Genomic DNA, 132,304 nt, shown 5'->3' with positions numbered 1-132,304 from the left:
CACCTTCCAAATCTTCTGATGACGTTACCAACCGCTCCCCATTAGATCCTCTTCCACAGACACCCACAGAATCTCAATGAAAAGCCCTCTTCCTTGTTCTAAAAGGATATAGGGTTAATATTAGAAGACCCTAAATTGATACTTTTATGATAAATTTATTTAAATTAATTTTTTAATTATTAAAAATTTTAAATTAATACATAAATGATAACTTTTTTCAAATTAATTTTTAAACAATAAAAAATACTAAATTAACATATTTGTGACAAAGTTACCATTAGTTAGTTTATGTTAAATTAAATTAATATCACAAAAAATCACAAACCTGTAACCCGTAACAAAAGAAGGCTAAAATTTCAGACCGGTACATTCGTCAATTGACATGTATTATCTAACTTAGCAATTAGATATTAAAATTTGATAAAAACTAACGGAGGGTAAATTTATTAAAGGTATACCAGTTTATAATTTTTTGTGGTATTAATATAAAAAAATATTTAAAAAGAGTATTTAAATCGAAAAATGTATGAAAATTATTTTCTTCAACTTACATTGATTTGTTACCCCCACCAGAAGTGTTCGCCTGATCTATCTATTTAGCTCTGACTTTCGGGAAGATTTTTGTGTGCTTTTTGGTACTTTAAAGGACTAGATATTCCTTGAGACGTGTTGGATCTTCTGAGATAACTTGAGATCCCTGCATAATCCTTCTATGAATATCATCTGGAAACCAGAGTGTATTGTTTTGTTTGGACCATAGAAGACAGTATTCTCGCAAGCTTGATCTCGTACATCTGTTTGAGCTCGTCCATGCAATGCTTAATCTCTTTTTCAAGAACCATCATTGAGTTGCATCTTCAGATATTCAAGCAAATAATAATTGACTCAAAGATTTGCATTGCTTTGGCAACATGTCCCTGTCTCACCAAATTGTGTGTGTGTTGTGTGTGTGTGTGTGTGTGAGAGAGAGAGAGAGAGAACCCATTGATAATTAATATCTCCACATATTTTCCCTATAAACCATGGTCTGACAAAATATTCTTATCTATCAGCCCCCCAACCCAAAAAACCAAAAAGAGGAGAGAGAGAGAGAGAGATGCTAATTGCTAAGACAGACGTAGAAGAAAAGGACTGAATACTAGAAAAATCTACAGGTACATAAGAAGATACTGCTTCTCCTGTTACTGCCGCTACAGTCCCTACATAACTGAAACTAGAACTAACACTGTTGCTGGGCAAAATATTACACCAAAAAAAAAGGGAGGATGACAATTTAGTGTCTCTAACTAGGGTTATCAGCAAACTCCTCTTTTTTGCTTAGCGACTCTTCGTGATCATGATGGTGATAGATAGAATCAGGGTTTGCTGGCCTTGGTCGGATTTGATGAGGAAGATGAGCAGAGGTTGAGGTCTGGAATGTTTGTAGCAGCGCCACCATTTGGGTCATTGTTTGATTTGGAGGATTTGGAGAGTTTCTGCTTCAGCTCAGAGAGGAGGACTTGATTCTCCTGGTTCAGAAGCTGGGCTTTCCTCCTCAGCCTCTCGTTCTCCTTCATTATGTAGCAGTTTTGCAAGTAGAGCTTTGAGTTCAGCCTCTCCATTCTTGGCTGTGCAATCAAAACAGAGCAGTCTTCAAGTTAGATGCAGTAACGTAAACCGCATATGATTTAGCTCTGCCAAAGAAAAATCCCTTCTTTATCTTACATGTAACATCATAAATGGCATAAGTTCAAAATTCACAATTCTACTTTGACTCTGAATACATCGTTGACTATCTAAACTGACTCTGCAAAGCAGGGGACTCGGGTTTATATCAGACCAAATGAAAAATATGTACTTCAACTTCACTATCACAGAAAATAAACAAACAGCAAGCATGCCCAGATGGAGAAAACTGATTTTCAAGATGCAATCTACATGTCATGTTTGTGAAATGGAACGGAAGAGCTGTTTCCTCAGAAAGTGTGTTCCTCTTTTCCTCAGCACAGAGGAAAGCAAGAATGACTAACGAGAGACACCCTTCACTGAAAAGCCCAAACGTTCCTGCTTTCAGCAGGGCATACCACCCAGGCATGGCGATATCAAACATTTATTTGCGCAAAAGGAAAAGAACAAGAAACAGAGCAAAAACTGAAGTTCGATCAGAGGGAGAGAGAGAGAGAGAGAGAGAGACGGGTGGGGTTCCGTCTCTTTATGTTTCCGAGAAAGATCGTTACCTTTTCTTGAGGGTGGTTGGAGAGAGAGACAGAGAGGAAGATTTGTTAGAATCAGCAGTTCAAGTGGGTAAAGCAAGGACTTGGAGTTTTGGTTGACGAGGGACAAAATGGAAGGAGGAGACTGCAAACGTATATATAGAGTTTGAAAAGCTGCAGGCCATTATGCAGAGTGAAAAGAAGCATGAACTCATGAACAACCATGAACATGGCCCTCTCTCTCTCTCTCTCTCTCTCTCTGTCTTCTTCTTCTCCCTCTCTCTCTCCCTCTATCTCTCTCTCTCTCTGTGGTGTTCTGTTTTCTGACAAAACAATCATGGATGTGTAAGCATGGAAGGCGGCCGGTTAGAGGAGAGGATTTAATGGCGGGCTTGGAACGATGATGAGGAATAAGATATGGTGTCGTGTGAGTTATGATGGTGGTGGAACTTTCAAACCCACCCCCAAAACACTACCGATCATGATTATAATAAAAATAAACAATCAAAATTTCTGACAAATACGTGTTCTTTTTTATAGAACTATTGAGCATATTTGTTACAACAGAATTACACATATGTATCTATACTTCGTATATACTTTTTCCTTGTTGTACGATCACTAGTCCATCGTGGAAAAAGTTAAATTGTGATCGGAAGGTGTAACATTAGACAAATCCAATACTTGGGAAATTCTCGCGCAATAAGTTCCATGGATGTTTATGCTTTGACATAGTGTTATTTCGTGCACAAAAAATCCTAAAACGATAACTCATGAGTGTTGATCGTTGCCCCTGAAGTAGATGTCTTCCGGATTAATTAACTCCTAACCCATCAAAAGAAAAGGATTTTGTAAGGGTGAAATGCACGCATCCGGTATTTATCGAAATTGGTCAATCGGTCCGATCACATTTTGATTAGATCAACTAAGGACCCATTAGTTTCATCGCATTGACTTGTACTTGCATCTGATCCATATAACTATAATACAAATGTAGAGCGTATGTACCCGATCCATGTAACGATAATTATACTTATGGGCAGGGTAATTTTGGGAGAAAATAAAGTGAGAATTATGGGATTTTTTGTTTGGTTTTGATAATGAGGAGAGAAGAAGGGGAAAAAACGAAGAAAAGAAAATGATGGTGGGCTAGGGCCGTCATAAGATTCGCAATGATGGTTTGGATTGGTTCGAACCATCATCACACCCCCCCTTACCTTCCCTCCTTCTTCACATCAATTACACTCTTTTGTTTTTATTTGCTATTTATGTGTATGACAAAGCAGATAATTTTTGCGAGATTTTCCCCCATCGATTTCTTCCTTATTTTTTTTTATTTTTTTATTTTTTTCAGCAAGATCTTTCACGTTATTATGTCTTCGTGTTGGGAACTGTTGACAATAATAATGGTCTTCCTCTTGCCATGATTCTTGTTGACAAAATAAACCCCGATGGATTTGAAGTTTGATGGACGGAGAGTCCTATTTTTCCGAGAAAATATTTTTGAACATGTACCATCCGTTGTTAGGAGGGATACACGAAAGATTTTTCGAGGACTAAATTTGATTTTAAACAAAAAAAAAAAAGAGAGAGAAAAAGGCTTAATTGAATTTTGAGACTTCCGTGAAGTTGCGTGCTATATTAGCTATGTTTGGTTGAAACGACACTAATGAATATCTTGTGGTAAATATAGCAAATATTGTCTTAAACATCATGATCGCCACGAAATTAGTTTGAATATAGGTAATTTGGTTTAATAGTTAGCTTAAGACAGTTAATCAAACGGTTAACGTCAAGATTTAGTTTAACAGAACAATATACACGTTGTAATATGTCTTCCCTTAGGTGTAGCCTCTATTCATTGGTCAAACTATCAATATAGTTTGAAGGAAGATGTTATCGAGGGCTTTTGCTTAAACTTTTGTATAAGCACAATTTTGAGAGGATTATCGCTCTTGACCGGCCCTTCTTATTCATTTACCAACTTATATTGCGTTTGATACGGCGAGATGGAATGTTATCGGAAAATTGAATGGGAAGGAAATTGAATTAAATGGTGATTCTAATATCTTTGTTTGATGAATTGCGGCGATTGAATGAAATGGAAGTGCTTGTGTTTTGTTGTAGGAAAAAATGTTTTGAAATAGAATTACGTGAGAATTTGCTAATAAAATTTAATTTAGTGTACTTGCTTAAATGATAATTTTATTATATTAAAATATTTAAAGGCAAATGATATTATTTATGTGTAGATAGTATATTAACTGATGTTTTAAAACATAATTTGGAATTGCTAATAATTGAACAATAATCATATTGTTCATTATTTATGATGTATCAACAATAATTTGAAATTATCCATCATCAATTATAAGTTATTTTCAGTTATAACATTATTATTTCATATTAATCATATAATTTATGATCTTTCAACTATAATTTAAAATAATTAAATCCAAATTAAATGAAATTATTTTGTATAGTATAATAATTAATATTTCCTAATTATAATTTACAATAATTATCCAATATTAACCATATTTCTAATTATAGGTTATTACTTATAATTTAGAATTGTTGAATTTATTAGTATATTCCGTCAAGAGGTGGAATGGGCATTCAATCCAATTCCAACCAAACAATAGGTTAGATTATATTAATAATTGGAAAATTTTAAAATGAGGGCCTATTTGAAGTGCCATCATTTTCTCAAATAAGGGCCTGAAGTGGACATCGTTTTAAATAAAGGCCTGAAGTGGCCAAATCGTCTCAAATAAGGGCATGAAGTGACCAAATCGTCTCAAATAAGGACTTTTGGCCGGTTGGCCAACAAGTGACTTTTTCCAGCAAGGGTATTTTAGTCAAAAAAATTCTAAACATTTTTTTAAAATTTTTTTACTTTCCTTTCCTTTTCTTTTTTCTTTGTTTCCCTTTTCCCTCCCCTAGTTAATGATGGAGGGCGGAGGTTACCGGCCTCAAGCGAGGGCAACCCTTGTCGGTGTTGGACGAGGGTAATCCTTGCCCTCACCTGAGCTAGCGAGATCGAGCGAGGGTTGCCCTCGTCAGATCTAGCGCGAGTGAGGGCGACCCTCGCCAGATCAGTTGCCTTCACTTGGGCTGGCGAGGGTGACCCTCACTTGCGCCAGATCCGGCGAGGGCAGCCGTCGCCTGGCCTCGCTAGCCCAGGTGAGGGCGGGCAAGAGCTGCCCACACTTGGGCTGGCAAGGGCGGCCCTCGCCTGAGGTGGACAGAGGTAGGAGGGAAAAAGGAAAAGAAAAAAAAAAGAAAAAAAAAGGAAAAAATTCAAAAAAGTAAAGGGCGAAAATGCCCTTCAGCCGACTAAGTTGGGCCCTTCTTTGAGATTGATATGGCCACTTCAGGCTCTTTTTTGAAATAAAATCTACTTCATGCCCTTATTTGAGAAAACGAAGACACTTAATGCCCTTATTTAAAACAATATCCATTTTAGGCCTTTATTTAGAATTTTTCCTTGATAATATATACACATACATACCGGCATCAATTTTAGAGTAAACTTCCAAGCCAACTGATTGGCACTAGGTGATTTTAGTGGCTGAGATGTGTTTTTGACTTCTTCTTTTTTTTTTGGAAAATTATATGAGTTTCTTAATAATAATGGGTGACGGTATTCAAATTCTTGAAAAGCCTCCAAAAATATACTCCTTTGATGCAATTGGAGCTTATCGACAGAAAATGTAAAGAAGATTTTACACTAGCGAACTCATCCACCCTTGATTTGAAAGCTGGTGAGAGAGCGGATGGTTAAATCCTCAATTAAATCAAAAGTCAATAATATAAAAAAAAATTGTCCAAAACGTCTTAAACTTATTATATTTTTGCCAATTCAGTCCTAAATCTTTTAATTGTATCAATTGAGTCATAAACATTTTAACGTTTTACCAATTGAGTTTATCCAGCCAATTTTGGCCGAAAATTGCTGACATGGATGCCAGCTATCCTACATAGCATGATCGACGCTAATGTGATAATTTTTAATAATATTTTTAATTTTTCGATTTTTTTATTAATTTTTATTTTTTCCTTTTTTTTCTATTATTCTCTTTTCCTTCTTTACTTTTTTTTTTTTTCCTTTCCTCTTCTTTTCTTTTTTCTTTTGTTCCCCTTTTCCCTCTGCCCGCCTCAAGCGAGGGTCACCCTCACCAACCTCGGGTAAGGGGCACCTGGGCTTGGGCTACCTCACTAGATCGGGTGAGGGCAACCCTCGTTTGGCCTGGCGAGGGTAGCCTAGGCATGGGCATCCCTCGGCCGAGGTCGGCAGAGATCGCTAGCCATCGACAAGGCTGAACGAAGGGAAAAGGGGTAAAAGAAAAAAGAAAAAAAGAGAAAAAGGAAAAAAAAAAGGTATAAAAGGAAAGAAAAGTAAATAAAAAAAATTTTAAAAAATTAAAATATTATTAAAAATTGTCCACATCAACGCCGGTCATGCCACATAAAAGCAGACGTTCACATTAGGGATTTATGTCCAAAATTGACCGGATGTATTCAATTGGCAAAACTAAAAGGGTTTATAACTCAATTGGCATAATTAAAAATTTTAGGATTGAATTGGTAAAAGTGCAATAGGTTTAGGACTTTGGACAATTTTCGCTAATAACACCTCTTGCGTAGAATACATTTTACAACATGGTATATGCAAGAATTACCCGCGCGCTTCCTCACACAACAAGCTCGCCAACCCTCATTGCCTTATGTCTTTGGAATAAGGCCGTAACAATAATAGTTATTGCTCTACGGTGTATTTGATTTAAGTAACGTCACATGTTGTTTAGTTTCATGAATAGCATATATAATACGAGAAGAAAGCACCAGAGTTTCCACGATACCCTTGAAATTATAATTATAGAAAATATAATAATTACCACTTTAAAAATCAATCATGATTTTAATACCTTGTACGTATTATCAAATATTATTTATTTTTAATAACTTTTTACAACTATCATCAAAAGTTAGTCACATAATATGCAACTTTTTTTTTAAAAAAAAATCTTTTTATAATAATCACTTTCACACCAGTTGTGCCATATAAGACGGTCGGCGTCAACGAAATAAGGCTGTAACAATAAGACTACGCTTGATAGTTGGGATAAAATTCCTAATAGGCTAAAATTTATCATATCATGTGTTTGGTGCTTGCCCAAGATAGTATAAAGTTGGATATAATAGGGATGTAACCAGGATTAAATTATCCCATGGGAGAGGTGGGATGAAGGTGGATGGGATTTTTAATATCCATAATATAATATTTCTTTCTTGAATAACAAACTTGTTTTATAAAATTAAAATAATATTGAATATAAATAATATTTTAATTGTAATATAAAATAACAAAAAATAACAGCAATTCCATTTTTTATTCTTATTTTTATTTATAAAGTCAAATTTCTTTATATCTTATGATCTAAATTCCATATATATTTAGTTGTATTTATATTTATTACATATTTTAGGTATATTAGTATGTTTTACTATTTAATAAAATTTTATTAGAGAATGATGGAAAGGGAAAAAATAATTAAAAAAGAGAGGGAAAAATAATAAAAATAAGCAAATAGAAATGACGTAGGCAAGAGTGTCGTGTGCGATTCTTACCATTTGCATTTATGCAATTTTTAGGTTCATTTACACTTATATGCCGTTCATAGCAAATAATGAATATGATAAGATGTGAAAATATTCAATATCATTACTGCGATTCACCAAACAGTGGATCGGATATAATAAAATCCCTAAAACATCTTATCCAGTCGTATCTTGGCTAGAAATCCAGACGACCAAACGTAGTTTAATAGTTATCGCGATATGGTGTATGTGGTTTAAGCAACGTCATACGTTGTTCAATTTCATGAATAGCATATGTAATACGAGAAGAATGCATCAGAGTTTCATAACACCCTTGAAATCATAGTTATAGAGAATATAATAATTATCACTTTAAGAATCAATCATGAGGTTAATACTTTGTACGTATTATTAAATATTTATTTATTTTTAATGACTTGTTACAACTATCATCAAAAGTTAATCGCATAATATGCAACTATTTTTTTTAAAAAAATTCTTTTTGTAATGATCACTTTCGTAACCAATCTCAAGTGTAATAATCCACACAAACACACATATCAAGATATTGCAATTTAGTACAATAAAATTGATTTATTAGCAAAATTTTAATTAATTATTAGGGTCAAATTTAACCATATGACACGTGATAAAATTATAACAATTATTATATTATTACATTATTATGCTAGGGTTTAAATAATAGTTATAAAACGCCATCCAAATTAATTAAATAATTAATATTATATTACAATTATTGATATTCATACTTAACAGTAAGCAACTAATACTATGCTAATTATTATTTTATGAATAGTTTTTAAGAATGAATAATTAGATATTATCATATTAGCGTAATCTATTTCATAATTATAAACTTAATATTTAATATTTCATGATTATAATTGATAATGACATTAATCACATATTACGTGACCATAATCATAATTGGTAATATCATTATATAAATAATGAAACAAATTTAGTCTTAAGTAATATAAACTTTAATTATATGGTACAATCTAATATTGGTAGAGTGCGTGGGAGAAAAGAGATAATGGTACTGCGTGAATATATATAGCTATATACTACGGCCGGAAAATAATAGCTATTACACGGGGGTCACTAATAGCCGTTACAGTTTTGACTGGGAAACTTGTCAAAAAAATCATAAAACTTATTGCACTTTTACTAATATAGTCATAAATTCTTTAATTATGCCAATTGAATCCTAAACATTTTTAATGTTTTGCCAATTGAGTCTATCCAACTTATTTTGGCCGGATATTACTGATGTGGAGCTATCCATCCCACGTGGTACAGCCGGCATTGATGTGGACAATATTTACTAATATTCTAATATTTTTTTTCGAATTATTTTTCATTTTTTCTTTTCTTTCTCCTTTTTTTCTTTTCTTCTCTTTTCCTCCTTTACTCTTTTTCTTTTTTTTTTCCTTTTATGTTCCTTTCTTTTTTCTTTTTCCCTTTGTCGGCCATCACTGGGCCTTATCGATGGCCGGCGGAGGTTGCCAGCCTCGAGCGAGGGACGCTCGGGCCTAGGCTGGCGAGGGCCACCCTTGTCGCCAAGCCAGCAAGGTTGACCCTCAATCGATCCGGCAAGGACGGCCCTCGCCTGAGGCTAGGGGAGGGAAAAAGGGAAAAAGAAAAAAGAAAAGAAAATAAATAAATAAAATTTGAAAATATTATAAATTATTAAAAATTATCCACGTGTCGACCGTGCCACATAAGACGGACAACATCCATGTGGCCAAAATTGGCCTGGTGGAATCAATTAGCAAAGCTTAAAAATGTTTAGAATTAAATTGGCAGAATTAAAAGATTTAGGACTAAATCCGCAAAAGTACAATAAGTTTAGGACTTTTCGAACAATTTTCCCGTTTTAACTGCAATAAGAATTTGCTATAATGACTATCATTGCAAGCATATACTATAATAGACCCGTAATGTATTTGTTATTATCGCGACTAGACATATCACGAGATGAAAAAACAAACGTTCTTGTCGAATGCTAATGGGACGAACGAGGTGGAATGTCCACCAAATTGGTTCTCTTTACTACCCAATGCATGAAAAAGACCACAAATACCCTCCTAGAGCCCTCCCTCCTCTTCACCAATTGATGCTCTTTTGAATTTGCGTTATTGCAATCATAGTTATTTGGTTGTGCATGAGAGACCCAAACAAGGCCATACGTTTTGGCACATGTACAAGGGGGGGTGGTGAGTGGAATAATGGGGTGAGGGGTTGGATGATGAGTTGGGGTTGGACCAGCCTCATGGGTCATGAGTAGCTTCTTAACGTGAAACATCATGCCTCACTCAAACGGCCGTTTGTTTTTGTCTTCTTTGTCTCTCTTTCTCTCTCTCTCTCTTTTTTTAATTATATGAAATTGTCAAAATAATTTCGTTTTAAAAAAGTGAACTCTTTTGGCTGCTCTGGTGGAGCTGGTTCGTCTGTACGGGAGTTACGCTTTGCATCAACCTAATTATTTACCCCTTCACCTTTTACTTGGGAAAATTAAGTCTTAAACTTATTACGTGGATGTCAGTTCATTCCTAAAATTTTTAATGTTATCAATTTAATTCTAAATCTTTATTCAAAATTTCAATGCATTTCTTTTCGCAAATTTTCGCCAGAAATCGCTGACGTTGCAGTGTGTCTTGTAGGACGGCCGGCGACGATTGAAGCCCCACGTCAGTGGTTTCCTGTGAAATTGACTGAAGTGACTATATTAGAATTTTGAGTAAAGGTTTAAGACTAAATTAGTAAAATTGAAAAGTTTATGACTGAAAACATTGGTACAATATGTTTATAACTGATTGGCTAATTTCTCCCCCTTTTTTTCTCTTCCAAACACATCATCTATACATGTATATCTATTATAGTGTCCCTTGTGCACGCGTTGATAATCCACTTTGCTTTGAAAATGCAAACATTTTTATTCAAAGAATGTTATTTTCCTAAAACGTGTTCTATTACGATTTTCAACATGCTTCAACATATGCTTCCGCTATTTTTAGTGGTCTTAGCTAGCATCCACTAGACACATGTTAACAAGGCCCATATTTATATGGGTTAATACCACTAAAATCCCAAATTGGTGCACCTATGATAAGTTTACACTTTGTTAGTTTCTGTTAAATTTTACGGTCAAGTTTCTTAGTTTGATGACACGTGGCAATTGACTGGTGTACCGATTTAGGGTTTTACCACTATGTTTGTCATAGATGTACCAATTTGTGGGTTTTCATGGTATTAATCCAATTTAACGGAGGATAAATTTGTTATAAGTGTACTAGTTGGGGTGGTGGTCAAAAAATTAGTTTGGAGTATATTTGTTACAAGTGTACAAATTTGGAGTTTTTGGTGGTCAAAAAATTAGTTTGGGGTAAAATTGTCACATGTATATTATTTTGGATTTTTTCGTAGTATTAACCTTATTTATAAACAAATATCTCTCAATTGCTGAACCATTTCATGTCTTTTTATTAATAGGAGTGAGGCAACAGATATGTGAGAATAAAATTGAAATGAATTATGTAACAAGAATAGTAATTTTGTCTAATAAATGGATGATATATTTTTATGGTTCAATTTTTTTTTGAGTTGTACTTCTATAGATATAATCAGGTTAGCAAATTAGTAAAAAATGTGCATAGCATATTTAGATCTCAAATTGCCTCAATACAAAAAGTGGTCATATCCAAACTTCATTTAATTGAGTATAATTTCCGTTCCATCTAATTCTATTCTTCCAAATGCGTCAAGTACGAGGTCTTAACTCAAAAAAGGATTAATACCACAAAAAAATTTCAGATTATTATAGTCATGCCACATTTGCTCAAATTAATTTCACGTCGCAAAAAAAATCAAATTAGGGCACTTATGCCACATTTACTTTGTGTTAATTTTCGTATCACAAAAAATTGCAAACTGATATTACTCTCTTTCAGCTTCCGTCCAATATTCTGTTAAATTGCTAATATTGAAACTCACATGGCATTACAACTCAAATGGTTGGCATGTGACATGGATCCAATGTGGAAATTCAAAATAAATGGGCTCCTAAATGACATCGTTTTGAGGAAGTAATTTGAAGAAATTGAATTGAGATTGGGAAATATGCTAAAAACTCTGCTAATTTTGCTCTAAGAATTCCCTCATGTTTCTAAGATATGCTAACAATCCCTAATTTTGCCTAAAGATTTTGGTAGATTTGTCATTGGTCTACCAATTTGGGATTTGTTGTGACTCGAATATTAGTTCGGGGTAAAGGTAGTACGAGTGTATCTGTTTGGAATTTTTTGTGATAAGAAAGTTAATTTGATGGTAAATGCAACAATATTGTATCATTTTGGGATTTTAGGTGGTATCAACTCTAAAATAAATTAGGATAATGGTTGTGTTTTTATGTGAAAGGAAGATAAAATTTGTCTTAACTAAAGGCGAACAACTAATGTGCTTGAGATGTAGCACATTTTTAAGGATAACATTTACGCATTCATGGATATACTACGACAAGAATTTGACAAAAAACCATGATCTATTATAGTAGCTAAGAGATTGTATCAAACATTACCTAAAAATATAACTATACCACTTCCATTCATTTGAGGTAAATTCATGCACATCAGTCATCAGCCATTACATGTAATTCGAAAGGCAAATCAAACAACAAACAACCTTCATTGTACCTCGAATAATCACATGTACAGTTCGCAAATATCTCCTGTACTCTTTTGTGTTTAACAAGCGAAATTATACAATTCTCTCTTCTGCTTATTATGTCTTTATATGGGACAATGGAGTACCTTTAGGAAAATTGCAAGCATCGATTGTAACTTTAGAAAAAAGAGGAATGTGAGGTCCGGGTTTGGTGATAGGGGTGGTGCAGTCCTTCCTCAGAGGGAAGGAAAGGGAATAATTGTCCCTGCCAAGTAATAATAATAATCCTTCAATAGCCCTAGAATATAGAAGTTGAATTTGCTTTGATTTCTGCCATATCTCCAGTAAGAGTACCCACAAGAAATCTCAATTGGGCATCATGATTTCTTTCTTCTTTCCCTCCTTAAATGCATATGGTCAATCTATCATCCAGCTCAATAAAAAGATAAAAAGATAAATATATAAATTTGGTGAACGCACATCATCATCATCATCACTAACCATTGATAGCCTAGAAATGCAATAATCCATGTAGGGTGAGAAGAGGGTGATGGGGTCATGCATGCCCTAATGACGCTTCATCTAATCATGCCAAAGAGGAAGAAGAAGGAGATCTAGGAGAGAGAGAGAGATGATTGCATCACCCCTAGGGCAAGAAGATATCTAGTTGACCCACGAGATCTGATTGGACAGCCTTTTCCATATGGGTCAAGATATGACTTTCATGACAAAAAATAAAATAAATAGAAGATGTGAATTTCATTTTATCTTCTTCTAAATTTTAGGTTTGGAGTTTTGTTTGTTTGTCCGCACTTCCTTGGTAGTTTTTCCTACTCTTTACTTTCCTTTCACAAATTTGAAAATAAAAGTGCTTTAACTGTTTAACAAATTATGAAAAGTTATGTATGTTTAGAGGTACTTAGATATTTCATCTTGAATGAAAGCCAAGCTATAAGAAAGGGTTAATATGACAAAAAATTCTAAATTGACCACAAAAAATTTCAAACAGTACATATATGATAAATTTACCTTTCGTTAGTTTCCGTTGAGTTGGATGACACGTGATAGTTGATGGATGTACTAGTTTGGGGCTTCACCCCTTTGTTTGTACATATTTACCAATTTGCGATTTTTCGTGGTATTAATCCAATTTAACGGAGGGCAAATTTATAAAAAAATGTATAAGTTTAGAATTTTTCGTGGTATTAACCCAAATTATTAATAAAATTTAAAGTCATAATCATAAAATGAATTTTTTATTCGGGACAAAACAAAATAAGTTTTGAGTCGAGACAAATATTTCTTCTGTTCGCAGTAGCCTTAGTATTTATACTAGTCTAATAACACGTATATATTTCGATGACCATCTATAGTTACTATGCACATGGGTCGCTTGGTGCATGTTGCTTGTGCAAAAGATATTTTCCATTAGATAAGTAATATTAAAAATCTTTAATTATATTGAACGGCGAAATGATTTTTCCTTATGAACATTAGAGATCACCGATGTAGTAACTATCTCGATTTTCATGTAGTAGGATCATAATATGACATTATGTCTTCTACTACAACATACAAAAGGGTTTTGCCTAGTTAACTTTTTCCGGGTCGAATTTGCCTAATTAGTTTGAATATAGGTAATGTGGCTAAAGTTTGTAAGCGTTTATTCATTTTTTCCCCTCTAATGATGTGTTTGCAATTATGGTTTTTTTCTTTAAAAACTTTTCCACCATGGATGAATCTGTAATCCAATTGGCAGCGTCATTAGCTGCAAGGCCCCACACTTTTTCAGACAATGGATTTTCACCTACATCCTTTCCTACTCCTTTATTAATTGTAATTAATTATCTATTTATTTTTACTTGTTGGCATTTACCATTAACCAGCCAAAGCCAAAAAAGCAAATGACCTCACCAGTATCAGCAACCGTTCAAACCCTTCTCTTTTCTTTCTATTCTTTAATTTTCTGAGGTCACTTAATCATTCGTCATAATGACCGTTCCCCTGCATGGATAATGATGAGTTTGGGTCTCCCATTATGACTGCGAAGTGAACTGCATGAGCCCCTTTTACACGTGAGCCTTGGAGGGTTGACAAATTGGTGATCTCACGGGACCACACGTGTGAAACAGCCCCCTCTGTGCATCGAAACGCCCCTCCCTTTCCTTCATACTTTACAACTCTTTTGAGAAACGCGTCACGGGTGACCCGTGTGAGGAAGCAGAATGGACATTAATATATATTTTATATATATTTATTAAATTTAATGTAAGGATAGTTTAGGAATGTTTAATAAGCTCGGGAGACTTCTTAATTTTACCGATGCAATCATAAACTATCGATTGAAATTTCAATGCAATTCTTACGGTCAATCGTTGGTGCGGCGCTTGATTGTCGTCAGCTGTTCTACATTACACACTGTCGTGGACAACCTGTGAATCGCAATTAGCCGAAAAGAATACAATAGAATTTCGCGCAAAGGTTATGGGCTACATCGATAAACCTGAAAATTTTAGAATTAAATAGACATCCATATGTTTGTGTAATCATCCCACAAGTGAAATCGACTCTAACTTGATAGTGCTTTCTCCTCTTTCTTTTTTTAAGGAGACTTTTTTTCTCTTCGAACCTAAGTACAATTACAAATGATTCTTAGATTGCATGCGAATGAATATAAATGCGTAACTACAAGATACTTGACAAAATGAAATATAATTAATCAACTTCATGCATCTTGCCCACCTTTCTTAAATCCACCAATTCTCATTTTTTTTTTTGAAAAGCTTCATGTCAACAGAAATACCAATTTTTTTGGGGAAAAAAAAATTCAGCACAGAAACAGTGAAGATAAATGTAGTGAATTAAGTTAAAACATTACATCTCAATCAAAGTAAAAGTAAAAAAAATCAATAATAACTCAAACGAAAAAACATAAACCATAGAGAAGGTCCAACGTGGGACTATGGAAATGGAAGCTTTGGGGATTCCCACTAGATAAGCTTTTCTAGTTCAGTGGATTTAGGAACAAGGAAGCTTTTCTGGGCATTCGTTTCCATTTAGACACGAACACTGGGTGGACAAGAAGGGGTCCTACAGAATCATCATGGGACGAACAAGTTGGGGAGGACGTGCACGCAGTTGTCCCTCCAAAGCTTTTTCCACGACAGAACATAGGAAAAGCTGAAATCTAAGGGGGGGAAAAGCGACCATCTTTTTGTCAAAATTAGAGAGGAGTTCGATTAGCTCACGCTTTTTGCAAGCCCTCTTTTGACGTTTTGAGAAACATCTTGGTGGGTCACATGGCTTTTATGAAGACTTTGCAGGTCCACGGTTTGCGCTTTTGGTTGGCACTACTGACAGTAGTTCGATGATACAAAGGTATGGACAAATAGTTTATGGCAATGACATGGAAAGAGTTCGATTCATTGCACTGGCGCCCTTTTTCGCTTTCCGATTGGATCGGACGCTTAGCAAGGAAGCGGGGCATCACCGAGTGAGGTTTTAATGAATAGCGAAACCTATAAGCTTTGTGTATGGAGAAGTTCCCTCCGGTTAAAAAGGACAAAAGAGAAAGGAATGCTTGAATAACTAGTCCTAAACCTATGGAACGTTGTCGATTCCTAAACATTTTAAACAAACCAATATAGTCCTAAATTTTTAAAAGAAAGTGCAATCAAATCCTCTCAACCAAGACAGCCTAATTTACTTACATGGCAATATAGTCATCATTGGCTATCCTATGTGAGTCGGAGATGTTGTGACGTGGCTTGAAATTAGATGAAACGATACCGTTTTACTGACAAGAAAAGGTCGGTGAGGTTGACCACGCCAGCCACTGACGATGGCGAGCCTTGCTAGTAGCTGAGGTCCAATGACCGGCTAGAGGAATAAGGGAAAAAAAGAAAGAGAAAGAAAAGAAAAAGAAAAGAAAATTTCCGAAAATTTATTAAAATATTATTTAAAAATGTCCACGTTAGCACTGGCTGCACCACATAAGACGGTTGGCATCTATGTCAACAATTTTTGTTCAAAATTAGCCAAATGGACTGCATTAGCACAAATACAAAATGTTTATGACTCAATTAGCAAAAAAAAAAGGGGCTTCGGATCGAATTAATACAATTGCAATAAATTTAGGACTTTTTTGATAATTTTTTCGTTCAGTGACACAAGGGACGGATTAGCTTCCCACAGCTCTCTTTAGGCATCGCAACTCTTTGATTAAGCCTTAAGTCATGTTAATCGTGCATTTTCCTCAATTCATTTGAGAAAAATGTTTAAAATTTTGAATTTAACTAGTGTGCAAATCAATCGAATGATTGCATAACCTTGAGTGGTGTGACCTAATTGTATGCGAATACGTATTTAAATATGCTGTGCATGATGTGTATTGTCAAATGAGACAATGTGTAAATAACTGAATATGACATAAAAGTTGAAATCGAACATGTAATCGAATACTACTTAAAAGTCTAATTTGACGCGACATGGTGATTGAATATGCAATGATTCAATGTGACAGATGTATCTACATTATATGATGTGAACTTTGAATATGAAATGTACGAATGACATGTGATATGATGCAATAATCGATCATGACGTATGAATTACATGTAAAACCATCTAACTATGACATGTAGTGTGATGTCAAGAATCGAATGTGACATGAGCGGATGACATGCATGGTGACACATAACTCGAACATGGCATGAGCAAATGACATGCGTAACGCCTTAGTTAATGCGTCAGAATCGTGATGTCCATCGCTCCTTGACCTCCAACCACATTACCATAGCCTATCTTGCACACGAGCCCAATCAATCCCATCGGTATCACGTCCTAAGGTTTGGCTTGAATGGAAGTTTACTGCAGCCCTTCATATATCAAACACCTTATATGTCACTTCAACATGTGAATATCCTAAAACCGTCTGGCCAAATGAAGAAAAAAGATTATCCTCATTCCTAATACTGTCTGTGAAAGTCATCTTTGTCCCTAGTAATGAAGCTTATCCTGAACTAGAAGGCCATGTAAACAATGAACATACGGGGCCCAAATTAAGGATACAGAAAGTTACCTTTGTTACCCATTTGAAACGGGTCTTATTGAAGAGCTAATGCGCTTAAATGAAATATTCGCCTATCTTGGGCCGGGACAAAAGGAGCCCAACTCAACCATTTCATTGCAGAACCCACAACCTATAGGTGCGCCCCCACACACACGCCCCCACCCCCCCCCCCAAAAAAAAAACAAAAGAAAAAAACCCAAGAAATTTCGAGAACAAACATTTATCTAGCAAAGCGCGAGAATTCTTACTTACGATGAAAATAACTATCTGAGTTAGAGGTGGTAATTCAACCCTTTCGATATCGCGTAGGGTAGTCTTGCATTCTTACTGTCGAAATATCAAGATTCATTTGCCGCTGATTGATGAAATTACCTCGGTCATCAGATCAAAATTTCTTTTTGTTGGCTGTTGGATCGGGTGAGGCAATTTTGTAGGCACCGACCCACGATGCTCTAGAACGATCTACATTTATGTTTCTTTAAAGGCAGATGATATGGTACATTTCGAAGAAGGACCGGACCCCATCCCTCCAAGTCCAACCACCATTCCTCCTTAAAATTCTCATCACCATATTGTCCTCTTGGATTGAAATGAGAAGGGTGAGTCGCACGTGGCAAGTGTGGATTTGTTGGATGAAGTGGCCGTAGTAGAATTGCAGTTTACGGAAAAAAAAGGAAAAAAAAATTAGAATAAAAAACGAAAAGGAATGGGATTTCCAATTTAGGAATCAGAAATCAAATGTTCGAATATCACTAACTATTTAAAAACTGTTAGGGTTATCTAGATAGGTCAAAGGCTTAAATTTAACAGGCTCATGAAACTTATAGGATATGCCATGGACAATTAAGGGCGTGAGAAGATGAACGAGGGGCTGTCTTTTTTTCTTAACATAGTTATGATTTTAATCGTATTTACAGATCTGTCATTTTTTTCCCCAACTCTGCTCCTCCTGACTCACCATTCAAAAATTACCTACCACCAAAACCCACCTATTCCAAAAAAAAAAAAAAAAACCCAATCCAAAGCCTATCACTTGGCCCTTCTCCTACCGGCACCGCCCCCAGTTGCCATGTCTCGAGCTCACGTCTGTCGCTACCCAAATTGCGTTGTTGAACTTGACGCCGAATCTAGTGGCCATGGCGCGCTCGCCGGATTGTGCGAATTTCGAGCTCGAAGGCCACGGGCATTAGTGCTGCGTTTCGAGCTCTAGTGGCCATGGAGAGAGAGAGAAGTTGACATTGGTGTAGCGGAAGATAGAGCCGATGGAGACAAAATATGGCGTTTGGGGGGCGGTGGAGGGGTTAGCTTATTGTGTGTTTTCGAAAGTGTGGAAGATATTTGATGTGAATATCAAATTTTGGGGATGGTTTTTCCAAAGGTTCTCTATTTTTTTTCCTTTTTTTTATAGAAAAAATGGCATGATACCTTACTTATATGCTATCTGATATAATAATTCTCTTTTGCACACGTTAAACTTGTTTCTTCATTTGAGATAATCAATAAGGCCGATGGTATATCATCCGTAGCTTTCTCATAATTCATAAAGATAATTCACAGAATTTTTTTTTACAAAACTCTTGCAAAGTGAAAAGTCATGTAAGACATCAAAAGGTTCTAAAAATAATTAAAATTCGATATGGGAGGTTATTCCCATCAACCCATTCGCCCGGTCGTGCGGTCTTGCCTGGCCTGCTCGGGCGCTCTTCTAGTGGCTAGTAGCCATTTTCATACATTTGCACCAATCCGGGCCTTGATCTGGATTGGTTCTTGCTCAAACTTGGCCTAGACACCAAGAACAACAAAATTGATCTCTCTCAGACTGAGCAAGACATGCCTCGGTGCAGTTACTTAGTTTTTCAGGCTAAAGCTAAGTGCCTAGCAAAATGTTAGAACATCATTCCACAAAGACAAGAACAACAAAAGTAGTCATGAAAATGCTAGTTTGACCGTGAATTTAACTATCTCATGAGACACTTCAGCACAGGTGAACCTTCATAACGGTAAGACGGAAATTGGTGTCTTAACCAAATTGCAGATGTGCCATGAACCTAGGACTCTTAAAGAACATTATGTTGTTAGTGCTATATCATCAAGCAAGAGAAGTTTTATGTTTGGAATGGTTTGTGAATGGACCGAGTGATATACGGAGACGGAAGTGTTTATTTGGAAAGGAAAGCAAATGCGTTACCGTAGAAACAACACTGAGGTGAGGAGACAGAGCTGCTAGTGTTATTTGTCATCGTTAGCAGCATGATCAGCTAACTCAAATAGAGATGAACAAGCAACTACGTTAAAAAACTTCAGTTTTGAAAGAGGAAAAGATCACTCGATGCATTGTTTTAAAGGAAATTAGGACAAGACCTAATTCAAATTACAAAGGTAAAAACTTACATTGACCTGGTAGATCCACACTGAGGCCAATGTTGATCAACGACAATAGCAAATGACAGCAAAAAAAAAACCCAATCCTGCCATTTCCCGGAAATGCAAAATGAGAGAGAACCTAAATTGTTCGGCAATCAGACAATTTTCGAAAACCGTCCTGCACAAAGTAGTAGCATGTGATGAACAAGCTCCGACACGTGGTGATAACCAGTTCCACATAGTGAAAACATCCCTGCCGCCATTGGGGGTTGATGAACAGAACAATCGGAATTACCAGTAAAACACATGGTGCATGACACTCCGAAGCTGATATGCAATGTCTCTGTCTATGAAACCATCTTCTTTAGCTTTTGTGCATGATTTTGTTGCCGAGCAATTGATGTTAATGGGTGTCGAGCAGTTCTTACTAAACGGCAATCCACACAGCAGATGGTTTCCGTAGTAACTGCTTTCATCGAATGCCTCAAACTGATTTTTGTTTGGTATGGCTCCTGACAAGTCGTTGTAAGACACATTGAAGACTTCCAGGGAAATCAACTGAGTAAGCTCTTTAGGGATAGAACCAAACAAGTTGTGGCAAGTGTGGATTTGTTGGATGAAGTGGCCGTAGTAGAATTGCAGTTTACGGAAAAAAAAGGAAAAAAAAATTAGAATAAAAAACGAAAAGGAATGGGATTTCCAATTTAGGAATTAGAAATCAAATGTTTGAATATCACTAACTATTTAAAAACTGTTAGGGTTATCTAGATAGGTCAAAGGCTTGAATTTAACAGGCTCATGAAACTTATAGGATATGCCATGGACAATTAAGGGCGTGTTGATAACTATTATGTTCTAGAAATCAATTTTTGGTTAGAAGTAGATTTTTTTTTTTTATTCCTTGGACAAATTTCTAAGCCAAACTACGCGTTTGATAATGACGCAAAATTTCTCCCTCCCAGGCGGGCGGCGGCGGCAAGAGGTGGACGGTAGGCGGCCGCGGGAGGCGGGCGATGGAGGATGGCAGACGGCGACCGGTGGCAGACACAGGCGGCGGAGGACGGCGGATGGCAGGAGGCGGCCGCTGGGCGACAACGGATGGCGGGCGGCCGCTGGGCAACGACGGATGGCGGGGGATGGCAGGTTGGTGGTCGGCTAGTAGAGAGGGCGAGCGATGAGAATATTTTTTATTTCTCATTTCTGTTTCAAAAATAGAAAAATAGAAAACTTTAACTTTTCATTTCTGTTCCAAACCTATTTTTGAAATTAAAATTTGTTCCAGAAATAGAAAAATGAAATTGCATTACTAAATGGATTTCTGTTCCTAACCCATTCTCGAGAACAAAAAAATAGAAAAATGAAAATATATAATGGTTATATGCATGCCCTAAGTAGTCGAACATTTGCTTTCATATTGCTGAATTATTAAAAATAGAAAAAAGTAGAATTTGAGACCGACGAATATACCATGAATTACCAAAAAAAAGTAGAATTGTTTCCCGCGTTCATGTCGCTGATTTTTTTTCTTGGCTTTTTGTTATTCTTTTAATTTTTTGTTTTTCTTATCTTGGCTTTTTTTTTGTGTGGTGCCAGCTCGGCGCCCATATGCTTTAAAAATATAAAAAGTGGCACGTTGGATATCTGGCCAGCAAGACATTGCCATGTTGGCTTTCCGGCTTGCTGCGTCAGAAAAAAAGTGGCGAGCTGCCGCCAGATAAAAAAAAAAATTCAAGTGCATTCAGAATATTTAGAATTTGATCATATACGCTTTTTTAAACTCAGAGCACTACAATTTTGAGCAAAGTGTCTAGGACTTTTCTTGTAATTTTTCCTTTTCCTTCACCTTAGTTCTCCTAAACACGGCACTCGAGTTTGAAGTACATTAGTGACAGTTGTCCTTACCCCAATGATCAATTAAATAATTAAATGCACCTAATATTGAATGGATGATGCCTATACTTATAAATAGGGAAAAAACCATCAAAACCCCAAATTTATATTCATTGTGATACATTTACCCTGAACTTTTATTTTGTGACATAAAAAACTCAAAAGTATGCCCACTATGACATATTTACCCTAAACTTTTTCTTGTGACATAAAAAATCCTAAATTTGTACATATATAACACAGTTACCCTCCAACAAGATTCTATAAGATGATTTTTCAACTAAAACAAATCGTTTTTAATTCATTTAAGTGGCGTGGGCGCCATGTCAATACTGTTTGCCTTCTAGTGTCCAAGTAGGCAGATTTTTAATGATGCTCACTGACAGAATCTTGACGGAGGATAAATTTGTTACACAAGTATAAGTTTGGGATTTTTTGTGTCACAACAAAATTTAAGGTAAATGTGTCACGGTGGGCATAGTTTGAAAGGTTTCAGGTGGCTTTTTCACTTATAAATATGTAGTTAATTGATGCTGATCATGTTCCCTCCATATGATTTGACCAATTTACTTTTGGAATAGATACATGATGCTTATATTGAGATTTTCTTAAGCCATTCATATGATATTTAGATGTTTCATGACTTGCAAAATGTCGAGTCAACTAGTTAGACCATGTTAGGTATAGAGATTAATCTTTATCCTGTAGAGACCAGGTGATATATTTTCCCACTTACTCTACGGGAAGTTTTGCTTCTCATTTTGTAGATTGCACAGCTGCCACGTCAGATAAGGTATCTCATAGTTATAAACTTTTTGTTCAAGTCAGGGTTATTAAAGGGTATGTCAACTCAAATTTGAAACATTATATTTTGAAAAGGGAAATTATGAAAAACATAACCCAAGTTTTCAACAGTTTAGCACTTTGCATCCTCAATTGTGCAGAACTATGCATCTAGTTTACGGCATTGTCATCTCTCCCTCTTCCCCTCCCGGACGACAACGATGGCCGTGGATTCTGTGCATGGACAACCTCGGATTGAAATTGTCCACATTGTGGCAACCTCAATCGAAAGGTGCAATGCCTGTGGCCATTTTGAGGTTGCGACAGCCACAGCGACTCAGAGAGAGAGAGAGAGGGAAGGGCCGGGGTGGCGTTATTAATAACAGGTGACTGGGCAAGCCTGATGCAGCAGAGGTTGTGGTAGACTTGAATTGAGGAGGCTAGGGTTTGTTGGGGGCTTTTTATTATTTACTTTTTTTCTACGGACGAAATTTTTTAGTCATGTCAATTTTGCAAAATAGAGTTAAAGGATGCAAACTCACAATTCCAAAATGTATGGTAAAAAATGGCAAAACGGTGAAACTCAGTTTCATATCAATACTAGTAGAATTCCTGTGTTGTTAGGATGCACGTGTGAGTTGTGTTAGAGAAATCCCACATCGGAGAATTGGTGTGATGTAGAGTAGTTAATATATCATAGCTAGCCTATAACTCAATGGCTTAACCTTTTGAGTAAATGTGGGTCTAACTGGATATATTAACAGATTCAGATTTAGGCTTCCTAAGCAAAAGGTATCGGATTTTTGCTGTGTGCTCCTAACAAATTGGTATCAGAGCTGATGGTTTCTTCTGATATTTGGTGGGTGAAGTTGGGCGTAATTTCCGGGCGGTGGACATTGTGGTGTAATGCAGGCCCGGTGGCAAGACTTCATATTTAGTTAAAGATGATAGTTGGTCCTTAACTCAATAGCTTAAGTTTTTGAGTGAAGGTGAGTCTAATTAGATATGTTAACAGGTTTAGACTTAGGCTTCTTGGGCGAAAGGTATCGGATTTCTGCTATGTACTCCTAACATATGCCCTGTATGGGATTTGGGTTCTCAACATTTTGTTTTTACTAAAGTGTTGCTAGACTATGAATTTAAAAAGTACTAATGTTGATCATCGTCATGTCACATAAAATTAACAATTTATGGAACAATTCTTTTTATCTATTTCTTTTTGTGTATTTTACCAATTTGTGATCTTTTGGAAATTGGTTTCTATTGAACTTGTCTTCTCAAATTGATTTCAGAACAATTCTTAGAAGATGTCTAGTGACATTGAGCTCTCCATATATCTGTTTTATACATTACTAAAAAGAGGCGCATATCATATTTTCTATTTGATGCGTGAATTTTTCTTACATGATAGGATGATAGTAGGCTTATTTATTTAATATGTTTTAGTTAGATATATTGTCGAGTTTTACTATCTTGTTGGAGGTACAATGCATTTGGCATACACTGATTATTTTAAGCCAATGATAAACATGATAACTGAACATTTGCTCAAAAGTACATCTTAATATGTGAAAGGGAAAAATATTGGAAGCACTTTTTTTTCCGGATGATATTTCAAGTTATATCTTACTATTTGACCTAGCCATATAAGTTAATGCCCATGTAAAAACGATCGTTTAATTAATGAAGTGTTTCTTGGCTTCATTTGATTTTTAATTGGTTAATATTTTTATGGCCAAAAAAATTAGTAAATGACAAAGTTTGTGTTGGCTATAGAAATTAGAAATAAGTTTTTTGAGCTCTAGTCCAAGAGAGCATTACTGCTATCTAATTAATTAACACCCTTTCATATTTCTTTTCATGAAATAAATGCAGAGGGAGGAAAATGGAGCCAATGATTGTGTGACACACAGACGTAACCACAACAACAGTATTCTATCCAACTTTCTATCTATGTATAAATACATTTTTATCCCCAAGAGGTTTCTCAAGTGATAAACATTGTCGTTTTCCTTGATCAAGGCCCGAGTTCGAACCACCACATTTGTGCAATTTCTTGGTGCTGCTCCTGGCAGCATAGACCTGTATGTCCCCAGTAATTACCTAGTATTAAAGAAGTTCGTACGGAGAGGGACTACCCCATCTAGTGAAAATTAGTTGGGACCTCACTAGATAACTATGGTATATATATATTTTTAAATTTTTTTTGAAAATGCACGCTAACTTTCCGAGAAAATTTCACAAATGGACTCGAGGTAGAGTGATTTTCTTAAATAAGGGCCCAAAATGGACTTTATTTCACACAAGAGCCTTTCTGATTAACGTGTTTAGGCCCTTTTTTTAGACTGATTTGTCCACTTCAAGTCTCTCATTTAAAACTAACTTGTGGTTCTTATTTGAAATAATGTTCACTTTGGACCCTTTCTCGAGAAAATGATCTCACTTCAGGTTTTTATTTGGAACTTTACCCCAACTTTCCATATGATTCTGGAGTGAATTGGTCATTATGAGCTTTCATCGTGCTGATTATGGAGAGAGAGAGAGAGAGAGAGAGAGAGAGAGAGAGCCTGCCCAACCGACGTAACAAGAATGGTAGCTGCTGCGTTCTTCTTCTTTCTTCGTCCTTTGAGTCTTTGACTGGCTGTTTATATACAGGTATGCAAATGGCGACAATAACCACTTCCATGGTTCTTCATACCCACACATGATAGAAGCCCACCAAACTCGTTCCTTTGCCAACAGAGACTGGAATAGCATCCTACAACGTCCGAAAGAATAGAAAATTGTCCCTTTTCAACTATTATTTTTATGTTTAACAGTCATGAACGTTTCATGGAGAAGCCATTTAACAGTGCGAACCTTGTACCTGCTGTTCCTGGGTCAGGTGGTCTCCTTTGCACTCGCACTATCAAGCTTCACTTCCTCTCTCATTGCTGATCTCGGTAACTCCGGTGTCTTGGTTTTCTTTCATATTCCCCCATCAGATGTCCATACTAAATTGCAGCATTTCTTTCCTCGGACAAGTGCATGGAAAAGTCCTCCATTTATGGGTCGTTAAGCAATTGAGTCCTATGTGTTCAACTCTGGTCAATCAAGTCTTGAACGGCCGATCAAGGCCTACGGTCGATTTTCAACTTGAAAAATGAGACGTGGCTAATATAATAAAGGTGAACCAGCATATGTGAATCTTCCATAGGTGGCAACTTTAGCCTGCGATTACACATTGTTTCATAAGGCGGAGGACTGAGATTAAATTTGAGCATTTAGTACTTCGACTATACTTATCCTTTCATTCTTTCATTTAGACCGGTGTTTGTTTCAGGGGTCGATGCGCCTCTTACTCAGATGCTGTTCGTTTACTTGGGCTTAGCTTTGGTATATGGGAGCATCATGCTGTGCAGACGTCGTAGACTACTGGTACTTCTTTTTAATTTTTGCCCCTTGCCTTCACTAGGATATAGAACTTTGACTTTCTGGTACTTCTAAGAAAGACGGAAGTTATAGTTTCCATACTTTCTCTGGCTTATTGAATAATGCTGCTTATATTTTGTGTGATTCAGGTTCCTTGGTACTGGTATCTCATCCTGGGTTGTGTTGATGTTCAAGGAAATTATCTAGGTGAGCATATCATCTCTCTCAAACCCACCTTAGGGAGAACATACTTAATGCAACGTAAGTATCAGGGAAAAAGGGTCGTGAAAGATGATTTCGCACATTGTTACTAGTGGTAATGTGTCATTTTGAACTTGTTGCCAGCCTATTGTTGATCTGTTTGCAGTTAACAAGGCGTACCAGTACTCATCGATCACCAGCGTAACGCTGTTAGATTGTTGGACGATAGCGTGGGTCATAGTATTGACTTGGATCTTCCTCGGCACTCGCTACTCGCTATGGCAGTTATTTGGGGCGGCTCTCTCTGTTCTAGGCCTCGGATTGGTGATGCTCTCCGATGCTGGGGCGGGCGGAGGAGGTGAACTTTCCGCTTTTCTAAATTACGTTCTCCACTCCGTATAATGTCGATAAAGTTACACTGCCCGAAAAGGAACAACCGACATTGTAGCGATTTTCGGTTTCATCTCGCATTGTCTTATGCCTAATAATAGGGTGATTAAAGTTCTTATATATAACCAAGTTCAAGATTTTCCATGTTCTATGCTCAGGTGGTTCAAAACCGCTACTGGGAGATGTTCTCGTCATTGCCGGGACGGTTTTCTTTGCCATCAGCAATGTTGCGGAGGTAGGTGACAAACACTGAATTTTCTCTTGTCTCCTTGACTCGATCTTAGGAAAAACAGAAGATGGCATTCTTGAATAAGTTCACGAATCAGCAGAACCTGTTCTTCCCCGGCTTTTCACATCGAGAACTGTTTGCCTGTGTCCCATCTTCTCGTTGCTTCTGCTGCAGGAATTTTGCGTAAAGAAAAAGGACCGTGTTGAGGTACTCGCCATGCTCGGTCTATTCGGGGCTCTAGTCAGCGTGATTGAAATGTATCCTTTGATGAAGGAATTTTGGGTAGTAGTCTCATGCTCCGAGTTATTGCTTAACAGTGAGCTAGATCTATCATAGAGAGGGAGAGTGCCGAATCCATCCAGTGGTCGACAGACATAGTAAGTAGCCCACTTCAAGGTCTCCCATAACATTGCTTTCCCAAGATCACTAATATGAGAAATTTGGCGTTGGGGTAAAAAAGTGGGTGAGCTAACGAGTAGTCCCTGAACTTTTTTTTTATTTGCTAATTAGGGTCGTCTCTGATTGAGTTTGAGAAGGAGAGAACGCTAACGTAGAAAATACATAGATGTCACAGTGTACAAATTCACAGCAAGTAAACGGTGAATTTGAAGACTTTAGAGACTAAATTGAAAGAAAAAAAAATCGGGATAGCATTGATACCAACGAAAAATTCAAAGACTGCTGGTGTCATTAATCCTTATTTTGTTGCAGTCAAATAAGTTTCTTTATGGAGTTTCATAACAAAAATCTGCTAGTGAATGTCGGTCAGCACTCGATCTGAATGCTCTGCTGCCGGATCCATACAAGGGAAGTATACTAATCTGTCAATCTTCATCTTGTTTTCAGATGTTGGCTCTGTGATTGTCCTAACCCATGCTTCATGTTGCAGTCCAGTAATTCCTCTAGCATTATTGGTGCATCCGTTTCTCGGGAACTGATATTGGCTTTCTGTTTTCTCCTTTTGCTCCCTAGATATTGGCTTTTGTTGGTTTCACGGCGTCATGCTTCATGTTCTATTCTCTGGTTCCTTTTGTTCTAAAGGTTAGTTTCTAGCAACCGTCCTGGACATCTTTCTGGTTGAAGCAAACAGAGACCAATCTCAAGTATCATTCTGTAGCTTAATGAAATTGATTGAAAGAAACATCTGACATACTGAGAGGATTTCGCATCATCGTGTGTACGAGGCACTTTGAAAGTTGATTTATTTCGTAATTCAACCGTATTTCCTCGAGCTAGGAAACATTTTGTGGTTTCTGTTCGATTTTTTGTAACTGAACAGCAACATGATAGAGCACTTGCTTCATTGTCTCTGCGCAGATGAGTGGAGCGACGATGTTCAACCTCTCAGCACTCACATCTGATATGTGGGCAGTAGTTGTTCGCATTTTCCTATACCGCCAGGAGGTATAAAAACATCCACAGTCCGTATCGTATTCATTCAGCTAGAGTCTGTTAACCATCACCCAACTTTGACGAGCTGTACGTTAACAAAGCCTTACTATGTATGCCTTCATTTTCGCAGGTTGACTGGCTGTACTATCTCGCCTTCTCTGTCGTCATAATTGGAGTGGTTATATATTCGGTAATGTATGTTCTACGCACCTGTCCCTCTTCTTGCCTCATGCTGTACAATGCTTTTTATGCAAACTGTCACCCACTCCCACACACACACAGTTTTGGAATGATTGCCAATTATCCACTTCATGTACCTTGCCAATTAGCAGCATCCTCGGCATTGATCATTTGCTGAAATTCAGTTTAGCGGTCTTAACGAGAGTCAAAAGGATTCTTGTTCTGTTTCAGTGAGAAAGACCCTGATGGTGCTCCGGCTGTGGATGACGGAAACCCCACTTGCTACCAAGTGCTAAATGACGAAAGCGCGGTGGACCTGGACGAGCCTTCACATTTGTGAACAATGTTGCGGCTTCCGGCCTTACCGTGAAGTTGCTTGGTAAACACTCAAGTGAATTCCAAATCTTGCAGTCCACACTTGAATGCATGAAATTTGATTAACCTACCACTATGCACACCATTGTTACATGTGTTTCCGGCCTTCGCAGGATCGACTCGTCAATGCCTGGAAACATAAGCACATTGGTCTCACATATTCTCCAGTCTCGAAGTTCTGAGACAATCCAAACCGTAAGTTACCTGTTGCGATAATGCCGCCGAAATCACGGGGGCTGGTGAAATCGAAACCGTAGGTCACATAGAGTGCTGCGAGCCGAATTACGAGGTCTGTTGTAGTTACACTGATATGTCCCTAAATTTCCTCGGTAATTCATGCGTCATGTGTCATGCGTCATGCCATGGATCTTGAAAAGGAGAAATAACTCCTCGACTAGTTCTTTCTTTCCATTGTCTAGGCAATGTAGACGTAATTTACTTCTGTGGGCTTTCCAGATTTCCCACTGCACGATAATCGGCTTTTAACTGCGGAGAGATTTTCCAGGAAAAGATATTAATATATCGCGGCCAAAGCGTTCGAAAGTAGGGACCGCATCGACAGCGGGCGGTTGCTAGTGAGGCTGCAGGAGGCGGAGTAGTGACGGTGGGCGGACTTGATCGGTGGGCTCGAAAGATGTAGTTCATTCGGATGGATTTAGGTCTAGTATCGGTTGAGTCGAGTACGAGTAAGTTTAAATTATATTACATTAAAAAATGGATAATTAGATGAGTTTATTCGGGCCACACCTATGTCCGACCAACCAAACCTATTCCGATCGACACGTTTGCAAGCTTATACGTTCGAACCAGATGCATTTTACAAAGGAAGTTGAGTAGTTCTAAATTTTTTTGTTAGTCGCTATTAGTTTTGTATCTAGGTTCTGTTCATTTCACGGAAAATATAACATTTCTGGAAAATGTTTTTAAAGAAATCATTTTCTAGAAAAATGACACAATTTTCCAGTATTTGGCTGAAATCTGAAAAAGACCTGGAAAATATTTTTCGCCGTTCTATATGGAAAATCAAATCATATTTTCCTTCGGACACTACTTTTAATAAATTTTTTTTATTTTCTTAAAATCGATTTTTTAATTATCTTCTGGCGAGGCCTCAAGCGTAGCTGATTCGGTGAGGCCCAAGCCTCGCCGCCCTCTGGCAATGCTCGAGCTCGCCTGTGGCCGGTCGCCGGCCTTCGTCGTGGCCAGCGAAGAAAATAAAAGAAAAGAAGAAAAAGAAAACGATTAAAATGAATGGTGAAGAAGGAGGAGGGAAAATGATTTCCACTTTTTGACAAGAGGAAAACATTTTCCTCACTTTCAAAGGTGGTTTTTCCATTGAGGGAAAATGTTTTCTATGACTAGTTTACTTTTCGTGAAACAAATATTGTGAAAATTGTTTTCTGTGAAACGAATGGAGCCTAAATGTAGGGCAAAAGTACACTAGAAGTGCCATAACTTGTGTACGGCGATCACTTTGGTGTCATAACTTTTTTCGGATCACTTTGGCGCCAACTTTTTTGAAAAACGATCATTTTAGTGCCAATGCTGACGTGGCTCGCCGGAAATCCGATGTGGCGCTGACACGGCTCGCCGGAGAGGTCCAGTCAGCATTAAAATAAAAAACGACGCCGTTTAGCCCGCTAACGTGTACTTTTTAAAAAAAAATTAAATTAAATTAAATAAATTAAAAAAAAAAGCCTACAGCAGCGGCGAGGGAGCCTTCGCAGCTGCTGCCGCCAACCCACCACCGCTGGGAAGGGCCGGTGGTGGTGGGCGCAGTGGTTGGCGAGGGTCGCCGCCCCGGGCCTGCCTGGCGACCTCGCCGAGCCTAGCGAGGGCCTGATCCTGGCGAGGCGAGACCTTGCCGTTGTGACCCGGGCGACGACGAGGTCCGGCCTCGCCTTTTGCTTTGGGCGAGGTGAGACCTCGCCGTCGCCGGGTCGCGACGGCGAGGTCTCGCCTCGCCCGGGCCAGGCGAGGTCGGCCTCGCCTTCGTTGGGCGAGGCGAGACCGTGCCGTCGCCCGGGTCGCGACGGCGAGGTCTCACCTCGCCGGATCCGCCTCGGCCGGGCTCGGAGAGGGTTGCTCTGCTCGGCCGGGGCTCCGGCGACCTCGCCGACCATCTGCGCCCACCACCGCCGGCCCTTCCCGGCAGTGGTGGGTTGGCGGCAGAAGCTGGCGAGGGCTCCCTCGCCGCTGCAACTTTTTTTTTTTCTAAAAATTAAAAAATTCGAAAAAAAGCCACATAATTTCCACGTGTACAAGTCAGACCATTTTTTTTTAATATAAATGCCAGGTCAGCTTTTTGACCGGAATTTTGGCCGGAGTCACTAAAGTGATATATTTTCCTCCGACTTGGCACCAAAGTGATCCGAAAAAAAGTTATGGCACCAAAGTGATCGCCGTACACAAGTTGTGGCACTTCTGGTGTACTTTTGCCCTAAATGTAGTGTATAGTTAGTGGCTTATTGCGGGCTGCGATCAGAAGGGATATCTCTCCGATAAATGTAGGCATAAATATAAATAATATGGACATAAATCATACAATTAATCAAATTCATAAGAACTCTAGAATTCAAATCTACTAACTAAATGCGTGTACGATCTGAAAATATAAATTTGTAAACTTTGCTCTTTAATTGAAAGTAGCTATAATGAATGAGTAAAAACACAAAGGCACGTTGTCACTTCCGCGGTACAATAAACTATTTAGATTTCATGTCATTCACATTAACGATCCACATCTTGTTCAATAAACTTTGTTCCTAGTATTGGTACTTTTAGATTTCATGTCATTCACATTTCAGTCCAAGAATCAGTAAAGGACCCTTCGCAACTTTGGTCGATTCGCATTTATCGATCCACATCTTGATAGGTATCTCGCCATTTCTGCTGAAACGACAATAAAATTAGACATGTCTGATAATCGTACATATTATTATAGGGGTAAGTGCATTAAAAATGCTAAAACTTATCGTGAAAGTGCAATTGAATCTTAAAATTTTCAAAAAGTGCAATCGAGTCCTGAAACTTATCAAATTGGTGCAATCGAGCCCCTCCGCTAACTCCATCCAATTAGGTTAATGGAAAATGCTTACGTGGTAATTTAATATTTTTTTTAGGATATGTGGCAACGATGTGGCGCTCACTTTTCATATGAACAAAAACTTCATTATCTCGTCTCAATAAAGAAAAAGTAAAGTGAAGATTACATAACATTAGAGAACCAAAGTTTCAGAAACCCAAGGAGCTAAAAATAATGAGAATGGAACTTGTGTAATATGGATTGAAGGGATATTGGACTTCCTTATTTCACGAGACTCGTATGACTTCTTGATCTTGGTCGATATCAAACCGTGGTCTTGTTTAGGCTCAAACCAAATTGAAATTCTTTCATGAATTTTTATTCAATGAGTCGGCGGAGAATTTCTTTGCACTTTAAGGCTCGGGCGGAAAATGTGATGTTTTCAGAAAATATTTTCCGAAAAGTCATTTTTCATGAAAATGATAATATTTTCCGGTAGGATTAATACCACGAAAAACTCATAACTGGTACATCTGTGACAAATTTATTCTCCGTTAGTTTCCGTTAAATTGGATTAATAGCAAAAAAAAATCACGAATTAGTACACCTGTGACAAACGAAAAGTAAAACATAAAATCAGTACATCAGTCAACTGCCGCGTGTCATTTAACAAAGCAATTTGATAATAAAATTTAATGAAAATAAATCGAGGGTAAATTTGTTACAGGTGTACCAGTTTGGGATTTTTGATGATAAAAAATTAATTTTTGGTAAAATTGTTACAGGTGTACCAGTTTGGGGTTTTTCGTGGTATTAACTCTTTTCGGTATTTAGCAGAGACTTGAAAATGAACTGGAAAATATTTTCTGTTGTTTGATATGGAAAGTCTGATTTGATTTTCCTCCTTGCACTCCTTTAATAATTTTTTTATTTTAATTTTTTTTAAAAAAATGATTTTTTAATTATTTTTATTTTAAAATTTAAAATTTTTATATTTCTTTTCATTTTCTTTTTTCTCTACCGGTCGCCCGGTGAGATCGAGCCTCGCCGGCCTTGAGTGAGCTCGTCCCTCGCTTGTGGCCGGTCGCTGATTGTCGCTGTGGCCAGTGACTTGCAGAGAAAAAAGGAAAAAAAAAATTAAAAAAAGAAATAAAATTTATAAAGTATCAAAAAATAAAAAATAAAAAAGAAAAGAAAAGTGAAGGAGTGTAGAGAGGAAAGAGAAGGGAAAAGGATTTTCTCTCTTCAGAAAGAGAAAATCATTTTCTTCACTTTTGAATATGTTTATTTCATTGAGAGAAAATGTTTTCCTTAAATAGTTTATTTTCTGTGAACCGAATGCCGGAAAACTCAAAAAACATTCTCCCGAAAGTTGTTTTCTGCTAAATGAACAGAAACTAAGAACTGGATGGAGGCGTCTCTGCTCAATTCACTCCCAATGAAGTTTCCCAACGTCTTTGCTCCATTCAATGTTTGAATTTCTCTCCTAGCCCCATGGTTGTCGAGGAGATCGTGACCGTGGCAGCAGGAGATTTGGATTGTTGCCGAAGGACCGCGTAGGCCAGAAGAACGGGAAAACAGGGGGCTTTCCGGTCTCGGTCGACAGCTTTTGCTCTTCGGATTCGATGTTGATATTATTAGAACTATCGATTTTGGTTCAGGAGACGTCGATCACGAGCTTCTCCTCCAAACCCTCCGCCAACTTCTTGAAAAACTCTTGAATATGCAGTCAAGTAAGACGGATTGAACGAGGGAGGGAATGAATACGACCAGAATTCGAAGAGAAGGCCGCGATCGAAGGAGAGATGTATGCGGCCTGAAATCTAACTTCTTCTTCTGTCTTTTCTTGCTCTTTTTTTTTAATTTATCTTTTAATTTTTTTTCTTTCTGAATTTTTAAGTTTTTTTCCTATGATTTGGGCGCCATATCGGCGTCACGTATCTTAAGAAAGTAATAAAAAAGGCACGTCATTATTTTCAGTTAGTCAAATTAGACAGAGTTAACCTAAGAACTTAATTGCACAAATTTGACAAGTTTTAAGACTTGATTGCACTTTTTGAATGTTTTAGAATTTAATTACACTTTCGAGATGAGTTTAAGACTTCTGGTACACTTATCCCTTTAATTTTTTATTGTTTGAACTATGCTATTAATAGACATTGGTATTTGAATTCATATGTAAATGTTTTCCAATTTTAGCATGCTTAAAACTTCGATTTGGACATTCTATAGCTAAAAATAAAAAAAAAACAATGAACTTAAGAAGAATAAAATTAACATTGTAATTTTCATTACGACATAGAAAGTTTCTTCTGAGAGTCCTCAACATATTATACAACGCCCAATTTAGTCTTATACTTTTTCAGTTTTGCTAATTTAGTTCTATACCTTTTTTTACAGTAACTAATTATCCTAAATCTTTTGAGGATTGTCCAATGTAATCCTTTTGGAAAATTTTGATCGAATATTGTTGATGTGGACGATTTTTCCCTTTCTTTTTAAAATTTTCTGAAAACTTTTCCTTTTTTTTTTCTTTTCTTTTTCTCTTGGCCTATGGCTAGCTAGGCCTTGCCAGCCAAAGGCTAGGTGCACGAGGGTGTTGTGCGGCCCTCACCTGCCTAGCCTTTGGCCAACCAGCCTTGGCTTGTGGCCGGTTGCAGATGGTCGATGACCGACCACAGGCCTTGAGAAAAAGAAAAGGGAAGAAAAAAAAGAAAAGACAAAAAAGAAAAAAAAGGGAATAGAAAATAAAAAATTCAGAAAATTTATAAATTATTGTAAAAATTGTTCATGTCGGCGTGACTGTACCACGTAGGATGGTCGGCGGCCATGTTAGTGATTTTCAGCCTAAATTAGTTAAAAGAACTAAATTGGCCGCCGTAAAAAAGTTTATGACTAAATTGATAAAATTGAAAAGTTTATAACTGAATTGGTTACCATACAATAGATTTATGATTTTTTTGGATAATGTTCCCGTTTCTTCTTGACATTGACTAAGGTTATTTAGTGCAAATTTGATAGAAGCCGTACAATTATATACTCATAAAAAACATTTCCGATCTCTTCCAAAAGAAACTATTAAATTAAACATTATATTAAGCACTCTTTTAATTAATAAATGTGAATATTAGACGTATAATCTATTAGAAGTATCGATGATTAACAATTAGGGCTGTGCAAAAAAACTGGAAACCACCTGGACCGCCCGGGATCGCCCGAAATGGGATCGGAATTGGTGATTCCCAAGGGGAATTGGTTCTCGGTTCTAGGTGTGGAATCGCCCGCCCGCCTGCCCACCCGGACTAGACCGGTAATATAATATATAATATAATATATTTATTTAATTTTTAATTTTTTAAAAAAAGAAAAATCCTAAATCCCTAAACTAAACCTAACTTGCTTGACACTCACAGTCTCACATTGAGCTGAGAAACACTTTCTTTCGCTTTTACCTTACGCTCACTTTCACTCTCTTACTCTTCTCAGTCGATGCTCACCTTACTGTTTCCAACTCTCCATCTCCGTCTCCGTCTTCGTCTTTCCATCTCCGTCTTTGGCTAGTGGGATCGGTTCCATGGACCTACCTGGGAACCGAACTGGACCGGTGGTCCGGTTCTCGAGTGGATCCATAGAACCAACGGGTGGTTTCTGATTCCAAATTTTCGGAACCAGTTTTTAGTGGGCGGTTCCCAGTTCTAGGGTGGGAACCGCCCACCACCCGGACCATGCTCACCCCTATTAACAATATCAACTATCAGTTCTCATACTTAGCTATGTCGTGCACCTAATCCATGCATATCTATTAGTTAACCATTAAGTTAACCCCATTAACGAGATAACCATGAACAATTGAAGAGGATAAAATTCTTATCTATCTATTCATCTATCTGTCTATATAGGTATGATATGAGACACAAGAGCTTCATGGCGGTTAATCATTCAAATCTATTAGGTTGGATTATCATCTTTCAAAATCTTAATCAAATCAATAAGAGGTCCAGAGTTCTATCTCCATATCTAACCATTCAAAGGCACTGCTCCGCTATACAATAAACCCTTTATTGAACAATTATAGAAGAGATGAAGGTAACTTTCTGCAGTACAATAAATTTTTTTATGAAATAAGATCGTGTACGTCCAAGTACAGTTGTGATTCCAATTAATTTTAATGAAACCAAGAGCATAACACAAAGATAAGACTGTTGTAGTTACAACAATCCGGATAGACCTATCCTTCTGGTCTTTCTTTCTAATTATTCTTAAAATTTGTTGAGTTCTGTTATTTTACATTTCGGATATCTCGCAAATAAAATCGATTACAAGTGTTGATCCATTAGATCTTCGCAGTTGAACTCTCCCTACGTTATAGCTTTCCTTCGTCCTTATCTTTCTTAAGAGTCACTCTTCCTCTGTGAACACTACACAAGACCGACTCGGCCTCGGAATAAAATTCATTGTCGAGATTGAAGAAACATCCCACACACACAAACGCCTTTAAATATGGTCGACCCTCCATTGGCAGTCTGTGTCTTCTATAGTTTCATCCACCATCATCCATGTTGAATCTACAGTCTGCAATCTTCTATAGTTTCATCGCCATGCGGGTGGTTTCGGCATCCAAAGTGGCGGCGGCGTCCCCAAGGATTATCCCGGGAAAGTCACAGCTTACGTTCTCATCACATGCATCGCTGCTGCCATGGGGGGTCTGATATTCGAGTATGACATCGGTATTTCGGGTAATGCTCTCATCTTATCAGGTTTTATTTTCTCTTTTGGTGTTTGCCGTGAAATCTCTATTGTTTTATCGCGACTAAGATTTGGCCTGATGATTTATTCACTTAGGCGGTGTGACGTCCATGCCTCCATTCCTAAAGAGGTTCTTCCTTAGTGTGTACTGGAAGGAGGCGTTGGACAAGTTGACGAACCAATACTGCAAGTTTGATAGCTTCACACTGACTATGTTCACGTCGTCGTTCTACTTGGCGGCGCTCGTGACCTCGTTCGGTGCATCCAAGGTGACCCGGAGCTTGGGGCGGAGGTGGTCCATGGTGCTAGGTGGCACAACTTCCTCTGCGGCGCTATCTTAAATGCTACTGCCCAAAACATCACTATGCTGATCATTAGCCGGATCCTGCTTGGCAGCTTCGCCACTCAGGTAAAACTCCTTAATTGCCGCGCTATTTTTGTACCAAGTTTTCGATATTCATCGTATCATAGGTTATGTGTATATACATGCTTGTGTCACGGGTCGATCGATTTAGCGTTCCCTCACCTGTGCGGCCTTAGGAATTTCTCCCCAAGTACCTTCCCACACTCACTCACAAGAACTTTAGAGAGAGAAACTCTAAAGAGAGAAGCTTTGAATGTGTATTACTTCTTGAAAATTAGAGATGAGTAAATAAGGGGGGGAGACCCCATTATATATAAGTACAAAACCGACCGTATCCGTAGATCTCTTCTCGATCTAACGATGGAGATCATACTCCCCCAACTACCTCACCTACTACATTTATTACATGAGGGTAGATTACCGTATCGCCCGCCCCCAGGATTATTCTAGAACACATCAAGAAAACCCTAGTACTTAGAACACTCAGGGCCTGCCTTCTCGTTCATAGGTTAGTCACGGTATATCGTTCAGAAAACCTCAAGAGCAATCCAATTTTTCGGGCCGTGACATTCTTCCCCACCTATTCGGGCGACACCTTCATTGCGTCTTCGGCATGGAAAGCATCGATATGTTTCTTGAATTGCCAAAGAGCTTCTTCGGGTTCCCAACTTGCTTCACTCTCCGGAAGACCCTTTCATCGGATCAAATATTCTCGCTTCGATGCCCGGTATCGCTTTCGTATGACTCGATCCGACATGATGAAGTCGACGTCTCGATCATAGGAGGTTTTTTCTCTAAGCGATGCCCATTGCGACTCCCCTCGATCCGAGTACTTTACGTCTATATGGAAAGGTTTAAGCATACTCACATGAAATACTGGATGTACCTTAAGCTTTGGTGGAAGTTCCAGCTTGTATGCAACCTTCCCGACTCGATGCAACACTCGGAACGGCCCCTTGTTGTCACGTCCCGAACCCCAACGGGCTCGCGACACCCCTTCCACGGTCGTATCGAACGCGACGTCCCAGGACGCGTCGCCGACCCAAACGAACTACGCAAGCGGAAGCGAAATAAAACAACCCAGACAGTAAAATATGACGAAGGGATAACACAAAACAATAATTCCAAATACGCAACATTAAAACGGAGTAGTGGTTGGATATCCTACTTCGCTATACAAAAGAGGGGCACACAAAAATATGGGGCAACTTGACCCGTACTTGATCTCCGAGATACCCTTGCAGCGTCTCCAATCACTCATGGTCGCGGATCTGAAATGGTTATATAATAACCGTGAGAACGAGTCTCAATAAGCAACCCCCTATACCCCACGTAGGCCAATGCGTACCCAGACAAGTCGTACATGCAATCTACCCCACAACATATAAAATTCGCATCATTGTACTTACCTCGCCATCAAGTCCATGCCAACTCTACACGTTAGTCGTCACGTGATAAGGCAATGATAGTAATTAAATAACACATCACAATCGCTCAAACACCAATCACGCTTTCACTCAATCAATCCAACTAATTCAACCAGCCAATTCAATCACACTCAATTCGCATACGTGGCCAAGCAACTTTCTCACGACCTCCCAGGTCCTTTCACACGGCCCGCGTCAACACGCCTCAGGCCAGCCCTCAGATCAAGCCGGGCTCAGTCCCGCGTAACCACGCCTCAGGACATTTCTCTCGATCCGCGTAACCACGCCTCAGGTCATTACTTGCCTTTCTAGCCACACCCGCGTAACCACGCCTCGGGTTGGCGGCCCTCGAGATCAAGCCGGGCTCGGGCCCCGCGTAACCACGCCTCAGGGACATTTCTCTCGACCCGCGTAACCACGCCTCGGGTCTAGCTCACCTTTCACAGCCCGCGTAAACACGCCTCAGGCTCAGCCCTCCGATCGATCCGGGCTTTTCTCATGCACATGCACCACAATACAAAATTCACCATGCTCTTAGTCATATAAATCAATTTCAATCACCACCCATTCACCAATGTCAATCTAGCACGCCACATCAGTCAACTCAATTCATGCTCCTGACATCGGCCTACCGACCCGACATTCAAGTCGGCACATTCAATTAATCCAATTCACCCACAAGCGCCACAACAATTCAGTCAGGCATATTTATCTCAGTCAATCACTAAATCAGCCGCACAATTATCGCCACAATAATTCACCAATTAAGCACAATCAGTCTAATTAGCCCACACCTAAATTAATTCCTAACCCGATACTAATCACATCCTAAACAAGTCTAAAAATACCCAAAGTACTAGGTAGGGTTTAGGAAGTCACTTACCTAAGTTTGGCCCGGGAAAAGTCGGCTCGGGCCCAAAATGGCCCGGTGAACGATGCACGGACCAGGCGCGGGCGCGGGCCAACAGGCGCGGTGGCCGGCCAACGCGGGCACAATGGCCGATCGGCGTGCACAGCGCGCGGGCGCGATGGCCGTGCGGTGTGCCGGGGCGCACGGGCGAACGGACGGGCGACGCGCTTTGGTCGGATGGGCGACGCGCTGGTCGGACGGGCACGGCGCGGCGAGCTCGGCCATGGGCGCGGGCACGGGCGTGGCGACGGGCGCGGGCACGGGCGCGGCACGGGCGCGAGCAAGGGCACGGGCGCGGGCGTGGGCGCGGCAGTCGCGTGGGCGACGAGCCGGCCACGGCTCTGGCCGGGCTGGCCAGGGGGCCGGCTAGGCTGGTCGGGGCGACAGCCGGGAGCGGCGGCGACGGTGGCGCGGCGGCGGCGAACTGAAGAGGGAGAGGTCAGCCGGGATGAGGGTGAGGGAGAGAGAGAGAGAGAGAGAGAGAGAGAGAGAGAGAGAGAGAGAGAGAGAGAGAGAGAGAGAGATCGGGCTGAGGCGGAGGGGCAAACCGGCGGCGACGGAGCGGCACTGGCGCGGTATTTCTTGGCGGCGGGGTCGGGTGGCGTCGAGCCGGAGCGACGGCGAGTGGCGGCGACGAACGTCGGAAAGCCAACGGGGAGAAGAAGAGGTTAGGTGAGGCGTTTGGTGCGGCTGGGGGGGCGCTCGGTGGTGACGACAGCGACATTCAGGCGTCGAGGCGGCGCTGGGGAGCTGGCCGGACGACTGGACGACGGCTGGGACTCGCCGTACGCGACGGCGAGCGGCGGCGAGCCGAGCTTGCGCGCTCGGGAGGGGGAAAGGCAGCGCCAGGCGGAGCTGCCGAGCGACGCGGAGGCGCGGCGAAGGCGCGAGGAAGACAGCGGCGTCGGCGGCTGGTGGAGCGGCGTCGGGCGGAGGCGGTCGAGCGGCGACTGCGGAGGCGGGGAGGAGCTGCGGTGGACGGGAGTCGGGGGAGGGGAGAGTGACTAGGTGACGGGACGGTGGCTGAACGGCACGGCGGCTCGAAGGGGCGGCACGGCGGTGACCTAGGTGGCCAGGCGGAGCTGGGCGGCTAGCGGGAAGGTCGGGCGAGCTCAGGCGATCGGCGTCGGGCAGCAAGGAAAAGGAACAGAAGCGGACGCAGAGGCTGGAACAGACGCGGCAAAGAAGAAGAAGAAGAGAAAGGAAGAAGAAGAAAGAGAAGAAAAGGAGAAAGGAAGAGAGAAAGTGTGTCAGGGTAGGTCTGCATGGGCGTGGCTGAGGGGACGTCTGCATGGGGGAAGACGTGCGCGGCTAGAGGGGAAAGAGAAAGGAAGAGAGAGAGAGAGAGAGAGAGAGAGAGAACGTGCGCGCGGAGGAGAGAGGAGAGAAGAGAGAGAAAAATAATAAAAAAAATTAACTTCAATCAAATATTAAATGCGATCCGATGACCCAAATTCAAAATCGAAAGCGATCTACCGGTCCAAAATAAGCCTCGCATATAAAAAGGGACAAAAGCCGAATTAATTAAATCAAACTATAGCGAGGGAGGTCTACTAGTCCAAATTCGCACCCGGTCAAAAACTCCCCTTTTTCCATTATTCCTGACAACCTCAACGCTGGCTACGATAATATTGACACCGTCCAATTTATTTCGTCCTGAAACTCCCAAAAATCGACTGCCAAGCTCGGGGTCTAAATAACGGCCAAATTCGATCGAGTGCGATTCTAGCGAAATCTCTAATTTAAAATGATAACCGGGAGTGATCAGTTCCCGGGCGAGATTTTACTATAAGCACACTGACAAATTACGCGTTTTATAAAACCCAAAAATGGGCCGAAATTCGGGATGTCACAACTCTTCCCCCCTTACAAAAATTTCGTCCTCGAAATTTACAATCCAAACCCGACTACTCAAACAATTGGGGGTACTGTTGTCGCATCGCCTCCTCGCTTTCCCATGTGGCACCTTCCGTCCCGTGATGTTCCCAGATAACTTTAACCAACGGAATTGTCTTACTCCTCAAAACCTGTTCCTTCCTGTCTTCGATCCGAACTGGCTTCTCCACGTACGACGCCCTGTCGTCCACGTCTATTACCACATGATTCAGCACGTGGGTCGGATTCGGTTCGTACTTCCTCAACATCGACACGTGGGAGACGTTGTGAACTTGCGACAAATTCGGCGGCAAGGCGAGACGGTAGGCCAACATCCCAATCCTTTCCAAAATCTCGAACGGGTCTATATATCTTGGACTTAGTTTCCCTTTCTTGCCAAACCGAGATAGTCCCCTCATTAGCGAGATCTTAAGAAATACATGGTCGCCAATCTGAAACTCTAACGGCCTACGCCTTCGGTCTGCGTAACTTTTCTGACGACTCTGGGCTGTTCTCAACCTTTCCCGGATAGCCTTTACTGTTTCACCGATTGTTGAACTAACTCTGGACCCGTTATACTTCTTTCCCCCACTTCATCCCAACAAAATGGTGTTCTGTACGCCCTGCCATATAGTGCCTCAAACGGTGCCATTCCGATACTCTGCTGGTAGTTATTATTGTAGGCAAATTCCACCAAATGCAAGCTGTTCTTCCCACTTGCCCTGAAAGTCTAACACACACGCCCTCAGCATATCCTCTAATGTCTGAATAGTCCTCTCAGACTGGCCATCCATCTGCGGATGATAGGCCGTGCTGAATTGCAACTTAGTCCCCATGGCCGATTGCAGACTTTTTCAAAAATTCGCAGTAAACCGGGGATCACGGTCCGAAGTGATTGATACCGGTACTCCATGAAGACGAACAACCTGTCGCACATATAACTCTGCCAGTCTTTCTAGCTCGAAGTCCTTTCGCACCGCCAGGAAGTGCGCTGACTTCGTCAATCTATCTACTATCACCCAAATAGAATCATGTCCCCTCTGACTTCTCGGCAGTCCCGTTACAAAATCCATTGTGATATGTTCCCATTTCCATTCTGGGGATTTCCAACGGTTGCAACATTCCATCAGGCTTACAATGTTGTGCCTTCACTTGTTGGCACGTCAAACACTTGGCCACATGCTTGGCTACGTCTACTTTCATTCCATTCCACCAATAGTGTTGACGGAGATTCTGGTACATCTTAGTGTTGCCCGGGTGGATACTGTAATTGCTCCTATGAGCCTTCGACAAAATCTCTTCCTTAAGTCCCCAATCATCGGGCACGCATAACGTCCTCGAAACTTAAGAATTCCGTCCTCGGACACTTGGAAGTCCGGTTTCCTCTTAGTGCATCCATCTCCAAAATCTTCTGAATCTCAGGGTCCATAGACTGCAACGCCTTAATCTTGGCTTGTACTTCTGGTTCAATCCTTAATGTCGCCATTAGACTAGAGAGGTGTCCTACCTCGAACTTAAATTCTGAGTTCCGCGCTCCCTCCAATAAAATTCACTCTTTGACCAATAAATGCGCGATGCTCGATTTCCGACTCAAGGCATCCGCTACCCGGTTGGCTTTACCGGGATGATATAATATATCACAATCATAGTCCTTTAGCAATTCCATCCAACGCCTTTGGCTCATATTCAATTCCTGAAAACTCTCTTTGCGCTTTTCCGTCCATTCAAACTTAGTCTCCTTCTTAAGCAACCTTGTCAATGGAGTGGCTATTGCCGAGAATCTTTCCACAAATCGTCTATAGTAACCTGCCAGTCCTAAGAAGCTTCGAACCTCAGTAACTGTCGTCGGTCTCGGCCAATCCATCACTGCCTCAATCTTTGCCGGATCCACGGAGATTCCTTCTCCGGAAATTATATGCCCAAGAAACGCTACACGGTTCAGCCAAAACTCGCACTTGCTAAACTTAGCATACAGTGCATGCTCCCTTAACGTCCGTAGAACTCTTTCCAAATGTACCTCATGTTCCTCGGAACTCTTTGAATACACCAAAATATCATCTATGAACACGATCACAAACTGATCTAAAAATTCCTTGAATACCCGATTCATTAACTCCATGAAAGCAGCGGGGGCATTAGTTAGTCCAAATGGCATTACTGTAAACTCATAGTGCCCATATCTCGTCCTAAATGCCGTTTTCGGTATATCCTCCTTAATCCTCAATTGGTGGTAATCCGTCCTCAAGTCGATCTTTGAAAATATCGATGCACCTTGCAACTGATCAAACATGTCATCTATCCTTGGCAACGGATACTTATTCTTAATGGTCACCTGGTTCAATTGTCTGTAGTCAATGCACAACCTCAAGGATCCATCCTTTTTCCTCACGAACAACACTGGCGCTCCCCATGGAGACGCACTCGGCGAATAAAACCTTTATCCAATAACTCCTGCGTTTGGACCTTTAATTCCTTCAATTCCGACAGTGACATCCTATAGGGCACTTTCAAGATCGGTTCTATCCCTGGGGCTAATTCACCCACAAACTCCACTTCTCTATCAGGTGGCAATTCCGGCAATTCCTGAGGAAAGACATCAGGAAGATTACACACTTCGGCTATGTCCTCTAGCCTTGACTCCTTAACCAACGAGTTAATCACAAGATAGTTATCTTTCCACACCTCAAAGACGAGGCTTAATCCCTCCAATTTCAATCCAATAGTCTCCCAAATTAAATCACCCTGGTTCTTTACAAAATCCAAATTTCCAAGCAACACTTATCCTTTCAAACCCATCCAAGAATATCATCAGTAATCCATAAATCCTTAAATCGATCGCGCCTATTCACCATAAAATTGATTATAAGTCTTACATGACCACTCAAGCGATAACTTCAAAATCATCTTCTATTGTACCCAATACCATCTCATAACGCATCTAGACTTTCAAGGCGCATCATTCACTTCCTTCTCAGCCACAACATACACTTTTCCTTACTTCCTTAGTCGATTCTGATAAATCTGCGAGGCAGCTCTCGCTTAATATCCTACTCACGGTCACGCGATTGCATTAGTGACCTAACTTGTCGGTTCAACAATTTCTCACTTGGTGACCTTACTGTCCACATCCACAACATGCTCCACTTCTACCTTGGCAATAGTCATTCCTATGCCTCTTTCCATAAGACCGACATGCGGCGTTGGAGTCGTAGTTCGACTTTCCAAAGTTCCTATTGTCCCTAGTCGGCGCGTATCGCGATCCATATACGGTAACCCTCTCATTCATATCCCTTTCAACTGTTTAAGCCTTGTCATACAGCTCATTACAATCCCTTAAGTTCATTAACATCAACTGACTGCGGAGGTTCGGTTTCAGTCCATCCCGGAACCTCCTTATCCTATCCACACGATCATTAACTATCCTTGGTGCGTACTTAAACAACCTTACCAACTCTACCTCATACTGATCAACTGACATTCAATTTTAGCGAAGCCGAAGAAACTCTGTCATTTTCTGTTCTCGCGCACTCTCTGAAAGTACCTCCCATTGAAGGCCTCGATAACGACACCCCAGCTTGGAAATATGCCCTCTAAAATATCCCACTTCGGGGCCCTCTTACCAATCCTTTGCATCTCCTTAGAGTTGATATATAGCCAGGGTCACTTTCTCCTCACCAGTGCACCCGAATACCTCCAAAGCAATGTAGCCTCAGGGTCACCTTTACCATCGAACGTCAGAGGTTTCGATTTCAAATATTTTCCAACCAGCTGACGCATCTATCTGACTGCATTAACTTGCCCTTGACCTTGATTCCCAACATTTCCATTAACGGCGACAATAATGGCCTAAGCATCAGTGGCATTAGTAGCAACAGTAGCATTTCGCTCCTCAGTTTGCCTTCCCATTAAAATTCCAACTCCCTCGAGTGCCCTCGAAATCTCATCCCATCTGGAATCCTCTGCAACTCTAGCTTGCGGACCTACATGACCTCGACCTCAACTGCTTAAACTCACAAGGTCACACCACTCACTTACCTGCTATAATTCCCCTCGGGAATTAAAGACCTAGGCCAACTATATCAGTCCTAAAGCCCTAGAGCAGTGAATCACAACAATAATTCACTTAGCAGGCAGCCAATCATCCATGACACCAAATCACAACCACAATTCACAAAGCAGGCAGCAAATCACCAACATCACTCAATCACAACCAACAGGTTTCACGCACTTACCTCAAGTCCCGACGCACCTGCATTTCACATGTCATTGCATATAATCACTCAGCAATCACAATCACACGGTCTGGGGGTACGCATGGCACACAAGACTCCTTAACTGACTACCCCAAAGTCATCGCTCCTTATCACTCCAGGCTTCGACCAACTTGGATCGAGCTGACCTTGCTCTGATACCAAATCAACAGGGGATGTCACGCCCCGAACCCCAACGGGCTCGCGACACCCCTTCCACGGTCGTATTGAACGCGACGTCCCAGGACGCGTCGCCGACCCAAACGAACTACGCAAGCGGAAGCGAAATAAAACAACCCAGACAGTAAAATATGACGAAGGGATAACACAAAACAATAATTCCAAATACGCAACATTAAAACGGAGTAGTGGTTGGATATCCTACTTCGCTATACAAAAGAGGGGCACACAAAAATATGGGGCAACTTGACCCGTACTTGATCTCCGAGATACCCTTGCAGCGTCTCCAATCACTCATGGTCACGGATCTGAAATGGTTATATAATAACCGTGAGAACGAGTCTCAATAAGCAACCCCCTATACCCCACGTAGGCCAATGCGTACCCAGACAAGTCGTACATGCAATCTACCCCACAACATATAAAATTCGCATCATTGTACTTACCTCGCCATCAAGTCCATGCCAACTCTACACGTTAGTCGTCACGTGATAAGGCAATGATAGTAATTAAATAACACATCACAATCGCTCAAACACCAATCACGCTTTCACTCAATCAATCCAACTAATTCAACCAGCCAATTCAATCACACTCAATTCGCATACGTGGCCAAGCAACTTTCTCACGACCTCCCAGGTCCTTTCACACGGCCCACGTCAACACGCCTCAGGCCAGCCCTCAGATCAAGCCGGGCTCAGTCCCGCGTAACCACGCCTCAGGACATTTCTCTCGACCCGCGTAACCACGCCTCAGGTCATTACTTGCCTTTCTAGCCACACCCGCGTAACCACGCCTCAGGTTGGCAGCCCTCAGATCAAGCCGGGCTCAGTCCCGCGTAACCACGCCTCAGGACATTTCTCTCGACCCGCGTAACCACGCCTCAGGTCTAACTCACCTTTCACAGCCCGCGTAAACACGCCTCAGGCTCAGCCCTCCGATCGATCCGGGCTTTTCTCATGCACATGCACCACAATACAAAATTCACCATGCTCTTAGTCATATAAATCAATTTCAATCACCACCCATTCACCAATGTCAATCTAGCACGCCACATCAGTCAACTCAATTCATGCTCCCGACATCGGCCCACCGACCCGACATTCAAGTCGGCACATTCAATTAATCCAATTCACCCACAAGCGCCACAACAATTCAGTCAGGCATATTTATCTCAGTCAATCACTAAATCAGCCGCACAATTATCGCCACAATAATTCACCAATTAAGGACAATCAGTCTAATTAGCCCACACCTAAATTAATTCCTAACCCGATACTAATCACATCCTAAACAAGTCTAAAAATACCCAAAGTACTAGGTAGGGTTTAGGAAGTCACTTACCTAAGTTTGGCCCGGGAAAAGTCGGCTCGGGCCCAAAATAGGCCCGGGTGAAACGATCTGGGAGGCTTGGCGCGCAGCCTTGGCCAACAGGCGCGGTGGCCGCCCAACGCGGGCACAATGGCCGATCGGCGTGCACTGCGCGCTGGCGCGATGGCCGTGCGGCGTGCCGGGGGCGCGGGCGAAACGGACGGGCGACAGCGCACACTGGTCGGACGGGCACGCAGCGCCGGCGAGCTCGGCCACGGGCGCGAGCACTGGCGTGGCGACGGGCGTAGGCACGGGCGCGGGCACGGGCGCGAGCAAGGGCACGGGCTCGGGGCGTGGGCGCGGCTTGGTCGCGTGGGCGACGAGCCGGCCACGGCCTGGGCTGGCTGACCGGGGCTGGCTGGCTAGCTGGTCGGGACAGCGACCGGAGCGGCGGCGACGGTGGCGCGGCGGCGGCGAACTGAAGAGGGAGAGGTCAGCTGGGATGAGGGTGAGGGAGAGAGAGAGAGAGAGAGAGAGAGAGAGAGAGAGAGAGAGAGAGAGAGAGAGAGAGAGAGATCGGGCTGAGGCGGAGGGGCAAACCGGCGGCGACGGAGCGGCACGGCGCGGTTGCTGGCGGGGTCGGGTGGCTTCAGGCTGGAGCGATGGCTAGCGGCGGCGATGAACGTCGGAAAGCCAACGGGGAGAAGAAGAGGTTGGGCGAGGCGTTTGGTGCGGCCCAGGCGCTCGGTGGTGACGACAGCGACACTCGGGCGTCGAGCGGCGGCGGGAGCTAGCCGGGACGGCCGGAGCCGGCAGGCTGGGACTCGCCGTACGCGACGGCGAGCGGCGGCGAGCCGAGCTTATGCTTATGCGCTCGGAAGGGGGAAAGGCAGCGCTGAAAGTGAGCCGGGCTGAAATGACGCGGAGGCGCGGCGAAGGCGCGAGGAAGACGGCGGCGTCGGCGGGCGAGTGGAGCGGCGTCGGGCGGGCAGGCGGTCGAGCGGCGATCGCGGAGGCGGGGGGAGCTGCGGTGGACGGGAGTCGGGGGAGGGGAGAGTGACTAGGTGACGGGACGGTGGCTGAACGGCACGGCGACTCGAAGGGGCGGCATGGCGGTGACCTAGGTGGCCAGGCGGAGCTGGGCGGCTAGCGAGAAGGTCGGGCGAGCTCAGGCGATCGGCGTCGGGCAGCAAGGAAAAGGAACAGAAGCGGACGCAGAGGCTGGAACAGACGCGGCAAAGAAGAAGAAGAAGAGAAAGGAAGAAGAAGAAAGAGAAGAAAAGGAGAAAGGAAGAGAGAAAGTGTGTCAGGGTAGGTCTGCATGGGCGTGGCTGAGGGGACGTCTGCAGGGGGGAAGACGTGCGCGGCTAGAGGGGAAAGAGAAAGGAAGAGAGAGAGAGAGAGAGAGAGAGAGAGAGAGAGAACGTGCGCGCGGAGGAGAGAGGAGAGAGGAGAGAGAAAAATAATAAAAAAAATTAACTTCAATCAAATATTAAATGCGATCCGATGACCCAAATTCAAAATCGAAAGCGATCTACCGGTCCAAAATAAGCCTCGCATATAAAAAGGGACAAAAGCCGAATTAATTAAATCAAACTATAGCGAGGGAGGTCTACTAGTCCAAATTCGCACCCGGTCAAAAACTCCCCCTTTTCCATTATTCCTGACAACCTCAACGCTGGCTACGATAATATTGACACCGTCCAATTTATTTCGTCCTGAAACTCCCAAAAATCGACTGCCAAGCTCGGGGTCTAAATAACGGCCAAATTCGATCGAGTGCGATTCTAGCGAAATCTCTAATTTAAAATGATAACCGGGAGTGATCAGTTCCCGGGCGAGATTTTACTATAAGCACACTGACAAATTACGCGTTTTATAAAACCCAAAAATGAGCCGAAATTCGGGATGTCACACTTGTAGTGACGGATAAGCCCTTTGTGCACGTCTTTGTATCGGAGAACTAGGTGTAGCTTGGCCAATACCAAGTCCCTGACTTGGAACTCCACGTGCCGTCGCTTCTTATCGGCCCACTTCTTCATGCGCTTTGAGGCCTTATGTAGACAAGTCCGCGCCAAGTTTGCTTGTTTATGCCACTCCTTGGCGAACTTGAAAGCGGATGGGCTACTCCCCTTATAGCCTGTTGCAATCGTACTCGGGGTGAGTGGTTGCTGTCCTATCACGATCTCGAACGGGCTTTGGTTCGTGGACTCACTCCGTTGAAGATTGTAGGAAAATTGGGCTACATCGATCAACTTTGCCCAAGTTACTTGCGTCGTACTCACATAGTGTCGGAGACACAACTCCAAGAGTGCACCCACTCCCTTTGTCCGTCGGTTTGGGATACAAACTCGTGGAGAAGTTAAGATCTGACCCCAATAATTAAAAGAGTTTGGTTCGGAACCTACCTGTGAATCAAGGGTCGCGATCACTCACGATCGTTTGTGGCACTCCCTAATATTTGACGACATGTTTCAAGAATAGCTTGGCTGCCTTCTCGGCTGGACAATCTTTTGATGCAGGCACGAATGTCGCGTACTTGGAAAATCGATCCACCACGACCATGAGAGTCCGACGCCCTTCGAACTTTGGCAAGTTGACAATGAAGTCCATTGAGGCACTCTCCCATGGACGCTCCGGGATATGAAGTGGCTCCAAAAGCCCCGCCGACGACCATTGCTCGAGCTTGTCTTGTTGGCACACAAGACATGTTCGTACATATGCCTCAATGTCGTCGCGCAAGTGAGGCCAATAGTACCGATACTCTATTAGCGCCATAGTACGGTGGATCCCCGGATGACCCACCCACTTGGAATCATGGCACTTCCGTAGGACTTCCTTCCGTAGCTTCCCATGGAATGGCACGTACAACCGTCGTCTCTTGGTGTAAAGCAAGTCGCCTTCACACCAAAATTGCTGGGTCTTGACCTCCCGTGCATGGTCAAGGAGTGCCTTGGCGGTTGGATCATTTTTGAGTCCCTCCTTGATTCGCTCGTTCCATGGATTCTCGGCATGACTAATGGATGATGCCAACTCCATCTTTCGACTAAGAGTATTGGCCACGGAGTTCACTTTCCCCGGCTTGTACTCGAACACATAATCAAACTCCGCTAAGAAATCTTGCCAACGAGCTTGCTTTGGGCTCAACTTCTTTTAGGTTTGAAAGTAGCTCGTGGCCACGTTGTTCGTCCTCATGACGAATCGGGATCCCAAGAGATAATGCCTCCACGTACAGAGGCAATGCACCACCGCGATCATTTTCTTCTCTTGGACCATATACCGTCGTTCAGTATCGTTCAACTTTTTTGACTTGAACGCCACTGAGTGGCCATCCTACATAAGAACACCACCAATAGCAAAACCGGAAGCGTCGGCCTCTACCTCGTAGGGCTTGGTGTGATCGGGTAGCACGAGCACCGGTTCATCGGTCATGGCTTGCTTTAACCGATCAAATGCCCTTTGGCATCGGGCCATCCACTCTCATGGCTTCTCTTTCTTCAACATATCCGTGAGTGGCACGGTGATGCTCGAATATTCTCGGACGATCCGTCGATAATAGTTGGTGAGGCCAATGAATGATCTTAGCTCCGTCACCTTGGTCAGCGGCTTCGAATCCACAATGGCCGTAATCTTGGCTAAGTCCATCTGCACACGTCCACCCTCGACGATGTGTCTTAGGAATGAAACTTCCCGTTGTGTGAAGGCACATTTCTCCCACTTGACATATAGGTCATTCTCTTGTAGAACTTGGAAGACTCGTTTGAGATGCTCGATGTGTTCCTCGAGCGTCCGGCTATACACCATGATATCATCAAGATAAACCACTATAAATTGATCTAGGAATGGGTGGAGTACTTTGTTTATAAGAGTGCAAAATGTGACCAGAGCATTTGTCAAACCGAATGGCATGACAAGGAACTCGTACGATCCATACTGCGTTACACAAGCGGTCTTTGGCTCATCCCCTTTTGCAATCCACACTTGATACTATTCCGATCGAAGATCAAGCTTGGTGAACCATTGTGCTCCTCCAAGTTGATTAAACAAGTTGGCACTGAGAGGGATCGGGTGCTCTTTCTTGATCGTCGGCATGTTTAATGCCCGGTATTCGATGCACATCCAGAGTGATCCATCGTGCTTCTTTTGGAATAAGACTGGGGCGCCAAACGGAGCCTTTGATGGTCGGATATACCCTGCATCGAGTAACTCCTTGAGTTGTTTTCTTAGTTCCTCTAATTCGGGAGGCACCATGCGGTAGGGCGCCATGGCGGGTGGTCGAGCATCAAGCATAAGCTCGATTTTGTGATCCACCTCCCTTTGAGGCGGAAGCTTCTTCGGCAGCTTGGGAGGCATGACGTCCTTGAACGAGTCAAGGACTTGGATTACCTCAGTTGGGACATCACTTTCTTCACCTTTAGGTTCCTCGATCTTCAAGATTGCCAAGAAAGTAGCCTCCCCTTTCTTTGCTCCCTTAGTAACTTGCATTGCCTATATTATCTTTTGGTCACAACCCGACTCTCGGTTGACCGGGATCACACATTGACAACGTGTGTCCAATATCTAGTCATTCAAATCTATTAGGTTGGATCATCTTCCAAAATCTTAACCAAATCAATAAGAAGTCTAGAGTTCAAATTCGTTATCTCCGTATCAAATCATTTAAAGGCATTGCTCCGCTGTACAATAAATCCTTTATTAAACAATTATAACATGTTAGAATATATGAAGATGAATTTTTTGCGGTACAATAGATTCTTCAATAAATAAGATTGTGTATGTCCAATTCTAATTGTAATTAGGGTTAATATCACGAAAAATTTTAAATTGGTACACCTGTAATAAATTTATCCAAAACTAATTTTTTTTACCGTAAAAAACCCAAAACTAGTATATTTATGACAAATTTACCCTCCGTCAGTTTTCGTTAATTTTACCATCAAATTTCTGAGTTAAATGACACGTGACAGTTGACGGGTGTACCGGTTCGGGCTTCTATCCTCTGTTTGTCACATGTGCAACAGTTTGTGATTTTTCGTGGTATTAATCCAATTTAACGGAGGGTAAATTTGTCACTAATGTATTAGTTTGGGTTTTTTGTGGTCAAAAAATTTATTTAGGGCAAATTTTTCACAAGTGCACCAATTTGGGGTTTTTGGTGATAAAAAAATTAGTTTGGAGTAAATTTGTCACATGTGTATCAGTTTAGGGTTTTTCGTGGTATTAACCCTTGTAATTATGATTATTTATAATGAGACGAAGAACTTAACACAATGATAAAGACTGTTAATAGCCGGTAATTCCAACAAACCAGGATAGATTTTTCCTTTTAGTCTTTTCTTTTTTTTTTTTTAAATTTTTGTTGACACCAAAATAAGAATCGGCATAAGTGTTGAATCGGCTTTAATGCCGAATTTGGTGTATAATGAAATCAGCCATCTTCCGAAACACGTCTGGACCAAATTCAGAAACATGCTGAGAAGCAAGTGTGAATGGCATCATGTCCCGAATTCGGTAATTGATGAAAATATGTATATTCACCGAAATATGGAGAGTCATAGTTCGGGACGTTGGAATATTTATGCCTCAGGACAACGACCCTTTCCCGAAATTCGGGAGGTTCACACTTCGGGAATACACTGAAGAATCACAGCCCAGCCACGTAAGTCACGATAGCAAGAAGTTATGAGCAGAAGCGGGAATAGTGAGCACGAGCATATTATGGGAAGTTACTTGTCCAGATTTCAAATCATCTTAGCGGTTGAGATCAAGTTTTGGCGGACAATAAAACTGGAAAAACGTGGTTAGAAAAGGCAGTTATTGGAAGCACCAAAATATTCAAAGTTTGAAAACATGAAAGTAACCGACGAGCAGTTGCAAGATAGAAGGAGATACAAATACTCAGAGGAAGCAAAGAGGAAAGGACACGACCAACAACAATGCAAAAACACTCAAGCTTATCTGTACTTTAGTTTCCTATGTACCTTTACTTCCTGTATTTACAGCTTCCTGTAGCTTTAGTTAACTTTCAAGTCCTTTACAGCTTTCATAGGAGTATTGTAACGTAGCTCGAAACTTTGTTGATCTGAGATCCATTTCTAGTCCATTTGGTTTCTATCCATTCCATACAATCTTTTGTTACACTTTATTTTTCACCACAACTCTCCTAGTAATCAAGCGACAGAACCTACCTTAATAAAAATCGAAAATCGAAGTTTCGATGAAGGATATTCCTCATCGTAAAACGAGCGAACATCTTTTTGGTACGCCCGGTGGGACCTGCGTGGTAAGATTTGGAGAAATGGTGAGAACCGGGCAATCTGAAGGAATACCGGTGGGTAATGTCAACAATCCAGTTGATGGAGCACATTCTGAGCATTCTGCGGCTAATCAAGTTGAGGAGAATGCCGACATTCCTCGGCAATTAACTGAAGAACAAGCCCGGGCGTTGGCACCAGATAATACCTTGGTAGCCATGATGAAAAGGATGTTTGAGGAACAGCAGAACTACTTTACCAATCATATAGTGCGACATGTGACTGATGTGATAAAGCCCATGGTGATCAATGCTATAAATGAGGTAATATCGCGTCCCAGTTCATCTTCTCAAGTTCCACCCTTTTATGCAAATCCTCTTGGGACAACATCGTTCTCACCAACATCGGGACTTCCTCATGTGGGGTATAACGATAATGGGGGATCAAATTCTCAACCTCCATTTAGGATTATACCAAGGCTAGAGAATCCTACCCCTATAAACCTTGTGAATGGTGTGAGTGCTTATAATTTCTCTCAAAATGCCCCAAATGATGTTAATTTGGTTAATCCCATGGTCACAAATGCACCACCAGCGATAAATGTACCTCCACCAGGAAATATGCCCAATGTTGACCATATCAGACCACCTGCGACTCAACCGTATCCTCATGTGATAGAAAATCCTCTTTATAGGCCACCACTACCTGTTAATTTTAACATGGAGCAGCAAGGGGTGAATCGACCTCAACAGTTCGACCCTAGAGGTCAAGATCCTTGGTTAGGCCAGCAAAATTTAAGGCCATGGAACCCAGATAGAGTCGCAGAATTGGTAATGCAACAATTGGGAGCAGAGAGAGGATTGCCAAGACCAGTATATAGGAAGCCACATCCCGATTGGGTTGATAACATACCATATCCAAGGGGTTTCAAGATGCCAGATTTTGCTGTATTTACCGGAGAGGAGGATCAGTCAACTGTGGAGCATGTGGGTCGATTCTTGGCACAATGTGGAGAAGCTGGAACTAATGGGTATTTAAGGCTAAGGTTGTTCCCATTGTCTTTGTCCAAAACAGCATTAACTTGGTATACAAATTTGCTTGCGAATTCTATTCAAATATGGGCTGAGATGGAAAGGCAGTTTCATTCTCAATTTTACCGAATGGTACCAGAGGTAACAGTAGCCGATTTGGCCAGGATGTATCAATATAGTACCGAGACAGTAGATCATTTTATTGCACATTTCAAGAAATCCATAAATCGATGTTTAACATCACTCACTGAGAAGGAGTTTACAGATTTGGCTTTTAACTGTTTGAGGTTTAACCTTAAGGAAAGATTTGAAGGACAAGCCTTTGATGATCTCTTTAAGTTAAACGCTCGGGTTTCTAAGTATGAACACTTGTTGAAGGAGAAAGATAAGAAGCCGAATAAGGACAATCGGCAGGCAGTTGCATTTGCTGAAAGTACCGAACATGGTGGGATAGCTGAAGAGGAGAATGAGATAGCCGTAGCAACTATGGTACTTGAAAAACCGTATGTGTGCCCAGCACTTAAACCGGCCAGGGTAAGGGATGTATCCAAGTTCAAGGCTAAGGAGACCAACAATTATTCCTTTGATATTTATAAGTTAGATGAGATATTTGACCTGTTGTTGAAAGATGGAATGATCAAATTATCTGAAGGACAAGTAATCCCATCAAAGGAGGAAATAACAGACAAGAGATATTGCAAATGGCATCACTCTACAACTCATAATACGGTGAATTGCATTGTGTTTAGGAAGACTATCCAAGAGGCAATTCGCCAAGGCAAGATTAAATTTGCTGAAGACAAAGGCAAAGCCCTAATGGAAGTAGACACAGACCCTTGCTCGAACATGATCAGCATGGTTAATATACGAGAGACGACAGACAGTGACAACAAACAACTTTGCACTCGTTGTCACAAAGAGCTGATTCGGCAAGATCGGGAGTTTCCCAGGTTCCAATTCATGAGGGGAACGAGAGGGAGATACCGATCGGGATCATTTGTTCGTAGGATAAGCGGACCACGGGTAAGATCTGAGATTGTAGCTACCGAAAATTCTTCGGTACAAGCAAGAGAGGAGGAAATTCACCCAAGATAGACAGCACAAGCGTTTGAAAGAAAAGATATTGGCGAGAGAAAGGAATACCACCCTGATTCATCTTGACTAGCCCCTCCAAGTCGGGAATTGGTTACGCAAATTCATGAGGAAAATGAAACATTACCAAAGCCGGCAAAGAAAAAAAGTTTATGGCAGCGATACAAGGAAGGTGATCCCAAAGTCGGATTACTCGAAGAACCTAGTGGGAAATTTGACTATGTGGTCTATTATGGAGATACGGATGATTATCCACCTCCATCATTGCCAGTCGAGCCGACTGGTTGGGGAGATGAATTTGATGATCCACCATCATCAATTTCTCTGGAAGTCCACAAAAGAAAAACAGTTAAGGTGCCGTATGACCCTCCTGAAGGAAAATGGTCAATAGTTAGAGCGCCAGGACAGGCATCTTACAGAACCATCAAGAAGCGTTTCCAGAGAATGAGAAACAGACAAAGGAATTTTGAGAGTGGCCAAGCTAGAGGTATAGCAAGGCAAGGTTTACCTTTCACGTCTGTCAGTAGGAAAGGTAATTGGGTTTGGAGAAGAATTCCCGATGAAAAAGATCAGAGTAAACCAGAACCAGGTGATTCGGGAAGTGGTTCTCACATTCAAATGAGAAGGGAGAAAGGAGCTGCTTAGGTTCCACAGACAATTAATTTTGGGCAGATTACCGTAGCTCTCAACCCAAAGCAACAAGGGAAGGTGGAACAAAAGGACTTAGATCCTAAGTTGTCACAAAAAGATGGCAGAAGTTGCCGAACTGGCTATTCCAAGATATCGAAGAGGTATGGTTCTCCAATACGGATAAACATGGTCCATGTTAGACTTCCAACGAGGTATGGAACTAATTTGATAGTGGAAGAAGACATCGAACACATTTTAGAAAAAGAGACAGCCATGGCAGAATTTCAGTTTCCCGACAAAGAAGCTATCAAGTTTGAGAAGGTACCCTTTGAAAAAGCAAAGCATTTAAGATCCTTGATTGTTTCAGGAAGGGTCAATGGTAGGTCTGTCGGTAAAATCTTTGTAGATGCTGGAGCTACTTTGAATCTCATATCTTACAAATACTTCAAGAAATTAGGGAAAGATGACAATGCCATCATCCCATCCAATGTTCAGTTATCTGATTTTCTTGGAGAAGTTACAGAAGTCAAGGGGGCAATAGTTCTTGATTTAACCATAGGGTCTAAGTCGTCCAAAATGACTTTCTTTGTAGTAGAAGCTGATGGTTCATATAATCTGTTGCTTGGAAGAGATTGGATACACTCTAATCAGTGTGTACCTTCAACGTTACATCAAATATTGGCATTTTGGAATGGCGAGAAATTGGAATATGTTAAGGCAAATTCGGGATATGCTTCAATCGGATGGACTGACATTCGGGATTGTTCACGTGAGGGTTATGCTGTCGAATCACCAAAGACAGATCTACAGTCCTTTGCTTATTGCCGCTTCGGGGATATGAAAGCTGAATGGATCCCTAAGTCAAGCTTGGCATTAGAAGAATTACACATTCTTTATGGAAAAAGAGTTCGTATTGCAAGAAGTTTGTGAAAGGTACTTCACACATTTGGCGGAAATGGCACAGCAAAAGGTGGAAGCCTCATATTGTATTGATGAGTGGGAAGAGTTGTTAGTCAAAGAAGAGCGAACAATGGAGGCTCAAGATCCATTATTAGAGGTTGATATAGGAGAGCCTGGTTGTTTTTGTCCAGTGTATGTAAGTACGCTTTTGCAAGGGGGCATGGAAGAAAAGTTGGTTAACCTGATCAAAGAGTACAAAGATTGCTTTGCATGGGACTATCATGAAATGCCTGGTTTGTCAAGAGATATTATAGAACATCGCCTTCCAATCAAGAAAGGGTTTCGTCCGCACAAATAATTAGCAAGAAGATTTGCTCCAGATGTGGTCGATAAAGTCAAAGAGGAAATAGAAAGGCTGCTGAAGGCAAAATTTATTGAAACAGCCAGGTATGTTGAGTGGCTTTCAAATATTGTCCCTGTGAAAAAGAAGAATGGAAAGCTGAGAGTTTGTATTGATTTTCGGGACCTAAATAATGCCACCCCAAAGGATGAATACCAAATGCCCATGGCAGATATGTTAGTAGACTCAGCGTCGGGAAATGAGATGTTATCATTGATGGATGGTCATTCGGGTTATAACCAGATTTTTATTGCTAAGGAAGACGTCCCGAAGACAACATTTAGATGTCCTGGTGCGATCGGGACTTTTCAGTGGGTAGTTATGCCTTTCGGATTGAAGAATGCAGGAGCCACGTACCAACGGGCAATGAATTTTATTTTTCATGATATGATCGGTAAATTCTTAGAAGTTTATATTGATGATGTGGTGGTGAAATCAGCCCAAGAGGATCATCTAGATTATCTCGAGCAAGCATTTATTAGGACGAGGAAGTATAAATTGAAGATGAATCCAACCAAGTGTGCCTTTGGAGTACGAGCAGGAAATTTCTTGGGATTTTTGGTCAATCAGAGGGGAATCGAAATTGACAAGAACAAAGCAAGGGCTATCATGGAGCTTTCCCATCCTATGTCAAAGAAACAATTGCAGATGGTGATTGGAAAAATAAATTTTCTTAGAAGGTTCATTGCCAATTTGTCTGTTAAAATGGAGCCGATGACACAGCTTCTGCGTCTTAAAAATTAGGACGAATTTGTATGGGGAGAGAAACAACAAAAGGCGTTTGATTTGATCAAAGCCTATCTAATGAATCCTCCTGTATTAGTGCCGCCAAAAGCAGGCAAACCACTGAAATTGTACTTATCGACTACCGATATAACTATCGGGAGTATGTTGGCACAAGAGAATGAAAGTGGAAAAGAACAAGCGGTATAGCACTAACTGATGTTGAAAAAAGATATACCGCAATTGAAAAATTATGTCTATCTTTATACTTTGCATGTATGAAGTTAAGACATTATTTGTTGCCAACTACAGTGCATGTGATCGGTAAGACTGATATAATAAAATACATGCTGTCCCGACCTGTTATAAAAGGGCGTATAGCCAAATGGGCATTCATCTTGTCTGAATTTGATTTAACATATGTGCCGATCAAGGCAGTAAAAGGCCAGGCCATTGTTGATTTTCTTACTGAATATCCATGTTTACAAATGGAAGAAAATAAGCAAAGCCTCAGTCAAGTGCTACCATGGACTATGTATTTTGATGGATCGCGTGCTAAGAGTATGGCTGGAGCTGGATTGATAATAATCTCTCCCGATGGGGAATTTACAAGGTGCGTTTGTAAGTTAGATTTTGAATGTTCAAATAATCAGGCTGAATATGAAGCACTAATTGTCGGCTTGGGGATATTGACTGAGCTGAAAGTACAGTTTATCAAAGTATTTGGTGATTCACAATTAGTGGTGAAACAGTTAAAGGGAGAATACCAATGCTCAAATGAAAATTTGATTGGTTATTACTATCTGGCCAAGAGGCAGTTAGAGCAATTCAGAGAGTACGACATAATTCATGTGAAAAGAGACACGAATTTCGAGGCTAACAAGTTGGCTCAAGTAGCTTCTGGGTACCGAATATCAAAAGAAGTGGCAAACATCGTGACTACTATAACGCTGTCGGTACCTTCTATTGAACATAGAACGATATCGATAGCAGTTAGCAAAGTAGTTCAAGAAGAGGATTGGAGACAAACCATCATTGAATATTTGAAGAATTCAGATTCGAGAGATCGAAAGCTGAGGATGCAAGCCCAGAAATATGTTATATTAGGAGAAGAATTATACCGAAAATCCTCAGATGGATTGCTCTTATGCTGTCTTGATGAAGATAATGCAAAATTGGTTATGGCAGAAGCATATGAAGGTATATGTGGAGCTCATCAAGTAGGAATCAAGATGAGATGGCTATTAAAAAGGTATGGATATTTTTGGCCAACAATGATGCAGGATTATATCAACTATGCCAAAGCATGTCTCTCGTGTCAAAAACATGGATCATTGCAACATGTACCTGCTATGGAGCTCCATTCTATCATAAAACCATGGCCATTTAGGGGATGGGCAATGGACATAATAGGTAAGATCTATCCACCCTCTTCTCATAAGCATAGTTACATTTTATTGGCTACGGATTACTTTACAAAGTGGGTGGAAGCCATTCCATATAAGAGTATTACACAAAAGACTGTGGTCAAGTTTATTGAAGAAAATATAATTCATCGGTTTGGCTTGCCTGAGTCGATTACTGCGGATCAAGGAACAATATTCACTGGAAGTAAAGTAATAGAATTTGCACGATCAAGACGAATCAAAATGGTCTATTCCACACCATATTATCCCCAGGCGAATGGACAAGCTGAAGCAACTAATAAGGTTATTATTGGACTGATCAAGAAACATCTAGAAGAAAATCCAAGAAAATGGGATGTTTTACTGTCGACGGTGTTGTGGGCATACCGAACATCACGAAGATCAAGCACAGGTGTCAGCCCTTATATGCTTACATACGGACAAGAAGCAGTTTTACTGATGGAGATAACAGTACAATCTTTAAGAGTTCAATTGCAGAGTGAAATGTTGTCCGAAGATTATAGAGATTGGATGCACATAAATTTGGATGAGCTGGATGAGATTCGTGCAGCTTCTTTGGATCAGTTGATTGCACAAAAGAGAAGAGTGGCTAGAGCTTTTAATAAAAGGGTTAAAGTCAAACAGTTTCTTGTGGGGGATTTAGTGTGGAAAGCAATTTTGCCATTTAACCTCCAAAACAGGGAATTCGGTAAATGGTCGTCAAATTGGGAAGGCCCATATTTAGTTACCGAAGTGCTTAGTGGGAATGCATACCGATTGATGGATGTCAATGGAAAAGAACTATCACGTTCTATAAATGGGAAATTTTTGAAGAAATATCATCCATCAATCTGGGAAACACAAGGAAGTTAATTTATTCACTCGAAATGAAAGTACATCCTAATCTTGGTGACAAAGATCTGCAAGTCATTAACAAGTTTGAGATTTTGGGCTACATAATGAGAATGCAAAGTAAGATCCTGATGGAGTTTAGATTGTTGTCCCTCGAGATATTCTAGGTGACAAGAATGAAAGCGGACAATTTCAAACTTCTCCCAAGCTTCTTGAAGCAATTGCCTGTACTTGTTTGAAGCAACTTCAACCATAGACTTGACATGGGAAATTTCATCTCTGAGTATCCTCCACTCCACACGATGATGATTGGAAAGGAAATTGAGAAGTTGACGTGACATCTCAACGTCATCTCTAGCTTGAGTACAGGAGTCCTAAGCTTGAGCATATTTCTCTTTGGAATGTCGTAATCGGGAAGATTCTTCCTCAATATGAAGATGAAGGGCGTCAGCCTCCACAATGGTAGGCTCCAAATTCCAAATTTCCCTCACATTATGCTCGAATTCATCAAAGCTAGCAGGGAATAAGGAGCATAGCTCCCAAACCAGACCTAGGAAGGCAGAATCTGCAGATAGAAACACTTTAGATCTAAAGAAGTTGGTCAAATCGGTAACTTCTACCTTATGCTTGCAATTCAATAATAAAGTATGATGTCCTTGAGAGAGTAATTCGTGCAATCGCCTCCGTAAGGACCGATCACCTAGATAGTGGAATAAACAAGTTGTCCATGTTAGATAGTTGTCAAAGCCCAAATCTAGTAATGTTCAGTGGAAAATTTACCTTCATAGGAAATGCGACATCTTGATCGGGACCAGAGAAGCAATTGGGATGAAGAACCATGTGAAGACATCATGAACAGGACTGTGAGTTTCCAGGAAAGATTTGGTAGCTTGGGCAGTTATAAAGGTAAAGGATATGGAGCAGATCGTGGGTAGTAGTGCGCCAGAGTTCTTTTTGGGAACTAAGATAGAGGCAGAACGTGGTTTATACATATGGACAAACAGTTATCTTTGAAGTTAGTAATTCCAGAGAGGATAAGCAAAAGGGAAGGTTATTATTTAACCTTTAAGTTATGAAAGTTGCAATGGAGCGATTTTCTTTGAATTAGTTTAAATGTCAAAGGAGTCGAATCGAGATTAGGTTTAAACTTTGGTCAAGAGGGTTAAATTATTGATGTGAACAGAGTACAGCGTCGGGAGTTTGTATCATCGGGATATTAAGTGAATGTAAAAGAGATCAAAATCTAGCAAGCAGGACTTTCAATTTATTTCCATTTAGCCAATAGAGCTTTGGCCTCGATTACAAAATCTCTCAATTCAGTCAATCAAGCCTATGGTTTTCATCCATAATCTCAGCTCTTTTCTTTTCATGGACTCTGACTATTCTAATAGAAGCATCAAATTCTTTTTCCAACTCCCTACACTGCTTCATTTTACGCCTGAGTGTAGGACAAAAAGTGGAAACTGTGAGCTTCTGTTCTTCTAATTGAGCATTCACCATCCTCAGCTCTGCCTCAAGCTCTTTTTTCCTGGCCTCCAAGCGTTGAAGTTTGCTCTCTTCAACTTTGAAATTGTTGTAGAAAAGACGAGCATCTTCACGCTTACGGGCTAGCTCATCTTGGATTGCCAGTCCTCGGTTTTCCCCAAAGAGAAGGCGAGGAAGTTGATCAAGGTTGACTCTTATTGTGCTCACAGCATCCACAAAGCCAACAGCAAAGAGATCAATCTTGTCCTGGAAAGGCTCAGATAAAACAAAGGATGGATTACCAGAGCATACTTCCTGGAATAGAATCCTTGCCTGGCGTTCCTTATCAGAGTCATTGATCAACTTTCCATAGCCAGGTTCCAACAAGTTAAGGAGCTTTTCCCATTTAGCTTTGGCTATTTCTCTAGGAATTTCAGCAGACATTGATAAAGTTGAGGACTCTGGAGAATCAGGAGCTGTGGAAGAGCTAGGATGAGTACCTGCTAATATCCTTTCCATTTCTGCCTGTTCAGCTTGAGAACAAATTTCTATCTCGGCAGGTGGACTAGGCACAGCACGAGATGTGGAGGGAGGCAAAACAGTAATTGTATAAGTAGCAGATAGTAATGGTACACTTGATGTTCTTTCAGAAATTGAAGTCTCTTGAGGCTCATCAGTGTCTGCAAATGGTGGTACACTTGATACTCTTTCAGAAATTGAAGTCTCTTGAGGCTCATCAGTGTCTGCAAATGGTGGTACACTTGATGCTTTTTAAAAAATTGGAGTCTTTTGAAGCACAGGAGTGGTCTCATCAGTAACTGTAAATGTTGGCCTATGTATATTAGACAACAGTATAAAATCTTGAATCAAACAAAAGATAGTAATATTTACCGATGAAAGACGAAGAAAGATCTTTTTCAGATCCTACAACAGGTGCAAGAGTATCCTTTGGTGGTATACTCTCTTTTGGATGTGGAACAGAAGGTTGTTCTTGAATCAATTCAGCCTCTGCCAAAGGAGCAAGGATCATTGGTAAAGGACTAGAAGCTAGTGGGGTAAGATCCTTACTAGGAAGGGAAACAGGAGAAGCAGTACTGGGCTGATAGGTCTTATGAGTTCCTGGATTAATCAGAAGATAAACAAGTTAGTGCTGTAATTACCTCCAAAGTAAAGTATGAGAATTACCTTTTGGAGTACGTGGCTTTATCATGGCTCGTAGTGTGGGTTCGGGAGATTGATTCATTATTGGAGAGCTCTCCGGAGGTGACTTTGAGGATCGAATAATCACTCTCCTTACACTACGTTTTGCTGGTACTTTCTTTGGAGCAGGGGCAGGTGAGTCTGAAGCTTTCCTTTTCTTACTCACTATAAGAATAAAAAGTCAGATTGGAAGTTGAGTATCAAACGAAATACATGGATATGAAAAAGCAGAATCAAGTTACCTTTAGAAGTCTCTGCTGGTTTAGTTGAAGGTACATTGGCAGCTTCGATTGTTTTTGACAATGTAAGAGGAATAGCATCCCTTATCTTCAGGAGAATTTGATCCAGAGGATCTGAAAATATGGTCTTTCGATAACCATCCCACCAGAGATCAAAATCAGCTGAAGAACGGTTGGGATATCCAATGAATTCGACAACACGAGACAATCGATGAATACCCCGAACCAGTGTGGTCAGTTCAACAAAAGGTTGATTATCTTTTAGCTTGCAGGATATTTTGTCAAAGGAAGCATAAGAGAAAGTATAAAGGGCTGGAACAGGAACCCCTTGAATCAGCCCAAGCTGTCTGGCACAGTATTGGGGAGAGTAAATTTCAAAACCAGCAACGAATCTGCCTTTTGTTGAAAATCTTACAGGAAGATCAACAGAAGTCAGAACGGTTTGCCAGAAGTCACTCCTATTTTTCTGGAAAGCAGGGAGGTAGGACTTAAATCGGGAAACAAAGAAAGGAGTGAAGGAATATGGATTCTCTTCAATAGAATAGATTTGAGAAATAAAATACCGAAGATAAGAAGATGGTTCTTCGGAAATAGGGATTAATTTCCTACTCAAGACCTGGCAGACTAGGTGGTCAGGAATGGAAATCGAAAGAGGTTGGATAACTTGATCCTTAGAAAACCAGGCAGGGAAATAGAAAGCCGCCCATGCTTAAAGGAGCCAGAGAGGACCACCAAAAATTCCACTAACTTCTTCTGAAGCAATAGAGGAGGAAGCATGGGCTAAGCCTCGATATAGCAAGGCTAACATGGTTTTGCCCAGAGCCAGTGGGGTCCCTCATGCTAGAGCGGAGGCAACAACAACAAAATCGTTCAAAATCCTAACTATGGGATGGCAGAAAAGGAATTTATAGAGCCAATATAAAAGAAAAGCAGTATGCTCCTCGTCGGTCACTATGCTCTCCTTCTTGAAATACTTTTTTATAAATGCCCCATAGGCCATTTCAGAGTCAGATAATTTACCAAGCATTGAACGAGAATCGGGAGATAGGGTAGATGGGTCTGTACCCAAAGGAGAGAGCCCAGTGAGGCAGTATACATCAAGTAAGGTTACCGACATAGGGGAGAAAGGGAAAAAGAAGCAATTAGTGGAAGTCGACCAAAAGCAAGATAATGCTCCGATTAGTTCGCGATTTAAATGGTAATCAAAACAGCTAAGACGCAGAGCATTGTGAATTGAAAGGGTATCCCAAAGGGGACCCTTAGAAGGGAGGAGTCGAAGATACCATTGGTAGAAATCTGGTTCAAAGTCGGAGAAAGCCCTAAGACGAGAGTGCCACTGATATGCCAAGATAGATGACTCATGGACCGGAAGCACCTCAAATTGGTGACGTGGGAAGTGGCTTGATAGACACTTTGGAACGGAAAAATGATTGTGAACTGCTGGACCAAGGATGAAAGAATCCTCGAAGTCATTCTCCACGGAGAACAGATGAAATTCTTCGTTGAAATCTTCAGAATCTCGGAATATATGGTAGCGATCAAGAGCGTCTGATGCAGAAAAAGAAAAAGTTTGCTCCTTGGAAGCCTTGGAAGCCATTGGGTTCAGATGAAAACCGAGAGAGAGTGCAGAGAATCGAAAAGTTGCAGAGAGTCGAAAAGGTGAGAATGTAAGGGCACGAAGAAAGGAACGATTTTTAGAAGAAGTGTTTTGAAGACGAAAGGGCAAAGCGCGCGAAGCAAGGTGACGAAGCGACAGCAATAAGACGTAAGTGTCTTTTCTTTTGGCATTTAAAAGAATTAAAAGTTCTTTTAATCCTTTTAAAATGGGGCATATGTTGACACCAAAATAAGAATCGGCATAAGTGCTGAATCGGCTTTAATGCCGAATTTGGTGTATAATGAAATCAGCCATCTTCCGAAACACGTCTGGACCAAATTCGGAAACATGCTGAGAAGCAAGTGTGAATGGCATCATGTCTCGAATTCGGTAATTGATGAAAATATGTATATTCACCAAAATATGGAGAGTCATAGTTCGGGACGTTGGAATATTTATGCCTCAGGACAACGATCCTTTCCCGAAATTCGAGAGGTTCACACTTCGGGAATACACTGAAGAATCACAGCCCAGCCACGTAAGTCACGATAGCAAGAAGTTATGAGCAGAAGCGGGAATAGTAAGCACGAGCATATTATGGAAAGTTACTTGTCCAGATTTCAAATCATCTTAGCGGTTGAGATCAAGTTTTGGCGGACAATAAAACTGGAAAAATGTGGTTAGAAAAGGCAGTTATTGGAAGCGCCAAAATATTCAAAGTTTGAAAACATGGAAGTAACCGACGAGCAGTTGCAAGATAGGAGGAGATACAAATACTCAGAGGAAGCAAAGAGGAAAGGACACGACCAACAACAATGCAAAAACACTCAAGCTTATCTGCACTTTAGTTTCCTATGTACCTTTACTTCCTGTATTTACAGCTTCCTGTAGCTTTAGTTAACTTTCAAGTCCTTTACAGCTTTCATAGGAGTATTGTAACGTAGCTCGAAACTTTGTTGATCTCAGATCCATTTCCAGTCCATTCGGTTTCTATCCATTCCATACAATCTTTTGTTACACTTTATTTTTCACCACAACTCTCCTAGTAATCAAACTACAGAACCTACCTTAATAAAAACCGAAAATCGAAGTTTCGGTGAAGGATATTCCTCGTCGTAAAACGAGCGAACATCTTTTTAATTTTCCAATCGGTTTTTATGTCTTCCGGATATCTCGCACTGTTGCAAGTTCTGATCAATAAGATCATAGGAGTCCTTCACAGTTGAACTCCCTACGTTGTAGCTTTCCCCAGTCACACTTTCTCCCTGAACACTGCACTGTACTTGTGGGAATAGAACTCAATGTAGAGAAAGAAGAGACACACCAGACACAAACGTAGTCGACTCTCCATCGGCGTCGAATCTACAGTCTGTGTTTTTTTTATAGTTTCATCGTGATGGCAGCCGGTTTCGGCATCCAAAGCGGTGGCGGCCCCAAGGATTATCCCGGGAAAGTCACCACTTACGTTCTCATCACATGCATCACCACCGCCATGGGGGGTTTGATATTTGGGTACGACACGGGTATTTCGGGTAATGCTCTCATCTTATCAGGCTTTTTTTATGTGTTTGCATCTTAGTCTTAATTTTATCGCGACTAAGATTCTGTCTCGTGATTTATTCGCTTAGGCGGTGTGATGCCCATGACTCCGTTCCTAAAGAGGTTCTTCCCTATTGTGTGCCGAAAGGAGTTATTGGGTAAGTCGACGAACCAATATTGCAAGTTTGACAGCTTCACGCTGATTATGTTCATGTCGTCACTCTACTTGGCGGCGCTCGTGACCTCGTTCAACGCGTCCAAGGTAACCAGGAGCTTGGGGCGGAGGTGGTCCATGTTGCTCGGCGGCATGATCTTCCTCTGTGGATCTCTCGTAAATGCTGCCGCTCCGAACATTGTAATGCTGATCATTGGCCGGTTTCTGCTTGGCATCGGAGTCGGCTTTGCCACTCAGGTAAAACTCCTTAATTATTTTGTACCAAGTTTCCTTAGGTTATATGCATATACATGCTTTTACGTATGTTTTTTTGCCTTTAAACGCATCATTGTTTTCGCTGACCTATTCATTGTTACTTAGAATTTTATAAATATTGCTTGTGAAAAGATGACCAAGTACTAGACTCCTTTGTCTTCGACCAAAAAAAAAAAAAAGACTCCTTTGTAGATCTCTCAAAAGGCCATCTAAAAGTCCTGTATATAATATATCAAGTTAATTTAAAATTCCTACATTTTCCTAATAGAAAAGAACTAATCGGCTTAAATCATTAATCTTTTTTAATATATGTTAAAAAATGTTAGATATGTCTGTACATATAGCTTTGGATAGCGCCGCTATGCTCTTCAACTTTTCTTGCATCATAAGCAACTTAAATGTTTGACAACCCAAGAAATTAAGCAGAATTCAGATATCAATTTATATCATTCTATATCTCTAATTTGTCGATATAGTCCTTGAGATTGCAATGAAATTGGCCTAACTCAACATAACATGGTACATGTACTCGAAATTCACAGTCCGTGCCGCTCTACGTGTCGGAGATGGCGCCATACAAGCACCGTGGCTCGCTCAATGTGCTCTTCCAGCAGTCCATCACAGTGGGCATCTTGTGCGCAAACGTGGTCAACTACTTCACCCAGAAGATGGCCAATGGCGAAGGGTGGCGAGTGAGCCTCGGTGGCGCAGCGGTCCCCGCTCTCATCATTGACATCTCGGCCTTCCTCCTCCCCAATACCCCCAACTCCGTCCTCGAGAAGGGCAATCCCACCAAGGCGCGGGAGATGCTCTGCCGCATCCGGGGGGGTCTCTGACCGCGAGGTGGAGGCTAGGTTCAACGACATCGTGGAGGCCACCAAGGCCGTGAAGGACCGCTAGAGCAACCTCAGCAAGAGGAAGTACCGGCCACACCTAATCATGTCGGTGCTCATCCCAATGTTTCAGCAGCTTACTGGGATGAACATGATCATGTTCTACGCGCCAAATCTATTCATCACCATCGGATTCGGGAACGATGCATCATTCATGTCTGCACTCATCACCGGTGGCTTCAATGTGGCCGCAACATTCATCTCCGTGTATGGGAGTGATAAGTGGGGACGTCGCCGTCTCTTCTTCTGGGGTGGAGGGTTGATGCTCATCTTTCAAGTACAGAAACATCTTTAAACTCATTTCACTCTTTCCTAAGTATCTTCCACTATCCACTCCCTGTTATCTCATCCGACCATATTTGGATTTTAAATGAAGAGTCAGTAGAAATCCTTTTGACCATCGTTTGTTGTTGGCTGTTTCTTTGTGTGTCTAGTCGCAAATGTCCAATCTCTATTTTCTGTGAAAAATTTAAACGGCTGTGATTGCACAGGTGGCGGTGGCGTCCTTGATCGGATGGAAGTTTGGCGTCACGGGCCAAGTGGACACCCTCCCCAGGTGGTACGCCATCGTCGTGGTGATCTACATCTGTACCTTCGTGTCCGCCTTTGCCTTCTTGTGGGGGCCACTGGGGTGGCTGGTGCCGAGTGAGATGTTCCCCTGGAGATCCAGTCGGCCGCGCAGAGCATTGTCGTTGATGGGTTTTGTGAATAAATGGGCCGCCCACGATGGGCTAACCCAACTCATGAAAGAAAATAACCGCAAATGGCAGTTATTTTGTGGGAACAAAAGTGAGAAGAAAAAAAACTTACGTGTGTTCTGTAAGTGCTTTTGGTTCACTATCAGAAACTCTCACTCACTTGAAAACTTAAAAACCAAAAAGTGACTTTACTCAACAATCGAAGGATCGCTCTCTCTCTCGAGGCTGCAATAGGTGCATTTAATCTGTGGCAAAGAGAGTATGTTCGTTTACGTAATATGCTTCATTCGATCGGTGATTCAAGTATAGAATGGGCACGTTTTCCGTGTTTTGGAATGTGTTTTAGAGAATGTGTTTCCTGTTTTTCCGCAATTTCTGGGAATCCATTTCCTTCATTGGTATCAGAGCGTGTGTTCTTGTTTCATGATCGTTTAACATGTTTATAAAATGGAATGTTGGCCGGAATTCGTGAAACGGTGCCGACGAACGCTCGGGTACGAAAAATCGACGTCCGGCCGTCTGTTTGAGGTCGTTTCTCGATTTTTGTGTGTCAAAATTTGTTTTTGAAAGTGTAGGGTCGTAGTACTCGTCGAGACGAACAAAAAGACGGGTGGCACGCCGCCGAGGGAGGCCGAATGCACCTCCACGCGCCGCCGCAAGCGGCGGCTTCGCCGGCATGTGCGTCTCACATGCGTAGCGGTTGCCGCGCACACGTACGACGCACGCACCATGCATACGCGTGTGGGCGTGGCCGACGTCACACTGACATCAGCCATGTCGGTTATTTTTCTTTTGGGCCGAAAGGCCCGGCCCCGACCCGGCCCGAAAGGCATGACCCGATTCGACCCGGTTTCTGACCCGTGACCCGACCCTGCTGACCCGTTGACCTGATCCGGTTATCCATTGACCGTTGACCAGCATTGACCGGCGTTGACCCAAAAAAAAAATTGAAGGGGGGCAGAATGTGTTTCTTGCAATATAGTATCATGAATTAAAAAGTAATCCTTTGATTTTTTCTGCATTTGTTGCAAGAAAGATGGTACGAAGATGTCGAACCCCCATTATGGCTAGGATGCCTGAACAAAAGGCAAGACTTGTAGCGTTGAGAGCTGAGTTAGATGCTTATCGATGGGAAAATGGTGATTTGGAGAATCACGTGGTCAAGGTCAATAAGATGATACATAAAATCATCTGGAATGGTTACTGTATGCCGGACTTTGAGAAGTTGAATGTTTTGATCAACACTCTTCCATTTGAATGGAAAAAGGTATTGCTTCAACTATGGGAGATCAACGTGGTCCCTGCCTACAAAAAACTTGCAATGGTTTTTGTGAGAGAATATTATAGGATTGAGGCAACAAAGACGACCCTAGGGATGAATACAACTTGGCGAAGAATGAATGCGCCATGGAGAAAGCCTAAGGGATACCCGACAGTCTTTTCTTGGTTGCCAAAGAAGAAGATTGAATTTTCTAAAAAATTTGATAAATCTTTCCCTGTGTATAGGAAATTGATAAACCGTTGATTTTTTTTAATTTTAGTTTGGTTTTAGATATCCTAGGTGGATATTTCTATTCATGTTGGTATTCATGTTTCTTTCTTATAATGGATTTGTTCCTCATGTAAATAGTTTTTAATGAATAGATGTTGATGGATATTTTCTGTTATGAATAGTTTATGGTACTATTATATTATAATATCTGTCTTATTAATATCATGTGGTTGAGTGGGAGTTCTAAAAGTTTTAGTAACTTTAAAGAACTTAATTTTATCTTAATGATTATATTAACGATAATTTCACATTAGGATTTTAGATGATGATTGGGAACATAGTGAACTTTCGAATCTAAAAGACTATGTGAAATTACTCATTAATATAATCAGTTTGTGTAAAATTGATGCATAAATGAGTGGCATTAATAAGTCGTGCTATATGTCTGAAATGTTCAGATACCATGGTTTCAGCAACTAAGAACATAGTGGCTGAATTGAAAGGAGAGAAATTAAACGGCGAAAATTATGAAATATGGAACATGAAAATCCAATATGTGCTAGAAGAACAAGAAGCACTAGAAGCTCTTAACCAACTTATGGAAGAACCTGAGGATGGGAACACTATACAGCATAAGAGAGACAGAGATGCATTTGCTGCATGGAAGAAGAAGAACTCGATTGCTCGCATCACGTTGCTGAGTAGCATGGAGAATGATATCATGCGAGAGTTTAGGCGTTTTGAGAATGCCAAGGAAATGTGGGAAGCATTAGCAGCAAGATTTGGTCATACATCAGTGACCAAGTTGAGACAGCTCACTATAAGGTTTGACTTGTATAAGAAGCCTCATGGTCAGTCCATGAAATAACACCTAAGAAAGATGTCGAACGTGATCATTGAGCTGAAGGATGCTGGACACATTCTGACTGATGAAGAGCAAGTGCAAGCAGTGATCCGTTTTTTGCCTCAAAGCTGGAAGCACATGAAGGTGTACCTGACCCACAATGAAAACATCAAGACCTTTGAAGATGCCATGTGCCATCTTGCGTTAGAAGACGATCGCCTCATGGCAGCGAAACCAGAAACCGACATCTATTATGCTGGTTCTAGCTCACATGGGGCTTCGGGCTCTAAGCGCAAGCGCGTCGAAAGGTTCATGAAGTGGAAAGGCAAGGGAGCAAGTTCTTCGGGTAAGAAACCAAAATTTAATTAACATGACAAAGGAAAGCGTTCTTTTGTTAAGAAGATGTCGAGGGTGAAATGCTACAACTGTAGCAAGAAAGGCCACTTCGCTTGCGATTGTGGCGAGCCAAAGAAGGTAAACTCCCCTTGCATTTTTGAGAACTTTGCCTATGTGTCAAGTTCTGTATTTTTAACTGAGTCTAATCCTTTGTGGACTGTAGATTCGGGAGCAACAGACCATGTAGCGAAGGACAGAGATGCCTTCGTGGAGTTCCGACGGGTTCCGACCGGAACAAAATGGATCTATGTAGGGAACAACTCCAAAGCTGAAGTTGGGATTGGCACCTACCAGTTGATGATGCGTGGTGGACGCACATGTTCCTACATGACGTATTATATGCTCCGGAGATTCGTCGGAATTTAGTGTCTGTATTAGTGTTGGTTAAACTTGGTTTTAATTTGAACTTCCATAATAGTGGTGTTGATTTGTATTTGAATACGAATTACTATGGTTGTGGATACTTTCTGGATGGTTTTATTGTATTAAATGTTAACTGTGGTGATGTTAACGTTTGTTATTCCCTATTTGCATTTTCCAATTCCTATGAAAATGATGTGAATGTGTGGCATGCTAGACTTGGTCATATTGGCCAATAACGAATGCAAAGATTAGCCAAAGAGGGCTTATTAGGCAATGTTGAAAAAGTTGATTTGCCTATTTGCGAGCATTGCCTGGCGGGGAAAACAACAGGGAAACCATTCGGAAAGGGTACAAGAGCTGAGTTTCCTTTGCAACTAATCCATTCTGACATCTGTGGTTTAATGAATGTAAGAGCGAGGCATGGGGCTGTGTATTTCATCACATTCATAGATGATTATACTAGATTTGGATATGTCTATTTGATTTCTCATAAATCTGAGGCATTAAGTTGCTTCAAGAAATTTATGAACTTGGTAGAAAATCAATCAGATAAGAAAATAAAAACGTTTAGATCCGATCGAGGTCGAGAATATTTATCTGATGAGTTCAGAAATTTATGTGATGAAAAAGGAATAGAAAGACAGTTGTCTATTCCATATACTCCTCAACAAAATGGTGTTGCCGAGAGGAGAAACAGAACCCTATTTGAAATGGTTAGGTCTATGATGGCACAAGCTAACTTACCTATCACTTTTGGGGGTGATGCTTTGTTAACTGCTGCCTATGTACTTAACCGCGTGCCTTCTAAATCAGTTACTTCCACTCCGTATGAGTTATGGACAGGTAGAAAACCCAATTTAAGTTTTCTTAAACCTTGGGGTTATGCTGCTTATACTCACGAGCCCTCTCACAAATATGGGAAATTGGATCCCAGAGGCAAGAAGAGTATTTTCATAAGATACTCAGAGCACTCGAAAGGGTATGTGTTTATAGGTGAGCAAGAAAGTGAGAGTATAACTGCATTTGAAACACGAGATGTCACATTCTTAGAGAATAAGTTTCTTGAGAAGGGCGAAATAAGTGAGGACTACTCACTTTTGAAACCTTGGATCATGATAATGAAATTAATGAAGATCGTCCAAGTGGGAGCAATGTGAGAAATGAGGAATTAAATTCGACTCAATCTCAATTGCAACCGTTTGATGAGACGATACCATCATTATCTAATCCAAGTGGGAGCGTAATGGAGAATGATGTACCACATGTACAATCTCCCGTACGGCGAACAAGTCGCAAAAGTGTTCCCTGACGACGTTTTGACATTGAAGGGGAAACTTTCGTGGTCGCTCCACAAGATGAAGATGAGCCAAGGAATATAAATGAGGCTCTAAGTTGCCCTAATAAGGAAAAATGGATAGATGCAATGGAAGAAGAAATGGAGTCAATGAAGTCAAACCATGTTTGGGAACTGGTTGATCTTCCAAAAGGACGCAAAGCTATTGGGAACAAATGGGTTCTCAAAATAAAGCGAAAAGCTGATGACTCAATAGAAAGATATAAGGCTCGCCTCGTGGCAAAATGGTATAATCAACATGAAGGAATTGATTATGAGGAAACTTTTTCTCCTGTAGTGAGATTTACCTCAATTCGCCTTATTCTAACAATAGTGGCAAGTATGGATCTTGAATTACATCAAATGGATGTAAAGACTGCTTTTCTAAATGGAGAATTAGAAGAAGAAATTTACATGGAACAACCCGTTGGCTTCATTATGAAAGGCCAAAAACAAAAGGTATGTCGACTTCTAAGATCGATATATGACCTTAAACAGTTTTCGAGACAATGGTATATACGTTTTCATAATGCCATAGTGGCGTATGATTTTACAATGATTGATGAAGATCATTGCGTATATATCAAAAGATCCAAAGACCAATTTGTGATCTTATCATTATATGTTAATGACATACTGATTGCCGGAAGCAATAAGGAGTTGGTTAATACTTTAAAGAATTGGTTATCGTCCAACTTTGAGATGAAAGATATGGGCGATGCTACATATATTCTTGGAGTTAAGATTTCAAGAGATCGTTCCAAGAGATTATTGTCTCTTTCGCAAGAGACTTATATCAACAAAGTTCTTGAACGATTTTGTATGCATGACTGTAAACCCATGGATACTCCTATTGCAAAAGGTGAAGGATTGAGACGTAGATTGTGTCCTAAGACTCCACAAGAGAAGGAACAAATGAAACATGTTTCTTATGCTAGTGCTCTTGGAAGTTTGATGTACGCGATGATGTGTACAAGACCTGACATATATTTTGCAGTTGGAATGGTAAATAGATACCAATCCAATCTAGGTCAAGCACATTGGAAAGCCGTCAAAAGAATCATGAGGTATCTAAAGGGTATTGCTGATTATTCTCTGAGTTATCAAGGAAAGGATCTGTGACTTGAAGGCTACTCAGATGCTGACTGGGGGAGGAGATTTATATGAAAGGAAATCTACCTTTGGATTTGCATTCTTACTGAATAATGGCGTCATATCTTGGAGCAGTAAGACACAAACATGTATAGCATTATCCACCATGGAAGCCGAGTTCGTGGCATTGTCAGCAGCAGTACAAGAGGGAGTTTGGCTTAAGAGATTTTTGGATCATTTAGGTGTTGTTGAGCATGCTGCAAGCTCATTGTTAGTCAATTGTGATAGCCAAGCAGCGATAGCATACACCAAGGATCCGAAATATCATGGCAAGACCAAACATATAGATACCAAGTACAATTTTGTTAAAGATATGGTAGCACGAAAGGATGTGAACTTGCAGTACATATCTACGCAGAGAATGATAGCAGATCCTATGACGAAGCCAATTCCTAGAGATGTTTTCAATGGTCATGTAAAATCTCTAGGACTGCGTAGATTCTGATGTACTGAATATTGTAATTTCCTTGAATGTTCACATTTAAATGAAATTGTTATATCATTGTTAATGCCTATGAGTTTTTTTTTATATTTATGCATCTTAATACTTAGTGTATTATGTCAAGAAAGTATGTCGGACAGATAAGATTAACCTACTCACATGGGTAATCGCCTCTATTTACTGTGTGATGAATAGAAATGATACAATTTTAAGCTTATTATCTAGGTGATAATCGAGAGCTCAAGCTTAAAATATAAATGTCGCCTTAGCTAAGTGCTAAGATGAGGACATAATATTTACTATGTCCGAAAGTAAAATAGTCCACATATTTTACTTTATCTGTCTTTGATGCCAGATGTGAGTTCTGATGGATTCTTTAGAAGAGTAGATATGTGAACTCAAGTTTAAATATTGAGTATGTCTGAACTATCATCTATACGGTATTGAATGTAAAGACATACGCTCCACGGGAAAGGGGTTAATACCGTAATACATATTTCATACTACGTATGCATGAGACGACCGATAAGAGTGGCAAAAGTTTTGATCTCAACTTTATGCCGTGTGAGACTCTTGAGGATATGAGTTCCTCATTTAGTGCCCTCACGACTCTGACTTATTCTTAAAATTTCTATTCAGTGTTCGCTATCTTAAGTTTTCGATCTAATGGGGCATTTCTAGAAAAGCGAGCTGGACTGAAATAGAGAGGTTTAAGGAAAGAGGAAGATCAATTTATTTATGATGTCACATCCTATTTTTGTATTCACAGGTCGACCAATTATGATTTTGAGTAAATCATAGTTGTGAATACAATATACGATATACTAAAAGAGATCAAAAGAGATATAAATGTGACTAATTGATCTAAGGCACTGCATACTATATCTACTCGAAAACGTTATGCCCAATTTGAGTTGCTATGTATTCCTAACATATGCATGGCAACGAGCTCTCGAAGTATGCTGGTCGTGCGGATTATTTGCTAGTATAAACATTGCAAAGAAGAGAGAGTTATGTTTAGCCCACCATGTGCGAGTGGGAGATGATGGGTTTTGTGAATAAATGAGCCGCCCATGATCTGTTAACCCAGCCCATGAAAGAAAATAACCGCAAATGGCAGTTATTTTGTGGGAACAAAAGTGAGAAGAAAAAAAACTTACGTGTGTTCTGTAAGTGCTTTTGGTTCACTATCAGAAACTCTCACTCACTTGAAAACTTAAAAACCAAAAAGCAACTTTACTCGACAATCGAAGGATCGCTCTCTCTCTCGAGGCTGCAATAGGTGCATTTAATCTGTGGCAAAGAGGCATATTCGTTTACGTAATATGCTTCGTTCGATCGGTGATTCAAGTATAGAATGGGCACGTTTTTCGTGTTTTGCAATGTGTTTTAGAGAATGTGTTTCCCATTTTTCCGCAATTTCTGGGAATCTGTTTCCTTCAGTCGTGTCCGTCAACATGTTCTTCTCCTTCTTGGTTGCGCAAATCTTCTTCACGATGCTCTGCTACATGAAGTTCGGCCTCTTCATCTTCTTCACCTTCTTCGTCGCCCTCATGACTGCCTTCATCTACTTCTTCGTACCCGAGACGAAGAATATCCCGATTGAGGAGATGTCCCATGTCTGGGAGGAACATTGGTACTGGAAGAAATATGTGGTCCTAGATGGACCACCGTTCCCGGAGAAAGTTTAGGGACTTGATTTTTTGATATAGTTTTAGGAAATAATTTTACTATTGTTTTTCTCATTCCTGCAATTTCAGTATGTTAGGATTTTGGTTGGGTTTGAAAGAAACATTTGACATGCTGAGACGATTTCGCATCATTGTGTAAACATGCAGTTTCTATTGTATCTTTCTTAACCAACAGCAACGAAAACAAACACATGCATCATCGTCTTTTCGCAGACGAGTGCAGCGCCAATGTTCAACGTCTCAAGCACTCCCATCTGACATCTGGGCAGTGTTCGCATTTTCATATACCGCCAGGAGGTAAGAAAACGTCCACAGTCACTATTGATTTTCATTCAGCTATAGTCTATTAACCAGCATCCGACGACTTCCGCGAGCTTTACGCTAACAAAGCCTTACTACGTACGCCCTCCTTTTTTGCAGGCCAACCGGTGATACTATCTCGCCTTCTCCGTCGTCATAATTAAAGTCGTTATATATTCAGTAGTGCATGTTCTGCGCCCAATTGGCCTCCTCCTTGTTTGCCTCGTGCTGTATAATGCTTTCTTTGAAATGTCTCCTAACTAGTATCTTGCCAATCAGCAGCCTTCATACATTAAAATTCAGTTTAGCGGTCTTACAGACAGTCAGAGAGCTTCCTGTTCTATTTCAGTGGTAAGAACCCTAATGGTGCTCCGTCCGTCGGCGGACAATGGGAACTCCACTTACTACCGAGTGCTGAGTGTCGAAAGCACGGTGGTCAGAGATGAGCCTGCCAGTCTGTGGACAATGCGGCAGCTTTCGGCATTCCCAAAAGTTACTTAATAAGCACTCAAGTGAATTTCAAAACTTACATTGCACGCTTGAAGGATATAAGATTTGATTAACCTACTACAATGCACACGGGCAATACATATGTTTCCGACCTTTGCAGGATCGACCCGATTATGTCTGAAAACATAAGTACATTCTTCTTGATATTCTCGAGTCCCGAAGTTAATCCAAAGCATAAGTTACTTGTTGCATTTGTGCTGCCGAAATCAGGAGTATTGGTGAAATCCAAAACGTAAGTTTCATGGAGTTCTACGAGCCGAACTCCAATTGCAGCGTGTTATAGTTAAACAGATATGACCCTAAATTTCCTTGGTCATTTATGTGTCATGCCTAGATGTTGCAAAGAGCAATGCTAAGGGCACCTTGTTCTCACGCTCTTTAATAGTATTCTAAACTATCTTGCCTTTCTAGTCTTCCATCTGTTGGCCGTAAATTTTCTGATTACTGCTCCGGAATGAACTTGCTGTAGGAATACTTCCTTTTGTCCAACTCGTTATATTTCTTTACCTTTGCTTCTTTTCATCTGAAGGCAATAAAAAACGATAATTGGAGAGTTGAATCAATAACTATAGCAATCTAAACTTACCAAGGTGGAGAGTTGAAAGATAATTGGAGAGTTCACCTTAGCCTTTAGGGATCAGAAGACTAGAACATGTGACTTAGGGTCTATTTAGTAACTTTTCTGTTCCTAGAAACAATTTTTGTTCGGAAATAGTTTTTTCTATGTCTATTCCCTAGACTTGTTTTTGAGCAAAACAATTTTAGTAACTGCACAAAATTTCTATTCTCGGAGTAGAAAAAGAACAGAAATGGGTATGGTAGGACACTAAAAATTTATATTCCCAATTTTTTCATTTAATTATAAAATGTCGTTGGAGACTTAACAATTCATGTTTGGATAAAATTGGACTAGAAATGGAATAAAAATATATTATGATATAGAATTGGATGACCTTAATATAATCATAAAGGAAATTACTCCTTATAGACAAAGCAAATACCGGGTGGTGGTCAAGGAAATTACAATTTAGGGGACTTTACAATTCAGTTTGGATAAAATTGGACTAGAAATAGAATAATAATATATTATGATATAGAATTGGATGACCTTAATATAATCATAAAGAAAATTAATCCTTATAGACAAAGTAAATATCGGGTAGTGGTCGAGGAAATTGTAGTTTAGGGTGTAGGATTTTAGGATTTGGGGTTAGGGGTTAGGATTTAAGGATTTTGGTTTTGAGGTTTAGGGTTTGGGATTTTAGGTTTTGGATTTTAGGGTTTAGGGTTTGGGGTTTAGGTTTTAGAGTTTTGGGTTCGGGGTTTTGGGTTTAGTTTTTCGGGTTTCGGATTTGTGTTTACGGTTTAACAGTTTGGGTTTAGGGTTTGGGGTTTAGTGGTTTAGGATTTAGGGTATTGGGGTTTGGGATTTAGGGTATAGGATTTATGGTTTAGGATTCGGGGTTTTGCGGTTTAGCGTTTTAGGATTTAGGGTTTGGAATTACGATTTTAGAGTTTAGGTTTTAGGGTTTCGGGTTTGGAGTTTTGGGGTTTAAGGTTTAGTGTTTCGGGTTTTAGGTTTGGGATTTTTGGGTTTAGGATTTGGGGTTTAGAAGGTTTAGGGTTTGGGCTTAGGGATTTGGGTTTTGAGGTTTAGGGTTTTTTATTTTAGTGTTATGGGTTTTAGGGTTGGATATTGAGGTTTAAGGTTTTGGGGCTTAGGGTTTGAGGGTTAAGGTTTAGGATTTGGGGTTTAGGGTTTAGTATGAGAATATCTTGTGAAAGAGAGATAATTGATCTTGTTTCTCTATTGTTTCTCTTTTTGTTCCGGAAACAGAAAAGTATATTTTTTTTTACTTCTTATTTCTATTCCAAATCTATTCCCTGACCACTTTTTTGTTCCGAGGAACAAAAAAACTAACTGATGTCACTAAACGGATTTCTGTTCTTTTTCTGTTCCGGAGAACAAAAGAACAAAAAAATAGAGAAACAGAAACTTTACTAAACAAACCCTTAGGCTTTCTTTAAAATTTGTTTTTCCAATTTTGCTAATTACAATGTGGCATTGTTTAAATAATAAGGGTTGTAGGACAGGTACAAGTACTGCGCTAACGCTTTTTAATTTGGTATTGATTGTCAGGAAATATATCATTAAGATGATGCTTTCAATAGTTGCTACGCACATTAAAAGAAAAGTCTACTCGAGATAATTGGTAGGAAAATTTTTTTGACGAAATGGTATTTCAATTCTTATATCCAGTGGTGAAAGAAAAATAATGTGGGAATTCAAAAGGTGAAATATCATATATACCCCCAAAGAAATAAGTATGATACTGAAGTAAAGGAAAAAGAAAGGTTCAATTTATGCCTTCAAAATATGGGTTATTTCAGTGGACTGGAGTTATGTATACAACGGGTCGGATACGGTTGTTAGAATTGTATGTGATGAAAAAGGATCAACATGTGTTAAATAGATCGATATGGGTTGGACCCATTGTCAACACACCCAAAGTCGACCCGACCCACTTATTTGACATCTTTAGGGCCTATTTGGTAATCATCATGTTTTTCTATTTTTTTGTTCTTTTGTTCCTTGGAACAGAAAAATAATAGAATTCATTTGGTAACGTTAGCTAATTTTTCTATTCCCTAGAGCAGATTTGGAACAGAAATAAAAAGTAAAAAAAAACCTACCTTTTTGTTGTCGGGAACAAAAAGAGAAACAATAAAGAAACAAGATCAGCTTTCTCTTCCTTTCTTTCACAAGATATTCCTATACTAAACCCCAGAACCCTAAACTCTAAACCTAAACCCAAACCCCAAAATCAAAACCTAAAACACTAAACCCTAAACCCCAAAACCCCAAAGTCGAAACCCGAAAACCTTAATCACTAAACCCCTAAACCCTAAATACTACAACCCTAAATCCCAGACCTTAAACCCTAATACCTAAAACCCCAAAACCCAAACCCTAATACCCTAAAACCCCAAACCCAAAATCCTAAACTCGAAACCCTAAAACGCTAAACCAAAACACCAAAACCCCAAAGTTTAAACCCTAAAACCCTAAACCCCTAGACCCTAAACCCTAAAGTGTAATTTCCTCGACCACTACCCGGTATTTGCTTCGTCTATAAAGAGTAATTTTCTTTAGGGTTAATACCATGAAAAACCCTAAACTGGTACAGTTGTGACAATTTTACCCCAAACTATTTTTTTGACCACAAAAAATCCCAAACTGGTACACTTGTGACAAATTTACCCCGAACTATTTTTTTGACTACCAAAAACCCCGAACTGGTATACTTGTGACAATTTTACCCCAACTAATTTTTTAATATTATTTTTTTATTTTTTTCGAATTTTTTTATTAATTTTTTCTTTTCTTTTTTTTTTTCCTTAATATTCTTCATCTTTAACCTGGCGGAAGCTGGCGAGGTCGGCCCCGCCGGCCGCTGGCGAGGCTCGAACTCGCCGGCCGGTGGTGAGGGCTCGCCTGCGGGGCCGAGCCCTCGCCGCCGGACGAGGCCGACCTAGCCGGATCGGCGAGGCTCGGCCCCGCCGGCGTTGGGCGAGGTCGAGCCTCGCCGGATCCGCGAGGCTCGGCCCGCCGCCGAGCTCCTCGCCACCGCCGGCGAGGTCGAGCCTCGCCCGGATCCGGGCGAGGGCTCGGCCCCGCCGGCCACTAGCGAGGCTCGACCTCGCCCGGTCTTTGGCGAGCCGACCTCGCCGGCGGGCCGACGAGGCCGACCTCGCCGGCCCGGGCGAGCCGACCTCGCCCGGCCTCGGCGAGGGCTCGGCCTCTGGCTCGGCCGCCGGCGAGGTTGGCCTCGCCACAACGGCGCGAGGTTAGCCTCGCCGGCGGCCCGGCGGGGCCAAGCCCTTGCCCTGCCGGCCGCGAGGTCGAGCCTCGCCACGGCGCGGCGGGCCGACCTCGCCGGCTTCGCGCCTCGGCCGGTCGCCGGACCGGCGACCGGCCACAGGTTGAAGATGAAGAATATTAAGAAAAAAAAAAGAAAAGAAAAAAATTAATAAAAAAATTAGAAAAAAATTAGAAAAAAATAAAAAAAAATAATATTAAAAAATTAGTTGGGGTAAAATTGTCACAAGTATACAAGTTCGGGGTTTTTGATGGTCAAAAAAATAGTTCGGGGTAAATTTGTCACAATTGTACCAGTTTATGGTTTTTTGTGGTCAAAAAAATAGTTTGGGGTAAAATTGTCACAACTGTACCAGTTTAGGGTTTTTCGTGGTATTAACCCTTTTCTTTATAATTATATTAATATTATCCAATTCTATATCATAATATATTCTGATTCTATTTCTAGTCCAGTTTTATCCAAACAAGAATTGTTAAGCCTCAACTAACATTTAATAATAAAATGAAAAAAATTGGAATTAGAAATTTTTAGGGTCGTACCAAACACATTTATGTTCTTTTTCTATTTTGAAAATAAAAATTTTGTAAAGTTAATGTCGCAACCTACTTCTCAAGAGCCGAACTCGATGAAGCGGGTTTAGAGATAAGTGTTCATGACACATTTCGTATGGCACATCATAAAAGACAGATTACCGAAGCATCAATCTTTTGATCATCCATATGGTCCATTAATCATGAACGTGGATTTTCCCTAAATCCATATCTCACGTGACAGCGGATTGATTTTATCTTTTTTAGGAGTCGCCACTAGCCTAGGTCAGGAGTCGGCTAGAATACCAACCGAAATGTGGGAGTTTCGTTTCGATATCTACGAAATCCAGAGATCATGGGTTCGGGAATTAACTTACGTTAATGTTTCTACTAACGCCCTTTCGGTACCGCTAAACTTAACATGGTTGTTATCTAAGTTGTCAAGTATTTATTTTTTACCATTTTCATGCCAAAGTCTTAGTCCACTCGGTGACCATGTATTTTGTTTATGTATTTTCCATTTAAGGTCTAAACTAGTCCTATCTTAGTCTGGAAAAGGCAAAGAACCAAATAATTTGTACTAAAATGGCGATGCATAAAGTACACACACAATGTATTGAAATGATGAGCTATTCTAAGTGCGAGGAAAGAAAAATCTGCAACTCGTCAAGTGTTTAATACAACACGAATAGAAGACCCAAGACATGATCGGGTAACACAAATTATGTACAAATTGAGACCGGATTGGACATCAGTCTTTAGCCACCATCTTCAAAGTTGTTTGGCCATCTTCTCCATGGACCACCTCACGGGTGTCGGTTTTACATTCAATTCACACATAGCAAACAAATAGTGCGAGCATGCAAACAAATCATTCAACTCATTAATTCAAGAACGGGCCTCGGGATCGGCCTTTGTTTCACATGCGTTCCGACCATCCCACCCACTTAATCAACTAGCATCGATTGATTAATGGTTAACAATAACGAGTCACCATTTACATTCACAAAACGGTGACTCATATTGATTAACCCCTAAAGTCGGGGGATCACTATGGGTTACTCGCCGAACATGCATCGAGCCTAGAAATACATCTAATAATCACATGCACAACAATGGATAAATCATGCATTTAGGCCCATGGGCTTTATTTTTCAACCAATCAAACAATGGGAAGTGGGCCTTACAAGTGGACTACTTATTCAGTCATAATTGCCAAATTCGGACCCATTCTGTTCAAATGTGATTAATCAACCTAAAGATGTCCAAATGATGCAAATCATGTGTATTTGGAAAGTTTAGATTGTGAGGATAAAAAGTCAAGAAGACCATTTTTCTTAATTCCCGCTCAATTTTCCCGAAAATCAAAGTTTAGGTCGGAATGACAGACCGGACCTGGTTCTGTTAGGGATTTGAAAATAATAGCGGGAAAAATAACAAACCTTATCCACACTGCATGAAAATTTTTAGACAGTTAGGATTCCCTATTTTCAACAGCTTTCGTGTTTTTAGTTTTCGCTAAAAAGTCCTTTAATATTTTATAAAATTCGGTTTTCATCGAAGACTCATTTGCAAATCGTTTTTGAGGCCGGGAGGACCTTATCTGAGATTTTTAGCAAATTGACCCCCCAAACATTTCTATTAGGTCCCAAAAATTTCCAGTCTACATAATGAAGCCCTAATGAACAATTTTATAGTTTTAAGTTCTTGCTAAAAAGGTCTTGAACTTTATGAAAATTGCATAACAACTTCAGTCACCGGAACGGGAAATTTTGGATCATATCACAGAATCTGGACGTCCTCATCATAGGTTCATTGGACCATCCCAATCAACTTGTAATTTCATGAAATTTTTAGGTTTTGTAGATCAAGATGTTTTCTACAACTTTTGTGAATAAAGTTTCTTCAAATGACGAACAAAAAAATTTATAAAAATCATGTAACATGCAAAGGTCAGACTGAGACCGAGTGTCACAGACTAGATGTCGTAACTTCTAGCATCGTTCATGCATACCAAATCAGCTTGGAATTTTATGAAATTTTTATGCTAGACAGATCTAAATTTCTCTACCACTTTTATGATGAAATTTTACTAAAAAAAATCATAGAAAATAAAAAAAATCACAGAACAGCACAACGTCAATCGGGAAGTCATGAGAACAGGATAGAACATCAATATTCCAGACACTGATCCTAACTTACGAAGTGATTTTCACCTAGCAAACGAAGTCCAATGTAAGCATGCAATATATCAAATCGAAGATCACAACATATCCTACGATTATCTAGTTTAAAACTTTGTGAGATTTTGACATTCTTGAGGTCATATCAGCATCACAAGCATACTAACTCGTTAGGATCCGAGAATCACAGAATCAAACTTACCTTGTGTAATAACACTTTGATGTACAACCGAGCAATCCGGTCTTCGTATTTAGCTCAAGGACACCACGGAGAAGCCTTGGAAAGCTCAACAAACCTTTGAGAACAAAGTACGCAAATCAAAATGAGAATTGAATCTGTTTACTCAAATGAGCGATCAACAAGAAATCAAGTGTAAGGAAGTGTTCCGGTGGCTGTTCGGAAAGATTCCGGCCACCACAGACTCGAGAAGAGGCTAAGGAAGGTGGCTGGAGGTTCGGAATCACCTTGGGAGGCTACCGGCCAGCCGGTTCAACCGATTAAACTGGCTGGAATCAACACCGGCTCGGTCGCCGGTAAGGTTGCCAAGAAGAAAACAGTGTCAGCAAGGGAACTTCCAGCCACCAAAGGCAGTGGTTGGCCTTGCTACGGCCTTGGGGGCACCGTAAGGGAGGCCGGCAAGGCGGCGACTCGTCGGAGGAAGATGACCACCGGCCGGTGGAAAGACGGTAATAAACCCAACCGAGAGAGAGAGAGAGAGAGAGAGAGAGAGAGAGAGAGAGAGAGAGAGAGAGAGAGAGAGAGAGAGAGAGTTTAGTGAGAGAAATCAGATCTGAAAATGAGCTCTTCTTTTGATTTTTGGAGGGAAAATCCTTATATGTCTCCCCCAAGTTTGAATACTAGCCCTTTGATTGATCAAATGGTCCAAATTGCTTCCTTAAGAGTTAAGAATAGATGACATGGCGCAATGGATGGTTATGATGAACTCTTAATGGATGGCCATGATTGTTTACTTAATCCCTAAGGAAATTTGCTTAACAATTAAGGAAATTGGCAAAAATTTGATTATAGGGGTATTTTTGTAATTTCACTAGGAGTATTTTAGTAATTTTGGACACAAGGGGACCGGCTGGCCTTGGCTGGTCGAAATGGACAACTGGCCGCTGGAATTTTGGCCGGGAAACGATTGGCCCGATCGGGTAGGTTCAATTCTGGTCAAACCGAGTTGAACCGGTTGGACTGGTTTGACCCGGATTGAACTGGTTCGATTCTTGACTCAATTTTATTCCAATTTCATGCAATTTCACCCTTATCATGATTGATTGGCCCAATTGAATTGAATTTGATTAAATTGGATTGAACCAATTTGAAATACAAGTACAAATTGATCAAATTTAACTTGTTTGGCCCAATTACTCTTCAATTTGAATTAAATTGCATTGCCAAACTAAACTAATGAACTTAATTGAGGTCCAATTGGCCAAATTGAAATTTAATTCATCAAATTGGATGTTAGTCTAGAATGGGCCAAATTGAATTGTACTAACTGAACCAATTACTCTTGGATTTCTCAATTATTGGATCACTAGATTGGTTAAATTGACTCAAAATCATGTGAATTTTTCAAAATTGATTTTGGGTTTGAGTTTCATATAAGAAATTAAGTTCATCCGTGCCTCAATGATGCAAATCATAAAGAACCGACCGGAATCCCTAATTAGGGCTTCAAATTGGGGGTTTTCAACCTTGGATTGAAATTCTAAAATTGATTTTAAAATTGAATGCAATACGACCTCTAGATCAAATGTTATGAAGAAAACTATCTTAAAAAATGACTAGAAATGAAGTAATTTCATTTTTGGCCGATTTGAACCAAATTTCGCAAATTGGGAAAAAGTTGATTCTAAATCAATTTTTGTAAAATTGATAATGCCAAAGTGAAATTAAGCTAAAAAGGAATTGATTTAGGGGTTTTGAATTTTTTCAATTTTTTTGGACAAAGTGTTAATCAAAAGTCAGCATTTTAGAACTTATATACTAAAATGCCAATTGGTGGGTCAAACTTTGAATTTTTTGAAAATTGATTGTGCAAAAGTGAAATTGACACTATTTTGGGGTTTTTCATGCAAAAAACCAAAATTCGACTTTGGGTTGACTTTTGGTCAAAATTTGACAAAAAAGTTAACTCATAAGTCAACTGTTTGACTTTTTGAAATTGAAATGCAACAAGCTAAAAAATGAATGCCTAATGCTAATTCAAATGCTAAATAACTCTTTTTGGTTGAGGACTAGGTTCTGTCGCGATCAGACACCCTAATCTCAAGTTTTTACCTTTCAAGACGCTTCGGCTAAAAATAAGGTATCAACAGCTAACAAACGTGTTTTTCTTCTCAGAAATTTATCCAGGGAATAGAAATAGAAAAAATTATTTCTGAACAGAAAATGTTCCCAACAAAATGGTTACCAAACAGGCCCTTAGTCATGTTAGGGTGTCCCTTCACATCAGTTATAATTACTTGACTAGCTTTCTTCATTATTTGGGCAATGCAGGTATGATTTACTTATGGGGGCTATCAATACCAGATTAAGCATTACACTAGCTCAAATTATAACACTACAAAAAAAGGGGGCTTTTAGGAGAGTCTTTCCGCGAAAAAAAAAAATTGAATTATCTAGGCCAAAGCGTTCGAAAATTGCAAGCATCTTGACTCTTGTGGCCGGAAGATCTAATCTATTGCAATTAAAATGATTCTTACATTTCTTTTATTTGCCAAAATATACATCGGCACCAAAGTGATAGGGGCGGTTGCTGGAGGCAGTAGTGGGCGGAGTAGCGACGTGGACGTGATCAATGGGCTTGAAAAACTTGGGTTATTTGAATGGACTTAGGTTTGGTGTGGCCGTTGGCGACGCCAACGAGGCACTGACGCGATCCCTGATTGTTTAGGTGCGCGCCCCCAGGTTGCACCGTCGGTGCCATCATCTTGCCAAGTGGCGCTCACGTGGACTGTTTTTAGAGAGTTATAAGTGTATATATTTGCTATGCATTGATCCAATTTTGATCACTCATTTTTCTCTCATCTGACGCTCAATGGACTGGATTTTCGTGTCTACGGAAGCTTGCCAACCAAATTTCTTGAAAATTTGATCCAATCGTTGGAAAGGTGTTTGAATAACGGATTCCTAATATAGCTAACTTAACACCATAGTTCATAACTGCCATGTTACTAGGTTTCAGCGAAATGATTATTGTCCGGCTATAACATAACATTTCCCTTAATAATTTCATGAGAGCCAATGTGCTTTTGCAGTCAAATTTTTAGGGCGTGAATGATAACATTTCTCTTCCCCGATCCTATTTCTAGCTAGAATTAAAAAAATCTAATTTTCTTTTCTGGACGAGTTTCTGAGCAAAAAGTAGTATTTGATAATGACACAAAATTTCTATTCCCGTCGGCCGGCGAGCGGCGGCGATGGTGACGGCGGCGGCGGGTAGTGGTGGCGGTGGGCAGCAGTAGTGGATGGCCGACTAGCGGCGGCAGCGGATGGCTGGCAAGCGGCGACGGTGGGCGGTGGTGGCGATGGGTGGCAAAAGTGAGCAATATAAGAGAGTTGTTATTTCTATTTCTGTTCTAGAAATAAAATAGTAAAAAATTTTAACTTCTCAATTCTGTTCCAAATCTATTTTTGAGTCAAAATTTGTCCCAAAAATAAAAAAATTGAAATTATTTTACCAAACGGATTTATGTTTCAAACCTGTTCCCAGGAACAAAAAAATTGAAAAGTAGGGAAATAAAATGGTTATCATTCGCGCCCTAAATATGCATGTAATCTTCACCATAAAATTTCTAAGTTCTAACTTATTGTACCTCTATACATATGTAGTTTTGATAACACTCAACTTTGGTAAAGATGATGCACACATGTCACGAGTGCGTGAGAACTTAAAATAGTAAGTGAAGAACAATTTATGAATAGATCATCCCTCAGTCATTATTTTTATTGACTGATGGGTAGTAACCGATGGATTCCTGGTGAGGATAGTTTTATATATACATACACACACATCATATGATTAAAACACTCTTATCTTATCTTAATATAAATTGAAGTTAAGAAAGAATTATATATCATTACAATAAAAAATCAAAATTATATAGTTTTTATGAGCACATAACCTCTCATTTGAAATTAATAAGCATATTCTCTACAAATCCATCTTGAATTGAGTACGTTCGTAGCTCGTGCAAAGAACTAGTATCTATACATCTATATTATATATGAAGCAAACCCTCAAATTTGTTACTCACTTTTCATATAACCTAAATATTTTATCGATCTCAATATAGAAAAGGTAAAGAGAACTCGATTTCAATCTCCGGGCAATTACTTCCAATTTTCAACCTCAAACTTTTGCCCCAAGTTCTCATTCTTGCCATACCTCTTGTCAAGATAAGTTGGATTGATATTATAACAAAATCATCATATTTTCAATAATCAAAATAATTTGTCAAGTAATATCCTAAAGATCTTACACTTTTTCAAATTTGAACTTAAATCTCTATCATTCAGTTGTAAATCTTTTTTTTGTTCCAATTGAGTCCTAAACCTTTTGTATTAGTGTCAATTCAGTCCATCCGATCAATTTTGGCCGGTTGACATCGACATGGACGCCGACTGTCTTATGTGACGTAGCCGGCGCTGATGTAGATAATTTTTAATATTTTTTCGAAATTTTTAATTTTCTTTCTTTTTTTCCTTTTCTTTCTCTTTCCTTTTTTTTTCCGGCGACCGGCTAGAGGTTGAAGATGAAGGGAGAAAAAAAAAGAGAAAGAAAAGAAAAGAAAAGGAAATTTGAAAAAATATTAAAATATTATCAAAAATTATCCGCGTTAGCACCAGTTGCGCCACATAGAACGATTGGTGCCCATGTCAGTACCAGCCAGCCAAAATTGATCGAATGGACTGACTTTGCACAAATGCAAAAGGTTTAGGACTCAATTAACACAAAAAAAAGGTTTAAGATTGGATCGACACAATTGCAATAAGTTTAGGTCTATTTTGGTAATTCTCCCCCATTTAAGTTATATTCCAAAATCCAAAAAAAATTTATATTCCAAAATAAATTCGAATCTTTAAAAATTAACCCACTTAAAATATTTATTTTCCCTTTTTTATTTGTACTCGTGCTCTTTGGCTAGTTTGCAAGAAAAAAAGGTGAAAGAAAAAAGAGTTCCGGAAAATAGCTCCAACCGTTGATTACTTGTTCGATAAACTAATTAAGGTGCGGTTAGGTTTCGTATATTTTGATTTTGATTCATAAATAGTAAAATCAATTAATTTATAGTTTATTCAAAAGTTTCTTAATGGAAAACAATGTTGATAACGTTAAAAAATAAATGTTTATCTAACGTCATTTACTCTAAATAAAGTTTGTCATGTTCAAAATGTTAACTATGCACCCAAAATAAATATCAACTAGCTAGAATTAGCAAAAGTACCACATTTATTTCTTTAATAAATACTTCTATATTTTTACATATATTTATGCACACATATATTTTTCCGATATTAGTATGTTTAAAATTTGAAATTGGACATTCTATGGCGAAAAAACGAAATATAATGGATCTCTATATTTTTATGTTCCCAATCTTTCACACATAAAAATCGCATGTCGAGATTGAAAAAACATCCCCACAAAAACGCCTATAAATAAAGTCCATCCTCCCATCAACATCGAATCTCCATTTGTCTTTTATAATTTCATCAAGATGGCGGGCATTGAAAGCGGATTATCCAGGGAAAGTCACAACTTATGCCCTCTGGGCAATCTCCTCGGTCTGTTGGGCCTTGAAATATATCTAGTGCATGACATTGTACCCCATCCAGTCGACCGATGCTCTGGGTACTCTCCGCTTGGAGTCCTTCGCTTGCCCAATTGCATCTTTCTCCTGGATTGTCCGTTCCAAATTGGTGATTCAATGACTTGAAAGCCTCATTCTTTCTACAACTTGCTCTAATATAACTTGTCACAGACCGACACTTGAGATTGCGATCGTACGACACTTAAGCTCCTCTTAAGCTAGATAGCCTAAGCTCAGCCTTTCCCCTCAAGAGAGAAACTAAAGGGAAATTCCGGGAGAGAATGTATTTTATTACACAATTATTGGATGGTACAAATGAAAGAGGGCACCCTATTTGTACATAAGACTCTCTAATTATAACTGTTAATTGTCCTTTTGATCCAACTGTAAAGATCCACTTCAACATTCTAATCTTACCTGGTGCACTCTACTTATCAATCTGACAGTGGAGAGACTCATTCCTCTTTATAACAATTCATTGATGGAGATTGGAGCTCACCTATTTACATACACATTCCCTATGATGTCCTTGGGAGTATTCTAGAATACACATGGAAGCCCATATGGCCCATGAAACTCTAAGAATTGTTCACTTCTCTAGGCCATCTCCTCAGCCTGTTGGGCATTGACTACTTCCAGTCCGTGACATATGCACATGGCATTTACCATTACTTTGAATATTCCAATCAAGAATTTAGAACTGAACAAATGAAACGAGTATGATTTAAGTTTCAATTTAAAATTAAATAAGATCAATATCTTTTACTAGTTTTGCATGAAGCAGAGTTTCTTGAGCAGGATTAGCTGCTTGTTAAGTGGTGCTCATCTAGTAGTGGTTTCATCACATATTTGTACACTTAATCACTCTACATAATTTTGTACTCAACCCTCACTCTCTCTTCTCCTCATTTAATGAGCCGGCCACACTTGATGGACCGTCGGATTTGCACCAGGAGAAGTCATGTAATGTACAATGTTTATAGAGATATACAAAGTAGTATGTGCTTGTACAATGTTTGCTGTTTGCTGACATCGTCCCTCCGGTTGTACATTTCATTGCTATTTTGCCATGAAATCGTAAAAAAACAATGTCAAATACTTGCTGTCCATATTTACTTTGTTGCTTGTAATCTTTTAGTTGATGAGTAATCGATGGATCAGCTATGCAGCCTTTATTTTCCTAATTAACGACTAAATACAAAAGTTGGGGAATCTTAATAGAGAATGTGAGTTATTAATAGGAACAAGCTGGTTCATGGGCATTTCAACTGAAACGTTCGAGTTTAAAATAGTGTTAATAACATAGTTTTACATATTTGACTGGTTTAGGAAAGTGTCAGTACCTATGCGCTTAAGGACATGGTCGAAAAAAAGAGGGTAATTGGGTCTTTTCATTGTGGTATGCCAGAGGTATGAAATTGACATTTCAAGAATAGGGGAGCAAAGTGGAGATGAACTGCTTAAGTATGCGTTTTGTATCCTCTTAATAAGCTATGTTAGATAGGAACAGCCACACCCACACGCCTAGAGAGTTGGCTTAATACCAACCATACTTCATAATTGTCACGTTACTAGGTTGTAGCGATATTATTGTCGACTGGCTACAACATAACCTTTACCTTAATATTATCATGAGAGCCGGTGTGCTTCTGTCTTCGAATCCTTAATATGTAAGTCGTCTTCACCATCAAGTTTTAAGTTCTAACTTATTGTAATTCTACATGATACATAATTTTGACAACACTTAACTTTTCTTTTAAAAAGACGATGAAAACCAATTGTACACGCTCATAAAGTGTGCATGGGAACTTATAATAATAAAGGGTTGGTTAATACCGTGGAAAACCGCAAATTGATACACTTTTGATAAATTTACTCCAAACTAATTTATTGACCATAAAAAATCCCAAACTGGTACACCTGTGACAAATTTACCTTTCGCTAGTTTCTGTTAAATTTTACCCTCAAATTTCTAAATTGGATGACATGTGGTAGTTGACGAGTGTATCAGTTTAGGGTTTTACCTTCCGTTTGTCACAGGTGTACCGGTTTGTGGTTTTCGTGGTATTAATATAATTTAATATATGGTAAATTTGTCACAAATGTATCAGTTTGGTATTTTTGGCGGTCAAAAAATTAGTTCGGAGAAAATTTGTCATCAGTGTGCTAATTTGAGGTTTTTCGTGATATTAACTCAATAATAAAAAAAAGAACATTTTATGGATGGGTAATCCCCTAACCATTGGTTTTACTATCAGATGGGTGATGGGTTCTTCATTGATGATAGTTTAGGCTATATATAAAAGCAAATATTCAGATTGGGTGGTGTGCACTTCTTTTATATGACCAAAACATTATTAACTCATCTCAATATAGAAAAAGTCAAGTGAATATTCAAAATCGCTTATTTTATATAAAAATAATCTAAATTCATCTCAAAACGGGTACGCATTGCGAAGGAACTAGTATCTCTTTATCCCACCTATATATAAAACAAAATTTCAAATTTGTTGGACACTTTTCGTATAATCAAACACTCTTATCCCTTCTCAATGTTAGTAAAAAATTAAAAGAACAATATGCATCATCTAATAATTAACATCCGATATCGATACCGAACTAATTACCTAGGTAAAACGGTAATACTTCCATTTTCCTGCCTCGAGTTTTTGCCCATAGTTTTCACTCTTGACATACCTCTTATTAAGATAAGTGGAATGATGCATATAACAAATCGTAGTCATCTGGTTTCAATATCAATATTCAATTAATTTCATAAAGATCTTAGCTATTCAAATTTGGGGAAAATTACGAAAAAAGTCTTAAACCTATTACTTTTATGTCAATTCAGTCCTAAACCATTCAATTTGACCAATTAAGTCATACAATTTTTGACAATTTAGTCCATTTGGCCAATTTTGGAAGGAAATTGATGACGTGGCATGGCCGACGCCGACGTGAAAATATTTTAAAATTTTTTTTCTTTTTTTCTTTTTTTTTTGTTATGGGCCGACTGAGGCTCGACCACCCCCACCGGCCATTGGATGAGGGTCGCGACCCTTACTAGCTGCGTGCGAGGGTGGTGAGCCCTTGTGGGCCACTGGGTGAAGGTCGCAATCCTTGCTGCAGTTGGCGAGGACTCGCAACCCTCGCCTAGTGGTCGGTGAGGGCTTGCGGCCCTTGGTCAAATTTGGGCGAGGGTTGGTAGGCCTTTGCCTAGTGGCTGTGGGGATCGCCAAACCTTGATCGGTGGCCAGCGGCCCCCTGCCGACCCTTAACAATAAAAAAAACGAAGAGAAAAAAGAAGAAAAAAAAAGAAACAATTAACATTTTCAAAAAATTTTCACGTGAGCATTAATTATGCCACGTAGGATAGCCAGCCAATGTCCAAGTCCTCAATTTTCGGCCAAAATTGGATAGATGAACTGAATTGGTAAGTTGTTAAAAAGGTTCAAGACTAAATTAGAAAAATTGAAAAGTTTAGGACTAAATTGATACAAGTGCAATAGGTTTATGACTAAATTGGTAATTTTCCCTTTTGTTTCATGTATTTTTTTTTCTCATTCATAAGTAGTAAGATCAATTTTATTTATTTTGGTTTATTTAGGCTCTGTTCGTTTTGCGGAAAATATGACGTTTCTCAAAAATGTTTCCAAAATGTCATTTTCCAGGAAAATGATAATATTTTCCGATGTTCGGTTGAGATCTGAAAATGAACTAGAAAATATTCCGTCATTCGATATCCAATTTGATTTTTTAGGGAAAATTACGAAAAATTTTGAATTATATTTATATTTATATTTTATTTTAAAATTAATTTTCTTTTCTTTTTCTTCCTTTTTTGTTTTTTTTTATTCTTCCTTGGTCGGTCGCCGGCCATGGTAATAGCTGGCCACAGGTCACAGGCGAGCTCGAGCCTCGCCACAAGCCGGCAAGGCTTGAGCTCACCAAATTCTGGTGAGGTTTAAGTTTCGCCCAGCTCACCGGATCATGTAGAGCTCGAGCTCGCTGGCCTAGCTTGACCTCTCCGGCTTGTGGCAAGGCTCGAGCTCATTTGTGGCCAGCGACCAGCCGAGGAAGAAGCAAAACAAAAAGAAAGAAAAGGAAAACAAAAGAAGAAAAAAAGAAAACTCAAAAACTCAAATTTTTAAAAAAGAAAAAAAAAGAAAAGAAAAAAGAAAAGGAAAATGTGTTATTTAAAAGAAAATAAGGTGAAAGAATATGAAAAATGTTTTCGCTTTCTAAAAAGCGGAAAACATTTTCTTCATTTTTGAAGGTGTTTTTTCCATTGGTGGAAAATGTTTTCCATGACTATTTTATTTTTCGCAAAACGAATGCCAGAAAATTCGGAAAAAGTTTTCATATAAGTTGTTTTCCGTGAAACAAACGGAGCCTTCTAGAAAATCGTTTTCTAGGAAAACGCTTAGTTTTCCTTTGTTTGGTGATACACGATGGAAATCGTTTTTGATGTTTGGATTTCATTGGAAAATGATTTCGATATCATGACTTTATTTTAGGCAAAAAAAATAATCGAACTTTTTCATATTTTTATTTTTAAAAATTCGAATTTTTAATTATTTTTAATATTTTATTTTCTTTTTATGACAATTGGAATTTTTTTATTTTCTTTTTTTTTTCTCTATTCTTTTTTGTTTTTCTTTTCTTTCCTTTTCTTTTTCCTCCTTCCTTCGCTGCAACTGGCCAGCGACAGCCACTGGCGATGGCCACAGGTGAGCTCGAACTCGCCTAAATCGACCGAGCTCGGGCTTGCTTGGATCTGGAGAGCTGCGAGCTCGTCGATCTTGGCGGAGCTCGGGCTCACTGGATCGGCTGGCCCTCAAGCTCGATTTTTTAAAATAATAATAGTAAATGATTTTTTTAAATAATAAATAATAAAAATTTGAATTTTTAAAATAAATATTTTTATAAGAACAAACGTTTCATTAACTAATGACTCAAGCCTGAGCACCGAGGATCAGCGCACGGCCTTTGTGGACTTGGGCCAGAGGGTCGGGATTAGAACTCAAACATCGGGACCAAAGCACAGCCTTTATGGACTGAAGTTTGGGTGCTAGAGCATCGGGTACGAGCACTATGGGTTCGGGTTTAGCCTCGATGGACTCGGGCATGGGCACCGGGGGCTCAGGCCCTGGACAACGAGACTTGGTCCTGGATGTTGTGACTCGAAAACCAACGTTGGGGTTTTCGTGCCTAAGTGTAGAGTTTCGGGTCTAAGTGCCGATAGCGAGTCATACTTCGAAAAATGTTTTCCGGTCCTTTCAGAGAGGAAATCGTTTTCCTAAATTTAAGTTTTGGTAAGGAAACATTTTCCACTGACTAGGAAAACATTTTTCGTTTACTCATTTTCCTAAGCAAACCAAATGCTGAAAAATGAGGAAAGTGTTCTCCTAGAAGATGTTTTCCGAGAAACAAACGCACCCTTAGTGTTAAAATCAATGTTTCTTACTCCAAAAATAAATGTTTATCTAACGTCAATTGCCCTAAATATCGTTTGTAAGGTTCTAATTGTCAGCCATGTACCCAAAATTGATATCAACCAATTAAAACCGGGAAAAGTACCACAATTATTTCTTTATAACATAAAATAAAAGCTAATCTCTGTTTAGCATAATAGCATTACTTTTTATAGTTATTAAAGACGACCGAAAATATCAAAGGTACTAATAATTCTTATGACATAATATGTGAGGGATTCCTATTAGTGGTAATGATTTGCTGCTACCATTGAATCTTTAATTTCATTCCTCACAAATATTGCAACGACACTAATAGCTCTTATCTATTTTTGTGGCGAAGAAGAAGAATTATGAAAGAGATTTGCAGTCGTTTCCAATATATGTACAAATAGAAAAAACCAAAATCAATTTTTTGATTATAAAAAACAAAATGTTTTTGCGTTCAAGATGGATGAGTTGGTTTTTGTTTTTCAAATAAATGTTTTATCCATAGTTTTAAATGTTGTTTTCAAGTGAAATTTTATTTTCTTTCTAAACCAACAAAAATAATAATTATGAAGATGTAACTATATGACCTCTAAGTTGTGAATGTTAATCAGATTTTTTTTCCTCTTATTTTAGTTTTCATTCCGTTGCTTCTCTTTTAAGTTTTTAGTAACGTTTTTCTGTCATATAAATAAATATTTTCTTTGCTTTTGTTATTTTCCTATCGGTTGGTTGGAATGTCTTTCTACGGGTTAAACTGTCTAAAAAGTCATAAACCAATTGTATGGCCGCCATTTCAATCTTAAACTTTTCAATTTGACCAAATATAATCTTAAACATTTTGACAATTTCCAATCCCACCAATTTTTTTTTAAAATTGCTGATGTGGCGAGGTCCAGTTAGTGTAGATTGTTCTGCGTGGTATGGTTGGCGCCGACGTGGATGTTTTTTGCAATTTTTAAAAATTTTTCTAAGTGTTTTCGTTTCTTTCCTTTTTCCTTTTTCTTGTTTTTTCCTATTGTCCTTTGCCGATTGCCGGAAATCGTTCACGTCAGTAATTTCCGGCCATATTTAAACTAAAATGAAAAGTTTAGGACTAAATCCATCTTTTTATGAGTTTGTCTATCATTTTCATTTTTCTTCAACGTATGCCTTTAACTATTCATAAATATGCAAAAATACAACTATGCTTACAATTTTTGTGTATGTTAAATCTATTATCTAAATTAATATCAAACAATGAAAATGACATCCTACTTTAATTTTATAGGATTAATACCACGGAAAATCCCAAATTGGTACACTTATGACAAATTTACCAAAAACTAATTTTTTAACCACAAAAAACCTCAAACTGGTACACTTGTGACAAATTTACTTCAAACTAATTTTTTGACCACAAAAAACTCCAAATTGATACAGTTGTGATAAATGTATCCTCCATTAGTTTATGTTAAATTGAATCAATACTACGAAAAATCACAAATTGGCGACAAATGAAGAGCAAAACACCAAAATGGTATACCCGTCAACTGCCACGTGTCATCCAATTTAGCAATTTGACAGTAAAATTTAACGGAAACTAACAGAGGATAAATTTATCATAGGTATACAAGTTTTGGGTTTTTTGTGGTAAAAAAATTAGTTGGGGGTAAATTTGCCATATGTGTATCAATTTAGGCTTTTCGTGGTATTAACCCAATTTTATATTGTCCGATCTATGCTATTAGCAGACATTTTTATGAGTTCGTGTTAATAAGATATCTACACGGTTTTAGAATATTTGTCCAATTTTAGTATGCTTAAAACCACCATTTGGACATGCAATTTTAACATAGTAATTTTAATTGCCACATAGATAGTTTCTTCTTAACATTGACTAATGTTGTTCAGTGCGTGAAAAGCCTTACAATTATACTCTTCAAAAGCATTTCCCATCTCTTCCAAAAGAAGCTATTCAATTAAACATTATATTAAGCACTCTTAATTAGAAAGAGTGAATATTGAGATCACTTTAATCTGAGTTATCAATGTTCAACGATGTCAATTATCAGTGCTCATACTTGGCTGTCTCTTGCAACTGATTCACACATGCCCATTATTTAACCATTAAGTTAACTCCGTATTAAGATAATCATGAACAATTGAATAGGATAAAACTCTTCTTATCTATCTATCCGTCCATGTATTATACGAGATAGAAGACCTTCATCACGTTTATCTAATTATTCAAATCTATTAGGCTAAATTAACATCTTCCAAAATCTTAATCGTATTAACAAGAAGTCTAGAGTTCAAATCCGTTATATCCATACCTAATCATTTAAAGGCACTGTTCAAATCTTAATGGTACAATAGATTTTTCAATATATAAGATTGTGTAGGTCCAATTATAATTGTAATTCTAATTATTTATAATGAGACGAAGAGCTTAACACGATGATAAAGACTGTCAATGGCCGGTAATTACAACAATCCGGATAGACTTATCCTTTTGTGTTTTTTGTTTTTTTTTTTAAATTTTCCAATTGGTTTTTAGATCTTCCGAATCTCTCGCAGATAAAATCTGTTGCGAGTTCTGATCGATAAGATCATAGGAGTCCTTCACAGTTGAACTATCCCTACGCTGTAGCTTTCCTCAGTCGCTATCTTTATCAAGAGTCACTCTTCCTCCGTGAACACACTGCACAAGACCGAGTCCTCGTGGGAATAGAATTCATTGTCGAGAGTGAGAAACATCCTTCACACACGAACGCCTTTAAATATAGTCGACCCTCCATCGGCGTCGAATCTACAGTCTTGTGTCTTCTATGGTTTCATCCGCCATCGTCAGTATTCTATAGTTTCATTGCCATGGCGGGTGGTTTCGGCATCCAAAGCGGCGGCGGCGTCCCTAAGGATTATCCCGGGAAAGTCACCACTTACGTTCTCGTCACATGCATTGCTGCTGCCATGGGGGGCTTGATATTCGGGTACGACATCGGTATTTCAGGTAATGCTCTAATCTTTACCAGGTTTTATTTTCTCTTTTGGTTTTCGCTGCAAAATCTCTCAAGTTTTATCGCGACTAAGATTTGGGCTCGTGATTTATTTTGCTTAGGCGGAGTGACGTCCATGCCTCCCTTCCTAAAGAGGTTCTTCCCAAACGTGTATCGGAAGGAGGCATTGGACAAGTCGACGAACCAATACTGCAAGTTCGACAGCTTCACGCTGACTATGTTCACGTCGTCACTCTACTTGGCGGCGCTCGTGGCCTCGTTCGGCGCGTCCAAGGTGACAAGGAGCTTGGGGCGAAGGTGGTCCATGTTGCTAGGCGGCACAATCTTCCTCTGTGGTGCTATCATAAATGCTGCTGCCCAGAACATCGCTATGCTGATAATTGGCCGGATTCTGCTTGGCGTCGGAGTCGGCTTCGCCATTCAGGTAAAACTCCTTAATTGCCGCGCTATTTTTGTACCAAGTTTTTTATATTCATTGTATCATTATGTGTATATAGATGCTTGTACCTAGGGTTTTTTTGCCCTTAAATGCATCATTGTTTCGGCTGACCTAATTTTATAAATTTTGCTTGTGAAAAGATGACTAATTACTAGACTAAAGGCCATCCAAAAGTACTGTATTAATATTTCGAGTTAATTTAAAATTCCTATATTTTCCTAATAGAAAAGAACTAATCTGCTTACGTGCCCGCGGAGTCGAGAGGTTTTAGTTTAACCATGCTTCCTTTAAAGTAAACAAAACAAGAATGGTCAACAGAGTAAGGTCTGAGCCGATTTTCTCGAAATCTCGATGCAAAGATTTGATGATGATACCTATAGATTTTCAGTTGCATTTAAAGGACTTAAATTAACCGTGATTGCATAATTGAAAAGTTATGAGTTATGTGTGACTCTAATTCTATAGTTAATCTTTTTCAGTATGTAAATATAGCTTTGGGTTTACACCACTATGCTCTTCAACTTTTCTTGCATCATAAGCAACTTAAATGTTTGACAACGCAGCTATCTATTTATATCATTCTACATCTCTAATTTGCCGACAAAGTCTTCGAGATTGCAACGAAATCGACCTAATTTAACATGGTGGATGTACTCGAAATTCACAGTCTGTGCCGCTCTACGTGTCGGAGATGGCCCCATACAAGCACCGCGGCTCGCTCAATGTGCTCTTCCAGCTGTCCATCACAGTTGGCATCTTGTGCGCGAACGTGGTCAACTACTTCACCCAAAAGATGGCCAATGGCGAAGGGTGGCGCGTGAGCCTCGGTGGTGCGGCAGTCCCCGCCCTCATCATTGGCATCTCAGCCTTCCTCCTCCCCAACACCCCCAACTCCATCCTCGAGAAGGGCAATCCCACCAAGGCGCGGGAGATGCTCCGCCGCGTCCGGGGGGTCTCTGACCGTGAGGTGGAGGCCGAGTTCAATGACATCGTGGAGGCGAGTGAGGCGTCCAAGGCCGTGAAGGACCCTTGGAGCAACCTCGGCAAGAGGAAGTACCGGCCACACCTAATCATGTCGGTGCTCATCCCAATGTTCCAGCAACTTACCGGGATCAATGTGGTCATGTTCTACGCACCAGTCTTGTTCATCACCATCGGGTTCGGGAACAATGCATCGCTCATGTCTTCGCTTATCACCGGCGGTGTCAATATGGCTGCAACATTCATCTCCGTGTATGGGACTGATAAGTGGGGACGTCGCCCTCTCTTCTTCTGGGGTGGAGGGTTGATGCTTATCTTTCAGGTACACAAACATCTTCAGACTCTTACCCTCTTTACTAGATATCCTCAACTATCAAATCCATATTTTCTCATCCGACCATATTTGGATCTTTAATTGTCGGTAGAACTCTTTAGACCATCGTATGGTTTCGATGTTCCCTTAGGTGTCTGGTCACAAATGTCTGATCCCTATATTCTGCGAAAAACATAACCGGTTGTGATTACACAGGTGGCAGTGGCATCCCTGATCGGCTGGAAGTTCGGCGTGACGGGTCAAGTGGACAACCTCCCTGATTGGTATGCAATTGTTGTGGTCATCTGCATCTGCATCTTTGTGTCCGGCTTCGCCTTCTCGTGGGGACCCCTGGGGTGGCTGGTGCCGAGCGAGATATTCCCCCTGGAGATCCGGTCGGCTGCTCAGAGCATTGTTGTGTGCGTCAACATGTTCTTCACCTTCCTGATCGCGCAGATCTTCCTAACCATGCTCTGCCACATGAAGTTTGGCCTCTTCATCTTCTTTGCCTTCTTCGTCGCCCTCATGACTGCCTTCATCTACTTCTTCGTGCCAGAGACGAAGAACATCCCGATTGAGGAGATGTCCCAAGTCTGGGAGAAACATTGGTATTGGAAGAAGTACGTGGTCGTAGATGGACCGCCATCCCCGGAGAAAGTTTAGGCACACGAGTTTTCGCTAAAGTTTTAGGAAATAATTTGACTACTTTTTTTCTCATTCATGCAATTTCAGTATGTTAGGTTTGATTAGGTTATATGCTTTCCAGGAACCAGGGTTTGCATGCAGATTTTTTTTGTTGGTTAGTTGAATAAGTGCGACTAGTTTAAGTTTTTTGATTATCTCTTCTATGTACGCTGGGTTTGATAACCTTAATTTTGATAGGATAAATTTGCGAATATTGATTCCCTTTTTTTAATTTCGCAAATAATTTCCTTGAGTTTATTGTCGATAATTATCTCAAAGTATGATATTTTGAGCGTGTGAAATTGATATAAACAGATATTTAATCCTTAATGTCAATTAAAATTAGAATTTATGTCAGATGTATATAAAGTAAGGTTAATACCACGAAAAATCCTAAACTGGTACACCTGTGACAAATTTACCCCAAACTAATTTTTTGACCACCAAAAACCCCAAACTGGTACACCTGTAATAATTTTATCCCAAACTAATTTTTTGACCACAAAAAATTCCAAACCGGTACATTTGTGACAAATTTACCCTCCATTAATTTCAGTTAAATTGGATTAATGCAAAAAAAAAATCACAAACTGGTACACCTGTGATAAATGGAGGGTAAAATCCAAAACTAGTATATCCGTCAACTGCCGAATGTCATTTAACAAAGCAAATTAATAGTAAAATTTAACAGAAACTAACTCAGGGTAAAATTATCACAGGTGTACCAGTTTGGGATTTTTGGTGGTCAAAAAATTAGTTTGGGATAAAATTGTCACAGGTGTACCAGTTTGGAGTTTTTCGTGGTATTAGTATGACTAATTAAGTACACCTTTTATTGCGAGGACCACATGACTGCCATGCATACTTGTACTTTTTCACTCGGAAAATTAGATATACTTAATTGATCGAATTAGTTGAAATTTATTAATCTTTTGTGATTGCTTGAAGATCAAATAGTCGGAGATAAAACCATATTATGAATTTACACGATTCAATTTGTTGACAAAGATGGTTCTAAATGCCTCATCGAGCAAGATTAATATTGTCTATATAACTTTTATTGTTTCACTAACCATGAGCGTCTGTGGGGGAAAAAAGTCAAGATTAGTTTTCTGAAAAATAAAGCAGAATAATTTCTCATATTCACTATAATAGCCATGGTAATTGAACTAGTTGCTCCTAATTATATTGAAATATTGCTCAAGTTTTACCGAATAGTAATAATCTAATTATATATAAAAACTAATAACTAGTTACTCAGATAGATATTTGAATATATAATTTTATTTTGTCTAGCACCAAAGGAAAAATCAATCTTCCACATATAGAGTTAGTAAGTAATGGATTTTTTTTTATCTTTTTTTCCAGAATATATTTTATTTGACTAACAATAACTATTTGATTAATTATAGACATATATACAAGACAATTTCTTACAATTGACTTTATAGAGTAATTTTCCGACCAAAAAAAAAACTCTATAGAGTAATTTTCCTTAGTGACAGATGGTAGACAGTATAAAATCCTTGGATTATCATTATCTAGGATATTGAAAAAATATATATTTTACAGGGACTTAATTTAATCCAAATGTAATAGACAATGTGGAGCCTATATCTTCTAGCACTCAAGCACACATTACATGTTTCCCGTTGCCTTCTTCTAATATCATAAATTGGTGGAGAAAAGAACGTTCCGCTTGTTTCACGAAAAACAACTTCCAAAAAAATATTTTTCGGATTTTTCGACGTTCGATTCATGGATAAATGAGTCAAGGAAAACATTTTCTGCCAATGGCAAAAACACCTTCAAAAGTGGCGAAAATGATTTCCTCTCCTTTTTCTTTCACTCATACCAAGTATATTCTCCCCCGTACACTCCTTTTAATTATTTTTATTTTTTTAAAAAAATTGAATTAATTATTTTCTTTGTCTTTTTTTTTATTTTTTTATTTTTCTTTTTTCCTTCTTCTTCGGCCTGTTGCTGGTCATAGCTATGGCCAATGACTAGCCATAGGCAAGCTCAACCTCCCCTTAGGTTGGCGAGGTGGAGCCTCGCCTGAGGCTAGCTTGGCTTGTCGAAATCTGGTGAGCTCGAGCTTTGTTGGCTAGTGGCAAGGCTCGAGCTCACTCTGACCGTCTCTATGGCCTACGACCGGCCAAAGAAGAAGGGAAAAGAAAAAAGAAAAAAATTAAAAATTAAAAATTTAAAATATGAATTTTTAAATAAGAAAAGAAAAAAAAAATTTTAAAATGAGTGCACAGAGGAAAATCATATCCGATTTTCCATAATAAATGGTAGAAAATAATTTTCAGTTCATTTATAGGTATGAGCTAAACACGAGAAAATATTGTCATTTTAGGAAAATGACTTCATGGAAAACAAAAGCATGCACAAACTAGCCAAAAAAAAAAAAAAAAAGAGAGAGAGAGAGGATTCATAATAGGCTTATCCAAATTGAGATTTTCCAAATTAATTGTGTTTGGTTCAAGGAAATCTCAAGATTTGGAAAATATTTTCTGAAAAATGATTGGCTATATCAGTTAGAAAAATTAGTCAACGAAAAAGAATTTCATTATTGGCAACAATTTATACTTAACTATTTTCATTGGTGATGAAAATACTTTTCATTTATTTATTTTTGTAATTAATCAATGAAAAATATTTTCATTATTAATAACATTCTATGTCCAAACATTTTCGTGGATGATGAAAATAATTTCATTTATTCACTTTTGTAAGAGGTACAAGCGATTATTTTTAGAAAATTATTTTCTAAATAATTCATTTTCAATGAAACAAATGAAATCTAAGGCACCAAAGAGAGTCTTTATAGAGCGTATGATATCAGCTGCAAACGTGGTCAGATCTCGGCAATACATGTTGAATTGTTATTTTATTCCAAAGATTTAGCTGGGATTAGCATGAATCAAAGTGTCTTCTTTCGTCTGGCTACTTCTGTGATTAACTATGTTCACACGATTACATCTAATCTGCCCAGCTAGACTAATTAACACGAGAATCGCATAAATGCTTCATAATAACTGCAGGGAAATTGTATAATCGATCATAAATCTATTGTGCGGATGTGAATTCAGTTCTAAACTTTCCAATTGTACCAATTTAGTCCTAAACTTTAGCACGAAATTCCAATGTAATCATTCGAACCGATTTTCGCCAAAAATCGCTGGCGTGACAGTGTCCTTCATAGGATGATCGGTGATGATTGGACTGTCATGTTAGCTAGTTCTGGCAAAGATTGATCGGAAGGATTACATTTGTCATGTCAACGATTTCAAACAAAAATTGATAGGAAGGATTACATCGGAATTTCACAAAAAAGTTTAAGACTAAATTGGCAAAATTAAAATGTTTAGAACACAAAATTAAAAATTTTATGACTAATTTGGCATCCGTACAATAGATTAATGATTGATTGGGTAATTTTCCCTAAAAGCTGCAATTATATACCTCAAGTGAGGCTTCTAAAGTGAAATATGATGGTATGAAGTATTGTAAATCTCTTTATATTAACATAACCAACTATAAATAGTAATGGATATCCCTTGAATACATATTTGTCTTAAACAACGATGATAAACCATCCACTATATCATATCATATCAGAAGTAGATAATGGCCCAAACAGATCATACAACTATATCGTCCATTACTGGCAACATCAATTACCTTGTGGTTTTGGGGTCAAACTTTCTTCTCATCTGCCCTATCTGTCTGGGACTCAACCCGAATGCCTTCTCAAGAAGATCACTGTTTATGCCGGATCCAAAGATGGTTGCCGGAATTTTCTGTATTCCAGCATTCTGGCTATTGAAGCTCTCAAAAATGGTAGCCGGCTTGTCACCAACATTCATTTGGAAGTGCACTAGACCCCTTGGATACACCATCACCTCGCCTGCCTCGACAACCCTAGCAAAAACCCAGTTACCCGAGTCGACAAACCCCGAGTACACGCTCCCTCGCACCAAATACACGATCTCGGTGGCCCTAGGGTGGAAAAGTGGCGGGTTGACGCCGCCAACTCTTAGGTCGGCTCTCACAAACAACATGCCTGGCGTGTTAAGCCCTGGAAACAGTGTGGGGTTCACAGAAAGGGCAGCAAGTCCGGCTTCGGAGAAGTTGGCCGCGAAGTTTTTCATGCCCGAGAAGATGAAGTCGTCGGTGGTGACTTCGGAAGAGTTCTTGCACGGGAGGACTGAGAATCTGGCGATCCGGCCGGTACCGAATTTAGGGTTTGGTATGCAGTAGTCTTGAACGGGGTCAGGGTCTGAGGCAAAAATAGGAAGGCCTACGAGATGAAAAACGAGTAAGAACATGGCCATTTTTGGAGGCATTTTGTACCTTGATGTAACAAGACTATGAGAGTACTAGCCTTTTCATACATAGAAGCAACTGACCAATGGGTTTTATAGTTATGTTTGCCATGCTTCTTGACAAGAAACTTTCATTATTTATTTCACAGATATCGTGATAATTAAATAGAGTTGACCACAATCCAAGGCGAATCATCTAATGGATCATGCCCTTTACGCGGAATTTTAGTGTAGGTCCCTCTGTTCCTTTTCGAAGGCGATTCGGCGTTTGTTTTGAATTTTCAAGGTCGCTTCGTAGTTCTACTTTCAAAAAAGGGACGATTGTACTACTCGCCCTAAATTTTATTTTACATGTGGCAATGGAATTCTTAAACCTATCAAATTTGTTCACTAAAGTCATACACCTTTACTGATAAAATTCAATTATGTCATAAAATTATATTGAAAAGTGCAATTTGAAGATTTCATGTAGAAAGATCTTGAGTTCGTCGAAGGTAATTAGTGCTGAATTGAAGTAAATGAAAGATTTACAACTTAATTGGATTTTTTGTACATGGCACTACAAAAAAAACATGAATTTTGCGACGGGGAATTTTTCGTCGCTAATTTGCGATGAACTTTGTGACGGATTTATAAATCCGTCACAAATTAGCGATGAAAATTTTCCGTCGCTAATTTGCGACGGAATTATTTTCCGTCGCTAATTCCGTCGCAAATTAGCGACGGATTTATTTTCCGTCGCAAAATTCGTCGCAAATTTGCGACGGAAAATTGGTCGTCGCTAATTCCGTCGCAAATTAGTGACGACCAATTTCCGTCGCAAATTTGCGACGAATTTTGCGACGGATTTATTTTCCATCGCTAATTTATGCAACGAAATTTACCATTTTGTGACGAAAGTAGCGACGGATTTTGCGACGAAAACAGATTCGTCGCTAATTTGTAATTTATGACGGAAAATAACTTTCGTCATATCCACCCGACCCGTCAATTTCTCTCTCTCTCTCTGTACTGATTCCTCACATCCCCCGCTTTTCTCCCCCCTTCTCCCTCTTTCGTTTCTCTCAATAATCCGTGCGCGCAGAAATCAATCTCGGTAAAGCTTTTCTACTGGTAAGTATCGTAGCTAATTTCGTGACTAATTGGCGACGAATACGGTTTGTCGCAAAACTATTCATTGCTGGATTCGAAAATTTTCTTTTATTGGCTATTTTTTTGTAACTTCTTGGCCGGTCGCCGATCCGGCGACCGGCCACCGGCGAGACCTCACCGGCCATGGGGGGAGGCCGAGCGGCCTCACCGGCCATGGGGGGAGGCCGAGCGGCCTCGGCCTATGGCCGACGAGGCTGCTCGGCCTCCCCCCATGGCGCGAGGTCGACCGACGGCCATGGCGAGGTCGCTCGGCCTCCCCCAGATCTGGGCGAGGCCGAGCAGCCTCGCCCCATGGCCGGCGAGGTCGACCGGCGGCCTTGCCCAGGTGTGGCGGTCGACCTCGCCCCATGGCCGGTGAGGCCGCCGATCGACCTCGCCGGCGTCAGCCGGTCGCCGGACCGGAGAAAAATATAAGGGGAAAAAAAGTTAAAAAAATTCGGAAAAAATAAAAAAATTATTAAAAAGTGAATGTTAAGTGATTTTTCTTTTATTTAGGTACGTGTCCAATTGAAGGTCTCGCAATCCAAGTGAACGTTGCAATTCTCATCAAATTGACCACTTTCTGCTACCAAGATATCAGTCAAATATTTGGATAAGTCTTCTTTACATAGTAATTTTTTTCAATTTTTTCAATTTCAAAGTAATTGTTGCGTAAAAAACAAAATTTTAATTTTCATAATTTTATGGTTTTAATTAAGAACAGTAGATATGATATTTTAAATATTTTACGAGATTTTTTTATTTTAATACAGACACAATGCAAAGAGACAGGGCTTGGATGTATAATAAGAACTTACCTGGACGTCGAGGATTGACCGATGAGTTTCGTACTGGGTTGGAACTATTTTTAGACTTTGCTAGTAGTAAATATGAGTTCATGGATGGAAAGAAGTTAAGGTGTTCGTGTAAAAAGTGCAGTAATGGTAAATTTAATGTATGTGATAAAGTTAGAGAACATCTTTGTAGATTTGGGTTTACTCCGAATTATTATAATTGGACTTGCCATGGTGAACCATTTATATCTGATGAAGGATATCAAAGAAGTGACCAATTTTTAGTTAGAGAAGAATGTAGCTATTATGACCAATTAAACCCATACGAGAGGATGGTGATTGATGCAGCTGGTCAGAATTTTGTTTCAGAATCGAACCATGCAAGTACTAGTTTTACTCCTACACTTGAACAAGTGGGTACTAGTCATGCATCCCAATTGGAAGAGATATGAGTAACGGGTTTTGATGAGAATGTGTGTAATGGAACTTTTTCATCTAATCAGTTCTGGGAAGTGTTGAAAGCAGTAGATAAACCTTTATGGGCAGGTTGTGACAACCACACTAAGTTATCAGTGACAGCAAGACTGTTAAATATCAAGGCAGAGCATAATGTGTCGCAAGATTGCTTCAACTCTTTTGTTGAAGTAATGCGGGAAACAATGCCTCGTGATAACATCATGCCAAATGATTTTTACGATATGAAAAAGCTAGTGGATAACTTAGGTCTTCCGGTTGTAAGGATTGATGTATGTAGTAGGGGTTGTATGTTATATTGGAGAGATGATGAAAATGCAGAATCTTGCAAATTCTGTAGCCAACCTAGGTACAAGATTAATAGGAGGCAGGGTCGTAATCAGAAGCGTAGACCATGCAAGCAAATGTTTTATCTGCCCTTAATCCCTAGATTGCAAAGGCTTTATGGGTCTCAAGCCACTGCTGAACACATGACTTGGCATGCAAATCATGAAACAGAAGAGGGTCTAATGTGTCATCCTTCAGATGCAGAGGCATGGAAACATTTTGATAGAACATACCCTGAGTTTGCGATAGAGCCTCGAAACATCAGGTCTCTGTGCTGATGGATTTGCCCCATTTGGGAAATCAGGAAAAAGTTAATCATGTTGGCCAGTTATCTTAACGCCGTACAATCTTCCACCTGGTATGTGCATGAAGACACCTTATATGTTTTTGACATTGATCGTGACTGGCCCACAAAATCCGAAAAAGTTAATAGATATTTATATGCAACCATTGATTGAAGAGTTACGACGGCTATGGGAGGAAGGTGTCCTTACATATGATGTTTCTACTGATCAAACATTTGTAATGAAGGCTGCTCTTCTTTGGACGATAAATGACTTTCCAGCTTACGGAATGTTATCTGGATGGAGTACAGCTGGGATATTAGGATGTCCGATTTGTTTGGAGAGATCAAAGTCATTTAGATTAAAATATGGAAAGAAGCCCAGCTATTTTGACTGTCACAGACAATTTTTACCGATAAATCATACATTCAGAAAGAATAAAAAAGAGTTCATCAAGAATAAGAATGAAAGAACACCTCCACCATTGAGGTTGACCGGCGATCAAATTTGGGAGCGGGTGCAGGACTTTCCAACTGTTGTTCAGGACCCTCACGGTACGACTTTTGCGTACGGAAGTACACATAAGTGGACAAAACGCAATATATTTTGGGATCTACCATATTGGAAGGCCTATCTTATTCATCATAATCTTGACGTCATGCATATAGAAAAGAATGTTTTCGACAATGTCATAAATAATGTGATGGATGTCACCGGAAAAACAAAAGACAACTTGAATGCAAGAAAAGATATGAGAGATATTTGTGATCGGCCAACACTAGATGTGGATGCAAGCAGCAGGGGACCAAAACCAAAAGCAGTTTATACATTGGATAAGGAGCAGATGCGAGTTGTTTGTCAATGGTTGAAATCTATGCGGTTTCCTGATGGATATGCTTCGAACCTCGGGAGATGTGTTGATTTGAATGAATGCAAGTTGACAGGTTTGAAGAGTCATGATTGTCACATATTGATGGAAAGACTAATTCCAATAGCTTTTAAGGAAGTTCTACCGAACTTTGTATGGGGCGCCATTACAGGTTAAGCAATTTCCTGCATGATATTTGCTCGACAGTGTTAAAAGTATCACACATGGAGAAACTGGAGAGAGATATTCCAATTATTCTTTGCAATTTAGAAATGATATTTCCTCCATCGTTTTTTTATTCGATGGACCATCTCTTAGTTCACTTGCTTTATGAGGCCAAAGTTGCAGGTCCCGTCCAATTTCGATGGATGTATCCATTTGAGAGGTAATTTCTTTTTTAAAATAAAGTTCAAATTACTTTATTATATATTATGTTCCGATAAGCTTCTTTCTATTGCAACTGGATTCTTATATCATTTGAAGAAAAAAGTGAAGAATAAGGCATGTGTTGAAGCTTCAATTTGTAATGCATATATTGTGGAAGAAGTGACAACATTTGCATCATACTATTTTGAGCCGCACGTGCAGTGCAAGAGGTGGAGAGCAGGCAGAAATGATGAGGGCCCCATTGATCCTAATTGCAAAGCATTCTCTATTTTCAATTATCTGGGTCGACCAAGCGGCGCATGTCAGTTTCGTTACTTAACAGACGAATAATTGCATGCAGCCCATACATATGTTTTACTGAACTACCCAGAAGTCAAGCCATACTTCGAGTAAGTGTAAATTTGCAAATATATGTATTGTGTGTCAAATATTTGCTAATATATAAATGGTATTTATTACTAGGATTTTCCAAACTTCAATGTATGGACTACCACCAAATGAGTTTGACCGTTTGTGCGATGAACAATTTGCAGCATGGTTCAAAACATATGTAAGTAGCCTATGGACCAAAATCAAGTTATTAAAATTTTATACATCATTTATTAAAATATATATTATTGACTTTGCGTGTGTAACCTTAGGTTCACAGTAATCATGATGAACTTGGAGAACAAGGATTGCTATATCATCTGTCATGGGGTTCACAGTTAAGAGTATGAAATTGGCCAGCATATTTCATAAATGGATATAATTTTCACACTCAAGAATATGGAATGGGAAAAGCCACAATGAATAGTGGTGTGTTTGTTCGGTCATCCAATGGTGGCGATTCAAAAGATGATTTTTATGGCTTGTTGAATGAAATCATAGAGATAGAGTACCATGGACCTTTAATGATGCGGGTTGTGTTATTTAAGTGCAAGGGGTTCGACCCCGTCAAAGGAAGGAAGGTGCATACGAAGTTTAATTTGGTTGAAATAAATCACAAGAAAAGGTATATGAAATATGAACCATTTGTCTTGGCACAACAAGCAATCCAAGTATGTTATGCATCATATCCTAGTTTGAAACGTGACAAAGCTGATTGGTGGGCTGTATGTAAAATCAAAGCACGGAGAAAAATCGAGGAATACTGGAAGGATAGAGCCTATCAACAAGAGGAAGTTTGTAACACGGTTGAAACTGAGGAATATAACATTCCAACTTTACGAGATCCATGTGGAGCAATGACAGATGTGAATCCAACTGAAATTTGCGAATTAAATGTACAAGATGGTTCAGAATCTGATTTTGAGACATATGATGAAGATGATGCTCATGAAGAAGATGAGGACGAAGATCAAGATCAAGACGAAGACGAAGATTAAAATTTTTGTGACAAAACACTAATGATGTGTAATTATTATTGCAACAAGTGTTATTTTGGTTATCATAATTATTATTATTGTTCTTGTTATTATTGTTATTGTTATTATCATTATTGTTGTTATTATTATTGTTGTTGTCGTCGATTATTCTTATTAATGTAATTGATCGTCGGAAAATTCACGACAATTTTCCGAATCCGTCGCAAATTTGCGACGGATTCGAAAATGTCCTTTATTTTTGGAATCCGAAATAAATCCGTCGAAAATTTGCGACGGACAATAATTCCGTCGCAAATTTGCGACGAAAAAAAAAACCGTCGCAGATTTGCGACGGATAAAAATTCCGTCGCAAAATTTGGGACGGAAAAAAAATTACGTCCCAAATTTGCGACGGAAAAATATTGTCCGTCGCAAATTTGGGACGGACAGATATCGTCCGTCGCAAATTTACGACGGACAAAAAATTCCGACGCAAAACTTGGGACGGAAAAAAAATTACATCCGAAATTTGCGACGGAAAAATATTGTCCGTCGCAAATTTGCGACAGAAAAATATTGTCCGTCGCAAATTTGCCACGGACAAATAGTGTCCATCGCAAATTTGCCACGGAAGAAAATATCCGTCGCAAAATTTGGGACGGAAAAAAAATTACGTCCCAAATTTACGACGGACAGATATTGTCCGTCGTAAATTTGCGACGGACAAAAAAATCCGTCACAAATTTGCAACGGAAAAATATTGTCCGTCGCAAATTTGTGAGGGAAAGAAAATGCCCTTTATTTTTTGAAATCCATCGCAAATTTGCGACGGATTTATTTTTCCGTCGCAACCACATTCGCGCACGTTTCAAATTTTTGCGCCCGTCTCTCTCTCTCTCTCCCCCCCTACCCGCGCACATGCTCCCCCAGTCACGTCCTTTCTTTTTTTTGTCAGACCTTTCCCTTCTTCTTTTTCTTTTTCTTTTCCTCTTTCTCTTCTTCTTCTTCTTCTTCTCGTTGTCGTCACCGAGTACCATGCACCTGACCGCCAGCCCGTCGTTGCCGCCTGCGCGCTCGCCAGCTCGCAACCGTCGCCGCCGCCGTTGCCATCGTCGCCTGCCCGCGCGTGTGCTCGCCGCTAGCCTAGCCGAGCTTGCCGCCGCCTAGCCTCGCCCACGCGCCTCGCAGACCCCAACAGCCGACCAACGCCTGTCGCCGTCGCAGCCTGTCGTTGTCGCCGCTTTGCCAGCGCGTGTGCTCGCCGCTTGCTCGGCCGAGCTCTGCCGCTTAGTGCCTGGCCGCGGCGCGCTTCGCCCGCCGACTCGCAGCCCCCAACACCGACCGACGCCATCGCCGCCCCGCCTCGCCCCCGAGCTCGCCGCCACCTAGCGACCGCCTGACGCCGTGCCGCCGCCCGGCCATCGCCCGGCCACCGCCCGACGCCGTTGCTGCCGGACCCTCGCTCGTAGCCGTCGCCGCCACCGCCAATTGCCTGCCGCCCGACGCCGTCTTGGGCCGCCACCCGACGCTGTCGCCGACCAGCCGCCGCCCGACGTCGTCGCCGCCCAGCTCCACCGTCGTTCGCCCGGCCGTGGCCGAGCGCCGTGCCGAGTGCCTGGCCGACTAACCACCACTTGGGCCCGGGCCCGCGCCAAGCCCGCCACTAGCCGACCGGCCAAAATATTATTATTGTTTGGTTTTTCTTGGCCTTGAACCAAGTAAGCGACTCCCTAAACCCTACCTAGTATAATGAGTATTAATCGGACTTGTTTAGGGATTGTTTAGTGTCGGATTGGTTGGCTAAGTTAGGGGCCGATTTCAAGATTGCATGTGACTTTGATCGATGTTTGCCTGGTTAATTTATCGATTATATCGCCGATTAAGCGTTCAATGACGATCGTGTGGTTGATTAAGCGTTTTTTCAGAAAATGCATTAAAATTGAAAAATTCTAGAAAAATTCTAGAAAAATTCATAAAAATTTCCAGAAAATTTAAAAAAGTCAGATTTTGGGAAAATATTAAATTTGGTGAATTTTTTTTTAAATAAAAAAAACCAAAATTTCAAAATATCATAAAATGGCTAAAAATAACTGTGGCCACCCACTTTGAGTGAAATTTAAATTTTTTTAGGTGCCCAAAAAAATTAAAAAATTTCAAAACTTTACGGAATGGCTTATAATACTTGTGGCCACCCAGTTTGATTAAAATTTAAATTTTTTTAAGTGCAAAAAAATTCAACAAATCAAAACAAAGTTCTATTCCAGAAAATCAATTTCAGGAGCAGAATTAGTCATATTTTACCAAACAGATTTCTCCTTCAAAAGTCAATTTCTGGCAAGAATACGAAAAATCAATTTCTGGCAACAATTTGATTTCTGGAGCATAATGGTTACCATTCGCACCCTTCGTTGTTTAATGCCAATCGTATGGTTAGTTAGGTTAATCGTATGGTTGATTTGCTTAATTGTGGCTGATTGATTAACTATGGCCCGATCGTGTGGGTTGATTGATGATCGTGTGGTTTGAAAGTGGATCGTGTGGTTAATTATGGCTATTGTCGGCTTAACATGGCATATCGTGCTCATATATTGATGTTTTATATCAAAATGAGTGCGATTCATAGTATATTTGTTCGTAGGAAATTGCACGTCATAAACACTCGGCATTGGCTAATTAAGAGGAAACATTTTCTGCTTCTGAATCAAAATGGTAAGCTTCGTCATGTACGTCATTATGTGTCCGTAATACGTGTTCATATTTTTTTACATATTTGTCTAACCTTCCTACTTGTCAGTATAAACGTGGAGGTCACATGCATAGAAGACCAACCTCTTCCTCGTCCTCGTCCCCGTCCCTTTCCTCTTCCCATGTCCTTTCATCTAACCCTCAACCACTATATGTTGATGGACAATATGGACACGTTGGCCCTTCCTCCAACACTCAAGAACATGTTAGGGGACTTGGCCACATGCAAACTGAATCTCCTCCAGTTCCATCTCCTTTAGCTCCCTCTCCTTCCATTCCACCTTATTATTCAGCGCAACGGTCGAATAATGACGGAAACACAGGTGAAGAAGATAACCGATTCATGATATGCCCATTTGGAGATTCGTAAGTACTTTATTTTTTTTTAGTATATGTAATATTTATGATTTTAGATATGGATGTCAACTGAATTGTCGATGTTGCACAATATCCGTATATTTGCATATTCACTGATGCTCCATTTGTTGTGAGGGAACTGAATAAAATAGTCAAAAACTATTGGATGGGGCAGTATATTAATTACAGAAGTGCTCCACAAGAAGTGAAAGATTTGTGGTGGAATGAGTTCAAGTTAAGTTTTAGATATTCTATTTTCTCACCAACTAAGTTCGGTGTAGTATATTGATGGTCAAGAATGATGTAAAGGGACCAGAAAAACTCTTTAGTTTTCGGTACTAAAGGGACCAGATATTTTCCCCGAGATGAACTTTACAAAATCTATCGTCGAATTGTCTGGTGCATGGTAATGGATATGTGACCATCATAATAACTTTCAGTTTTTTTTGTATTGATTGCAGCGGAAGTTCGGGTGGGATGAAGAGGAAGAGAATGAAGTGAGAAGAATTTTTCAGAAGAAAGTCGGTGATCACATACGAAATGTAATGAATAGAGCGAAGATCAAGCAAGTGAAGCCGGCTTTCATTACAGCTGACAATTGGACGGAAATTAACAGAATTTGGGAAACTGAAAAGAGTCAGCAAATCAGCGAGCAGAATAAAAAGAATCGATCTTCTAGTTCTAGTGAAGGGTCTGCCACATATGCTGGGGGCTCTATAAACATTGGAGAGCATCGCAAACGAATGGTAAATCTGTTAAATAAGTTATAAGTTAATTTAATTTAATTACTCATGTTTACATTTTGTAGACACATGAATTGGGGACGGAACCGACATTTGCAGCTACATTTGAACGCACATTTCAAAAGAAAGATAAGACATGGACTGGCGATCTAGCAAAAGCTATTAAGGTATGTAAGATTATACTTTGGACTTTATGGAAACTAGAATGAAAACCGTGAATGCTTTTAATATTTATGGTAGATATATACATGAACTTATTTTATTTTCATCTATATTGTTAATGTAGGAAAAATATGATAAACTTTTAATGAGCAATGCTAGTAGTGGTGATGGTGTTGCTGCGTCTGAGCCATCAGTTGACAGTATGACATTATGGGTGGAGGCATTGAGTGGGATGAAAAAAGGAAAAATATTTGGGATGGGATCCTTGTCAAGGATGTACATGCCGAATCATGCTGCAACTTCATCATCCAATGCAGCTGGTCGAAGAAGGACACGACATGATGAGCAATTGACCCAAGAATTGAACCAACTGAAAAATATACTTGTAGAGAAGGACGAAGAAATAAATGACTTGAAACAACAAATGCAAATCATTATGCGACACCTCAACCTCAATCGCGATGAGGTTCCTCCTGTACCTCCCGCCAATCCAATAGGTGATGGGCACAATGATGAGCGACACAATGATGCTGAGATTTCTGATGATGATGATGATTTTCTTGGTCCTTTCTAGTTAAAATTCCCAAAATCAGGGGTAAGCTTGCTTCACAATCTTTTATGACATAAGTGCAGTTTCACCCAATATGTTCCTGCCCTACAATTACTTTTTGTGCACAACTTTCTTACAACTAGGTTCTTTGCTTGCGAAAAACTGAAAATTTAGAGATCCCAGGATGACATGCTTGTTAAAAAAAATCATGATATTTGAACATTGTAGAAATACATGCCTTAATTGACTTTGAGTCCTCTCTTCCTGGGAATTGGTGTTGGTAATTCACCTCTCTAAGTCATTAAACTGTTTAATGCTGTTTGAACAAGGATCTAATTTTTCCTAGGTGACAGAAATACGGTTTACAAGGGTGAAAAAACTACAGTGGATGTCAAAGTTGACTCATATTCATATGTAAGAACATTGATGTTCGTCCTGAAACGTTTTTTTGTTAACCCTTTTACTTGTTTTTTTATACCTAGTTCCACATCCATGCATAAACGCTTCTTTTATATTCTGGACTGATTGAATATCTTTATTTATGTATCCATATTTCATCAGGTGTCGACAAAAGTGACTGCTTTTGGTGTCCGCCCGAGTACCAAAGCTGCCCAATCTTGTGTCTGGTTTGTCGATTTTTCGTTTTTTAACCAGAATCTATGGTTGTCCCGCCTCCTATGAATGTTTTGAATGTATTATAAGATTGGATATCAAATAGCATCATGTCGGACTTTGCAACTTTGCATATATCATTATTTTTTGTGGACTAGCATCTTTCCTTCAGTTATATTTTTCAATTATATGGCATTGTGTCTGGTTTGTTCGATTTCTGTTTTTGAAGCAGAATCTATGGTTGTCTCGTGTCCTTTGATTATTTTGAATGTATTACATGATGTTCATTAATGCGTAGCTATTGATATGGACAAGATTTGATGGCCCAAATGGTGTAAAATTTGCGATGAATATTTAGAGACGAATTTTGCGACCATTACAGTTCGTGGCTAATTTGCAACGAATAAGTAGCGACGAATCAAGTTCGCGGCTAATTTGCGACGAATACATTTTGCGACGAATTTTGCGACGAATAAAGTTCGTGGCTAATTTGCGACAAATTTTGTGACGAATTTTGAGACGAATAAAGTTTGTGGCTAATTTGCGACGAATTATTTGCGACGGATAAAGTTCGTGGCTAATTTAAGACGAAATTTGCGACAAAATTTGCGACGAATAAAGTTCGTGGCTAATTTGCGACGGATAGTATTTGTGGCTAATTTGCGACGAATTTTGCGACAAATTATTTGCGACGAATTTTGTGACGAATTTTTTTTCGTCGCAAAATTTTGCGACGCCCTATTAGCGACGGAATTTTTTCCGTCGCTAATTTCGTCGCAAATTCGATTTGCGACGGATTTTGCCAAATTTTCCGTCGCAAAATTCGTTGCTAATCCCTTGTTTTTTTGAAGTGTGGTATAAGACTTTCAAGGTACATTTGGTATCTAAATTTCTAATTAGGATAAGATTGGATATGATATGATATAAAATCCTGAAATTTTACTATATCCTATCTATTGTTTGGTCATCCAAGTGTTTCAAGTTACAAGACCTCACCCACGAAGTGATAAATGCAAACCCCAAAGTTAATTTGAATAAAAAACTCTGCGATATAAACACAACATTTACTACATCCAAATCAAGTGCTCAACTATTCATTTAATCTCTTGGGTTTTCACTAGAATCAATCACAATATAGGAAAAATGCAAGGTTTTATCTTAGTGTATGTCTTTTTAAGTGGGTTCAATGTGGGATTGACCGTTCTAGAAATGTGATCGACCTAAAATTATCAGAAATTTAACATGTCGAAATTTGCAGTGGAGGGATTTCATTAGAAACCTTATGTAAATTAAAAGATTCGATTAAATAAATTAAAGTTTAAGAATTTGATTGGAAAGGTTCGCAAATTTAGAGACATGGTAAAATTTTCCCCTAAAATTTACCTCTGGCCAAATACGAAGATTAAACAAAAGAAAGAAAATAGAAAGAGTGAGCTACCGTAGGAGCTCAACTATCATATAAGAAAAAGTAACATCAATAGCTTGAGTATCATTACAAATAATGCCAGTCAGTCCCCGATTTTTGCGTTGAAGTGGCATCGGCGTGCCGAGAGTGCTGGTTCTTTGAAACCAAAAAGAGAAAAAGCAATGATGACTGGTTCTGTAATCCAAGAAAAAGAACGATGATTGGTTCCACCAACACACGAGACAGTCCCTGTTGTTTCCCATAGCCATGCTTGAAAAGGAAGGCGTATTGGCATCATGTAATGCAGTGTTGAGTGACAACGATGCATGTCTCCCCTTCACTTTCATATTGAGGTGGAAATAAGAACATATCCTACAAGAGTCATAATACAACTGCTCAGGGATAAAAGCTAGCACTCCTAAGTCTACTACCAACCAAAAAAAGAAAAGAAAGCTAGCACATCTCTTTGGTGGGAATCATAAATGATCCGCTTGCCTCAGAATGATGGGGGTAAACAGCCCCAGGATTGTGGAACAAAGGTTTCTCAAAAATTATGATTGCATTGGAATTTCTCGCAAAAGTTTAGAACTACACTGGATCAATTGAAAGGTATACGGCTACATCGAAATCCGTACAATAGGTTTATGATCAAAATAATGATTGCCGAAATTCTCTGCTCTAAGTTATAAAGAGAAAGTTATGCTTACAAAAGAAGAGCATGTGTTAACACTCTTTTTGTTCTAAAATATCTCTCTGTGCTATGATAAGTTAAGTTTGCAGAGAGTAAGCATTCTTCTTTTGCTCTGATCCTTGAAAAGGAAGTTGAGTTTGCAAAGAAAGAGCATGAGTAAGAAATGCACATATCTTACGACTCTGGTATGTGTAGAGGAATATTTTTACAATGGAAGAGCATGCTATTGCAATACATGACTTTTTCTTGGATGATTGTAGAAAAAAAATCGTCTATAAAACTTCTTGCAATTCTTTTAATAGACGAAGAATTTCAAAGAAACTTGTGGTTACGAAAAATTCATCTATTCTCTGACAATTATTACTCCGACACTTCTGAAATTCTTGAACAAAATCATGCTCTAATGTTCTATAAAAAATGCTATGGTATTTTGATAGAAAAAATGAACTTGCTTCGATACTTAATTTATAGAAGAAATTGATTCGACAAATGGTATATAATCTGTTTCTCCTATTCCTCCAAAGATTATCTTATTGCAGACTTGCTTAACTTTGACAAATTTATGAATAGGACTTGTATTTCCTACATTGATTCCCTCATATCATACATGCGAAACGTGTTATACATGCCAAGTGCTCCGATCTGAATCTTATACATCACTTTGGTACAAAGGCAAAAACTTTTGCGTTACATGTCCGAAAAATATTTCCAAAATCTTCATGCATGTGAACACATTTGCATATTGGAAAGTTAAATAAATGTTTTGTCATATTATCAAAAAGGAGGAAATTGTTGGAGGAAACTCTCTATATATTTTGAAGATGACAAAATATTTTCTATGAGCTAGTATGTGTATTTGAGTGTGTAGGCGCAATATCCTCTACAATCATCATTTCATACGCAGATAATGCTAAAATGACATTTGTGCTAGTGCAGAACTTCCTTATTCTACAAATGGAGAGAACAAGATACCGACTAAAAAGTGTTAAGAGTTTGAAGGACTTTTGGATTTTGGTGAACAAGCAAGGCACGTGGAATCATCGAGGTTCTCAACTAGATGGAGTAGAACTTGGATAACATTACTACCTTAAAATGCTTGGAAGGACCTAATTGCAAATGTGAACAGATTAGGATAGAGTGAACTTGCCAAATCTAGATGGACCGCATTGTAGAGGAAGTTCACGCTACAGACGAAGTGGATGATAATCCACTAACCTAGAAACAAAGTCTAATTTTTAATTGATTTGATTCAAATTCAAATTTGTGCTTTGGAGCCAATTTCAGCCATTGGAATCTATAGAGAGACGTTCAGGAGCAGTTCGAATAATTTTTGCTATGTTGGCTAAGTAGAGAGACTGTCGGGCTAAAGGAGAGACAAATTAATCTATTTTGTGTAAAGACCATTCATTAGCTGCAGAAAGTTTTTTTGAACTATGGACAAAGTTGCAACATGGAAAAGCCTGAGCCAAAACTAGCATTTCCAAATGTCCTTAGTTCAATGCAAATCCCACCCAGTTTTGGCTTTGAGCATTTCTGGAATGCTAAATGAATATATTTTTTCTTTTAGCTTTGCTCTTACTAAGCTAACTAAATTCCAGTTTTGCTCTCACCAACTTTATTGTGCATGCATCACGCGACATCGCCGGCGAACCCAAATTTGATCACTGGTGAGCCAAATCTGGTGTCAACAAACCTCGCCTAAGGTCGAGCAACCTCACACTTAGGCTACTTGAGGTCACACAACCTTAGCGTGGCGCACTGGTGGCTTGACCTCAAGTGAGGGTCGCTTGAGCTACGGGCTTGAGGCGCCTCTCTCTCTCTCTCTTTCTCAATTTATATTTTAAAAATTACTTTTTAGATTCGATGTGAGAGTTTGTAGAAAAGTGCTCACCAAACGCTATTTGCATTTCGTGAAAACCTTTTGGTCTAAAGTATTTTACATTTATGCAAATGCTTTTCCCAAATGCTCTCCCAAACATACCTTCAATGTATACCTTGAGAGAGCTTTGGCGTAATCATTGTCAAAAGAGTACCTTGAATGTGACTAAAGTGTGTGCGCCAACTTCATCTGTAAACACTGTCAAAGACTTCAAGGCTTGCATTAGTGAATTCTAGCCTTATTATTGGGTTATTAGAAATGGGAGAGTGGAGTAGGTCGACTGGAAAGGCCGAACCACTATAACTTGCTCTGCAAACTCTTCTCCCTTTCACGAAAAAAAAAAAACTCATCTACCATTTACTCTTTTTGCATTTTTACCAATATAAGAGATTTGTTGTGCATATCATTTATTGTCTAGAAACATCTATTTGCTTAACGAGAGTATTTTGTGCCATGTAAACATCTATTTGGCTTTTCTTAATTTTTCAATTTTAATATCTCTATCAATTAAGAAAAAATCTAAAAAATTGCCTTTATGATAGCACAAAAGAGTTTCTTTTAAAGAAGATTGATATAGAGTATGACAAAACAAAGTTTCCTGATTAATTTATCTATTTTATAATACAATATAACTAAATTTATATCTTTATTTTTTATTTCCATTTTTATTTTGTTAAAAATCAAGTTTTTAAATTTTTTCCTTTTTCTTTCTTTTTCCTTTTTTCTTCTAGTCGGCAATCGGTCACAGGCGAGGCTCGAGGTCGCCGGCCTGTGGCATGATCCAACGAGCTCAAGCTCACCCTAGTTCGCCAAAGCCTTGCCAACGTTTGGCAACCTCGCCAGAATCTGGTGAGCTCGAGCTTCGCCAGCTTGTGGCGAGGCTCGAGCTCGCTTGTGGTTGAAGAAGGCAAAAAAAAAGAAAAAGAAAATTAAAAAATTGATAAAAATAAAAAATTATTAAAAGTAGTCATGAAGGAAAATGAAATTAGATTTTCTATACCAAATGACGAAAAATATTTTCTATGTTTTATTCATATTTGAGTTGAACACTGGAAAATTGCATATTCCTAGAAAATGGTTGTCGCAACCTTCTTGAACAGGTCTCGCCACTTAGGGGTTTGGCTAATGAATTACTAAGTTTAAACCTAACTTGAGCTCTCTCAAGCCCATATCAATTCGCGACTTAAGTTCAAGTTATTAACATGCAAATCAATTTTATATAGAAATCGCCACTAATTAGTTTTTTATAGGTCGATTAGATATCCAAGTAAGGTAACGAAAGTATTACATTATTCTTACGAACCAGAGATTCAATGAGTTCGGGGACTTGATTACACTGATTACCCAACTTGTGCTCTTTCAATATCTAACCCTGTTCAAACACCACCTAAAGTGTTCATGCAATCTTTTCATCAATTGTGAATCCCAGGGTTTTAATCCTAACCAGGTTAAGGAAACAACAATCAATACTCGAAAGTACATAAACAACAACCAAACATGCCTCTAAACGTCCACATGCAAAATTGAATTAAACAAGCAATTCAAAACATGCGAACCAAACGATGTGCAATCAAGCATGGCACTAATCATATTAAAAGGCCAAAAAAGGCAATTCCTTAGCTGTCACGCCCCGAACCCCAACGGGCTCGCGACACCCCTCGATGGTCAATCATTGAACGCGACGTCCCAGGACGCGTCGCCGACCCAAACGAAACACCCAACGATAAAGGCAAGCGGAAGCGAAATTAAAACAACCCGAGACAATAAAATATGACAAAGGGATAGCACAAAACAATAATTCCAAATACACAACATCAAAAGGGAATAGTGGTGGGGTATCCTACTTCGCTATACAAAGAGGGGCACACAAAATATGGGGTAACTTGACCCGTCCTCCATCCCCGAGATACCCTGGAGTCGTCTCCAATCAATCACGGTCATGCAGATCTGAAAATGGTTATATAATAACCGTGAGAACGAGTCTCAATAAGCAACCCCCTATACCCCACATAGGCCAATGCGTACCCAGACAAGTCATACATGCAATCTACCCGATTACATATATATAATTCACATAAATGGACTTACCTCTCCATCCAACCACATGGCCACGCTGCACATTAGTCAAATCGTAATAATGCAATAATAGTCAATGACACATCAAAATCATTTGAGCGCTATACACACGTACGTTCATCCAATTCAACCCAAACACATTTCACATGCGCATCCATCCAACTTTCACACGACCCGGGTCAACACCCCTACGTCAGCCCTCCGATCAATCCGGGCTCGTCCCGGTCAACACCCCACGACCTTTCAAAAACAAGCTTTCACATGACCCGGGTCAACACCCCTGTGTCGCCCTCCGATCAATCCGGGCTCTGTCCCGGTCAACACCCCACGGACCTTTCTTACTTTCACACGACCCGGGTCAACACCCCACGTCGCCCTCCGATCAATCCGGGCTCGTCCCGGTCAACACCCCGACACTGTGACATTTCAAAAACAAACTTTCACACGACCCAGATCCAACACCCCCGGTCCTTTCTCACAACCCGGTCAACACCCCTCGGGTTAGCGCCTCCGATCGATCCGGGCTTTTCTCATGCACATGCACCATAATACAAAATTCACCATGCTCTTAGTCATATAAATCAATTTCAATCACCACCCTTTCACTAATGTCAATCTCGCACGCCACATCAGTCCAACTCAATTCATGCTCCCCACATCGGTCCACCGACCCGACATTCATGTCGGCACATTCAATTAATCCAATTCACCCCACAAGCGCCACGACAATTCAGTCGGGCATATTTATCTCGATCAATCACTAAATTAGCCGCACAATTATCGCCACAATAATTCACCAATTAAGCACAATCAGTCTAATTAGCCCACGCATAATTAAAGTCCTAAGCTGGTACTAAACACATCCTAAACAAGTCTAAAAATACCCAAAGTACTAGGTAGGGTTTAGGAAGTCACTTACTTGGTTTTGGCCCGGAGAAAATCAGCTCGGGCCTAAAATGGCCCGGTGAACAAGTGTCTCACTCGGCACGGGCAAGGGCGCGACGGGCGCGGGGCTCGGCCATGGCGCTCGGCCATGGGCGCGCCTCGGCCACGAGCACAAGGCGCGGCACGGGCACGGGCACGGCAGCGGGCACGGGCGCGGGCGCGGCAGCGGGCACGGGCACGGGCGCGGGCAACGGGCGCGGGCACGGGCGCGGCGGCGGAGCACGGGCACGGGCGCGGCAACGGGCGCGGCGGCGGGCACGGGCACGGGCACGGCGGCGGGCACGGGCACGGGCGTGGGCAACGGGCGCGGGTGTGGGCACGCGGCTTGAGTCAAGGTCCGAGCTGGCCGCCGGGGGCTAGCTGGCTGGCTAGTCGGGCGGCGACCCGGCAGCGGCGGTGACAGCGGCGGCGACGGCCGAGGCGTGGCGGCGGCGTGCGCGGCGAGCGGCGACGTCGGCTAGTTGCACGGCGGAGCGGGCGAGGCCCAGCTCGGCTCGGGCGAGGCCCGACGGGGGAGGAGAGCCGGGGGAGGGGAGAAGCAAGGGGTTGGCGGCTGGTCTCGCGGCGTCGACGGGGCGGAGGCGGTGGGCGGGCGGCGAGCGCCGCGAGGCGAGGCGGGCGCGCGGGGTGACAGTAGCGGCGGCAAGCTCGCTCTTGTCTGCTGGCGCCACCCACCTCGCGAGCACAGCCGGCGAGGCGATCGGGCGCGGGCCGAAGCGACGCGCGACGGCGGCGGGCTTGCGGGCGACGGTGGCGAGGCGGCACGACGCGACGGCGGGCTCGAGCGGCGGTCGGCGAGCGAACCGGAACGGACGAAGACAATCGGGCGAAAAGAAGAAGAAGAAGAAGAAGAAGAAGAGAAGAAGAAGAGAAAGGAAGAGGAGAGAGAGAGAGAGAGAGTGTCGAAGGGGAAAGGGGTTGGTCTGGGAGAGGGCGTGGACGGGACTCATGCGGAGGAGACGTGCGGCCGGAAGAAAAAAGAAAGGAGAGAGAGAGAGAGAGAGAGAGAGAGAAACGTGCGCGGGGAGGGGACGGGCGGCGCGGCGAGAGGAGAGAGGAGAGAGAAAGAGAGAAAAGTTAATATTTATCCTCGAGCGCGAATCAACGGACACGGTTCAAACTAAATATCGATTTAACGGTCACGATTCAAATATTAAATGCAATCCGATGACCCAAATTCAAAACCGAAAGCGATCTACCGGTCCAAAATAAGCCTCGCATATAAAAAGGGACAAAGGCCGAATTAATTAAATCAAACTATAGCGAGGGAGGTCTACTAGTCCAAATTCGCACCCGGTCAAAAACTCCTATTTTTCCATTGTTCCTGACAATCTCAACGCTGGCTACGATAATATTGACACCGTCCAATTTATTTCGTCCCGAAACTCCCGAAAATCGACTGCCAAGTTCAGGGTCTAAATAACGGCCAAATTTGATCGAGTGCGATTCTAGCGAAATCTCTAATTTAAAATGATCATCGGGAGTGATCAGTTCCCGGGCGAGATTTTACTATAAGCACACTGACAAATTACGCGTTTTATAAATCCCAAAAATGGGCCGAAATTCGGAATGTCACAACTCGTCCCCCCTTACAAAAATTTCATCCTCGAAATTTACAATCCAACCCAACTATCCAAATAAATTGGGGTACTAGTGTCGCATCAACTCTTCGCCTTCCCATGTCGCACCTTCGGTTCTGTGGTGCTCCTAAATCACCTTGACCATTTCAACTGACTGCTGAGCCAACTCGGGACCCGTGATACTCTTCTCACCCACTTCATCCCAACAAATCGACGTTCTACAAGCTCTGCCATACATCGCTTCAAACAGTGCCATTCTGATACTCTGCTGATAGCTATTGTTATAGGCAAACTCAACCAAAGGCAACTGTTCTTCCCAACTGCCCCTAAAATCCAATACATATGCCCGCAGCATATCTTCCAAAGTCTGAATCGTCCTCTCAGACTGGCCATCTGTTTACAAATGATAGGCCGTGCTAAAATGTAACTTTGTTCCTAATGCCGTGTGAAGACTTTTCCAAAAAGCGGCAGTAAACTTGGGATCACGGTCCGAGGTGATCGTCACTGGCATTCCATGTAGACGAACTAATTGTCGCACGTATATATCGGCATACCTTTCTAAGGCGAAGTCCTTTCGCACTGGCATAAAATGTACAGACTTTGTCAATTGGTCGACTACTACCCAAATCGAATCATGACCCCTCTGACTCCTTAGTAATTCCATTACAAAGTCCATCATGATGTGTTCCCACTTCCCTTCAGGGGTTTCTAATGGTTGCAACATTCCACCCGGCTTACAGTGTTGCGCTTTCACTTGCTGACATGTTAAACACTTTGCCACGTGTTGGCTACATCTACTTTCATGCCGTTCCACCAATAATGTTGTCATAAGTTTTGATACATTTTCGTACTACCTCGGTGAATACTGTAATTACTACGGTAAGCTTTTGACAAAATCTCCTCCTTAAGCTCTGCATCACAGGGTACACACAACCGTCCACGGAACTTCAGTATCCCATCCTCGGATACCTGAAAGTCTGATTTCCTTTTTGTGACATCCATACTCAGAATCTTTTGAATCTTTGGGTCCGTTGATTGTAAGGCCTTGATCCTAGTCTGAATTTCCGGCTCAATCCTTAACGCGGCAAGTAGACTTGAGACCCGACTCACCTCAAACTTAAATTTCGAATCCCGAATTCCGTCCAACAGAGTCCACTCCTTAACCATCATATGCGCAATGCTCGATTTCCGGCTCAGTGCATCCGCTACTTTAGTAGCTTTTCCGGGATGATACATAATCTCACAGTCATAGTTCTTAAGGAGTTCCATCCAATTGTGCTGTCTCATATTTAATTCCTTTTAGGAAAACAAGTACCTTAAACTCTGATGATCCGTATAATTTTGAAATTTCTCCCCCACACAGGTAATGCCTCCAAATCTTAAGAGCGAAGGTAATCGCGGCTAATTCCAAATCATGCTTCGAATGATTCTGCTCATGCGATCTTAATTGTCGCGATGCGTATGCCACCACTCTTCCACGTGGTGTCATCACGTATCCGGGTCCTCTTAGCGATGCGTCACTCTATATTTCATATCCTTCCAGACCTGACGGGACCGTCAATACCGGCGCGGTCATCAACCTCTGCTTTGACTCATGAAAATTCCTTTCGCACTTATCCGTCCATTCAAACTACGCTTCCTTCTTTAGTAACCGCGTCAGCGGCATTGCCAATGTCGAAAACCTTTCCACGAAACGTCGGTAATAACCCGCTAGACCCAAGAAACTCCGAACCTCGGTTACGGTTGTCGGCCTCAGCCAAATTCGTGACGGCCTCAATCTTTGTCAGGTCCACTGCAATTCCTTCTCCGGATATCACATGTCCTAAGAACGCCACTCGATGGAGCCAAAATTCGCACTTGCTGAACTTAGCGTAGAGTGCGTGTTCCCTTAGGGTCCGTAGAACTCTATTCCAAATGTAACTCATGCTCAGCGAGACTCTTCGAGTATACCCAGATATCATCTATAAACACAATTACCAATTGATCCAGAAATTCCTTGAACACCCGATTCATTAAATCCATAAAGGCAGTAGGGGCGTTAGTGAATCCAAACGGCATCACCGTACTCACAGTGCCCATTCCTCGTCCTGAATACCGTCTCTGGCACACCCTCTTCCTTAATTCTCAATTGGGGATAGCCGGTCCTCAAGTCGATCTTTGAAAATATCGACGCCTCCTGTAACTGATCAAATAGGTCATCTATCCTTGGCAACGGGTACTTATTCTTAATGGTCGCCTGATTCAGCTGTCTATAATCAATGCACAACCTCAACGACCCATCCTTCTTCCTCACGAATAATACTGGCGTTTCCCCATGGAGACGCATCCGGACGAATGAAACCTTTATCCAATAACTCTTGTATTTAAACCTTTAATTCCTTCAATTCTGACAGCGACATCTTATAAGGAGCTTTCGAGATCGGTTCCGTCTCTAGGGCTAACTCAATCACAACCCCACTTCTCTATCAGGGGGCAATCCCGGCAATTCCTAAGGAAAGACATCGGGAAATTGCACACCATGGCTATGTCCTATAGTCTTGGCTCCTTAACCAACGAGTTAATCATAATATAGTTATCTTTCTACACCTCAATGACAAAACTCAATCCATCCAATTTCAATCCAACGGTCTCCAAAAAACAATCGCTCCTGTTCTTTACAAAATCTGAAATTTCCAAGCGATAACTCATTCATCCAAATTTTTGTCAAAGGATATTATCAGTAATTCCAAAATACAAAAACTGATTGCGTCAATTTACCATGAGTAATTACACATCTTCCATGACCATTCGAATCTAAAATTTCCAAAAAGCACTTCTAATACACCTAATATCCTTACATATCGTACTTAAACCACTAAGACAGGTCCTCCGCTTCCTTCCCAACCACAACTTACACTTTTCCTTACGCCCGTAGTCAATTCTAATTATTCGGTGGAGCAGCTCCCGCTTGATGTCCTACTCGTGGTTGCCACGGTTGTATCGGCGGCTAACTGATTGATTGGTGAACGACTCCAAATTGATTTCCATTCCGGGCGGCGGTGGCGGTAGTGCGGGCGACCCGGCACTGCATTGTTGGGGCATTTCCTAAACCGATGGCCCATTCCGCCACATCCGAAACACGATCCGCCCTGTTTGGACAAGGTCCATTCCCGTGTCTTCCTCCACATAGCCTACCGGGCGTTACAGTAGCAGTTTGGCTTTAGATATTCCTCCGAACGGGAGGGACAAAGCGACTATTTTCTGCCATGGGTCTTTTCCCAAATTGACGGTCGTCCCTAGCCAGGGCATACCGTGATCCAGAAGCGGCAGCCCGATCCGTTTGATCTCGCTCAATTGCCTGAGCCCTTTCATATATCTCATTGTAGCCCCTTAAGTTCAACGAAATCATCTGACTGCGAAGGTCCGGCTTCAGCCCATCCCGGAACCTCCTCGCTTTGTCCATCGGGTCCTCCACCATCCTTGGGGCAAATTTGGACAGTCTGGCGAACTCGGCCTCATACTGATCTACCGATCTCTGACCTTGGCGGAGCCCCATAAATTCTGCTAATTTCTGCTCTCGGGCACTTTCCGAGAAATACTTACCATTGAAGGTCTCGGTAAAAACAGTCCAATTCGGGGCAGCACCAGCGGGGAATACTTGACCTCTGGTGGCCCTCCACCAATCACTTGCATTATTCTGAAGCTGGTAGACTGCTAGCGTTACCTTCTCTTCCTCAGTACACCCCAGCACCTCAAAAGCTTTCTGTAGCTCTTCAACCCATCTTGGTGCAGCCTCGGGGTCGCCTCTCCCATCAAACTTTGGGGGTTTCAACCTCAGAAATTGTTCGACCAGTTTGGACATTGGCCTGATTGCATTTACTCGCACTGGATCAGGATTTCCACCAACCACATTATTCCCCCGACCTCCATTATTCCCAATAATCTCATTGGCAGTGCAGCCAGTAGCACTTCTTTCCCTCGTCTGTCTATTCGATAGTATTCCTGCTTCCTCGAGCGCCCTCCAGATTTCATCCACCCTAGGATCCTCCATAACTCCAGCTAACGGGGCTACGCGACCTCGACCTCGACCTCGACCTCTACCTCGACCTCGACTGCTCATCTTACCGATTCTCACAAATGCTCACCTGCTAAATTCCATCCAGGAATTAGAGACCTAGGCCAACTATACTAGTCTAAGCCCTGAGCGGTGAATCACAACAACAATTCACTTAGCGGGCGACCAATCATCCATGACACCAAATCACAACCACAATTCACAAAGCAGGCGACAAGTCACCAACATCACTCAATCACAACCAACGGGTTTCACGCACTTACCTCAAGTCCCGACGCCTTTTCATTTCACATATCATTGCATATAATCGCTCAGCAATCATAATCACACGGTCTGGGGTACGCATGGCACACGAGTCTCCCTAACTGGCTACCCCAAAGTCATCGCTCCTTATCACTCCAGGCTTCGACCACTTGGATCAAGCTGACCTTGCTCTGATACCAAATCAACAGGGATGTCACGCCCCGAACCCCAACGGGCTCGCGACACCCCTCGATGGTCAATCATTGAACGCGACGTCCCAGGACGCGTCGCCGACCCAAACGAAACACCCAACGATAAAGGCAAGCGGAAGCGAAATTAAAACAACCCAGACAATAAAATATGACAAAGGGATAGCACAAAACAATAATTCCAAATACACAACATCAAAAGGGAATAGTGGTGGGGTATCCTACTTCGCTATACAAAAGAGGGGCACACAAAATATGGGGTAACTTGACCCGTCCTCCATCCCCGAGATACCCTGGTGTCGTCTCCAATCAATCACGGTCGCAGATCTGAAAATGGTTATATAATAACCGTGAGAACGAGTCTCAATAAGCAACCCCCTATACCCCACATAGGCCAATGCGTACCCAGACAAGTCGTACATGCAATCTACCCGATTACATATATATAATTCACATAAATGGACTTACCTCTCCATCCAACCACATGGCCACGCTGCACATTAGTCAAATCGTAATAATGCAATAATAGTCAATGACACATCAAAATCATTTGAGCGCTATACACACGTACGTTCATCCAATTCAACCCAAACACATTTCACATGCGCATCCATCCAACTTTCACACGACCCGGGTCAACACCCCACAGGTCAGCCCTCCGATCAATCCGGGCTCTGTCCCGGGTCAACACCCCACAGGACCTTTCAAAAACAAGCTTTCACATGACCCGGGTCAACACCTGCCAGTCCGCCCTCCGATCAATCCGGGCTCGTCCCAGGTCAACACCCTACGGGACCTTTCTTACTTTCACACGACCGAGGTCAACACCCTCACTGTGTCGGCCCTCCGATCAATCCGGGCTCTGTCCCGGGTCAACACCCCACAGGACATTTCAAAAACAAACTTTCACACGACCCGGGTCAACACCCCACAGGTCCTTTCTCACAACCCGGGTCAACACCCCTCAGGTTGGCAGCCCTCCGATCGATCCGGGCTTTTCTCATGCACATGCACCATAATACAAAATTCACCATGCTCTTAGTCATATAAATCAATTTCAATCACCACCCTTTCACTAATGTCAATCTCGCACGCCACATCAGTCAACTCAATTCATGCTCCCCACATCGGTCCACTGACCCGACATTCATGTCGGCACATTCAATTAATCCAATTCACCCACAACGCCACGACAATTCGATCGGGCATATTTATCTCGATCAATCACTAAATTAGCCGCACAATTATCGCCACAATAATTCACCAATTAAGCACAATCGGTCCTAATTAGCCCACGCATAATTAAAGTCCTAAGTCGGTACTAAACACATCCTAAACAAGTCTAAAAATACCCAAAGTACTAGGTAGGGTTTAGGAAGTCACTTACTTGGTTTTGGCCCGGAGAAAATCAGCTCGGGCCTAAAATGGCCCGGGTGAACAGTGTCTCACTCGGCACGGGCAAGGGCGCGACGGGCGCGGGGCTCGGCCATGGCGCTCGGCCATGGGCACAGCCCTCGGCCACGAGCACAAGGCGCGGCACGGGCACGGGCACGGCACGGCCGGGCACGGGCGCGGCGCGGCAGCGGGCACGGGCACGGGCGCGGCAACGGGCGCGGGCACGGGCGCGGCGGCGGGCACGGGCACGAGGCGCGGGCAACGGGCGCGGCGGCGGGCACGGGCACGGGCACGGCCGCGGGCACGGGCACGGGCGTGGGCAACGGGCGCGGGTGTGGGCACGCGGCTTGGTCAAGGTCCGAGCTGGCGGCCGGCGGGGCTAGGCCCGGCTAGTCGGGCGACCCGGCCCGGCGGCGGTGACAGCGGCGCGACGGCGTGCGCGGCGGCGTGCGTGCGGCGGCGGCGACAGTCGGCTAGTTGCACGCGGAGCGACGGCGCGGCGCTCGGCTCGGGCGGGAACCCAGGCAGGGGAGACCGGGGGAGGGAGAAGCAAGGGGTTGGCGGGCCGGTCTCGCGGCGTCGACGGGGCGGAGCGGTGGGCCGGGCGGCCGCCGAGCGGCTGAGGCGGCGCGCGGGGTGACAGTAGCGGCGGCAAGCTCGGCTAGCTGGCTAGCTGCAGCACACCTCGCGGGCAAGCCGGCGAGGGCGATCGGGCGCGGCAGCGAACGGCGCGACGGCGGCGGAGCTTGCGGGGCGACGGTGGCGAGGGCGGCACGGCCCAGCGACCCAGCGGGCTCGGCGGCGGTCGGCGAAGCGAACCGAGACGGACGAAGACAGTCGGGCCGAAAAGGAAGAAGAAGAAGAAGAAGAAGAGAAAGAAGAAGAGAAAGGAAGAGGAGAGAGAGGAGAGAGAGAGAGTGTCGGAAGGGGGAAAGGGGTTGGTACGCAGGGAGTGGGCGTGGACGGGACTCATGCGAGGGGAGGCGTGCGGCGGAAGAAAGAAAGAAAGAGGAGAGAGAGAGAGAGAGAGAGAGAGAAACGTGCGCGGGGGAGGGGACGGGCGGCGCGGCAGAGGAGAGAGGAGAGAGAAAGAGAGAAAAAGTTAATATTTATCCTCGAGCGCGAATCAACGGACACGGTTCAAACTAAATATCGATTTAACGGTCACGATTCAAATATTAAATGCAATCCGATGACCCAAATTCAAAACCGAAAGCGATCTACCGGTCCAAAATAAGCCTCGCATATAAAAAGGGACAAAGGCCGAATTAATTAAATCAAACTATAGCGAGGGAGGTCTACTAGTCCAAATTCGCACCCGGTCAAAAACTCCTATTTTTCCATTGTTCCTGACAATCTCAACGCTGGCTACGATAATATTGACACCGTCCAATTTATTTCGTCCCGAAACTCCCGAAAATCGACTGCCAAGTTCAGGGTCTAAATAACGGCCAAATTTGATCGAGTGCGATTCTAGCGAAATCTCTAATTTAAAATGATCATCGGGAGTGATCAGTTCCCGGGCGAGATTTTACTATAAGCACACTGACAAATTACGCGTTTTATAAATCCCAAAAATGGGCCGAAATTCGGAATGTCACATTAGCCCAATTCCTTTATTTTTAGTTTTCAATTTTTTTTTTAAAATATATATTTAAAAATTTAATTATAAAATATTTTTCAATATTATAATACACGGACCAGGGTCGGATCTCCTCATCCGACCATGGTCGGGATCGATTCGGGTGTGCCAACCTGGGTCCATCGCACCAGTCCAGCAAGCCTAAAAAAATACTAAAAAGCACCAGCCTAGCCCAAACTAAACAAGCCCTAATCTAATATTGTACTAAATCGGCCCAAAGCCAAAACTGGACCAACCCAAACTAGGCTGGCCCACCAAAAACTAAAGGGGTTCGGGTCGGCCAGACCTATGAGCCAAGCTCGAGCCGGGCCCGACATGCAGACCCTGCTCCCAGAACTCTCGTTCCTCGCGGCCCCGGATGGAGACGACCAAAACGAGTGGTGCTGCTCCTCTCGACCTAGCCACACACACACCCTAGTGTTGCCTCGACCTGCCTAGGCCGTGGGCTCGACCTCTACCTAACTAGTCTTCGCCGTCGATGAAGCTCGGCTCGGCCTCTTCACACCCAAAACTTGGTCGAGCCTCGATTCGGCCATGCTCGGCCACCCTTGACCCTATGCCTGACCTCAACTCAGCCACGCTGAAGATGACACCGCCGCCTAGGCCATCATTCCTTAGCGGCATCGACATCGCTAGTGAAAGACACCCTCTCTCAGCCGACCACAAAAACAGTGGGGGAGGCGGCAGAGTGCATCGAAAAACGGTCAAACAACCAATGCCCGAAAATGGCAATCACAACAACACCGTCTCAACAGAACGAAACAACTCAAGGACACACGATTTTGGTAAAAAAATGGGAGGACAAAAACTAGATCTCACTTAAACATTTCATCAAACGGGTGGAGTGCGCTCATGAATCATGAGGTTTCCGACCCAACCGAGACTCGAGCTCGAGCCGGTACTCTCAACAAAAAAAAGTCAAAATTGACAACGACAAAACACAAGACCAACGGGAACGGAATTCATGTGAGCCGGACGACGATGAATCCTAGTCCGGCGTGCCCGAAATAGGGCTAAAACAAAGCAAAAAATACAAAGGGGAAAAC

General features: G+C 40.8%; 3 protein-coding genes and 1 pseudogene across 5 annotated transcripts; 3 read left to right on the top strand and 1 right to left on the bottom strand.

Moving 5' to 3' along the window:
- The first annotated feature begins 25,247 nt into the window (after window positions 1-25,247).
- Window positions 25,248-29,254, top strand: LOC115693982 (uncharacterized). 3 transcript variants are annotated; one of them, XM_056315077.1, is made up of 12 exons: window positions 25,248-25,474; window positions 25,913-26,007; window positions 26,151-26,208; window positions 26,369-26,560; window positions 26,751-26,827; window positions 26,996-27,078; window positions 27,147-27,198; window positions 27,794-27,862; window positions 28,139-28,225; window positions 28,344-28,408; window positions 28,625-28,772; window positions 28,882-29,254. In XM_056315077.1, exons 1-11 carry the CDS (start codon window positions 25,399-25,401, stop codon window positions 28,731-28,733), a joined length of 963 nt encoding a protein of 320 aa, XP_056171052.1. In that variant the 5' UTR covers window positions 25,248-25,398; the 3' UTR covers window positions 28,734-28,772; window positions 28,882-29,254. The 3 variants fall into 3 exon arrangements, with proteins under 3 accessions (XP_056171052.1, XP_030476925.2, XP_030476924.2); XM_030621064.2 differs by having other exon boundaries at window positions 25,251-25,532; XM_030621065.2 differs by lacking the exon at window positions 28,882-29,254 and having other exon boundaries at window positions 25,248-25,532; window positions 28,344-28,403; window positions 28,625-28,726.
- A 6,619-nt stretch (window positions 29,255-35,873) lies between these two features.
- On the top strand, window positions 35,874-75,917 carry LOC115661386 (sugar transport protein 12-like; annotated as a pseudogene).
- A 21,528-nt stretch (window positions 75,918-97,445) lies between these two features.
- LOC115661385 (sugar carrier protein C-like) lies at window positions 97,446-100,257 on the top strand. The gene is made up of 4 exons (XM_030621063.2): window positions 97,446-97,601; window positions 97,710-98,032; window positions 98,715-99,350; window positions 99,558-100,257. Exons 1-4 carry the CDS (start codon window positions 97,463-97,465, stop codon window positions 100,002-100,004), a joined length of 1,545 nt encoding a protein of 514 aa, XP_030476923.1. The 5' UTR covers window positions 97,446-97,462; the 3' UTR covers window positions 100,005-100,257.
- A 3,292-nt stretch (window positions 100,258-103,549) lies between these two features.
- Window positions 103,550-104,456, bottom strand: LOC115669292 (germin-like protein subfamily 3 member 2). The gene has a single exon (XM_030590534.2). It carries the CDS (start codon window positions 104,378-104,380, stop codon window positions 103,712-103,714), a length of 669 nt encoding a protein of 222 aa, XP_030446394.2. The 5' UTR covers window positions 104,381-104,456; the 3' UTR covers window positions 103,550-103,711.
- Between the last annotated feature and the right edge of the window lie 27,848 nt (window positions 104,457-132,304).

Source organism: Syzygium oleosum, unplaced genomic scaffold, assembly GCF_021117445.2.
Source record: "Syzygium oleosum isolate NSW1041296 unplaced genomic scaffold, Sole_v2.1 Sole_v2.10, whole genome shotgun sequence".
Lineage (NCBI taxonomy): Eukaryota > Viridiplantae > Streptophyta > Magnoliopsida > Myrtales > Myrtaceae > Syzygium > Syzygium oleosum.
The sequence above is the reverse complement of the archived record's forward strand: the minus strand, read 5'-3'. Positions and strand labels throughout refer to the sequence as shown.

Excerpts from the sequence above, each read along its gene's own strand:
- LOC115669292 (XM_030590534.2), bottom strand. The coding sequence starts at position 104,380 with ATGCCTCCAAAAATGGCCATGTTCTTACTCGTTTTTCATCTCGTAGGC.
- LOC115661385 (XM_030621063.2), top strand. The coding sequence starts at position 97,463 with ATGGCGGGTGGTTTCGGCATCCAAAGCGGCGGCGGCGTCCCTAAGGAT. Across the intron at positions 97,602-97,709 it reads GTACGACATCGGTATTTCAG|GCGGAGTGACGTCCATGCCT; the intron begins GTAATGCTCTAA and ends TATTTTGCTTAG. Across the intron at positions 99,351-99,557 it reads GGTTGATGCTTATCTTTCAG|GTGGCAGTGGCATCCCTGAT; the intron begins GTACACAAACAT and ends GTGATTACACAG.
- LOC115693982 (XM_030621064.2), top strand. The coding sequence starts at position 25,412 with ATGAACGTTTCATGGAGAAGCCATTTAACAGTGCGAACCTTGTACCTG. Across the intron at positions 27,079-27,146 it reads CTAGTCAGCGTGATTGAAAT|ATCTATCATAGAGAGGGAGA; the intron begins GTATCCTTTGAT and ends ACAGTGAGCTAG. Across the intron at positions 27,199-27,793 it reads TCCAGTGGTCGACAGACATA|ATATTGGCTTTTGTTGGTTT; the intron begins GTAAGTAGCCCA and ends TTTGCTCCCTAG.